We start from the raw sequence: 144179 nt of genomic DNA on the forward strand, positions 1-144179 counted from the left end.
GAACTTGTGTACGAACACAAACACATGATCCGAACCCAATGTGATTACCCAGAAATGAGCCAGAGGCTGGTTCCCTCAAAGAAATAGTTTAAAATGATACAATTCTGTTCCCAAATTGCTCCTTCACTTTGCAGTTTTGGTCCCAGACCAAACTGATGGCTCAGCTGAAGACCAACTGAGCCATCGTGGTCCCACCATGCAGGACCTTTGCAGAATCATCCAAGAGTTGCTTTGGTCCAGCGCTGCCCGAGATGTCCCAGGCCTGGATACTGCAGCAAGCAGGATGAAGCCAGTGGTCTGGATGATGCTGCAGGATGTTGTTCTACTAGGAGCAAGGGGCTGCAATGATCCCCTGGAGACCTGGCTGGGATTGTTTGCTGGAAGTCCCCCAAAGGCAGAATGGGGAACACGTCAACCCAGCAGCTTAGTACCAAGGCTGTTTCCCTTTGCAGGACTAGCTTGACCATCCCTGGTCATGCAGAAGAAGGAGAAAGGCAGCTCCATGTCCACAGGCTGGGCAAGCACAGATGTTCTTGGTGGGACCTGCTCCTTTTTGAGCATTTTTCATTGTCACATGTCAGTGGCCAGGGCCCCTTGTCTCTGCTCATGCTCATCCTGCTGCCTGCCCATCTGAGCTGGCCTCGCTCCTGCCTATCTCAACCATCACGATGCCTTCACCAGCACTTGTACGTATGTCCTGGCCAAGCTGCACCCTCAGCCCCAGGCAATGCAGTCCCCAGAGCCGCGGGCACTGGGGGCCAGAGCTGGTGGGCATGAGCTCGACCACAGCTCCTCCTCCTCACCACATCCCTCACCATCCACAGTCACGTCCAGCCGCGGGGCTCCAGTTGACACGGAGCTGCACAAACCTCCCCTCTCCTCCCCACCTCCTTCCCTTTCTCTCCTTTCTTTCCCCTTTCTTTTCCCTTGAAGAGCAAACAAAACAAGACAAGGGAAAGCAGCTCCAAGCCGATCCTCTCAACCCACCGTTCCCACCCCGGGCAGCGCCCCGGGAGCACCAAAAACGCTCGTCCGGGACCCCAACGCGCCCGTCCCCGCGGGCTGCGAGCAGCGGAGGGCTCTGCCCCGCAGCACCCGGCAAAGCCAGCGCCTTTGTCGCCGCGCGAGCAAATCCCACCTTTGAAGTTCCCCCTTCTTGTTGCAAGGGAAGCGGAGCGGGGGGAGAACGCCTTTTGTTTAATCCATTTTAGCCTTTAATGCCTGACCTGGATCAATCCTGTTGGGTAGATTACACACTGCTCACGCCGACTTTAAACTGCCCTACAGGGATTTTTATTTCCCGCCAGCCCCGCCTCGCCGGCGCGGGAGGCTCCGCCGTAATCGGCATTAGGACTTCAGGCCACCACTTGCTTTGAGCGGGCAAACTGTCCTTTAGCGGAAGGGCAGGGAGGGGGAGAAAACCCGCGTGTATCAAACAGATTTAATCAGCTTTGAGGTCCTTCAATCGTGTGTTTATAGCGGGTCTTTATTAGTTATTATAACCACTGCGGAGCGCGGCTGCGCTCACTGCGTCTCCAGGTGCCGCGTCCTTCCTTGGCCATTTTGTGCTACACTCGGGATCAGACTCTCCCCCACGTTGCTGATCTGGGGTAAAATATGTGAAATGAAAGCCCAGCACTGCTGCAAACAGCCTGCCAGCATGTGCAGTCCATGCAGGCACCCGTGCATGCGCCTGCTTTTCACCCGCATGGCTCCTTCCCACCTTGCAGCCAGCACCAGCTGCTGTCTCCAAAAGGGCCTTGGCACCACTTGGCCAAACCCAAGAGGAGCAGCAACACCGGTGTAATGAACCCAGGCACCTTGGTGCAGAAAGAGGTGATCCCAGCTCCCCAGGCATCCTCAGAAGTTGCATGGCCTTCCCTGGGGACACCAGGTCTACCCCGTCCCCAAGCACCCCTTGGCTACAACTCTGCTCTGAAGCACGTGTTGTGGGTCTTGTTGGGCAGATTGGCATGGGCTTCCTTGCTTTTCCTCATGGTTTAGGGCTAACCTCATGGTTTAGGCTAATTATCCTCGTTCCTTGTATTGGTCAGACTGGTCGTGGTCCAGGGAGCATCAGCGTCCACCCCTCCTTGGCTTTGAGCACCAGGGCGGCACGGACGCTCTTTGGGTTTGGATTAGTCTATAAAAAGCTCTGGCCTCTCTCTCTCACACTGCTCCACGGCAAGCAGATGAACTCAGCCCTGTGTCTCCTCCAGCCACATGTGGGAATGTAAATGAAAGCAATGAAACTACCAGAAAACCAAAGAAATTGTCCTGTTTTGGAGCGCTTAAAAGATCCCCAACTGTTTTTATTCCATATGAACCATCCTGCCCCACAGGTGACCATTAGGAAAGAAACGCCTTCCGGGATGAACGAGGGCAGAAATGTCACAGCCCCACGCAGCAACCCAACCACAACTCAGGGGGACAAAACAGAGTGTCTATCACAGAGCAATGGGTTGGCAGGGGGACACAGGTCTTCCACCCTCAACCCTTGAGCAGCTCATGGCCAACTCACCCCAAGCATCAGCCCCAGAACCACCAGCAGCCCTTCCCCAGGGCCGGCGTGGACTCCTCACCCGAGGACGTCGCCTGGGCATCGCTGAGGACACGGCGCCCAAGGAAAGCTCCTCTTTTGCCTTTGAGGAGATGAATATGCCTTGAAATTAGTAACCCTCCATTACCTCTCAAAATATCTCTGAATCATGAGGGTCAGTACATCTGTCCTCCCCAAAATGAGCTTTTACCTGAATTAGCATCTCAAAGAGGCAGGGCTCCCTTTCCCAGTGATAATCCCGGCAGCTCCTTGAGCATCAAGATGATTTCAGTGGCCAATGAAAGCCCCACATCCAAAATACACTTAGCGTAACCTGCTGGCTTGTTTAAAATGTGCTTTTCCCTCTCCATTCTTTACTAAATGCCTATTATATTAATGTTTAAAATCCATTTAAGTTCATCATGGGTGGCTTTGTGGAAGGACGCCGGCTCCATCACTGTAATTAGATGATTTATTGCCCTCTCGTGGTGACACTCGCTAACTAGAGAAGCTGTGATTTAAATTGGATGATCCTTCCAAGAGGGTTTGAATGAGAAATAAAGGGAGAATTATTAATACTATTAGAGAGCCCTGGCATATACGTGCTACGGATACGCTGTGCTAGGAGAGGGATTAGCCCAAACTTGCTGTTGGGGAGTCCTGAGTGTCTCTTTAGCCCGGTTGGGATGCGCCGATGCAGACAGAGACCTGCTTGCATGGAAAAGCTTTTTCCAAGCTGGAGCTCATGCCAGGTGCAGCAACAGGCACATCCCAAAAACTAAAGCACCCAGTGATAGATAGGGCTTGTATTCTGCTGCTTTGTGCCAAAGTGAGAATCCATAGGGAAACAAGCATCTCCAGGATCTGGCTGTCCCGGCAAAATGCCCCCATGAACCTGCCCTGCTTCTGCTGTGCCCTTGTTATCCTGGCATCCTGCTCTGCTCCTGGGAAAATGAAGGGGTTTTTTAAAGTTTTTTTTTTTTTTTTTTTTTTTTGAGATTTTCCTGGGAATTCCTTCCTGGGAAGGAATTTTTTACTTAAAATTTAAGGGAGGCCTGAAGTGGAGTGATTTGGTGTAAAAACCCAGTGCAGACCTAGCCTGAAGCCATCCCTCAAGTGCCTGGTTTAATACAGTGTAAAATCATGAGCACATCCTTCTATATCCCCAAGAGAAATCTAGTTCCAATCAAATCCTTACAGAATCAAGCAAAATTGAAATGAGGACCCAAAAAAACCCAGTATTACCTGATCTGGCTTCCCACAGAGGTGGTTTAAAGCAGATGCCTTCACCTAGGCAAGGCCTGGGAGCAAACTCAGGTCCTCCTCACCTGCGTGGTGACATCCCGATGGCATCCTAGGGATGGGAATGAGGTGACCCATGCCAGCCCACCTGCACCTCTGCAGCCAGCGTTCATCCCCAAGTCCTCAGTATCCACAACGCAGGAATCTGGAGAAATCCTCCAGTCTGGGGATTTTGGAGGAAATCAGTGCACTGCAGGTAAGGCCTAAACTTCTCAAATTGCTCCTCCAATTTGGTTTTTTTGGTTTTTCTGCTACATAGAAAGGTTTTGGGGCTTGAAGTGCTCATTGGATGAGTTTGCTTCTACTTGCTCATAAAGATTTTAAGGTAAAAGTGGACCTTGTGCAAGAAGCTTGGCAGTCACCAAGGGGTTATGTGGCATCACCCCGGGCATGGGTGATCTTATTGATTCATTGATTGATTTGGGATTGAGTTTTGGGGAAAAAAATCTCTATTTCAAAGCTTAGAGCCTGACGAGGGCCCTGCACGATGGGGGGATGACGGGGAGGAAAGTGCACCAAGCGGAGGGCAAAGATACCGGGGGCAGGAAGGCTCCTCCTCGCAATAAATCTGCAGGTAGCGACGCGCACGGGAAGCGTCCGAGACAGCGCCCGCCGGCCCCGCGACAACAGGATGGGCCTGGGCAGACAGGGACTTCCCGGGCAGGAAGGGAAAATAAGGGAATAAAGGCAAAACGGGCCACCGAGGCCAAGCTGCTGGCCAGGAGATGCAGCCGAGCGGGCTGTAGAGCTGCCTGGCCCTTGGGGCGAGCTGGAGCGTGAGGAATTGACCATCACGTGTGTTTTGCCAGGTCAACCGAGTGGGAATCCTCCTCTCCGAAGCTCCTTGAGGATCAGCAGGGACTGGGAAGCTCAGGATCCACTTTCTGCTGCTCGTGGACCAGAGTTTGGCCAAGTGGTCAAACTCTCAGAACGTCATCATCAAAAAACATCAAAACATCATCAGGTCAAAACATCGGGCTGGAGCAGAGCAGAGGTGCTGGGAGGAGAGATCCAAGGTCCGGGTTGAGCATTCCCAAACTGAGGAGATCCAGCCCCAATTCCAGGCACCTGAACATGTTCATGGAAACTTGCTCATGTTAATTAAACACCCAAGCCTGAGCTGGGTATCTGGGTGCCTCAAGGGACCAGGTCTCAGTGCTTGGGGCCAGTGACGGCTGCAAGATGCCGGGGCTGGCGTGTGGTGGCCAGTAGGTCCCTATGGAGGGCCAGCAGCCAGCCCCTGCAGCACTAAAGCAGAGCTGGTTTCCCTTTCCATGCCCAAACTGTTCCTGTCCTCTCCTGCTTCTCCTGTGCACATCCCACATCCCGATTCCGCTGGGCACTTTGGGGCTGGGCATTAGATGGCAGCAGTGCTCAGGGATTGAGCAGCCTGCAGACGCCAAGAGCATCGTCCTCTGGTGCTGGGAAATGGGTTGCAGCTTTTCCAGGAGGGCATTTGCAGAGGAAAAGCAACCCTGTAGCTGCAGATACGTCTTCCAAAGCTAAAAACTGAAAAAGCAAATTAAAATTAAGTGGTTAGTTCTATCTGACACACCTACTGGTGCTGGCAATACGGTGCTTTGGCCTCAAAGGAGCTCTAGGAATAGTCTTTGTCCTGCTACAAGGGGATTTTTGGCTGCTCCCCAAACATCTCTGGCTGCTCGGGAATGCAGGAACTGCCACAGACTCCCCTTTGGAGCCTGCCCTCCTTTCCTGCACATAGTGGAGATGGATGCACGGACAGACAGGCCATTGGATACATGGACGGCAGCTCCAAAACCAGGCACTGGCCCCTCGGAGGAGCTGGGGACAATGCAAGAAGGCGAAGCCATAGGCCCCGCTTGCAACGCCCCGGTGCTCCTGCTCGTCCATCGTTTCACAGAGCGAGGAGGCTGCAGAAGCTCGGCGAGGCCTAAGGAAGGGGAGGCCAGAGGGGGGGGAGGCTGCGGCGCCCGCAGCGCTGGCAATTCTCCCCATTTCTGCCCATAAAAAGGGCCTTTTTGCAGGCTGCGGCAACTCTGCACATTTACAGAGACTCAAATAAACAGCAGGGGCAAAAAACAGGGAAATGCAGGGAAAGGGGGCAAGATGTTGCCCCCGATGATTCCGAATGCTCGCGGAGCAAAAGGAGCAGGAGGGAAGTGCCCAAGCTGTGCTAGAGCAGCTTAAGTTGCTGTTAATGTTGATTTATTGATTTGGGAGGTATTTAGGTTTACAAAATAGCCAGGGCTGGGCTGTAGCATCGATACCGCACTGCGGGCTTGTGGCACGGGCAGCTCCAACCTGCTCAGCCCTTTCAGGAACATCCGGGGGGAAATGCAGGAATCCCAGTTTGCCCCCAGAAACAAAAAGGTAAATAAGCAATATTTTCAGCAGAAAGAGGCACCGTGAGCATGTGTCACCTGGGAAGCTGCTTCCTCTTTCTGGGGCCTTGTTTGGCTTCTGGGCTTGCAGGATTTACTTCCTTTTCCCATTTTTCCAAAGCCACAAGGACATGGGGTGAGCGACATGAGGTCACCGAGAAGCCCCAGGGCTCCCAGTGTGTTAAATCTGGGAATACAGCTTAAAAAAGGGGACGTTTTCCAGAGTGGAATGGGTAGGAAAGGGTCTCCTGTGGGTCCTGGCGGGGTCTCTGCTACAGGAGCCTCTAGAAGTGCCCGGAGAAGCGAGCGGGAATAAAGCTATGGAAGCGGGAGCGGAGGAGCGCGGGCGGCCGGCACGGTCCTGGTGCAGACCAGCCCATCTGCCGCTGCACAGGGCTTTAGCGGATCCGGGCAGATCAGGAGCCCTAACACGCCAAATAACGAGGCTTTCAGAGCGATTAGGACATAAATCGCCTTGTTTTCCCCCGCCTTTTCTTTCTTCATGTAGAGCAGAGTTGGTTCCTTATCACCCCAGTGGCCCCCGGGCCATTTTCCCATGGGATTTTGCTTGGTGCAAGAGGCGTTTGCAGCTCGCAGAGCTCCTATCCGGGGATTGCTGAATAAATAGGCTCCATCCCATCCATCAATCCTAATCCATCAATAAATAGGGAGGTCCAAATCGCCCTTTCTTCCCATAAAAGCGCAGGGTTCCGTGAGGAAGCGGGAATCCACCCAGCAGCCTCCAGCGCCGCTTTGCTCTGCAGCCCGTTGCAGTTTTGACTTTCCAGAGCACAAAACCCTCTGCAAAGAGCAGGAAAAGCCCCAGGCCCAGAGGAAAAGATAAACTTGGATCTTGCTTTCTCTGCTCCTCCGGTGCGGGAGGACAAGAAACAGCCGCAAGGAAAGCAGAGGCACCGCTGAATATCCGCAAGGGATGAGGCCAGCTTCAAATGCAGCAGCATTTTAGCTATTAGCCCCAATTGTCTTAATTTTTATGTTCTATATTTGGCTTGTTGTTGATGCATCTTCTCTTTGGATGTTTCTCCCTGCAAGCACACGGGCTTTAGGGTAAAAAAACAAGGAAAAGAGTTGCAATTCTGCCCTATTCACCCAGCTCCAGCTGTTAAGGCTTAAGACAAAGAAGATACAGGAAGAAACAGGGGCTCAAAGGGCATTCGTTGATGGGAAGGTTTAGGAAGCTGCCCATGCACCTGAAGCCTATATTGGGGGGGGGCAAAAAAAAGGGTGTTTTTAGGCTGGGACAAAAACGATGTGCAAAAGAGCAAAGGGAGGAGGGAACTTAAAGCAAAGCGCCCCAAGCCTGGCTGTGATGCCCAGGGCTTGTGCGGGGGCTTTTGCACATATTTGGATATATATATACACACACATATATATATACACACACACACACACACACACACATATATATATATATATATTCACACACACATGTACTTTTTTGCTGTTTTCCAGCATGTGCGTTTCCTGCTTCCCCTGGGAAAGGCAGTGCCGGCCGCTCCCATGGCCGGGGCAGGAAGCGCTCGCCGCTCTCCAGGAGCTCTCCTTGCTGGGGACATCCCGGTCCCACCACATCCCGCTCCCGCATCCTGCCCCTCGCACCAAGGCTCAGGAAAACTGGTGAAGATGGAGAGGAAGAATAAGGGATATTTGTGTGCTCCATACGCTGGAAATCTGCTGCGCGCGGCCACTTGCAGGCCCTGCTCGGATGTGCGGAGTCTTCCCCTCACGGCCACGTTGCTGTGGCAGAAACACAGTCTTTGATAGGGAGCAGGGAAAAAACAACCATAGGATCTTTCATTGGAAGTGGAAAATCATGGAGGGCAAAGCAGGGAGGCGAATGATTTGGGCTTGCATGAAACTTCTCTCCCCGTCTAGAGCAGCTAAGCGTCATGCCGAGCCTCCCATCCTGCATCCAGGGATGGGTCTCGCTAACAAGCTGCTTCCTCCCCTCTGGGCCTTCTCCCATGGGAAACCAGAGAGGTTCACGGAGTGTTATTCCAAATGGCCATCTTCTGCAGCTAGGGCAGAGCCAGAAGGGCTGCCCTCCGGCAGAGCCTTCTGCAAGGGGCGTTCGGGGGCTGCACGAAGCAGGGACGCTGCAGCCGTCACGGGGCCCGAGGCCCTGGCACCTAAGCAGTGTTATGAAGTTGGGGCCTCGCGGCTCATGAAATGAGATCAATATAACTTAAAAACAGGTTTTAAAAAAAAAAAAAAAAAAGCATTTAATGTTGCCTGCTGTATTTGAGATCTGCTCCCAAGTCGCGCTAGGACTGGGCTGCAGCCTGGCTCTGCCCCGGCCTCGCGGGGACACCCGGAGCTCTGCCCCTTCCTCCACTGGGGCCGAGTTTCTGGGTTCGACGCTCATCCTCTTCAGCTACGAGCAGAAAACCCCGCACAGCGCTTCGCGTCACTCCCAAGGCAAAGCGACACCCCCAGCACAACTCCTACTGCTCCTACACCTGCCAATCACTCGGGGAAATCCACATTTTCCTTTAATTGCACGGGGCTTTTCAACATATTTCCCCCACGGAAACGCCACCCAGAAAAGCACCAGGATGCCCACGCGCCAGACACGCAGTCGAGTTGCACCCATGTGTTTTATTGCACACGCAAGGTAACTCCAGGCACCATTAAGGCACCGTAACACCAAGCTGGCAGCAAAACAGAAAGCAACAGTCCCACGGGAAACTGTTTTCCTCTTCCCTTGATGGATGGGCAAACCCATAGGCAGATGAGGCAGCGCTTCCCACTCTCCCATTCCCTCGGGAGCATCATCTCTGAGAAGTATTTAATGCTCTTCAGTTACAAAGGAGCCTGATAGCAAATTGGCCGACAAGCACATTTGGAAAAGAGCTGCAGATATTTTTATTTCCCTTCTCTATGCTCATGCCAGCATTTTCTTCTACTTACCGAAAGAGAGAGACAAGCCATTTTAACTCTTGTTAAAGAAAATGCTTAATGTACTCAGGGACCGCATGCAGAAAGGGAAAAATAACAGATAAAAATAAAACAGTGAATTACCGCTACGGAATTTAATTTTAAGAGTTATGGAGCATATTATTCCTGAAAGTTGCTTTTATTTAGCCGTTATGTTAAGATAGCAAGAAGGCAGCTGGCATTGCAAGCAAACAGCTCCATTTAAAAAACTCAGGAAGGGAATGGAGCAAAATTTCAGGGCGCTCTCACCTGAGCACATGGTGCTACCTCGAGTGCTCAAGAACCACCAGGAAAAGGGGAGATTTTTGTTGTTTCTTGAGAACTAGAAAAGGGTAAAAAGGTAAAAATAATCCTGGTTTCTCCTAAAGTTTTCCATGGTTTTCATGTGTTTTTTTTTCCAACTCTAAGTTAAACCCTAACAAACACCAAAGAGGGAGAGGAAAAAAAACACACTAAGGGAGTCAAAGTCAATACTGAGATAATGTTTTAATTGTTTTTTTTTTCGTTTTTTCCTGCAAAATGGCTTGTACTTCCACAGGTACAACAGCAAAGAAATTATTTCGGTCCATTTTACATAGTGTATAAAAGAGCAATTTTACAAATACACCCAGAAGCTGCTAACGCTGTCTTAAGGTAAACGTCACCTCCCCGCCACACAGGGCTCGCTGGGTGAACGTGACTTCTCCTACGGTTTGATCCCAATGCAGGAGCCTTCAGGGGGCTCTTTGTCCCATATTTGATCCCAGGAAAACGATACCCATCCCTAACCGACCTGTTATCCGTGCCATGAGCAGAAGGGAATTCCCTCTGGCTGAAGACTGGCTTGCTCATCAGGAAATTATAAATATGCCCTGTTAAAAGAAAAAAAAAGACAAAAAAAAAAAAAAAGAAAGAAATAGCCAGCAGTTTGTAAGTCTGAGCAAGTTGGTCTTGTTCTGCTGCCAGCAAACACAAACTCTGAACAAGGTAAAGTTGCATTTTTGCTACCCATCAGAGGCTAATTCTGCAGTTCCTGCAAGAGCAAAACGTCTGAGACTTCATTTGCACAAAGCCTGCAGAATTTTGGCCACGTTTATTCTTAGATTTCCACCTCTCACCTCCAAATCAGCCTTAACTTCTATGTTTTTCCTTTTAATTCACAAAACGAAGTGCGAAAACTGCCTACAAATTCAGAGTAATGAGGATCGCCCAAGACTCACACTTGTATTTCCCTCGAAGAGAGGAGCCAGCCTCAAAGTGTCCTTTTAGACTCCGTTTTTCTCTCCAAGTTGTATTTACTTGTTTACCTGCAGCTAAAAGGATGACTGGCCAATGACAGGAATGAAGACTTCACAACAGGCTGAAATCCGAGAAACGAAAAGAAGGAAGAATCCTTGACCAGAATATCCCAAACCATTTGGGCTGTGCACGTTTTCCAGCACCTAATGGAGAGCTGCTTCCCAACCGCTTTGGGATGAGCGGCTGTAATTGCCGACTCCAGAGGAGCTTTTGCTTCACATCAACACAGCGAGCTGCCAAAAACCACAGGGAATCCAAGCCTGGCCCCCCACAATGCTCCCATCCTTCAGGAGGAATAAGGGCAGGCACGGCTTCTTTCCAAGGGTCACTGCTGCTCACCTTTAAGCAAGAGCAGGAGTTAAGCCAGGTCAGCTTTCCCAAACTAAAACCACATTTAAACACTTTGCATCTGTTCCAGCCATGGCCTGGTCACTGTGGCCACTTCTTTGAACCCAAACCCACAGGCAGACTAAGGGCTGGATGGATAGGAATGAGACTGGGAGCAGCTTTTGCCTTCGAGGGAACACAGTGACGAGGAAGGGCAAGCAGAGGTTTAGCAGCAAGTGCAGCAGCACCGGGGGAGACTGCCCAGTTTGGTTGGGCTGGTGGGTGCAGAGGCAAGAAACGAGTTCTCTGTTCACAGCGGAGGTGGTTTCTCACCATGAGACGCTCTTCATTTTGGGGACACTCATGCTCAGCCCCGCCGCTCCCCGGCCATGCTCTGCAACGCAATCCTATAATTCCAGAATTTGTCACTAAAATGGCCAGAGCCTTTAGTTGTTCAGAACATCAGAGCCTTCCACGAGCACCCTGTGGACCCACAGGACATCCCTTCTAAGGTTTCCAGGTGGAAAAGCTACAGCCCCAGCTTGGAGCCCGTACGTGGCTTTGCTTCCAGGTGGGCCCGTGACCCTCAGCTCCCTTCTGGAGCCCCATGCTCATCCTCAGGGAAAAGTTAAGAGCACAACCGAGTGCCGAGGCCACTGCTTGGACCTCAGCACTTTCCCGAGAAGCTGCCAGGAGACGGGAAAGCAGAACATGTTACAGCTCCAGTGCGTGGGTACGAGATGGACTTTATTTTTAAGATCAGTCTAGAAAAATACTTTTGAGCTAAAAGTTATGCAGTAAAAGCCGATTTTTTTTTTGAAGCATACAAATAGAATCAACAGTAACAGGTGAAAAACACAATCCTTACAGAACACATTATTGCCAGCTCTTGGAACGGGACGCAGGAAACATGGAAACACTGAAACCATGGAACAGCCCTCCTGAAAGCGGAGCTTGAGCGTGGTTCTCAAGTTTACTCCCTCCGAGCAGGCAACCAGTTCTTCGTTTGAGCACGGCAGCACATACAAGTGCTGCTTGAGGGGGGAAAAAACGCTAAATGTCCATAGCTTTTCCCAGTAAACTCTGGGCCCTGCCCTGGAATACGGGTTAACGGCAAAGTACCTGGATTTGTGCAAAAGAGCCGTGGAAGTGATTCCCGGTAAGAGGGGACTGCTCCTTCCCGTTTCTGGTGTTACCAGAGAGCTGCTGGAGATGTGAGGAGCCCCGGAGGGCCCCGTGAAGGAGCATCTTTGGGAAGGCCCCGTCCTCCCTGCGGAGGCAGCACCGGGCGCCTCCTCGCGCAGGTCTCGTCCCCAGGGCTCTTCCGAGGCCGCATGGCCGCGAGGAGGTCTGTGAAGCCCCAAGGCGGCAGATCAACCGTAACTGCAGGAGGAAAACAGAGCAGCTTGATAAGGAGAGGCCTCAGAACCTGCGTGATAACAATCCGCTCCGCTCAGAGGGAGCCGCCCTCACAAATCCCGATGGGCCCGAGCTCGGCGGGAAGGAGAGCTGGAGAGCAGGGACCAGGCTCGGCACACACCCAGAGCGGGAACGCTTCCCAAAGCCACCTTTCTACAGCAACCCCTGGGAAATAACCCCGTTCCTAGAGCATCGCTCGGGAAATAGCTGAGGGATTTCAGAGAGTCCACTGTGCCCGAGGAGGAGGAGGAGGCGAGCCTGCCTCCCGCGGATGAGGTATATGCTGAAGAGAAGTGATGCTGCAGAATGCACATGGGACCTGAGGAGCTTCGGCTGAAGACGGAGAGGGAAGAGGCGCCCTCTCGTTCGTGCCCGAAACCAGGAGCGGGATTGGGAAAGGAGGCCTCTCCTTCCCAGTCTGGTCGGGCTGCCGTTCTCGATGGAGATCAGCCACAAGACCGCCTTGTGGGAAGGAGGACTTGGAATAAGGACTTGGAATATGGAATCACAAGAGGAGCTCGTTGAAAAGGCACTAGGAAGAAGCATACAGCTTTAGGTTAACAGGATTCATCCTATTTGCAATCACTGAGTGGGACCAAAACTGTACAGTGTAGGATTTTTAGAGAAAATGCTACAGAACAAACCTTTTTTTTTTCTTTTTTTTTTTACAGCAAAATAATAAAAAGTAAAGCTATTTTCAAAGTATTAAAATGCTGAACATTTACACAGCAAAATTATATTAAAAACAGCAGCAGACCAAGTATGTCCCATAACCATCGGCAAGGGACACGCAAAATGTTTATAAGGTTAACTATAAAACAATTTTACAACCGAAATATGAACAGGCCGATTCAAGTATATATACAGAATATATTAAAATCATATAAATTATATATTTATACAAAGGGCACAAACAGAGCCAAAAGCTATGGCTGATTAAGCAGAACTCAATTTGAATGATCATTTTCATCTAGCGATGCTATGATTTTTCTCCCAATTTTTTTTTTTTTAAACCTGGATATATTGATACCTCAGATACCGAGAGTATAGAAAGGAAAGAATAATCAAGGAGTAAATTATTCTACACGAAATGAAACCAGCAGGAGGAGGAGTACACCTCATATGAATTTCTGATTTAATTATTTTCATAGTAAACATTTATAAGCTCTCTTGAAAAGCCAGGAATTTCAAGTGATCTGCTTCGGATGTACCACCCCGATGCATATATTTGATTACATTTGAATTCTGTTTGATTTGCAAACATTTGAAAAAAATTGATACAAACACATCTCAATCTGCAAAACAAACAAAAAAAAAGGTGACAGATGGTAGCAAGTTGAAAATGGAGCAAAAATACCCAGTTGAATTAGAAAGGATGCTCTTCTCCCAGCATTTTGGCTAGTAAGTGAGCTTAAAAAGCTTATTTTAATTGCTTTTTTATTTTGAAGCACAACAGCGTATAACCACAACCCACTGAAGCACTTGAGAATCTAAACAATGCCATTCTTGGGCTTATTTTTAAACACAGACTAAGTGCTTTCTTGAATTCAGGTCTACGTAAGTAAATTCTGCATAAATAGTACCTAAACTGCCTGCCTCGCTGCAGTACTACCCATTCAGGAACACAATTTTTAAAGGCTTGCTACATTTTAATTCACCCAATGGTTGTGGGCATGCAAGGTTAGGGCAGGCTTAGGTAAGCAGAAATAGAGAGGCCAGACTACACATATACAAAACAGTGGCTTGAAAACCAGAATTACATATGTGAAAAAATGAAATAAAAAAAGTAAAGCAATTTCACCAGATGCAGATTAAAGAAAAAAAAAAAAAAAAAAACACAAAAAGAAGTCAAACAAAAGGGCCATATTCCACACATAACAAACAGTGGATATCTAGTACACACTGAAAGGAAATCAATGCAAACAGGATTTCCTCAGTTTCAAGTAATCCTTGGTGCCTTTTTGGCCAGCTGTGTTATACCATAATAGATATTTTAATAGCATTTATACTCTACAATTTAGGCAGCTAACTTCTCTTACATAACCAATTATCTCTAGTGAACATTCACCTATGGTTGTCCACACATTCTATATTAGCTCCTTGAGAAACTATTCAAGTTAAATTATATTGCAAATTAAAGACAGTTACATTCTGCACGTTCCTTCTAGCTTTGAAAAATAGGTTTTAAAGGCTTGTCAAAGTTTAGAAGAAAAAACCTTCCCCTTAAAAAAATCTTAGCTTAAAAAAATCAGTAAGACACCTTTTCCTGATCCAGGGTGCTAATAAAAAGATTACAAATATACTACATTTTGACCAAGAAGACTTCATGACTATGCTGTTGCTGAGCATGCAACACCACTGATATCTGTCACGCCCCAGGTATCAATGTATCCCATTTCACCGTGGTCCCTCACAATCCCCCTGTCACTTCCCCGTCCCCACCCGACCACCCTATTAATAACATTATAAAAAAAGGTAAAATCTAGAGTTAGTGGCAAAAAACTTCACAGTTAAGTTGTTAAAGAGCATGTTATTTGAATCACCGCAAAATGACATCAGTCAATCGGGCCCTGAAAGATTAGTTTGATGCAGTTGTGTTCCCCGGACAGCTGTGTTGCACAGAAAGGGCAGGCAGCATGAAATGCATGAGTACCGTGAGGCAGAGGGATTTGGGACCAGTATTTCGCAGACTTCTCGGAGCACACGTGTCCACAGGGGGTGAAAGCGTGAGTGGGAGGCCCGGCATCCACGTAAAAACCTGCTTCGCAGCCGAGCCAGAGAGGCACGTAGGGACCAACGGTTCTGCACATGGGGCACTCGCGCTCGTTGGCTTCGGTGTCACTGCGATGTCCCCAGTTGTGATAGCCGTGAACGTGACCGCAGCTGAGGTAAGCCCACGGCTGCTTCTCTTCTACCACATCCTTACGGTTGATGCTGGGAAAGGCCAAAGTGTTCAGCCCCACGGGGCACTGGGGCCTGGCAGCGTTGATCTCCTGCCGCAGGGCCTCGATGTGCTTCTGCGTGGGCGTGTGGAACAGCCCGTCTGCTGTTCTCCACAGAAGGGTGGCTCCACACAGGTCAATAAGAGAACCGTCTTGTAGGACGTTGGTCTCGTTTTCCACCTAGGGGGAGAACACAAGAATAAGCGGGTGAGCCTGAGATGCTGCTTTTGGGTGCCTTCTGGGAAGGCATCCTCCTCTTCACCACCCTGTTACCCCTCCCTAGAATATTAGCTCGTACTGCTTTATTGTCTCCTTATGCTCCCATGTCCATATCCACCTGTTATCTCCTGTCCCACACTTGGATAATAAGGCAGCGTGATGCTTTATTCCATGCTTGCACAGAGGGTCCTAAATCAGCATCTATAGTGACGTGCTACAGCAATACTAGTTACCACAGACCAGTTTTCCTTCCTGTAATATTTTTCCTGAAGAATTACTTTAGGCAAACTTCTTCAGAACCCCCCCCACATACACACATTTCAGCAGGCTATTATTTCCTCTATCTTTAACATTGATTTCCAGGAGGCCTCTGCCAGGTTTACGATAGGTCTGATGGAGTGAGGAGGAAACTCGCCATCCTCTAGGGCTGCATTTGCAGGGCAGCCAGGCTGATCCCCCGTATTCTCTGTCCACAGAGCTGAGCAGAGCTGCTTGTGCAGCAAGAGATCCTCTTCAGATTAAAACCGCCACCAGGACAGAACAGCTGTCCTGCTACTCACACCCCACGTTTGTTTTGTGGGGTATTATATTAATATTAAGCATTTTGCAGGGGCACGAGCTCCCACGTGTTCAGCAGCAGCAGCAAAAGGCTTTTCTGCAGGGACATTAATGCTAAGGGAGGACAAGAGGCACACCAGCCACACAGGCACTCTCAGAAATCCATTGCAGCATAAAGCAAATTGCCAGCTGATTTTTTCCTGCAACTACAGCCATACAGGCTCAGCTCCCAGAGATTTAACCCACCCTTCTCATCCTCCTAAAAACCAGGCCCTGTATCCCATGAGGTATTACAAGAGATACCAACCCAGTGTGCACAAAGGTTTCTCTCATCTCAGTAAAGCAGGTGCTTGTAACACATTTTCAAAAGATTATGCTAAACACACATGGCACTTCACTAAAGTGTTCTCTAATTCATTTTACTGTCAACAAACATATAGGCAATTCATACTACTGCTCGCAGTCTAGCAGCGATGAATATATGTTAAAAAAGAAGCATCCGGGCAAACAAACAGACCTGCTGCCCAGCTTTGTACACAGGAAGCAAGTAGAAAACACGACGACAGCCAAACAAACAGCCTGGCCACTAAGTAGGTCACATGAAATCATCATGCCTGCATGAGAATACTAAGAACGACAACCAATTTGGCATTTACATTTTAATCCAGTTGAAATTCACAGATTTACTGTGGATCATCCTTGCACAAAACATGTAGATGATGCAATACAGACGATAGATAAAGTCACACTATAAAGCGCAGCCAGCAGAAAAATCCAGGGGCTGGTGGAGAGATGAGAACCCTTGATGTGATGCACGTCTCGGGTAATTCCTTCACAAACAGAGGAGCAAAAAGTATCCTAGTATGCACTGTGTTCAAATCATTATACAGTGTGCACTTGGTTTTATGAACCCAATCAGTGAATACTGATCACATCAATAGCAGTGTGCCACGTAATTTTATTTAAATGAGAATTAAGCCATTTTGGATGCAGGAGAGGGAATTTGCTTTAGCACTGCCTTGCTTTAGCAGCACTAACACGGTGTCTTGCTAACCACGTACAAAGGGCACAACTGCAGCATCATCTCTCCCGGTCCCCGAGGCAGTATTTGGCTGCCATCATTAAAGTGGCAAAGCAATTTGTGTAGCACAGGGTGTCTACTGAAAGAAGAACGAAATATTCAAACTCCATCTTCTTCAGCCCTTAAAGCAGTCAGTCTTCTGCAAAGCACATGGCAAAGCTGCAAAGTCAGTTCAGCTGCAGGGTACGGACACCTCGATAACACCAGTGAAGTGACAGGAACTCAAGGTTGCTGCACAGAGCAAGACTGAGCACACAGGAGCAGAGTGGGGCAATTCTCCTCCCACCTGCCCCTTTCAAGGCTATTTTCACAGTTTGGAGTCTAGCAGCTGGGTGGTGATCTTGCAAAAGGGGCATCGTGGCTACAAAGCTCTCAAAATATCTCCCTCCCTGGAGACTCTTCCCTTGAAGAGCAGCAAGGCTGAACCATGAAGGCTTCTCCAGGTCTGCAGACCAGCCAGGCTTCTCCTCTACCCAGGTCCTGATTAGAAGTCCAAAATATTCTGTGGAAGTCGGTCTGCTCGAGTGAGCTGGGCTGGCTCCATGTGTGGAGTTCTGCTGTCTTTGAGAGGAAGGAAGATGAGAGGAAGAATGAAGATAGCACCCTCCTTCCTTGGCCCCCAGGATTTGGGAGGTACAAAGGGAGGGCTCTGAGGATTCCCTTCCAGCTTCTATGGAGAAATGGAAGCACATTTTCGTGGGAATCTCTGGCCCAGTTCTTTATGCCACAGGTCCCAGCCATTGCTGAAACTTCTCAATTTTGATAATGGCAAAGTTCATCCAGCTCTGGAGGATAATACAGGAATCTACTTAAAGAGGTTTTTCTTTTCCTAGCAGGCAATCAAACTGAAGCTGCAAAAATCCAAACCAGGCTTGCAGGCAAGTTGACTCTTCCTTTGGAAACATGCACACAGAGTTGTTTTTCCCACAGTACTTGCTTCCAGATCTCCACGTGCCCCAAGAAAGTACTTAAAAGACAGAGAATCCAGAACTAGGTTTATTTAAGTATATGCTACTTCAGTCGGAAAAGTGGCATTAAATAAAAAGCAAAGACTGTCTTATTGTCTAAGGTCTTACTTTGGCACACATCTACCAGATGATTGCCATGCCCCTGCGTATGGACAAGGCTATTCTACAACATGATCACATCCAGTCAGTGTCAGAAAATAAGTATCCTTCATTTTGTTTTAATTACCTGTTTACTTCGGACTTACCAGCTTCCCCCTCTGTTGTGCAGATCTTGTTTCACGGAGCGTGTACACGTCACCACAGACGGAGATCTCCCGCCAAACGCCAGGCCGGGACTCTTCGGTAAATCCCCCTTTTGGGTGCATGACCAACACTCCATTGGTTGTTAACCCATCCATGTGGCCATCAGGATTTTTCCATTTTGCTGCTTTTTCCTGTATGTGACACAACCACCCCAGAAAAGGGTTTGCCTACAGGTTTTACACTCTCAAGTTTCAGTCATCAAATACTATATACTTCTACCAACACTGTCTAAAATGTAACATTACTTCACTCTCCAGTTGTGCTTAGACATACCTTTAAAAATAAGGATTTTAAGTTCCTTATGTCAATCTCCCAGTGGTTAATTAACAACTTGTTATGAAGCTCCAATTGCCATTTGTTACTTTAACTCCCTTGAGGAGCATCTCTAACTGTGGGTCAGGTCAGAGGTGAGACTCATGCCTTCTTTACTCAAAGGCAGTATTAACATATATGCTCCTAACCACTCAATTGGAGCATTAGAACCATGTGCACATTTGGTTTGTAACACGTGGTCCATGTGTTCTTGGTCTCTGGCGCTCAAAACTATCACAGCTTAACTTAAACTCACCCTGAGTATCAAGAACATAGGAAGCAAACTTAAACTGCAGTTGTTACTTAATACTGAGGCTGATATACTGATATTAGACTCTTATTATCATAGCGTAAGATATCAACTAGCAAAAGTAAATTTTGCTGCTTGAAGATAATGCAGAATACAAATGAACTCTGCTCATATTTGGAAGTTATTTGTAGTACTTACACCAAGAAATATATTTTTAGAAGAGTCAAATCCAGCTGCAAAAATCCTTGCTGTATACGGAGGGCTCCTGTCACAAACAATCCTGCATGCGAAGCGCGAAATGGTGCTCTGTGTAATCTGAGTTTCATCGTTGTTTTGACAGCCAGAAATTGTATCTGTAACTACAAAGTCTATGGGGCTCTCTGTTGACCTCCCAACCTGAAAAAAAAAAAAAAAAAAAAAAAAATTAAAATGGTGGCATAATTATAAGGAGTCACAAGGGAGGAAAAAATAATTTAAAAAACTAAACAAGCATTAAGGGCGCAATCTTGTCACATTAGTGTTGATTACATCAGCAATCTGAGTTTTTGGAAGGCAAGATCCAATCAAAGACCAATTTTCCACCCTAGACACAAATGCATAATTTACACTGCAAGACTAATTTTCACTTATTCAGCTGCTGTGTATGGTTGCCCAGGACAGCTACAGCGATTGCTTGAAGGAATATTGTCAACAGCAGAAAAGGATTGTCCCTGTGACATTTCCTAAACCTACCTTTACAAATTATTTACCACGGTCTACTGTCAATTAAGACAAGGTCAGCTTGGAAATGGTTTTACTGAGAGCTTTATTCATAGTTCTAGTTCCAAGTTCATTTGCTGTAAAAATAATGGATGATCTTAGATCCATAATGTAACCATTTTAATACACCATAACTAAAAGCTACCTAACCTTCACGATTACAGAATCTGTATTTCAGCACATGAAAACTCAGGTAACTCAGGTCCACAATACAATTAAATTTGCTTCTCATCATATAAATGCATGAGCAAACGAATTAGAAAAGAAGAAAAAAACTTTCTTTGGGAAAAGACACCATTGATCAGAGGCGAAAATCTTTTTATCATAGAATCATAGAATGCCGAAGGTTCGAAGGGACCTCAGAGGTCATCGAGTCCAACCCCCCTGCTCACGCAGGGTCACCTAGAGCACGGGGCACAGGGCTGCATCCAAGCAGGTTTTAAAGATCTCCAAAGAAGGAGACTCCACAACCTCTCTGGGCAGCCTGTTCCAGTGCTTTGTCACCCTCACAGTGAAGAAATGCTTCCTTAAGTTCCTGTGGAACTTCCGATGCTTCAGTTTGAAGCCATTTCCTCTAGTCCTATCGCTGCCCACCACTGAAAAGAGGCCGCCCCCCTCCTCCTCACTGCCTCCCTTGAGGTATTTATACACGCTGATCAGGTCCCCCCTCAGCCTCCTCTTCTCCAGGCTGAACAGGCCCAGCTCCCTCAGCCTTTGCTCATAGGGCAGATGTTCCAGGCCCCTGATCATCCTGGTAGTCCTGCGCTGGACTCTCTCCAGCAGCTCCACATCCCTCTTGTACTGGGGAGCCCAGAACTGGACGCAGTACTCCAGATGTGGCCTCACCAGGGCTGAGTAGAGGGGGATGATCACTTCCCTCGACCTGCTGGAGACGCTTTTCTTAATGCACCCCAGGATCCCGTTGGCCTTCTTGGCCACCAGGGCACACTGCTGCCTCATGGTCAACTTGTCGTCCACCATGACACCCAGGTCCCTCTCTGCAGGACTGCTCTCCAGCAGGTCCACTCCTAATCTGTACTGGTGTCCAGGGTTATTCCTCCCCAAGTGCAGGACCTTGCACTTGCCCTTGTTGAACCTCATGAGGTTTCTCACCGCCCAGTCTGTCCAGGTCCCTCTGATACCTATAAATCATGATCATGATACCTATAAATTTAAAGATATCAAAATGTGAAATAACAAGACATCTGGAATAGATAGTTTCACTACAAAAGAGGCAAAGGGATCTTTGCATGCAAACTAAACTAAACTCACTAAAGTAAGTGAGATTATATCCCTTCTTCTACAGGCAGATTACTGCTACACCAACTCTGAACTTAACCCAGAAACCAGATCTGAGGAACAAAACCATGAATGTTCTTTTGACGGACACATTCCGGTCAAATGGGAAAAGAAGAGTAAAAAATTTCTTGACATGAAACTATTTCAGACATCAAGAACCCACACGAATGAATGACACAGCCTCCTCATTAAGCGTGACCTCAATGTCTTCTGAGAAGCCACGTCCTGCTTGGCCTCTTGCTCTTCAAAGCCAGCCCTGGGAACACTGCCTTGGCTCCATCATGTGCCTGAACATCTCCACAAACTCCAAATTCACTGTGACTCCTTAAACACTAACAAAACCTCTCGAGTTTAAGTGTTTTAAGTGGTGCCTTTAATATTAAACTTGTCACAAGTGAGCTGGTGGGAATGGTGCAGGGCTCAAACACATGCTGAAATTCCCATCTTGGGTGACGCATCCAGTTCTCTCCATGCCCCAACTCCCAACCCAAGTATAAAATGCATGAAGTTTGTTGTGGAAAAATCCATTAATGAAGCACTAAAACAGCCTGGAGTATTGCACTTCATTTCTTCCACAGAAAGTAAAGCGACTACCACAACACCCAAGAGACAGTTTACAAGCTAGCTCCAGTTTATACAATTTGACGATTTTAAACTAAAAATTATCAAGGAAATTGCAGTACTCTTCCATTTATAATACTATTTCCAAATACATAACCCAGTGTAATTCTTGCTAAAATGTCAGCATTGACCTGCAGCAAGAATCTTATCCATGATTTCTCATAGCAATAGAGAACAGTCAGTTTTGTCAAGGATAAGCAGTACAGAACATAGAATTTTTTCTTTCCCTTTACAAATTTGTCTGTTGAAGTCTCTAAAATACATCATTATCAAAGCTTTTAAATGCCCAAAGAGCGGGAAATCCTGCCATCTTGTCCCATAAAGCAGACAAGGGTCAGCTCCCAGTCCTAATCAGGTCCTACCAAATTGTCAGTATGAAATCAGAATACATTCAGAGGCGAGCATTAACACCTATGGACAAAGCCTTTTCTACTTGGAATTTCTGAAATTACTTTAAATTGAGCAAGAAAACAATTCCTTGACTCATGCATCTCATTTCTCAGACCAGGCCTATAGGACACCTAGTATTCCATATTTTCTCTTGCACTTTAAAAAAGCCTTCAGAGAATTATTTCATGTAATATTGTGCTCAAAATGATTGAAGTGCTGGAAGTTATCCCCAAACCATGGGAATTTCCCATGCTTCCCATCAAGAATGTTTTTTAGACCCATTGGAAAAGCAAGCCAAACAGTAAGAAATGAGAAGTTTGAGACCGACAACACTTATCCATCAACTTCTTCCCCCAAATTTTCATCTCATCTCATATTGCAGTCAGGCAGCAGCAGCAACACACCTAGCTCAGTATTTCAAAGCTAGTCTTTAAGTAATAGCCTTGATCATGGTACTGTTTTTCCACGTCCAACATCATTCCTCTTCCTTCTCCTGTCTCATTTTTATTTCCAGCTCTTTTCACAGCAGAGGAGACCCTGCCTGGAAAGCTGCTGACTGCATTCTGGGAATCCTCCTGTGCCCTGTGCCATATTCCATACTGTTTTTCCCCAAGTTATTCCCAACAGCCAACCATAAATCTCCCGGTTGATGCATCAGGCGGCTTCCCTCCCCACTCCGGGCTCCCGGTAAGAGCTATAAAAGCCAGGCAGTCAATTTGCTAGTGGCTCCTGTCAGTCAAAGCAGCTCTATTAAAACCCCCCACTCCTCAGAGACGAGGGAAAAGCAGACAACTTGCCAATAAATAATTTAACAGCTGCAGATTCTCAGACTTCAAGCGAATTTCCCTCTTGACAGCAAGGGAGAATTCGACCACGCATCTTTTGAAGGGCCACTCAAAAAAAAAAAAAACAAGTCTTTGTGTTCAGTTACCTGCTTCCTATATAGATTTATGGTACTGGCTACACATTTCAACCCCTTTTAGTGCGACTGACAGGTATAATCAATATAGTCTTGGCCAGCCATATGATGAAGGACCACATGCAACTTGATGCATCAGCAACAGCACAGTACCTAAACTGTCATGTAAAATCCTCATTTTTAGCACCATATGGATAAGAAGCTACCTAAGTTTGGGAGATGCCACATGGACCACGTTAGGACAACCTTCTGGCTGTTAAAAGAACAGATCCTCATCTCTTCTTTTCCTCTATGGGGGAAGAACATCCCCCATAACGCGCTACAATGACAAGTCCAGCAGGAAATGTGACTATTGCTGATATTGGGTACAGGACACTAAGATCAGGATCAAAGAGGTGCCAGGTCAACCTGCCAAAGCACTTGGCCACCTGCAAGTTTCGAAGTCCTGGCTACCACCACCCAGCAGAAGACAACTGTATTGTACTCAGTCACATGCTGAGCAAGTGGGGAAGAAGGAAAAGCACCAACCTTTGCATTGCTTCCAGCTTTCAGGAAGGAAAAAAACATTCCTGGTCAGATCTTTAAATATTTTCAAGAATCCTTTTAAAGTACCTCTACTTGGAAATAAATCTCCGTATTATCTCCAGAAAAAAGAAAATAAAAAAAGCAGAGACCACCTCTTCCTAGGATGAAACCATCTTCTGCAGTCACTGAACACAAATACAAACTGGTGACCAAACGACAGCAGGCAGCGGACAGAGCGTGCACGGGGGGATTTAAACCCATTAACAACTGGCAGGTTTATGCACGGAAATACAACCATTCTCATTTTGTAGTTGAAAGCTTTAATGGATGTGGTATTTATCTACAGACAGTCTGATCGTTGCTCTTCAGGACCTTTTCAATTTCCTTACTGGCCCTGCTGTAGGCTCCCCATATTTTCCAAGGTTGCTTTACTTCTGACCGTCACCTAGTCCAACAGCTCCGTTACAAGCTAGGGGAACAACACAGCCTTTCTGCATCCATCACCTCCAAGAGTTTCCCATTTCCCACTGCAATGCCAGCCCCGCAAGCACTCGGGTCCCTGGGTCCAGCAGGGCACCCTGAGCCATCTCAGCAGCAAATTCCTTCTGATCAAGAGGTCAGTGAATCCCAAAGGGAAACGGGAAGAAACGTTAACCAGCCTACTCTACACTACCACAGAATGGCTGAGGTTGGAAGGGACCCCCAGGGATCCCCCAGCGCAGCCCCTGCTCCAGCAGGGACACCCAGAGCACGGGGCACCCGGGCGCATCCAGGCGCCTTGGGAAGATCTGCAGAGCAGGAGCCTCCGCAGCCTCCCTGGGCAGCCTGGGCCAGGGCTCGGGCACCCTCACACCAAACAAGTTCTTCCTCACGGCCACACGGAGCTGCCTGGGCTTCACCTTGTCCCCACTGCCCCTTGTCCTGGCACTGGCCACCACCCAGCAGAGTTTGGCCCCTTCCTCCCTCCATCCTCCCCTCAGGTGTTTGTCCATGTTGATCAGATCCCTCTCACCCTTCTCTCCTCCAGGCTCAACAGGCCCCGCTCGCTCGGTCTCTCCTCACACGAGCTGCTCCAGCCCCTTCCCCATCCCTGTGGCTCTGCGCTGGCCCCTCTCCAGCAGCTCCACGTCCCCCTTGTCCCGGGGAGCCCAGAAAGCAGCTCTTACCCCTTTTATACTGGGGAGCCGGTTATCCTTAGCTCCCTTCATCCAGGGCCTCAGCCAAGTGCCTCAAACCACAGGCTGTTTAACTGGGCTGCTCCTCCTCGCTGCCAGGTTTCACCAGCGTGACAACTACCCCCAAACTCTTCATTTTTTATTGACACCCCCTCAAAATAAATGCTGTAGCTACCACAAGGGTATTGGACAATAAGGAAGAGTTATCTCTACCAAATAAACAGAAGAGCAGCTGTTCTGCAACTCTTCTTTATTTACATTCGTAAACACAAGTAGGGGAAAAAATCCAGTTTTCAGAATTACTAACATATATAGAGAGTTTCACAGGAGCAACTCAGAGCATTCGATAATTAAAATCCTGCAGAGAGATATCCAAATATCACAGTAACTCATCCTTCAGGGGTTCATTTTCCAACTGCTAGTCCACATAGAAAACCTATTGCAATTCATTCCAGCTGTACAATATTTTCCAACGACCCATTCAGACAGCAGTACATGAACAAGATTGTTTCCTATCAATCACTATTTGGATCCAATCATTCACAGGCTACCAAGTCACACTGGGAAAATTTTACAAGGAGCAAATGTATAAATAAAAAATAAACACACAGAAGCCACATGAAGCAAGAATATTTGCATCTTGACATTCTTCTGTCACCACCACTCAACTGCTGAGCCTTGAAATTATGAGGGACTGAAGAGGGATAAGATGCTCCAATTACAGAGATCATGGACTAGACAAACATGATTAGTCTGGATGGGAAAAGGTTGTGTTTGTTTGTTCTTTCCAGCTTGAAGTTTAAGGTGACACAGAGTTTCTGATCGCTCAGATCATACATCAAAAAAGCACTGTGTACAAGAGTAACTCAGGCTACGAGAATATTAGGCGACGTAAAAAAAACAAATACATTCATGGGAAAACGCTGCATAAAAGCAGCTTAGAGAAACTCTGCAGAGTCCCCCACACCACTGATATATCTATACACTCCTCAGAAACAGGGTGTTTGTTACTATTTTTTTCCATCGGTTCAGATTCCCAGAACAGTTGAGGTTGGAAGGAGCCTTTCAACAGCACCTAGGACAAGCAGGGTCACCTAGAGCAGGTTGCCCAAACCCAATCCAGGCGGCTCTTGAGTATCTCCAAGGCTGGAGACTCCACAGCCTCTCAGTTTGTCTCCTTCAGGACACAGCTTCTCCATCCCTTCCATCTTTCTCACACCCTTCCTCCTTCCCCATTCCATGTCCAATTTCTAGGACATGTTCATGTTTGATGTTCTTTCACTCCAGCTCCTTGATTAATTGGAAGACAGCAGTAGTACAGATGTTAACAGCTGCTGCACTGGATTGAGAGATCAGAGTGCTCACAGAGAAGCAACAGAGTTTGGCCATCAAATTTTCTCAGAACAGAGAGAACACTCAGCGCTGCTTTTTAAAAAACAATTAATCTGTAACAGGGTCTTACCTGAAACATGTCTGTATCTTTATCATGAGTATACTCCACCACGACAGTCTGGTTTCTGGATAACGTATAGGAGATGCTATGCTGGCCTTTACAGCTGACAGCCTGTTGAATAAGAAAATGGGTTACACACAGCATCCACATAAATATTATAATCAAACTCATTTCACTATACAAACAGCTTTGACCACGATTAGGAAAAACAGTGCAGAGTTTTATAACACTTTATTACGCAGTAGGGTAAATGCAATAGGATTTTTTTGAGGGAGGGGGGTGTTTTTAAAAACAAACAGACTGCAGTTTGTTCTTGTTTATGCTTTCTATTTCTAAAACACTTGATACCTACCAGTTAGCTTAGATTCCCAACACATGGTTTGCTAGCTGTAAAAGGAAAATGATCTCTATAGATAGGGATATAGCATCAAATACTATGTACCATTTCAGTATTTCAAACAATACTGCACGAGGACAATTCTTGTATTTCAGTTCAATTTGACAGTGATTTAATTTTCATGTTTAGAATCTTGTGTTCCCAAGATTACAGCTCCAAGGTTGTCTTTTTCAGAAAGATTTTACCAGTCGACTGAGTATTGCACAGAATACAACAGAGACACATCATACCAATGCTGAAACGTACACCAGGATAGAAAACTAGGTAGCACTGACCACTGCTGCTCAAGCTTAGAGACTGACTTGAAATGATTAAGCAGGGTCAAAAGCACTGAATTAACAGGCTAACAAACTTTCCCCAGTGCTCTACTGAGAGGTTTTGCTTTCTAAAAGAGTTGAATTTCTCTTACTACCTTCATTCTTTTATGCTGCCCTTCTACAGAAATCACGGGCAACAGAGAGGGGGCATTAAACTAAACAAAAATATAGTCTGCTCATTGGTGTCTCATCACTGACGAAGTCTAAACAATCCCAGAGCTACAAACAATTTGTTAAACAATGAACTAAAAATCTTTGAACATTGGAGGTATAAAGACACTACACAAACAGCGGAGACACTACATGAATAGTAAACACCTAAGGGCTAGCAAAAGTGGTAAATGTCAGAGAAGTTCAAAGCACATATAGTGGAAGAAATCTGTTTGCAAGCGACGTGTGTTTGCAGCAACATGTTATCCAGGGCTTTTCCAAATTGCTTCTCACTGGAAGCACTAAGCACCTCCACTACCTGCTGCAGATTGAGGCTTTGGTGATGGTACCTGGAGGCAAAGCAGTGACAAGATGACCTTTCCCAGGCCCTTATAGCCTTATTTTTATGACTTTTTTTCTGGAATAGAGCTTTTGACATTTTAACATTTATGAGGTTTTGTGACTTCAAGGCACAGAGTCTAGCTATACTGCCTCAACAGTTAAAAAGCGAAATAAATTTAAGCATATTTGGTGATCCCTGCTAAGATATGAGTCCAAATTTCACATTTGAAACTTATAGCCTTTGTTGTAGTCATCACCATACTGAACCAGACACATCAAGAGCGTTTCCTCTTTGTGTGCTCGATGACTAGAGATCTCAAGCCCAAAGCAGGACTCAGGTGCTACAAGAGTATAAATGAAATATTAAAAGTGATGATCAAGTTGTGTGGCAGCTAGAAATGTAGCAGCAACCCTTAACCCAAAGGTCTTGACTTTGGCTCCAGCCAGTAGAGAGAGCAGCGAGTGCCAGGAGCTACAGAGGTGAGAATTAAAGGATAAAATAAAATACTAAATAAATAAAAAAATTTAAAAATGGAAAAAATAATGAGAGTTTTCAGTGTAGACACAAGAGGAGCTTGAGATTTCTGGAGCTGCTGGTTCACCGATGTCAGTGTCAATAGGACACATTCACTGTGTTACAAATCAATTTGACTAGCGTTACTTATATAAGTGAATTATGTAAAATTGCCTGCAGAAATCTGGAATTACTATGATATTTGAGCCCTATTTGGCTGAGCATGACCAGTGTCCCGTCTGAACTATTAGTCTAGGTCATAATCTATGCATTCTTTTCTCTGTTCCCTTCTCTTCCCACCTCTTGTTCCTCATCTCATTTCCCCTCTTCTTTGCTTCTCATTTTTTAAACTCAGTTATTTTCAGTGTGAAATACCACGTTTCCTGGAACTGCATAATCATTTTTCCAAAGAAGCCAAGAACGTTATGAGAAACGTTTCAGCTCGCACACTTACCAATTCAAAGGCATTTCGCTTGCATTTTAATTACCTATCTCAAGGCAATTGGCCATTTACAAGTCAAAAAAAAAGAGACCAGAATATTTCAGAAACTGCAAAAACAAAAGAATCGGCCCAATGAACTGTGGAAAAAAGAACAGGCAAAAATCTAATATGATTTTTCTAAATAGAAAGCAGCCACAGGAAGGAAAATAAAAAGTCTTCTAGGCAGGAGCTAGAACAGGAACAGAGACCAGGCACTAACCTGGAAGCTCCACTTTGTCCCTACTCCATCCCCGGGATGCCTAGAAGCGTTAAGAGCAACGGTGTGGTCACATCCTCAAACCCTGAGCTCATGGTCCACCAGACACCTGAACTTCTGGGTTGAGAGCAGCTGATTTTGAAAGAGTCTCTCTCGTACCTCTTAAGTTAAATGAAAATTAGCAGTTGAGCATAGGGGAAAAACGAGGTCTCAGCTGAAACCACTTATCAATTTATATTGCTTCCAAACCAACTAGAAGCATGTGCCTCTAGGCTGGACACAGCACATGTGATGTCCCATCTGGAAGGACACATTAAAATGGTCCAATTTTTACACCTCCCACCCCACAGCAATTTGAACTTTCCTTTACATCCTTCCCACTGGATCTTGCCCTCCCTGCTTCCTTGCGTAACGTTTCTCCTCCTCGCTCCTCTCCTCATTACACAGCAGCCTGTGCCCAAAATCAAAGCAGCAGCTAAAGGCAATGAATTTGTCGGGTCTCAGAGGAACGTGGATCAAATAGGAAAGTGTTTTCCTAGCGGCGATGCTGCGGGCAAGGCAGCACCGGGCACATCCCACCCACCATCCTACCCCGTGCACCAGCATTGCAAGGACAAAGCGAGATTCCTTCACCTTATCTATCGAAATACCCTGCAGCAAAGGGGGATTTTTTTCTTTTCCAAATTACACTTGTTATTTTAACGAGAGATAGTGCGTTTATCTAAAAAAAAAATCCTCCTGGGTGGAAAAATACCTTGTGCTTACAGCCACCCCAGCCAGCTCTTGCTCACCTGGCTGCATCTTTGGGTGCACTCTTTTCCACATCCTGACAGTGATGAAAGTTGTTTATTTCCCTTGGTCATCACCAGCCCAACAAGAAGGGATCAGGAGCTCCAGGCAGGACTCTGGTAACTTCGGGCTATTGAGTCAAACTTTTAGTATGAGAAGCGTCTTGAGGAGCTCAAGAGATGCCTTCAGTTCTCGCAGCTCTTAGGCTGCTGCCCAAGGGCTTGCAGGGAGCAGCTCTTCCTGATTCGAGCACATTTCCACTGGATTTTTGAACTGCTGGACAGTGCCAGCAGACATGAAGTTATTCACAGAAACATACAGCAAAAGAGCATGATCGTGACTCACTGGCTTTTTACCCACATCAGAAGAGCCTTCTGCTCACTTAAAAGGAGGAAATTCCACAAGACATTAAAAAAGTTTTCAATCCGTGCAATACTAACCTTATCTGAGCACCATGTGCTTGCAGCTTGGCCGGTTCAATTTAAAACTAGCTGTAATTGTGTGGAATTACTGCTTGGGTAACAGTAGATTTCAGTAACCCTGACAATTTACGCTGACCCCTGATGCAGCTCTTGCACATATTTTCCCTCTAACCTTTCACAGGCAGAATGAGAGACATTAGCAGAGAAACCCTAAGGGCTTTATGTACCTAGAGAAGAGGGGGCTGAGGTGTCTGCACAAGCCCGAGCGGGTCCCGCTGCCTGGGAAATCCGTGTCCACTTCCAGCGTGGCTCCTTCCCAACTATCTCTTAAAGCCTTTCCTGTTCTTAGGATTAAGCATCTGCTTTAGACCTGCACCAACAGTAAGTTTAAACACATGTATGTCGTGCCCGTGTTTTTTTGGATCCATGCAACACCTCTTCTGTCTCTCACTCTTCAGTTGTGAGAGGAAAAGGTCAAAAAAACAGACTAGGGACAGGTAGATAGCAACATTTACCTTGAGATGCACTAAGTCGAACTGTAAAAACACCAATTCCTTGGTAGTTTGTTAGTTTGCTCCTGCCTGCATCAATCATCAGTGATGAACACATTCAAGAACGACCGCGGAAAGTCAAGACATGCACGTAACAGGCCATCAGACAACAGATCCTTGACACAGCTTTGATGGCTCTCTTTGATGGTGCATCTGGCACCGCCTGCTGTCCCCACGGGGCAGGGTGACACCCCGCAGGACACCTCTGCGTTCCCGTCCCTCTGAGCACAGGGCAGCGGCTTCGCTGCCTGCATGGAAAGGAGTCTCGGCCAATGCTTTGGTCCCTCATTTACACTTCAAGCTTGTCGGGCTTCCAAAGCATTCACAAGTTCCTTGGCTGCCCTTTCATGTCGGGTTTGTAAGGGGGAGGAAGGGGGCTAGAAGGGACAACGCGGCTGTCCTTTGCATACACCCAAACCATCTGCTGCTTGGGGCACGCTGCAGTTTTCATGCTGTTATTTAAGCGATTGACTATTTATCAACTCCACAAGCGCATGTTAAGCTATTTGCTCCTTTTGTAGATTTGTGTCTCTGTGTGGTGTTGAGGCAGTTTTTCTTCCTAGACACGTAACCAATATGATGCAGACAGCCCTTTCTCCAAAAGAGCCAAAAAAATCCTCCCTTTCCAGTAATTCTGTAGTCTGGATAGAAGCAAAGAGGTAAGAGTCTGCATGCATTTATTCCCTGGAATAACACAGGGCAGGCCACCCATGGGACAGGAGCAAGGTATTCCAAATGCACCCTGTCCACAGAGGGACAATCACACAGATAGAGCTCAAGGGGCTGGATAGACCTGGCCACTTACTGCTCCCAAGGCCTGGCCTGTCACCTAGGACTCCTGACCAGCTCACCAAAGCAGTCCCATCTGTTGCAATTTCTAATTCAGAGCATTAAAACCAGTTTGAAGGGGGGTGCCAGTTACACCAACAGGTATAAGATACCAAGCAGCCCCTGACCCCTCTAAGTCACAAGCTGCCCATGACAGTGCAAGTGGGCACTTCACCAACCCAACCCGTGAGCCATTTCCCTCCTCATCTTGCCTTTGAGCTTTTCTAACCCTCAGCCTTTATTTTCTCCTCCTATTTTCTCTTAGCCCTGCCTGGGAATATTACATTGCAAGTCATCTTGCGCTCTTCTTTGAAATTGAGCCTGTAAATTCCGTTTCTTTAGTGACTCCGTTGCCTCCCTTTGGTGCCTAGGGCTGCAGCCATAAACCTGCAACGCTGTCGGATCCATCAGCCACCCACAGAAGAATCATTTCCCTCCAACTGCAGACTGCTCCTCTGGCCAGATAACTGCCCTGCCACGGAAACGCTCCACCTGCTTGGGAAGCCCAGGAGGCACACGTGGATCGCTGACTTGTACCGCGTTTCAGCTACGTGGGAGGTGTCCAGGCATCTTGGGCTCAGTGCAGGCACATTCTAATTTTCACAGTTTATATGTTCATATCCAACAGATTTTTTTAAATAAAGTCATACTACAACTTCTCATTTAGCCCACCAGGTGTTTTCTCTCTATATCCACTAGTAATCACTTAAGATAATCAGATTCACTCATGGGATTTGCATGGGGCTATTGATAGAAATGCATCACTTTTAGCTTCTTCCATTTTAGAAGACTGGGTGAGATTGTCTTTGGAAGATTTATCTGCTCCTGTTTGTGCTTAAACCCTCCATATAGTCACACCACTCTCTAAAGAAAAAACATGCATAGGGGCATGAATCTGCAGGTGGGTTTTACAGGGTATTTTATAGCCATTGGTGGAAAGAAAACAAAATGGACCAGAAAAGTAGCATCAAAAGAGCAGAATATACTCCTGTTGAGATCCTGCTTTTGCAGCAAGACCATAGTTCATAGGTAAAGAATATTAATACTACTCCATGCTGGCACCTCTGGCCTTCCTAAGGCAGTAATACTGACCACCCAATTCGTGGCTTTACTTCACTAGGGGTAGGAGTCTTCTTGAAGGCTGCAAGCCTGTAAGATTAAACAGGAAGGCATGAATACAGTTCTGCTGCTGCAGCTGGGGCGCCCCCACAAAACTCTTGATACACCCAGAAAAATATCAGTAATTAGGGGAGGATGCAACGGTGTCTGCAAGGGAGAGCTCTGGTGCCAACGGTCTGCAGTTCATTTCTATACATCGAGAACAAAAGCAGCAGATGCCTGGCTGCACTTACGTATTTGCATATGCCAAGCACACAAAATAGCCACAAATTAGAATTTTTTACTAAAAAACAGGGAGAAGAGCCCCCTAAAGGGCTTCTATCCATACGTACACTGAAAGATTTGTATAGGCTGTGCACGAGCAGCAAGTGCTTCTGTGAATCGAAGCACCCGTGAGCCGAGGCTGAGCCTGCCTGCCAAGACAGCAAATAACAGCATGAGAAGCTGCAGCTCATTCTATAGCTTCCAGAAACCATAAATTCAATTCGACACAAATCAATTTTACATTAAGACAGCCAAGGACTCTCTAGATAGCTACCTTAACAGGCCTGTTAAGCAGCTGCACAAACATTTCTCAAGAGGGAAAAAACCAGACATGAGCCTACTCTTGCCAAAAAGCTATTTAGTGCTCACAGAAAGCTTTATTTATTTTTAAATAAAGTCCATGTTACCTTTTAGGCTTTGCACTATAGTCCTAAGAGAAGGCACTCTATTTTAGAGTGACTCAAAGAGACCCAAAACCACTCAAATTCATTGATGGAGCTTCCTGCAGACACTGCAACGACTCATTGCAACAAGGTGGGCTTGGTATTACTTTCATTCATGGAAATTACCAACAAAAAATCTCTACAGTTCAGCTACTATAAAAAAACCCCTAGCAGGACAGATACTACTGATCACAGCCCCCAGAAGAAAAGCAGATTAATAAGTTTTAAGACCATCTTTCAAACAAATCATCCTTCCTGCAACACATTTCTGGGGGAGGGAGGCAGAACATTTATTGTCCCATTTGAAGAAGAGAGGCGGTGCAAGCTGGACCAGTAGGTCCCAGGTACATTTTCAGATACTAATGCTTAAGCAGAAGAGGAAATTGGCAGCGTTCTTCTTGTACGCAGGAAAGAGTCACTGTTTTAAGTAGACAGGTGGGTTGTTTCTTTTTAAAGCCCAATGAATCGACTGATAGGACTAGAGGAAACGGCCACAAACTGAAGCACCAAAAGTTCCACAGGAACTCAAGGGAAAATTTCTTGACAGTGACGGTGCCCGAGCCCTGGCCCAGGCTGCCCAGAGAGGCTGGGGAGGCTCCTGCTCTGCAGATCTTCCCAAGCCGCTTGGACGCAGCCTGTGCCCCGTGCTCTGGGTGTCCCTGCGTGTGCAGGGGTTGGACTGGATGATCTCTACAGGTCCCTTCCAACCTTAAGGATTCTGTGATTCTATGAAGTAAAAATATTTCTGTCTCTTATCACTTATACATATCAGTAAGCATTTTCTGGTTTAAACTACAAGCTGTACTCACATGCCTTGGCATATTTGGAAGCACATACTTTTCCATCTCAGCTCTGACTGAGCTACTTAAGTGATTTAAGTCATCACGTTAATACACTGAGCAGTCAAAACGCAATCCCGGTTATGCCGCTGCACAGGAGTTGAAAATTCAGCTCGTCACAAGTGGGAAGGAAGGAGCTTCCTGCAGCAGAGCTGCCCGCGGGCCCTTCCAGTGCAGCTTCCCAATCCACGCCAAGCAGAAAGCGAGTCCCACCATACTTCTGTACAGGGAAAGGTCATCCGGGAAAAACTCTTCAGAGGAGACTGGGCAGCACTTGGGGATGCAGTAACTATTGCTGCCTCTTATTCTTACAAGCTGAGAAGGACACTGAGAATATAAGAGGTAGTTGTGCTGTCCTTGGCCACCCACCTGAACTCTGTGGGAATAAAGGAATAAAGTTTCCTTTATGGGAATGTTTGGCACCCAATTTGGATTTTACAGGCCAAGCTAACAGCTAGATTCACAAACTCCCTCCGTGACCAGCACAGAGAGGCTTATCTTCCTTATTTACTAACCACAGCTTACAAAGATGAGGGGAAGAAACAAGAATGATTACAAGTGTACAGAATAAGCACCAAGAAGTGTTTGAGAACAGAGCAGCCAAAATATGGGGCAGGTCTGCCATAAATGGCTTTTTAAAAAAAAAAAAAAAAAAAGCCATTTATGGCATTTAAGGGCTTTATGGCCCCTGCCATAAAGCAGCTTTGATATCGGCACCTTCCACAGCCCGTCTTGCCCTAAACCGTGAGTACTGTGGATCTGCGACGGGCCCAGCCCCGGCTAACCGGGCATTTACCTTAAACTTTCTAAGTCCTGGATGCAAAAGGGTGAGCACAGTGCAAAGGAAAAGCAGGAAAACTCAAGTCTAAAAGACTGACGTTTGGCAGAGGCAGCCACATCACCTCCCATCCATCGGATGGGACCAGCACAACCCAGTACTCGGGGAAGCGGGTGGGCAAACACCCTCCCTTGGGCTTTAAAAGGGATAGATGCAGCTCACCCTAGGCTTTACTGAAGGATACTCAGCAGCACAATTCCTAGTGTTCAGAGCAAGTAATTAGAGGATTAGTAGCTGCTGCTGCTGCTCTTGGCTCCGGTTATTTTCGCTGCACTCTCAAATTCCAGCCTGCTGTCATGTTTCAGCACTGCTGTTTGGGATGGGAGAAAAAGGGAGCAACTTGCCTTCCTAAAATTCAAACCTATCAATCTAGATTAAAAAGTAAAACTCAAGCTACCGAGATCTGTTGTAAAATGTATAATCCTGGAATTTGCCTTATCAGGCTGTGTTAGATGCACACATAGCTAGAAGTTAATAAACTGCACAAGAGATAAGTGGTTAAAATTCAAAGCAAGCTTTACAGGCAGCTTTTGCTTTCTATCCCTGTGTAATGTTAGATAAGAAAGTGTCTCATCAAGACCTATGCACTTCAGACAAGATGATTTTAACAGTGACAAAACCTCCTACCACACACACACACACAGAGCCCACTCAGAAACAGGGGAGCCTGAATCCCATCCAATGCCAACCCTTGTGTTTTCTCTGTGTTCACCTTTAGGAATTAAGACTAAATTATCTAAATGTAGACTCAGAAAAACATCAGTGACTTAGACTGTAAGTGAATTTGCAAAGAAAAGCCCTGGAGCGCTCATGTTGCCAGAGCCAAATTAACAAGCCGGGCTAAAAATACACAGCAGTAGTCAGTGATATTCTGGATTTGTGGTTTTATAGTGAAAAATATATTTTCTATTCTCTATGACTTTACACTAAAGCAGTCTGTATCTCTGTAGAGCATACAAAAGGCTTACAAAGCTACACTCGGCAAAATCAATTTATAGCAGCATTTTTCCTTAAAAATGCCTGAGTGTTAATTAGTTAACTAATCATGATCTTAACTTGGTGGATTAAGCTACCCAGTTTCTTAAATCAGTTATTTCAAAGAGTTTTGAACAAGTTTGAAAGTCTTGGCTACAATTTAACTGCTCCCTTGGGAGGGACCACCCATCAGTCTCACAACAATAATGACATTTAGCACTCAAGACTATTAGATTGCCCATAATAATGCAGATACATATGATCAACAGTGTAGAAGTCAGGTAAAAATTTGCACGTTTAAGTACATAAACTACTTTTAAGCAATAATTTCAACAGCAATGTTTGACACTCGTTTTAGAGAGCTAAACCTCTTATCATCCATGATTTTGCAAGTTTACTGAAAAGTGTGTAAAAGGCACAACTTCCGCAGCCCCTAAAATATTTCATACTGTAATCTCTTCTACACTGTAGTAAGGACAGTATTTCAAGCCTCACATTGGGGTAAAGCTCTTGCACCCCAGCTCTTAAAGTCACTGCTTGGTGCGGATGCCCAGAACAGGACCCCAGCAGTTCTTCCTTTCAGAGAATGAGACAAATGCAAGAAACTCCCAATTTGGTTTTAGTGGACCCTTTACACTAGATTTCCTGTTCCTTGAGTAATTATTTCAAGAGTTGAGAAGCCTGAGAGTTCAAAATTGTGTGGCTGGCAGAACCCATAACCCCTGTGTTACTGGTCCGTAATTCAAGGCAAGCAAAGGTTTTCCTGGTGCACAGATGGGCCATTTTATTCAGAGCCAGAAAACGTAGCTCAGATGCTCTACAGGCAGCCCAAACATCAGCACACTCTGGGCAAGCTGCTTTCCTGCCTGTGCCAGGTTTACGTAGCTGCAGTTGCTGCTAACATCTCGCTGCTATTACCCCTGTCAGTGGAGCAGGTCAAAATCAATTGCTTTGAGATTTTGGCACATAGTTACCTAAAACAGCTGCCCTTGATTTCTTATATGCATTTGCATTTGAAAGAGGTGTTTTTTTTGGTTTTTTTTTTTTGTGTCTTTTTAACTGATGCAGTCTTGAACATACAGGTAAAGGATTTTCCTTCTTTTTCCTGAATAAACTCTATCACAAGCAGACAATTCTGGTTGCAACCCAGAGCTCTTCGACTGCTGGTTACAGAGGCTAGACAAGCAGTCTCATTATCCAGGCTGGGGATGTTTCTGGGCTCCTCTGGGCCCATGGGAGCCTCCTCATCACATGTAATAAAAACAGACATCACGACTGTTCCTGTTAGAGACCCGGTGTCCCAGCAAGCATCAGAGCCAGTCCTGAAGCTCACAGGCAGCCAAACTTTCTCAATGAAGACATGAACCCACGGAAGAGGACGCAGAAACATCAGCCACAGGAGGCAGGTAGTTGTGGAGTGGCAAGGATTACAACTACTAAAGTGGATGGAAGGAACGGAGGGTGTCCAGGGCCAAGAGCAACATGTTCCACATTCCCAAATTAAAGTCTTCTGTGCTGACTGAATTGCTCTTCTCTCCCCCATGGTGAAACGATAAAATTCAACCTGTTGGGCTCCTCTGCACCATCTGTCTCTCAACACTGGCTCCTCCCAGGCCACCTCTGCAAAATGGAGAGGCAAACAGTGAAGCCCCTGCTCCCTCTTACCAGGATGCCCACCACAAAGGTGATCAATCACTCAGCAGTTATGAGCTCCTTAAGAAAACAGGATAATATTTTTTCCCTTCTGCATATGCTGCACGAGGAGCATTCAGGTTTCAACCACATAAGACCACGCTACACCTGAGTTACAGCTCTGCAGGCTTCCAAAAACTTCGCTCCAAGCTTCATGTTTTTGCCTGCCAGCAAGTCATGCTTGCCGCGCAAGCAGCACAGGGGCTGCCAGTTCCTACATATTCTTCACACAGAACCTACATATTTTGCATACAGCTGAAGGCCGTTTACCCATTTCTAGCTGCTTGTCACCCCTCTTGCCAGTGGAACAGTTTGTAAGGCAGTTCTTTAACTTGGTTCTGATAACCATCATACAACCCTTGCTCCCCCCACAAAGCAGCAGTGTGAAAGGCGGCCTCTTTCAACAGTACAACTCGGTCTGCAGCTTAGTCCTTACTTGGGCTGTCAGGCTGTTCTGAAACGGATACATTCTACTTGCTGTATATCATGGTCCAACACAGGTGAATGTTTCACAGCCTGGATGACTCCAGTGCAAGGATCAAGTGTTGCAGCTCACCCAACTTCTGAGCACATCTGCCAGCCACTGCTATGAGCAAGGACTTCCCTTTCCCACATATTCTGCCAAGGGCCATCACCTCTTTCCAAGGAAGTTTCAGGTGCTGCACAAAGAGTGCTCCAAACACTGCCTTTGTTGCATCTTTTGTCCTTCTCCTCTCCTACCATCACCCTCAGCTCCAGATTTATCCTCCCATTACAAGCTCTTGACCCAGCACCTAATGACTGGGCTTGTTGCACGATTTGGGTTAAGGGTCACACTGAAATCACTCTCTTCAGTTGCTGTTAGCCAAGTTCCAATGTGCTCAGGATGTCTGGATGAAGGAGTCCTCAGGAACACAGGGACAGCCGACTACGTGTGGTTGAACTAACCATGAGGCTTCTCTGAGGAAAGGATCGCTACAAATATATGACCAGATTAGCAAACACAGGCAGTGGTACAGAAACCATGAACAGGCTTCTTGCCTTCACAGCGCTCATGGTGAAGGTCACATTACAAAGACTGAAAAGCCACTACTTAGCTCAGCTGAAAAGTAGTTTGAGAATATTTGATGCGGGAATCTGCACTGAAACCAATTGACTCTTTCCTAAAAGTATGAACTGCAAAGCTACGGTAAACAGTGGGAAGCCTCATTAATAACAACAGATGAAAATGACAGTTCAGATCAAGTGCCTGATAAAAAAAATGATTAAAACCTTATCTAAAGATAATACATGGAAACACAAAGGAAAATATGTGTAGCTATACTGACTTTTCTAAGTCAGTATAGCTAAAGGACATATTCAAAATTAATATAATTATAACTCAATAAGCTTATCAGTTTTCATGGCTGCCTATAGACTGGTTCTTTTGTAGGTAACTGGAACTAGAAGGTGTCTCTATAGAGGTGTCTCTCTGAAGCATTTGGCTTCTTTTTCTCCAAAAGAACACTCGAAGTGCCCAAAAGTATTTGCTTATTCTGAAGCAGATCTGCACTGTTTTTGTTAGAAGTCTCTTAGAGGATTAATTGTACCACTAATGGTCTGTCTTGGGAATGCTGCAAAATATTCCCCTCGCATGTTATAGCGGCCGTCATGTGTGATGTGTGAAACTGGATGTGGAGGGAAAGGGATGCTCTAAAAATAAGATGGTTGCGAGCGTGTGCCAAAAAGCAAGGCGCTTTTTAGTGGTGAAACTGTTAGTGCTTAGCGAGACAGAGAGAAATATCTGTGTATATAGCGCAGAAACAGAATCTGGGAAGCATTAGCCTTGGGAGATTAAAGGAAGATACCAGTTTTATTGTCCGTATGTGATCTGTCAGCTCAGCTGTGTTTGCAGAGGCCTCATACTGCAGGGATGGAGGTAAAAGCTCCCATCTTCAGGGCTGAGCAGAAACCCTTGCTGCTGTCAGGGTTCGTACTTGGTTTCTGGTGCTTCATTAGACGAAGCAGATGCGATCCATCTTCAACAAAGCAGAGACTTAAGAGATTATTCGCTACATCGTAGAGGCCCCTTCGCAAGCCACCGTACCAAAAAAATCCTCAAATTGGAGGCTGTATTTAGTCTGTGGAATTGTGAAGCTGGAATGAGCCTGTATGTATTAAAAAGGGATGTTTAGTCCACCATAAACTTCGCTCTACAGCATCTGCTATCACTTTAAATCCCTGTGTTATCTCTACCAGCTAAGTTAATAGAGTGAAAAAAAATAATTTTAAATGAGTTGCCATATATAGAAACTCAGAGGCCAGAATGACACACTTTTACAGAGGTTAGTGGAATACAGCATAGGCAATGTAGACTACAGAATTTCCCCTCTGAGGCAGTTTGATTCAATTTCTAGCTCTCACTATTGATTCTGACCCCTGCTGAAGCCCTCTAAATACTTAGCTTTATCAAAATTTTGATTATACTTGGATAATAATTAGCATGCCTTTTAAAAAAGCTAATCAATCTACCTGGACTATGCTAGACAGCTCTTTATTATTTATCATTTATTATTTATTATTTAACCATTCTGACAGTTGAACTGCCACCTTGTCAAACAATTTTCCCTCCTCTTCCTATGTTAAGAAATGTTTAATATAGCAAACCAATTACTGATCTCTATGGAATGAATCCTATTAGTAACCAGCTCAGGAAATTAAATTTCCCCAATAATTTCTTGGGAATTAAAGAGTCAGCTGATAATGGTTAAGATACCAGTATCATATAATGTTCCTTCCCATTTATCTTGACTTCACCCCAATCCTTAAAGGAAAAGGGAAATTCAAGTGAGTTACCATAAGTCAACCCTTCTGCTATCCTTGTGCTCAGCCCTGGTTTCAGAGCATCTCCCAGGGCCATGGGACACTAAAAGTCATTTTATTTCATTCCTCCTCAGTGCAAACCAGGTAAACTCTCTCCCATTTGCCCTACTAGGAGCTGACTGGGACACTCCTCACAAAGCAGCACCTTGATTCAAGTCACATACGACAAGGTATGGATGTGGTTAGTGGGTCCCGTTCGTGAGCTGAGGTCCTGAGCATGTCAGGAGTTTGCTCCCGAGTTCAGCTCACCACATTCCCATCCTGCGGAGGGAGTTACAGGAAACTCGGTTGGAATCCCCAGTTATCCTGGTCATCTTCCCGTGCTGTTGGCAGACAGCTCTCCCTCTGCTCCAATTCCCCCACTGCTCCAATACCAGCAATCCATTAGCAAGCCAAGCCCCTCTGGCGCTGCCTGGGATTCTTGGAAACACACCCATCCCAAAGTGGATTCCCCGGTACACACTGAATGGATTTTTACCTCCCACCTACGACTAGGACCATGCCGTTCTGCTCCTCTCCAAACACAAACAATTTATTTGGAAGGGGAATGAACTGCTTGAGCCTCATCACACCCACCGACCTTCCGGAGGGGAACAAAGCCAGGAGCTCTCATTCCTGAGAACCTTAAAGGATGCAGCATTACTCTAACCAGGGGAAGATACAGGCAGGGACACATCCCAACTGATGGCCAAGGAGGCAGCTCATGGCATCCGTATTCGGGCTGTACCACATTCCCTCTTCCCACCACCCCAGCCTTCCTGAAAGCAGCCTTTCCAGCAGCACTTGCCTTACACAAACCCTCAGCAAGCTCAAGAAAGGCCAGAAAAGGCCTTTCTGGCCCTCCTTCTCAAACAAGGAGGTGCCCAGATTCCTTAGTCATTACGGAGGCAAGGAATTTCTCTGGGCCTCAGAGAGCCTCCCCGTGGCCTCCTGGGTGCCCAAGTCATCTTCAAGCCAGGTCACGATTCTCACGAGTTTTCCAGCCCTTGCTACAAGGGCCCAAGACAGGCAGCATCTTTATGGTTCCAAGTCCATCAATGGATACGCTCACCACAGTAAATATTCTGCATCACAGTAAATGTTCTTCTTTAAGGAAAGTATTTTGGATAAATGTACTCTGATCATCTCCGCTTAGAAAAAACAATGATACCGAGTACTAGCTTACACTCATGTCTCAGGCGTACACAAAGCATTCCGAATTGCAGGTAGCTACCTCAGCAAGTTCTCTTGGTAAGCTGCAAAAGCCAACCTTTCCAACGAGCTACAAACATATAGAGACATTATATATCCTGACTTGCACTCAGTACTTGCAGTTATTAGCAAAAATATCACCATATGCCCTGTGGAAAGAGAACCATGTCCCACTAAACTATATAAACAAACAGTATCTCAGTGTCGATAAAGCTGTAAACAGAAATTTTTGTGCCATTTATAGGGAATTTAGCTGTTTGAAGAGCCCTGAATTATCAAGGTGCCCAGCTCATGCGCATCCTCCCACAGTGAGATTTCTAAGCATCAGGCAGAATTTGGCCTATATTACAGTATTACTTTAGATTCAGCCATAGATTTAATATATTGAGACTGGGCAAAGAAGAAAGGGACAATTTTGCTACCAGAGTCCTCCAGATTTTACACAGGAGAAACTTTGTTGGAGCCTGAGCTGATTCTGCTGTTGCTAGAGGAACAAGAGGGCTGATTAAATTCAATCCCTGGTGTAAAATACCGCCCGTGCCCCCTGCTTATTGCACCTGCTGAATCCTGAGCGTCTGTCCTGGGAAAGAGGAGCAGCCAAGGACCACCAGCTGTAATGAGGCCCCACGGGAATTCAACGACAGGGAAAACTGCATCTTCGTATCCCTCTGTTCCAGCTCAGCTTCTGCTAGGAACTTCAAATGCAACTTCACAAATTAATGTAGATTTTTTTAGTTAAAAAAAAAAAACCAAAAAAAGAAAAACCAAATAACTCCCACAACACTTATAAAATAAGCATAAGAGAATAATATGTTTTAAGTTGTAAGAAGAAAGACAGCACCTCCTCCAAGGGGGAAAACCCACACAGATTCCTGCTGCGAAGCTTCTCCATGGCAAACGCAACAGGGACAACGCAAAATTTTACTCAGATCTAGGAAGATTTGTTTTATTTATGGCATTTAGAGATCACAAATGAGTGCTCGGCTGCTAGACACAGATGACTGACACTTTCTACGCAGACTGGCTTCCAAGCAAAATAATAGTTTTGAGGAAATGATAGCTATGAGAACAGCATGTATCCTGCATTTTTCCCTTCAGCAGCAAAAGGACCCAAGATGAGAGAAAATACAAGAACAGCAGAAGAGCTGGAAGTCAACCATAACATGTAATTTTTATACATCTTGCTTTAGCAAGGCACAGAAAGTACTGATTTTAAACTATGAAATAGTAAAATGAATAGGTACTCTGGTGTAACTGATATTCTAATTATGAAAATACGCTCATGACTCCAAGATCTCCCCTTATCCTCCAGAAAAACATGCAAAACTAATGCAGTAAAATAACCTTCCATCCTGCAGCTTTTACTATAAAGTTCTTGTACATTAAGATTCACACCCCCCAAAATGCAGGAAAGGTTTCAGGATCGAGGCCAGAACTGGCTGTATTCTAAACTACCTGCATGCAATACAGGCATCAAAAACAAATGATTAATAAAACAATTTGCGAAAAAGCATCATTACATTACAGAATATCAGAGTGTCTTTTCCAGACCTGATCCTATAGGAGCATGTTCTCTCAACACACATTCTCTCTTCCTGTTGCCACAGTTTGGGTTAAGAAACCGGGGAGAAACTTGCTATGGCAAAAACAAATGGAAAACCAAAGCATAAAGAATTCCTCCCATTTGGTATTTTTTCCCCAGCTATTTTTGCCGGTCACACAAGGGCCACCAAGTAAGGCAGCACCGGTTAGTAACCTGGGAGCTTTGCATGTGCCCCAGCAGGGAAAACAACTGCAGAAGAGGTTAATAGATATCTCTGTGCCAATTCAGAGAGTCAGAAGGCCCAGTTTCTTATCTCTGTATAATTTAACATGCACAGAATATTATGCATACAAGGGGAAAAGACAGACTAGCCAAAAAAACAGCTGACAGTTTATTTTCCAATTACCTGTCACCTTGCCATTAGAAATTATTAGAGGATGTTTTGCCAAAGGTAGTTCACAAATAGTTTTTATCTGTCAATTATTTAAAAAGAATGTAAAAAAAATGTGAAAAGAGCCATACTTCAGTAGCCTACAATTTTGGCCAAGTTTGTAACTCTAATTTGAAATCAGAAAGGTCACTCAATTCCGAGTTTCCTTTAAGACCCATCATCTATGGGAAGCAATATCCACACCAACAGATAATACCAAATATTTACTGAAAATGCATAAAAAGGAGATTCTACAGAAAGGACACACTCACCACACAAAGTATCCCCTACTTCTTGTTAATCAAGCCTGGGAAAATCCAGACTGAGACCATCTAGAAATACACTGACCACAGCTAATAACTAGAATTGAGGTCTCTCTGCTTTGGATGAGATTTATTTTTTATTAGGGTTAACAGCTCACAGAGTGGCAGGGGAAAGCCCAATGAGAACCAGAGATGTAACTTCTACAGCAAAGGTTTTATTTTTTGCATGAAACCAGCATTTGCTCATCAACCCCTCCAACATCAACAACTGCCAGGAGCGCACAGGCGCATGGCCATCCAGAAGATCTATACAAAGGAAAATATTGCATTTTCCACAGCAGCTGACCAGGACAGAATCCAAGCACTAATAGGTTTAATTTGGATAGCACTTGAGCTCCGGAGATACTATACAGTATTTATAGTATAGTGCTTGTTTTACAGAGATATTAAACCCTGGCAACTTATAGAGCTCCTCTGAGGGGCAAAAAAGCAGCAACACAAACATAAAAACAAAGGAAAAGAGGCTGTTTTGAAGAGCTAGCAGTGATACTGCACACGTGTAGCTGCAGGAAAGACATCAGCTGAACATCATCACTTATAGAGAAGCCAGGATTTCAGATGAGCACAAACCTCCTTCCAGGGGGAAATAGAACAACTGTTCAAAAAGTGGTCTGAAACATCAGAAACCTAAAAAAAGCCAATCAACAGAATTCCAGAATATCTTGCAAGAGACACACAGGAGGAATTCCCACCTATTCTAACAGAGTTATTTGCAGTTCCCAAGTTCTATCAGGAAAACCTTCAAATTTCTATCGCTGAACTGATGTGGGCAAAGCTCAACAGCCTGAGTCTTCACAAACTACCTTGTTTTTCGTTTGTTTGGGGGGTTTTGTTTGTTTGTTTTTTAAGAACAACCTAGGGGCAGCCACATCCAAGAGTGGCTTACACTGATGCTTTGAAGCCATGGGTAGAAGAATAAAACAATCCACTCGGGATCCCAGCATCTGACTGTTCACTATGAGTTTATACCATTGTACCCATATAGTTTATACCATAAGTTTATGTAAGTTTGTACCATTTGTCTGCCACTTATCTGAAGTTTACTGCCAGAACAGACCAATTACACCCACTTTATCCCCCTCAAGTGGCATGAGCAATTAATTTTATATCATTCACAGTGTTGAACAGTCCTTATATTCTACTGCTTAGGCACCCACTTGGCCAATGCTTGCTCACACTCCTGAACTTCACATCCGACTGTCACAAAGCTCTGCAAAACAAGGCAACAAACCACAAAAATACAAGTGCAGAATAAGCTTTGAGACTTTGATTTTAGCATATATATATTTATTTAAAATGCTACAAGGCATCTCTGAATAGCAGAAGAGGCACTGAGTTTGTATTTTTGATATGTTTGAACTGTAATTGAAATGCATTAAAAAATTAAGTAAAAAACATAATTCCATCTTTTAGAGTATGGGGGAAAAGGCCACACACACAGAATAGTTCATCATAGTTAGAAACATCCACTTTCCTGAAAGAGTCTAAGAAACTCTACTCCTATAGAATGCACCAAAAGAGCTCACACTAACTCTCCACAGTTAAGCGACGAAGGATTAGGAACGGGAGTATTGCCACAAGCAGGAAAATCCTCTCCCAAATCCTTCTTCAAGTAACGCTCCTGAGAAGGAGAAACAAAACACAAAACCCATCTTACAAAAAAAAGGGAAAAAAAAAATATATTTTATATATATACACACACGTATATATGTATAAAATATGGAAAAAAATATGAAAAAAGACTAAATATAGAGCCTGCTCTTTGGGGTTGCTCATCATCCAGGAAGTTTAACCGCTTACATTCATCACCAGGAAGCTGCTGCCTTTAGGGAAAACATGAGCAGAAGCAGGCTCAATAAAACCAGAGAGCAGCACTTGCTTGCAGAAGGCTTCTTGGACTTTATAAGGACACAGAAAATGTAGGACTCGACAAAAATCCAAATAAACTGACTACCCAGAAACACCTTGAGTGTCTGGAGAAGGGATTTAGGTACGGAAAAAGATAAATGAGGCTCCTCAAAGCATCAGACAGGCACTGAATCCAAACCAGTCACCTCCATCTAGAGGCATTTTCAAGTGAGGCTGAGATTAAGACAACTAAACTGGTATAACTAACCATCCACATCACATTTCTGAGATGCTCTGGAATCAATGGATCCTCGAGGAAACCAGCTTGCTCTCCAACACAGCAAGTGCAGAATGCCTGTTTCTAAACAAGCCTTTTAGTGCTTTCAAGGTTAAACTTTCAAGGTTCTTCTCAGTGGCGGCCAGCAATAGGACTAGAGGAAATGGCTCCAAACTGAAGCATCAGAAGTTCCACAGGAACTTAAGGAAAAATTTCTCAACAGTGGGGGTGCCCAAGCCCTGACACAGGCTGCCCAGGGAGGCTGTGGAGGCGCCTGCTCTGGAGATCTTCCCAACCTGCTTGGATGCAGCCTGTGCCACCTGCTCTGGGTGACCCTGCATGTGCAGGGGGTTGGCCTTGATGATCTCCAGAGGTCCCTTCCAACCTTAAGCATTCTGTGATTCTATGAAATGTAGTGAGCCCCAGTCACTGACGGGAAACAAATCCCTGCTCCAGTCTGAAACACGCAGTACGTTCACACTGCCCCACTACACAACCACTTTCCCTCCTCACCCTTGGCGTTCACGTGGGTATTTTAATGGCTGTGGCTAAAGTCCAGTCGTGCTACTTGCCGGCCAGCATTCCTGCCCCTCCGCTCGTGCTGTCACGTAGCAAACCTGTGCCCGAGTTTGCATCTTGTGGAGAAGCCTCATGAGGAACAGGAGGTGATGCAGGAAGGGGAAATCCCTCCAAGGTGGTGGAAGCAGATGCTGCAAGGTCACTGCTTCCTCTCTGCTATCTTGGGAAGTTCCCTTTTCGGAAGGGTTTCATGGAGTTTGATGAACGACAGCAGACAGAACAGCAGGAAGCTGATATTAGTGCAATCCCAGGACACTAAGGACTAGAAATGAGTTTCGGATGTTGCACAGATCTGGAGGAGAGGGACAGGTTGGCAGCATAACAGTCAATCTTTATGGTAAAACAGCAAAGACTTAAGAAAACTTTGAAGGGGAGGGAAACATTAGAACACCAAGTTATTCAATGTGTAGCAATCCCGCTTTCCAAAGCCAGTTTTCCACTTGGAACAAAACAAGAGCAGCTGTCCATGCCTGCGCAGAGGTCAGCCGTGTTCCTGGCTGCTTCCCACCTGGACCACCAAGGCTTACTGCGGACCTCTGCAGTGGAAGTCTCCTTGGTGGGCTGAAGCAGGGCTGTGGAAAAAGCAATGCTAAAGAAACTGGGAGGGGAAGAGAAAGAATTTCTCCATGTCTTAAGCAATACTGGGTTTGCACTCACAATCCTACTTGATATTTTCTTTTAATCTGATCTGTAAAAATTCCAAAACAGTAAGGAAGATTTGGATATGAAGTACAGTGCCATGAAATATCCATCTTATTGACCCATGATTGCTCAAGACTTTTCTCATCTGTTCCTGCACTTTCGTTGTAAGCCCTCATGCCCTGTAACTAAAGCATTTCTCTGCATCTAAAGGGTTTTTTTGCCTTAGCAACATTCACCAAGCACAGTCAAAACTAAAGGGCAAAACGGTCCTTCTCCCTCAAGTCTCCCATCCCTCTGATCTTCCCCCCTTTGCCTCTCCTAGAAGTCTAGACTTGGAGGGACGTCGCATGTGTCACATCACGCCTGTGAATTCCCAAGCTTACAGGACAGAAAACTGCATGAAAAATTGTTAATTAACAAATTAATGTTAATTTCTGCATGAAAATGTGGCTCATTAAGAGCCAGCCACACAAGCAAGGGGCTAATGATTTGCTGTAACTAGCCTGCATCACCGATTTTGTAGTTATTTAAATGACTAGTTTGCCAGCTTGTTAACTTGCTAACTTGCTCATACGCCAGGCTCACGAGCAGCAGTTACCCAGGCGATGCTCATCCCCCAGAAAGAGGCTCAGTGCATGTGTGTGCTTATAGCAAGGGACTCCCAACACCTAAAAGGCTAATCCTGAAAAACAAAGTGCCTCTTTAGTTACCTTAACTGAGGCTTGGGACTAACTGGCCATAAAAATAGAGATTTGCCTTGCCACAGAGTGAGCAAAAGCCTCATTTTACATCACCAGGAAAGTTGCAAATTCTTTTTAGTTTATCTGCTCTTAATGGGGAATTCCCTCACCGAAGCAGCACCACTGCAGACACAAGAGCTATTCAAGCTCTAAAGTGGAACTGCTTCATCACCTACATCTCAAATCTTTTGGAAGGTCTTGGAAGGTGAACTAAATTCTGAAGGTACAGATAGCTGTATAAGAGGTCCTGGAAGCAGAGTATCTTTGGTCACATCGGAGAGAAAAGAGAAAAAAAAAAAAAAAGACTTACACACACATATCCATGTTTGTTTCCTCCTTTTTCCCCTGGATTAGGGCAGGATAGGAAGAAAAGCTTATCACTGTATCTCTAATCAAGAGGAATAGTTCTACATAGCCTCTCTGGATTATAGTGGTACTCATGGATGCCAAAGGCTGGGAGACTAATGCCAGGATAACCCCACACAGAGCCACCAGTCAATACCAGTCAATGGAGGGAAAAACCAGGGGTGACAGATGAGAAGGGCAGTGGAAACCTGACCCCAGGCTGCCCAAACTGCAGCTTCTCAGTATGAGGTGGGCTAATAGCCATCCTTGCTGTGCAGTACCACAAGCACCAGCACCCGCCACTCCCCAGCAGCAGGGAATGGGTAGAAAGCTCCCACGCCAGGATGTCTGAAAACCAAGCTCTGCACCCCTGGGCAAGCTGGCAGGGCTGGCCTGCAAGGAGCTTCAAGTGCGAGCGACAGGCAGCTGCTCCTCCTCAATTAGGGTGTTTGGAATTACCCCTGCCTTCTCCGCCAGCTGTTACCTCACATCAGGCACCTGCAGAGTCCCCAACTTCCCGAATTACTGGCGGAATCCCCGTGGACAGCAGACACATGCAGAAGTTAGACGAGTCTGTGTAACCACACACGCAGTCGTGCAGGAAGGTCAGGTAAGCACAAGCTCTGATGCAGACCCAAAGGCTAGACAAGCTCGTTGGCAGGGAAGGACAGCTCAGGAGACCATCAAAACCAGATAATAATCTCCTAGAAGCTAAGCCTAAGTGCTAAAGACCTCCAAATTGCTCCTATGAGCTCCAGACGCAGACAACAATATTTCTCCGCTTGGCCCTAGAGCTTGGAGCATTCAGTCAATTAAGCAGCATCACAAGAGCTGTGCTGGGATACACCCCTTCCTCAAGGATTACCTGGATAAGGTACTCCTCATTTTTGACCTAAAACCTTGGTAAGGCTCCCTAGCACTGGGGTGGAGCAAAGCAGCAGGGTTACAAAACAAAATAGTCTTGCATCTAAAATAAAGTAATCTTTATTTATTTATCATCTAAGTAATTCTCAGACAAAGATCTACTGGGAAATAATAATTTTAATCTTTCCAGTCAGACACCCTCCTAGCACTTTGTAAACAGACAAACTCAGTTACTCATTTTACAGATGTACTCAAACACAAAACCATTAAATATTTATATTTTGTTCTCTTCATCTCAAAACAGTCTGGAAAATAAGTATCCTTTAATTTGTAAAACAGGGGCGAAAATTTTCTTGACCATGACACTTGAATTCCTTTGCATTTTCAAAGCAAAAGTTGCTCCCAAAGTCTAAAGGCATAGGAGTCTGTCTAATGCTAGATGCAGCTCCAACTTTATTCCAGAAAGGTCGTTCCAAACTTGAGCACACTTTGAGGAAAAAAATAGGCAGTATTTCATCCACTTAGGGCAGCTTGACTTGGGCATTACAGTTTGAGTCAGAAAAGCATCTACGTCATTACACTCATGTTCCTCTTGTCACTACGTTTGCTTTGAGCGCTGAACAGTCTAGTACACATCAGTAGCAACAGATATTTCATTTTAACTAAAAGAGGATAGCAAGAAAAAAAGAAAAAAGAAAAAAAGAGGCACATCACCTTAGGGCAAGGCCCCTGGGAGGGCCAAAGAGCTGGTTCCAGTTCTTCGGTGCAAGGACAGGTTCTCTGTGTAGTAGGTGCCCTGAATCTACATCCTTCAGAAGTCGCGAGTCTGACTCTGGGGACACTTTGCACTTCAAAGCTGACGTGACAGCCACTGCTTCAGGCTGATGGAAAAGTCTCCCATTGCCAGAGCAGTTTCCACAGCAGCAGCTAGGAATCCCTGTCACAGAGACATGCAACTGCCATAAAGACTCTTGAGCTGGCAACCCCGGCCCTTGCAGTCATCAGGCTGTTCGTAATTACGCTGCAGCACAAGCCACCCGAACACAAAAGCAAATTGCCAATATTATTTAATCCCCCGGGGACCAGCTGTCACCTGGCAATGGCAGCTTGCTCAGAGGCACCGCAGTTCAGCATTAGGGCCATGTGTCACCCCAACTGTCAGCGAGCTGGGAAGGCAAGAGCATCACTGAAGCAGCAACACTGGAACCAGAAAGAGCTGCGTGGACAGAGGCTAAATCATGTCCAAGCGTTCTCTTAAGCTTCAGAAATGTTCAGACTACCCAGCTGTCAAGAGCCAAGCGCTTTAAGACCAGCTCAGTTCCAGCCAAGACACTAAACAGAGCAAATACTCAGGAGAACAGATCATAAGCACTACACTAGGTGGTCAAAAGTTTCCACTCTTAATCCCTAGAGCAGGGAAATTGTAGAAACCAGCCAAACTGGAATGAGTTAGTTTTAAACAAGCCATCCTGTGTGAAGCTTAAGTAGTGAAATTCTCAGCTTTCACCGAAACGAGTGGCTCTGCTACCTACAATGCAAATCCTATTTGCAGCTTTTCCTGCGGCTGAAAGAGCTGGAAATACTCGTGCTTAAGGGCCCAAGGCCGGCAGGGTCTGACCTTCCGCTCCTGCTTCCCAACTGCAGCTGGGATTCACAGCCTGTACTTCAATTGCTGTCTTCCCAAGGCTGGATTCCCCCTCCTGCTTATTTTTGAAAGGGGAAAGGAAGCTGCAAACTGATAGAGATCAAGCGTTCCCAACGGGAGCGCGCGGGGAAGCGGATTCCTCCTCCCGGCAGCGCCGGCCGTGATGCTCAGCACACTGTGCTCAGCTGCCAAAGGACGCCCAGAAATACATACAGGACCTGCTCTAAATATTGATTTAGAGCAGACGCAGTTTGAACAGGGTTTAAAAGGAAAGATTTGTCTGATCTTTTGTCTGTCCTCTGAAGGGGGAGCGTGAAAACCAAAACAAACAGTGTTCAGGCATAAAAGAAGCTGAAGACCTCGATTTTAACCCTCCTTCATTCACTAAGCATATGGTTTGTGTTAAAAAACACTGTATAATAATTTTTCCAAAGCCTCTGACATGCTTCTTGCTCAATAGGACCCCTAAGTTCAAGGAGCAGAGCTCCAAACTGGGTTATAGCTGATATTTATCAAATCATACTAATAAAATTGATCTAACCATTTTCTTCCATCTAACCACTCGTTGTTATTTGCAAGAACAAAGAGACGGGGATGCAGTGTGCGAAGACGATGTTTATTTAACAGAAAAGGGCACTCTACACTGATGCAACTATTATTCAAATAGACTCAATCTGGTGAGCCAAGAAAAAACTGCCTCTGCACAACCCGGGCCTCTCAAGATACCTGGGTGATTAAGTTACTTCAGAAGGAATTAGTGCTCCTTGAACTGATTGCACCATAAATAACCCCAACGGGAAAGGGAAGTCCCTAACAGGGGCAGCATCTCCTGACAGCCTCTGTCCTCACAGTGCCAAAAGCTGCACGTTCCAAGGGACTTTTGTCCCTCTTTTCCTCAGAAATCCCCATGTATTTCAAAGCAGGCACAATCTCTATATTAGATGCAGAATCACAGGAATCTGCTTCCATTTTTTTCTAGTCACCCCAATGCAAGTTGCCGCTCTTTCTTGGCCCCAAAATCACTCATTCAGCTGCATTTTGCTCTTTTTGAGTAGCAGCCTGAGGTTTGCACCAGGGCCTGCACCAGCTGCTGCTCTGATAGCACCAACTCAGCTGGTAACTGCACCTGAGCCACAAAGATCTTCCCAGTCACCCGACACAGCAAGTTCACAGGGGAGAAAATCAAGTTGCCTTTAATGCACCGCAGGTTCACAGGTTATTAAAAGAAAATTTTGAGCCCAAGAAAGCTGGGCATGGTATCAAGACACACCTCCAAAAGGGCATTAGTTTTCTCTCTTTATAAATTGAGCTCTAGGTCAAAAACATTTACAACCTTGTGTCAAGTCAGAATTAATAGCCAGTAAGAATGCAAGTGTTAATAACCTGATGTTGTGCTTTTATACTTATAAAGGAGAATTTCTAGTGCTTGCTAGTCGTAGCCTCCTGCCTATTGCCTCAAGCACTTTGGAAGGTCTCGAGCAGCAAGTAAACTAATCCAGGAATTTCCTACCTACTGCTACGACAGGATTAAGTCATGTTTCATGAGTAATCCAGGGAATCCAAAAGGGCTAACGTCAACCTCTGAAGCCTCGTGCACGATTCTTATTTCCCAATGCCCTACCTGGCTCTACTCAAATGCACACGGAGCTCCTTGCTAAGGTTATAACCTACCCAGTAACAACCAACCACAGGAAAAATTCAAGAGCATTAGAAACCAGTAAAGACATTTAAAGCATCAACACACACAGAATCACAAGGGACTACAAGGCTTGGGTGCTCACAATTGCTAATAATTGCATTGTTTATGCATGTTACCACCCCTATGGAAATAGGGGAGCTCTCACCACCTAACCACAACATGTAACAGGAGCTAGTGGTGACTGCTAGGAGGAGGAAGCAGCAATACATGACAGGCATCCAACTCCTACATGGAATGAGGGATCACAGGGACATGGAATGCCGGGGAAAACAACTGCGAGACAACCTGAGTGAAGCTCCAACTGTGTTTGCACAGAAGGAAAGTGTTACCGAGCAGCCTCCTCATCCAAAGGGGAGCTTTATGGGAAGAGGCAGCTCTCTGCTTGGCAGAGGCTGCGATCAGGCTCATTTATACACCCCTTTTTCACTAAGATCTGCAAGAAAAATACTGCGCTCAAATGTTATTCTGCACAAGTATGAAGCTGGTTTTGTTTTCAATGACAAGCACCTCTTTGTCTGCCAGATACACGTGCCCATTTAATCCCCCTTTTCTCCCCCTCCCAAAAAAACAACAGAAACACACACACACAAACACCCGCATGGGTTTCCGCAGACCATATGAGCGGCTTTAATGACAATTCTCTTCTTTGTCAGGAGAGTTAAGTCAGTGCATTTGTTTTTGCAGGTTAAAGGCATGTCCACGTACACGAATAAGAGGGTGAGAATTTTAAGCATCCTTCCTTACAACCGTATCGATTTTGTCTCTGCTGGAAACATCCTCTGCAAACAAGTATCCCGAATTTTAAGAAAAAGTAGTCAAAAATCTCCTACTGATTTGATAAAAAGGTGTTAAAACTAAGTGTGTATTATTGAAGGAATGTATGCATATTTTAAATATTTGCTTAAAAAAATACTCTCCCATGTACCCTGAGGAGACCAAGCTGCTCCAAGTCATCTGCTGCAGCACCTCCAGAAGGCAGAACAGAAAATAAACCCCAAGCACTCCAGTGGCACCAACAAAGGGCCCTGATTCATGTGTAATTATCCCAGCTAAATTTGCTGCTGAAGCCACTGCTGCTCCAGCTGGCCTTGACACCTGCACAGCAGGGACAGTGGGACATGACAAGCATCCTCTTAAGATCTACTGCAGTTTCCAGGCTGACAAACTGACTTGAACTGGCACCAGCACTTGCTAGGGGTCCCAAAACTGTATGAGCACAAGATCAGAGGGTACCTTCTTCACACCTTATCCAGGCCACAGCAAGCAGAGGCACACGGATGGAGCCAGCGTTTGAGCCACTCGTGTCAAAAAAAAATCAACCACCACATGAGCATCGTTACCCCCGAGAGTAATTTTTCTTTCCACTCAAGGGTTCGTTTTACCAAGCGACAGAGCAGCACAGCAAAACAGAAAACCCCCGTCTGAAAAATCACAAGGAAGGATGCAAGGGAAGGAAATTTGTTAATATCCTGTGCAGCAGAAGTTGCCACTGTTTTTTCTTCCCTAAGAAAAAAAAAGGTTTAGACTGAAAGATTGAGAGCAGAACAAAGATCCTGGTGTCAAGTTGCACATTATTTTCCAAGAACAAAGCGGCGCTCGCTCTCGCGCCTCAATTTGTCTCTGTTTCTGGAATCTTTTACAAAAGCTCTATGCAGAAGTCATTCCTACTAAAACTGATTTAGGTTCTGGTTTCTAAGATGTCAGAAAATAAAAGAATTTTAAGATGTGAGTGTCCTTTTTTTGCACATCGGAGACCTGCAATCCACTGCAGCACCGTTCTGGCACACGGCCACCACCTTGGACAACAACATAAATGCACAAAAGCCCTTTTGTTGGGGTTCAGAGAAAAGCAGAATAGGACATTGAACCTGACATACCTACCCAAATCCAAATCCTTAAAGGAGAGGCTTTAATGCCCCAGACCCTAGGCTATCCTGGTAAAGGCACTAATTTGCACAGCAGGTATTTTATCTACACTGCAACACCAGCCCAGATGAACATTAACCAGATACCTTGTGGTGTCTGGCAGGAGTTTAAATATTTTTCAGACTCAAATGCCACAATATTGTCTGAACTACAAATGCCTAAGATTATTCTGTGGGAATATGTGTGAGCTTCCGCGAACCACACAAAAAGTTTTGTCATTTATTAAGTTTTAAGCAACCACTGCACGCAGAGATGCGACAGGCCTTTCTTTTCCAAAGGGAATCTCATCAGCAAGACTTAGCAAAAAGTTTCATTTTGAAAGCAGGACACTGGAATATGTTTATAGAAACTTTTAAACCAAGACTACATATTTACGTACCCTATGCAGCAGCAGCTGTACAATCAAAAAAACACCACATAAAAACATAACTCTGGTATTCTGTATTTTGATAAGCTTAAAGTATATGGTATGCGTTAGAAACGAAAGCAACATGTTATAGTAATTTCTTTGACAAACTTTCACCATTAAACAAGAAGCAGCAGGAAACCATTTGAAATTAAGATAAATGTTATTCTTCTACCACTGACACACAAAATTTGAGGCGATTGTAGAACTCTGATCAATAACTGAAGAGCCCTGCTGAGAGCTACCAATAGACTAGGCGCAGTCGTGGCCACTGCACTATTGAATTACACCCCATATAATAAGATTTCAGCTGCTTTCCTTGAGGAGATAACTGTGTTAATGACAGCCACCAGCCAGCACCCCAGCATTTTAACACTGCATTTACCACTGCAGGGGAGGAAAGATGCAGAGCACGTGCTGGAGCAGTAATGCACTCCGACCAGAACAGAGGCTCCTCAACGGAATTGCAGACAGCCATGAAATCCTTCCAGCAGGTTGTACACGACTCTGAACAGCAGCTTTTACCATCCAACAGCTGCCAGATGGTAGAGGAACCGCTATATCCAAAATCCCCCTTTCAAATCCATGTTCGGGACTGCCAAGTTAGCTTAGGTAACCACAAGTTGTATTGGGCAAACTGTAACTCATGGTAAAACATCTTCAGACTGTTTTTTACAGAGATCCAGCTCTGAAACATCCTTAGTGAAAGCAGAGGTTTTTGCCTTGGCAAAACAACACTTGAAACATGGCCAAAAACACACCCTAAAATTCCAGAAAAAAAAACAAGCATCCAACCTGACGGTTCCCAACAACCAGGAACACCTGGGTTCAATAACTAGCATACAGTTTTCAGTCCACAGCACACAGTTTTCCATAGGTTCGGTGTAGACTCGTTCCAGGATTTCTCAGAGCTCGTGACGCGACCCGAATTCATAAAATACACTATAGGATTTTGAGGGAACATACAGTTCACAAGCAATTAGCTTCAGGAACAACTCATTAGTCTGCAGGTGGCAACTGAGACACTGTTATTGAAATACTCAGGAGTAACACACACGTCTCCCAGACCATTCACTTCTGTGCATTTAACCACAGAATCCTCCCTCTGCTTCAGCAGAAATTCCCCTCACTCTTCCCTCCTGGGAGGAAGGGCAGAGAAGGTGACTGTTCACACCTTGAAATATGTTTGGCCCCGAGCACATTAACCGGGGCAGCTGTAACGAGCCGTTTGCTACGTTACTGTCATTTAGTCTGCTTCTTTTAATGCTTATTTTTGAGAAAAGGTAACAGATACACCAGTCTTACACCTCAAATAAATAAAAATACTTCTTGCATTTGCACCAGATGATTATTTTGTGGCTCTGCTAACCAAGCTGCCAGGATTAATGAGCCAGCTTTCCAAACAGGGACAGAAGAGTTGGACTAACTCACATTCATGAGGTTAAAGGTTCTTTTTAAGAAAGAAAAGAAAACAGTAACTAGATTAAAAATAAATATCAGTAGAAAGAGAAGCCACTTTGCATCAAATATATATATAATATAATATATATATAATATAATATATATATAATATAATATATATATAATATAATATATATATAATATATATATATATATATATATATATTCCCCCCCCCCCCCTTAACCACAGAATGACCTAGCAGCAAGACAAACCAAACCATGGTGTTACATAAGCTGTTCTTGACCCAGGATTGCCAGAAAGCAGATTTTTCCCCCTGCCACATACCTTGGATGCTTGGGGCGTAGAAATCACATGAACGGTGCTGGGCTTAACTCCGTTCGCCTTCGGTCGCTTATAGAGGGCAAATCTGCTTTTCCTGCGTCCTCTGTCACCGTTCGGGAGGGAGCCATTATATCTAGAAACAAACAAAGAAATCCAGAATAAAACACCAGTAATTTTAATACACCAAGAGACATCAGCAGCCTGATAATGTCAAATAAATACGTGGTCAAAAAAATATAGTATAAGTAACCCAGTCAGGGTAAGCTGTTTCCTAGAACTCTAAATTATGTGTGTTCCACTTTTTTTTTCCTCCACCAATAGTTTATTATTATTCAGCATTAATACGGTCATTACCTACCAGTAAAGCACTGAGTGAACTTCAGCAGCACCATGTTTAGAACTAAAGGAATCTGGAAATATACTGTAATTCTTGCCTCTGATTTAAGAAAATGTGGAGTTTTGAAAACATGTAGTCCTCCCATTGCCCTCCTCACGGCTCACACAGAAGAGAGGAGGATGAAAGGGGTCACTGTGGAAATTTAGGGGCAAACCATGTTCTAAGTGGGAGGGGAAAAAAAAGAAAAAAACACACAATCAAAACATCTAATCCTGAAGACCTGCTTTATTATTAAGGATATTAAGGAAAGAGGAAGCGAGTACTTTTAATTCACGTGAATATCTTTGGAAACTCCTTAATGACTTCCTTTATCAGGTGTAACACGATAGCCTTCAAGGGCTCTTTCATCTGCCTCAAAGGACAGAGCCCCCATGGATTAGTTATCCGGGGAAGTCTTCAGCCTCAAGGGGACAGAGATGATTCCCCAAGGAGGGAATCACCTAGAAATTCCTTTACAATATATGAGCACTGAAATCCCATCCCGACAGAAGGTTTAAGAAGGGCAGACGTTTCTCATCACAGCAGCTTCACATGTAACGTTCCTGACAGCTCTCAATGGGCCTATGTGACATCTCCCAGATTTACTTTACTGAAGAGATGCCTCTTTTCCATTCCTGTCCCTCAAGGATTTCATATTTTTGCCCTAAGAACTACAGATGTAGCTCCACCGGAAAGACTACCAAAAGGTTTAAGTGAATTATATTCCATATCAGATCATGGATATTCCTCTCCCACAACCTTTACATTTACAGCTAACATTGCAATGAAGAAAAGGACCTGAAAGAGAGAGGAGGTGCTATAGCTGATTGCGTATCCTGAAAAGCAAAATAAACTAGGAGAATGTGATGCCTGTTTAGACAAGTACTTGGAGTAGTTCAGCTCCACATCTACCACACAGTGCCTGCAGATTAAAGGCTTTTCATTACAGCCTCGCAGCTCGGGCTGGTTGTGAAGTTCTGTGGCAATTACAGGCTTAAAAAAATAAATAAAGGCAAAGTATTAACCCAGAATCTTACATTTCTTCTCATTACCACCTTGGAGAGTTGACAGGTCTGTGTAAAAAGAAGTTGCACTTGGAGTTGCACTTAATAAAACCATAAAAAGGAACTGGAAAATACAGAGGGGATAAACAGAGCAGTCTCCTTGCTAAGGCTCTGGATCGCTGCCCTGCACAGGGCTCACGTCAGCCTGTGGGTGCTTGGTGTCATACAGGAGAAGCACTTAAACTTCACAGACACACTTCCTGAACTGCAGGACTGCCAAATATTCATGAACACAAAGGAGAAGATGGGAGATAACCTCAAATTTAAGCACTCTAGAACATCAACTAAACATTTTGCTCTTTTAAATATATCCCAGAGACACCCAAGAAGTTCAGCCCTTTTCAGCTAGGATGCAGCTGAACTTGTTCCCCCAGCCTATTTTCATATGGGAGATTATGCATCTCTCATATATATTATATATATATTATATATATAAATATTTTATATATATATATATACATACACACACGTTAAAAGCAAAAAAAAACCTCCAAAAGTGCAGCAAAACAGCCAGAATAAAATCACTCCAATTATTTCATGCCTACCTGACAGCACCTGGAAATTTGGTATTAGCCCTGCACATGAAGGGACTATCACTAGCTAACAAAGTTGGTTCTGAAAACAACAGATAAATTCCTAGAGGGAAAAAAAATAGGTTGCTATAATCCACAGGCAATGTAAATATAACGCCTTGATTCTGCGCCTTGAATCTCAGATGTCTACAAACACTTTCCCTTCAAAGACACTGTAACACCACGAAACATGCCAGCAAGTTTTAACTCGCCTAAAACAACGCTCTTCTACAAGTATTTCTGTCTGAAAACCTGAAAAACCAATACCGCCTTAAGAAATCATATAGAACTAGTAACATCACTAGCTTTATATCCTATAATTAAAGATTTTGCATTGTATAAAAGTTCAACGGTAGTGAGTTTAAGCAGATCCATTGAAGAGTCTTAAGTGTCTCATGTTCACAAAAAGGGTTATAACCAGAAAGGGCCACTTCAGTTCTTTTCAGGTCTTTTGTGGGATTTAAAGATTAAAAAAAAGAAAAGAGGAGAGAAAAGAGAAGTCACTCGAGGCCTTTTAGAAACTTTAGAAACTTTAAAAGGCCTTTTAGAAACTTTAAAAAGGAAGGAAACGTTCACAAAGTAAAAGTTTAATTCCGTCCTAATCGGCAGTGACAAGTTTACATGGAGTTTTTCTTTTTAACAACAAGTTTTAAGTTTTGCTCTCACCAAAGGGCACGAGGAGCTCAGCGACAGCCTTGCCGTTTGTTATGCTTTAATTACAGACCTGCGAGTTTTATTTTCATCTTGCATCGCTGAGAAAGATAGGGCAATTCCTAGGCATATACCTGGGTCCTGCATCCGGGGAAGGAATACACAACATTCCTTGCCCCACAGCAGATGCATTTCTATTTGAAGCCGGGATTTTGAGCTTGCTCACCACAAGCCAACCCTCCTTGGGGCATTTGGGCCACCCCTTCGTTACCACTAAGGAAGGGAACAAGCTACGCAGCAAGAGGAGCAATCGTGGTAGGGAGGCACCTTGCTGGTCGCAGCAGGACCTGCTGCCGCCCACTCGCCGAGCGCTCTGCAGGAGCCACCCGACCTGTTGGGATTGTGCAAACAGGACAGTTCTTCGGGCAGCAGAGCCACAGGCTGCTCCTCTTACTTCTCTCAAGGTCCCTGCATAACTGAGCACTGCCCACTGACTATTCCAGGCAGCAGCAGCATGGAACTGCACGGGAAAGAGGAGAGGCAAGAAGAGCCACCACAAACTCCCATTACTCAACACCAAAGGCTCAGCCCTGCCACCAAGCAGGAGCTTCAAATTGGAAAAGAAAAGCTCCACATCAAGTTTGCTCACAACTCTTCTCAGCAGGGGCTGGCCCACTTTCACACCTCTCCGATACCTCTACAAGTCTGAAGCAGCTTAAGGACAAGCAACCTTTTCAGTTCCAATGTTACCAAGACACAACCAGCAACAGAAATTCTCCTCCACCCACTGAAAGCCTGAACGTGAATTAGGAGAAATCAGATTTCAGAGACTAGCGTAGCTCTGAGCACATCCTGCCCACATGCAGCTCTAAAGGGCCACTTCTGAAGTTCTCCAGATGTTCCTGAACATCAGAACGCCACATGTGGAAAGAGGAGCCCTGGGCGTTTCAACATGTTTCTCAATGGGAGCAATATTGGGACAAGCAGCATTTTGAAACGTCCTGGGAGAATTCTCTCTTGATAGCACAGTTCCTTGCAAATAAGGGAGTGGTGCTGGCATAGGCTACAGACACCATAATTAAGAGAGCCAGTTTCCTACAGATTTACATCAAACAGTTGAGCATTTTGGTATATAATGCATGAGATGCAAACTCCAATTACCCTCTTTCCCATGGTTAGGGTACGTATTAAAAGCCTCTCCTCTGCAAGGATTTCCTGGTGTCTAGAAAGCAAGAAGATACATGTCCTCTCCCACACTGCGAGCACCCTAATTTCCTCAAGTCTTACAGGAACCCAGATGACTGCGTGAGACACCAAAAACTTCTGAACCTTGTCTATGATGGCTTATTACATAATGCTTATTGCTTCCAGGAACCAGACGCAGCCAGTGGTAAAGAGCAGACAAGATCTGTCATTTAGGAATAAAGCTAGGGAAAAAAAGGATACCTGGATGCACTTGACATGCACCTAGGGAAGTCCGGGTACTACTGTGGGACCCTGTCCCAAGATTTAGGGGAAGCAACTGCTAGACACCACACATAGATGCTTCGTGTAACCAATTTTTATAATGTTATGAAAATAGAAAATACCATAAAAATCTAAGTAGCTTTATACCTATGCAGCCCAAGAGGCTACAAACAGGTAATTTTCATAGGTCCCTTTGCCCCAGGCAAAAAGGAGTGAGCTCACTTTGCTTTCTTCAGCGACTACTGAACACATCTATGCACACAGTGTCACGTATGGATGCAAACCACCCCGTTTCACAAACCCAACTTTGAACACACTGCAAGCTGCAGCTCAGCATCAGCAATAACTTTCATTCGCAAGTCAGACTCGAGTGAATTTTTTCCTCCTAGGCACTTTCTGCTTCCCCATTTGGCATCGTTCTCTAATATATACTCGACGCATGCCAAAACAACAGCCTGTGCTTACCCCGTATCTTTACCATCCCTGGGACAGCGTGGCCGACACTGCTGCCCAAAGCAGCAATCCCATTTTTCGTTGGCTATTTTGTTCTGGTGCTGCTGCTTCTCCCTCTGGTTCACTTGACTGGGGACCAAAACCATATTTATTTTTCAAGGTTTAAACCATATCAATTCATTGCGCTCTGGTTCACTCCAAGACCACAGAGGCATTTTTATCATCGACATGGGAAAAAATTGCATTGAGGGCACGAAAGATCCCTTTGGCAGCACTGCAAGTCTGTGGGTATCCCGATACCTACAACACGAGCCACCCAAAGCTCTGTCATTCACCTGCGCAACATCCAAACCCAGAGCTTCTCGCAGGCAGAGGATAAAGTCCCAACTAACCGAGAAGTCCTCTTCTGAAAGAGCCACCATTTACTCCCTTGAAAATGAACTGAAAGGCCTCAAAAGTTTCTCAAAATGCAAACAAAGAACCTCTACATGTGCAACACCAACATACGGATATCTGAACAGACATCTCTTTTTGGGTCTTATCACTGCCACCATTTCACACTTGGCCTCCCTTGCTCATCTCTGTTCATAAGGAACAGTTAATTTCACAGAAATTTCAAGTAACCTGAATGTTTTTGGATTTTTTTTTTCTTTCAAACACATTCTCTTTCAGGTATGTTTTCTACACCAAGCCCACAAAACCTGTTCCCATCTGCCCATTATTTCAGAACTTCAGTTAAAAAGGATAGTAAGTTTATTGTCATAAATATAAGCTCATTGGTAAAAGTACTTTCCTCCCAAAATAACACTGATTTATTTTCTACTCTGAAGTCGATTCTCAGCTACTGTATATTAATATTATAGATACTAGTTAAAGCTTCTAGCTGAAACTTAGTTCTGTGCTTGTCTGCACTTTATTATATGCATCAAGAATTAGAATTTCAGTCTCAGCCTTAATCACTGGGAGAAACATGAAGCATTAGCCTGCTCCTGTAGCAGACTTGGCAGCCAGTGCCAGACTTCTACTTGACTAAATATTTTAGTGCTTCATGGATGACTGCAACACATTGCATCAAAAGCCTCTACTGCACAGGTTTACTGGCGGACAGTGCTCTGCCACCCATCCAGGAGACTTTTTTCCACTTTAGAGGGTGTTTAACAAGCTTAGACTGACCAGACAGTTCCCTTTCATCTTCCAAACACATAGTTTCCTATTATATTGCAGATATCTTTTGCAAAACAGTGTTTGCTATCACTGATAGAACAGAACTAGAAGGGATTGCAGAAGTGATCTAACTCCACCTCCAACTCAAGGGCTTGCTTCAGTGTCTCCATGCCATCACTGTGCAAGCAGTCTGAAAAAACCATCCTTGCAATGATTGTTCATCCATCTTCAACAAGCGCTTCATAGGGCTTCAACATCTGTAGAATTAAAATTGTCTCCATTGCATCAAGTGAGGGAGATCCAGGTCAACACAAGTCTGCTCTACATCTTGTCAAATTAACACTCTTCTCTTTGTAGCAGACTCATGGGCTTGAAAATTCTGAGTCCCATCAGATTTGTCTCCTTCTGTAGGACAAGTTACAACGGCAAAATGAAGTGACCTTGAGTAGCATTTTTATTGCTGCATTGACTGTAGGACTCGTGATTCACTCAAAGCTTCTACTCTTGCAATAATGAGAGACACCGATCCAAGACAGCAGCCCTTTGCCTCATGCAACCACAGAGTCAATCCAAGGCTGTTGGACTGTATGGGATTTACATGGTCCCACCCCATACTCCACTGGCCAAGACATCTCGATAGGAATAAATGCCTCCTAACCACTCCACCAGCGCTGCAGCTAAATAAAGCAGACTTCCTGCAGAGCAAGAAAATCCAAACCAGCAAGTTCTAAAATCCCAAATAATCTCATCTCTTTTCCCATATAAGAGCACATTCAGGATGTTCTGCATCTCTGAACCTGATTATTCCCAAAAGAGATAGGGCAGAGTTGCTGGTTATTATTGCAATCAACATTTTTTCCAGACGAGTGTTTATTCTTGTACCTTGCCTTTGCAAGCACCAACTAATATTAAAGGGTCAGCCACCAGGAAGAGTCTCCCACCCAATCTTACCCTGGCTACCACATAACAAAATTTTAAGTTTGATTTAGACAGAACAGGAACATTAGGAGAAAATAAAGTTCTATAATTCTCCCTATATTTTTAGCTTGCAAAACGTAGATATCTGATCTACATGAACTGCAATCTACCTGAAGGACACTGTCAGGCTGCAAATAGCAAGTTAATTGTGCAAGAAATACTTGCAGGTAACTTTATACTACACATCCTGCTTGCTTCAAAACTCCCAAAGCCTTCTGTTCAAGTCTGTCTCCCTCACTAATGTGCAAAAATCCTCTGTAGGTTAAGAAAATATAACAAATGCAACCTGTTTGAAAGTAAGGAACAGATAAATCTGGACATCATGACCACAACTGCCTCTAACACCGAGGTTGATATCCATCAGGAATGCAATTCTGATCCCCATGTGTAAGCTAGTTGCCATTTCTTCCAGGGTGGGAGAATGAGGACAGAAACTTCTTGGAATTCTCTTCAATCACACTTTCGTTAATAAAGCAGCTTGTTATTTCCCCCAGATTGCTTTTCTGGAAAATACTTTGTTGCTTCTGCTCTTGTAAAGTCAAGGACAAGAGGCCTTTCCCACAGCTTCTGAAGGACGAGCTCCTGGAGAGATGGCAGCTGGCACTGCAGCCTTCATTTATTAGAAGAAATCCAAGATCTTCATGTATTAACGGCAATGTGGGAATAGAGATTAAGATGTGGTTATGGAGGATATTTGCTGCATAATTCTTTAAAAGACAAGGCTATAAATAGCACAAATGTTTGATTCAGCACTAAAACACTCCAAGAGGCTGAAGGAGGATACTTATGCTGACTGCCAGAGCAGCAGCGTGAGCTTTAAGCAAAGCAGTCAAATAACCTGACAGCTTCAAACAACTTAATAGCAGGAACCCTACACAGGCAAGGCAGTTAAGAGCTACACTCAGACAGGAATGAGTTGTCTCACCTAGAATGTGTTTCTTAGAAGTCATCCATAAGCCTAAGAAATAGAGAAAAACATTACCTTTAGTAAAGGGGCAGAGAAAAAAAACAACAAAAGCAGACACACACATACAAACTGATATGTGTGTATACAATATATTTAGGATATATCGATTCCAATATAAAGTAATATATCAGAAGAGCATTAAAATGCAAAGTTGGGATTTTTTTTTTTTTTTACCCCCTTTGGAAAGCAAAGGATAAGAATCGGTTCTTTCACATAATGACTTCCTTAACAATCCTTATTCCCAACCTTTTACTTCTGGACCTAGCATTCATTTAACAAGGAAGCAATTTTATTCAGTGCTTTAAGCCCATCTCCAAAGCTGTCAACTGAAACCATTCACTACCGCATAAAACCTACAATGGGAGGGCACAGAAAATGCAGGGTATAAACTAATCAACTTCATTTCAAAGCATGCTTTTTATTCCGGCTAAAAGAGCACAGGAGGCAGGCAAAGCACCATGTTTCGAGTCTTCATTCTAATCCCAAATCTTTCATGTTGTAGAAGAAATGCTATTCAATGGAGAACTATCTATAATCTAGCCAAATGCCACAGAAACTGTTTGCTGCGGCGCTTTGCTAAACTAACTACAGATAAATATGATTGAAAGTGAGATCTCGCTTTTGCTATATTCAAAACAAGTCAGATCAACACAAAATCCCTTTGTAAAGCAAAGTACAATGCACAGCTGGGTTCCAATGCATGATAAAAGTACTATAGGAGAAAAACTGTTTATCCAAGACACCACAGCCTTTGGATTCATATGCTTTCATATGGGGAAAAGAATAGTCTGCCTTTAAATATCAGATCAGAAAAGCTGCAAGATTCAGAATTAAAACAAACTGGATTTCACATAATGCAGTGGGACAAGAGACCTCCAAACACACATGCTCTGACATACCAAGCATGCTCCCAACCTACCTACTTGGGCTTCAGACATGCCTGAAGATCCAAAGCTAACTACCTGAGCTTTAGTGTGAGTACCAAGCAGGACTGATACCAAGCCATGCCTGAAACATCATTACTTTAAACAACACAGAAAAACTACATTGGAGTCAACAACAAAAATTCAGGCCAAACAAACAGTTTGTTTCATAAACAGCCAAATGTCTTCCCTAAAACACATCATGGATAATTTGGATATATCATGGATAATTTGAGACTTCACATTTGTATATGAAAGCGACGGCCTTCAGTTATCTTACAAATATACAACGTAATATCAGCTGGAATATCATTTTTGTCATGCTGAGGCCAGGCAGCTCCAGGACGTCCATCACCTGCAGCTTTTCCAAGGGCTCAGGCAGGAGCAGAATCTCCCAACACTCATTACAGGCTCATTTAGCTCCAGGAGAAGAAATTGGAAGTACAGGCAATCTCACAGGCAATGCATGGAGTAGAAAGCACTCCTAAACCCAATCCCAACCTGCAATGGCTTTGTCAAATCCTATCAATTCTACCATCCCTTTTGCTTTCCCAAGGAAAGAGTAGCCTAATACATGCATGGCTCCCTGTTCAGTCCCAGCTACCTAGCAGAATCCCAGATTATTTATATCTTCAAGAGAAAACACAATAGTAGTTTTCAGCTGTACTCTTACAAACACTTCAGTCTCTTTACACAGCAGACTCCTTAATTTCATGGTGTTACATGATCACTGTCAGTGACAGTGGCACAAACTGCCTCAAACAAAATAACCCACCTCAATGTCCCGCACCAACCAGACCTAAACAAGGCAGGCACAGAGGGGAAAGAAAAAAGTTATTTTTTGTCCTCTAAATTCAGCTGGAGGTGGCAATTTTCCAGTTTAGACACATTTAGAAGGCTGCTCCACTATCACCCAAGACCAGATGCATTAGCCTAGCGGAGAATCAATCTGCTATTATGTTTAGCACGTAGTATCGGGTGAGAGTTAATGTTAGGAGTTATGGGCTTTTAATTCTTATTCTCTGAACAATACAAAGAGAGACGGGGCATTCTGTGAGAGACAAGTAGTGAATAAAACCACAAGCGAGAGGCAAAAGAAAACACAGGAGGCTGCCAGGAGAACTATGCAACACAAAGTCTGGAAAACGCAATGGAGCAATGCAGTGTTATACTTAAAGGTACTGCTTGTTGGTGTTTTTTGGAGTGGTTTTTTTTTTTTTTTTTTTTTTTTAATAACAGATCTGTTATGTCCCTTAAAGGCAGACAGGAGAAATTTTGCTTCCTTCATAAAAAAACAATTAAAAATGCCTGAAATCCACTAGAACAGTGTGTGCACCCTAAGTAAATGAGTATAAACGCACAGGTGAAGTTTTCTTTCCTCTTTTATTCCTGCACTGCAAAGTCTTAATAAATAAATACAGTAATGCAGACAACTAAACTTCAATATATCGTCTTCAATCTTAAAGTGTCCTGACAACTCACTAATTCTCAGCAGCCTGGGTTGTTTGCCTTGATCATAATCCATAACAAAGCTGATCAGTCAGTCACCTCTAGCTAGGAAAAGATTTTGCAAGACAAGGCTGTTAAATATTTACAGCTAATCAGCAAAGCTAAGCCTGATGCACACAGCTTTGAGAGAGCAAGGTTCTTCAGTTCTATGCTTCCAGCCACAGAACACATGAGATTTTGCTTCTCTTGAAGCAACTTTCCAGAAATATTACAGAAATATTCAAAATAAACATGGAATATTTAGAAAAAAATGACTGCAGAAGACGATCCCAATATTTAGTCAGATACAAGTTTATTGTGCAAGAGTGCCTTTTTAAACAGATGCAATTATTAAAACCCTAAAGTCATGCTGTACCTCTTAAATTATTAGAGCTTTTTTAAAAGAACATACTTGGCTTGTACTGCTAATCCAGCTTGCTTATTTCTAGTTAGATATTTCAGAGCTGAAGTTCCATAAAATTTGTATTTATACATTCCAGTGGATATTAAGTAATGTGCACAAGTGGCATGGTGGTTTGTAAAGGAGAAAACACATTTAAAACCACATATAATTCTCTCTTATAAATTTCTTCCTTTGGAAGGCCAGTTCTTCCTAAGCCAAAATCCACAAACACAGTCAGTTTAGTTAATAGTACTATTACTATTTTGCTCCCCAGCTTTAAAAATCAAGGCACCTCATATTTCTCCTTATCTACATCTCTCTGATTTTTTAAGGCAAGGGAACACTACAGAGAAAACCAGACCGAGATAGCAGTGGATTTTGTCTAAAACTGTATTTCACAAAGGCAAGGCTGTAATTCTAAACAGTACCACAGGACCTAAAATTAGCATTTGCAAGCCAAATAGAAATTCAGTAGTAGAAACAGGGCTCAGGAGCCTAAGGCTGAAGCTGGAAGTGGATTCCCCAGAGAACACACTTCTCTCTCCAATGGACTGCTGATGCATTCCGCAACGCTGCAGGAAATGAAGAGCACATTCCCATGCTATCCTGGCAGGACCTAGGCATTAAACCCACAGCACACCAGCTATAAAGCTCTTCTACCACTGTTTTATTTTTCTACTCCAGCCCTATCAAAAGCAGAGATAAGAGCAGGAGCATTTGCTTCTCTTATGTGGAAATGTCTTGGTAGAGAAGAGTCTCCACTTTCCCGACTTGGGGTAGCAGAAGATAGGGATGCCACATGGGAGCATTCACATCCCATCAGCCTGTTTTAATATCTTAGCCTGTAAAATTTACAGGTGCCTCTTCTGGAAGTGCCCACTCTAACGGAACAAGCCCTAACATTGCTAGGAATATTTACAGGAAAACCAAACAAATTTCTCTTTGGAATTTTGGTCAAGGATGAAAATATCCACCTAGGTTGTTTCATAACCACTCGAAATGTGACTTTTCCCCCTCCGGGAAATTTTCAACCCAAAGTGTTTACTGTGTAGGTAGAGTATATACACATAATACTAGTCTGGCTTCTGAACCGAGCTCATGTATGAGGTGAAGCACAAGGCTGCTGAACCACATGGGACACCATCCGCAGTTGCCCCCAAAAGTTTCAGATTTTGTTTAAAATACCCCCCAAAAGCTGCCTTTACAAAGAAAGCAGATACTGAAAGAGCTGGTTTTCAGGGACCTCTTTCTCCCCCCTACTGAAGAAAACGGTCATAATCCCAATGATCCAAAGTAGCAACCCAAGAGCACCGTTCTCTAGGGAGTGCTCCATGGGCTGCACTTGTTCTCACTGAGGCTTTCCTAAGGCCTTTTCAAAGGCAGAGCACAGTGCCTTCAGATAGAAGACTTTTGAGAAGTTATGGAGGGGCTACATGATGAGCATGTTTACTACACTGCATTTCTCCTCAAAACACCATGACAAAGGTTAAAGTGTGGTCCAGGGTGCAATCAGGGCCTATGACACTGTTAGGCACCCACTCCTCTTCATATTAGCTATGTGCAGTGCCAAAACGTTTGCATTTATTCCCATTTACCCTAAGTTGATGTACCAGTACAACAAGCAGTAGAGGCAAAGCGATGAAAAAGAACAGTCATAAACAGGCATTTCATGATCCAAAGAACCAGCAGAGCATGATTTCCTCTGGGTCCACGTTTTACAGCTGGATTCCTTCTTCGTCTCGTAAGTTGACAGCTCCAATTAAGTTTTTCTCAGAGGTGAGGCAGTAGCAGTCATATGGATTCTCTGATGTCCAAAGCCAGACACTGGAGGAATTTATGCTACAGACTCTCCTCAGCAGAACACAAACAGCACTGGAAGGTTTCGGAATGAAATCTGTTCAATGACGTACTTCCTTTCCACTTAGAGAATACAACCTCACCTGCCACTGCATCCTTCAGAGCACCACTGAGCCTTCGGAGGCAGGTGGGAAGCGATGGGAACAGGGAGCTAATAGTGGCAGCAAATTTGGGCATGTCATGTCCTCCAGCAACACAGGCACAGGCAGCAGTAACTACCTCCGACGTCTGCCTTTATTCCATCTGTGTGCAGGTCACCACCCTAAAGCCAAATACATTATCCTCCTACCTCCATCCAGTGTGTGCCCTTTATGTCTCAAAGCAGCATCAGCTCCTGAAACAGGTTTTCTCAGCCTGCTTAAATGCCTTTCAAGCGATTCTAAAAGCTTCATGCAGTTACCAATACCAGTTTGAAGTGGGCAACCCATCCAGAACTTCTCTAGACTTGAGCTATGCTAGCTTATTCCAAATGAAATTGCAGAACTGCATATTCTTTCCTTTAAGGGAGGGAAAAAAAAAAAAAAAACAGGCTATATAATGAAAGATAAATTCAAGAATTTGATTTCTCCATAAGAAATCAAATAAACAAGAAACCAAAGCAATCCTGCCAAGTACAGGAGACTATACAACATATTCTGTGCACTTTTAATAGCCACGACTATTAAAACTTAAGATTTCACTCTCTGGGTTGATCTGTACATCAGCTAAAACCTACCTTTCTCCAGCAGCTATCAGACCCTAAATAACTTATCAATGTTTTCTCTTGTCATTTTATTTCTTCCTTCTATTCCTAGGCTTTAAGATTATCCCTAATCAGACTTCTCTCCATACTAGTTAAACGTGAATAAGTGGTAAGTTACCTTCATCTCAGTAAATAAAATGAGGAATGCTTATAGTCATTTACATCGCACTCTCCTAGTTCACATACAAGAATGCTGGCAAGGATGGAGCAGGGAAAACGTTAGCTGCATTTTTCATTTTCATGAATAAATGGTTGCTTTTACAAAAGAATACCTTTAGCTTCAGGTTAGTAGATAGGCCCACACATTTACCTACCAGGATCTTGGGAGTTTTTAACTGGACTAAAGGTTTCACATGCTTGATTTCTGCGTGACAAACTGGTCTTTCCTATACCTAGGAAACTTAGCACTGCGCATTGAACTTATTATCTGACACATTCATACAAATTTTGTCAGTTCACGGAACTGAAACAGTTGATTTCTCTCTATCTGCTCCAAATTTGCAAATCAGCCCGTATCCTTGGGTCTGAACGGAGCCTGCAGCTGGAATCCAGCCAATCCAAAAATCCAGTTCCTTCCTGCACTATGAAATGCCCCGAAGAGAACATGCAGGTCACCTCTGCAGCAGATGAACTGCTTGCTCTTTAGAAGGTATTTTACAATTGTTCTGTGTCAAGAATTTTCCGGTAGGAAAAGCCTTAATATAATCAAGCCTTCTTCAAGAATAAGGTGCTAAATAGCAATATATGCTCAGAGGCCAACTCCTGAATTGAATTTTAAGCCACATAGCAATACTGAGGAGGATATGTTTAGCCATTAAAAGCTTGACGTAGATCTTGCTAATGGCTTAAGTGTCTGCTTTCCTCTGCAAAGAGGAAATGGAGCTTTATTTTCCCTGCATCCTTACATGGAAAGGTATTTGCTGTATTATAGCACTCTGCATAGTGGAAACTCGAAACTAGCAATAAAACAAGATACATGGCACTCAAGCATTGCAGCTGGAAGTGCGATTGTGCAACCGGCGAGATAAGGCAGGGCTGAGCCAGCAACACAACGCGGCACTTCGTGCTCAAACACTCAAAGAAAGACACAAAACAAAAGGCAGAAGTTAAGGATGACTCTTTCGCTCTGATAGCAAGCAGATTGCTAAAATGCTCGCACACAAAGCCAGTCTTGTCTCCCAAAGGCCAAAAGTAATTCTTTTTTTTTTTTTCCTTTTAGTACTTTCCTGGAATTGAGAATAAAATTGAGGAGTTGATCAAATGTATAACCCTAAAACCAAATGACTACCTCTTGTTCTACATCTGAGTGGTACCAACTAGATACACCTTACCAAAAATAACTAAATCACCACAGTCCACAGGAATAACCCACTGTAGCATCCATATGCTGTCCATGGAAGAAGCAAGTTTGTTGTTATTCCAAGGTGGCTGCTCAGAATTCCCTACCTAGATTTAGCTCTGATGGAAGCAGCTACTTCACTCAGCTCTTTACCTCTACCAAAAGCTACTTCCTCATAGGTTTGCCCCAACATCAGTCTACTTGATTTGTAGAATTTGATGGTTTGCTATTTAGAATATTTGCTATTAGAATTTGCTAGAATTTCTTTACAATTTGCTAACCTGTTTTTGAGAAAATACATCGAGGTATCGACTGCCAAATTAATGAAAACCTCTAGCAGAAGAAACATCAATTTAGAACTCACTCTGTGATGACTTGGATACTATTCCATCAAATCAAGTCGATTTTGTCTTTTTTACAAATAAGAGGCCACCAGATTTTAAGTCACTTCGAATATGTCTTGTGTCTGTTAGTGGACAGGAAAGGACCATTACTGCAAGATAATAAATCATATCTAATCTAAAAGACTCCCTTACAATGTCAAAGTGATTTTTGAACCTGAGCATTAAATTTTACAGCTGTTTGCTTTCAGAGGCCAAGCACAGATAGAAGGAAGGCGAATTAGAAATATAACAATTTATTTTATTAGTATGTTCCAGGAGGAAGAAGGGAAAAAAGTATCCACTTCAAAGATCTCTCTGTGCATCCTACGACAGAGACGCAGGAACCGTGAAATTCTCAGCAACTTTCAGCAGTTCAGCCTTTCCTTCAAAAGGAAAACACATGTACACTACTTTTATTTCAAAGGGTCTGACTCCACTGTTAATAAATGAGACCCCCACAATCAAAATAAATCCTTGCTGTTTCACATAAAGAAATACAGTGCTTTAATCAAAGCTTCAGCCCATTAACTTCTGTGTCCAGACTAAACAGCGCGTTCACTCTTCCTAAAGGCACGTGCTGGAGAGTTTGCACACTTGGTCTCTAGTTTATTTGTAATACGCAACTAGAGATTCAAGCCTTTATAGGCTTCAATTCATTTACTTTCACACAGTGACTAACTGCCTTCACAACCAGCACCACTTCGTCTTATTTCATGACACTGATATGCCCTAAGAGGATACAACTCATCTGTTTAAAGTCTACCTGTTTGCTAGGCACAACTAAAGCCATCCAGCTTGGGATGCTTTCTCATGACAATTTATCAGTTTATTGGATTCTACAATAAAGAAAGTAAATAAGTTCCCAGGCAAAGAACACTCTGAAAGTTCACCAACCACAACACTATAATGGAATATGGAGACTTTTGTTCATATTTTCTTCCCTGGCTCTCACTCCTTTGGCAAGGCAGTTCAGGCCACCAGCATTTGGATTTAGTATCTGTCTCATTCTCCAAGACGCAGGCTAATTATTACCTACGTTCCTAACACAACATACCTAAGTCCACAGTGAAGGTGATATTGTTAACTTGGAGAAAAACAAACAAAACACAATAAATCCCTTCCAGAAGCACTGACCAGGCCTTGCTCCCTTTCCCTAGGGAAGACGAAGACTGTTATTGACAGAAACGTGCCTAATCGCTTCTCAGCAATTAGCACCCCCACGCCATGCCTAATCAAGCCCAGCTCAACTCACAACCACATTGTTTGAAATGAAACAAACCCTTCAACATTCTAGACATTGTTCGCTGCCATTTTCACTCCTTCTGTTTATTGTATCAACACAAAGTGTCCTGTTTCCCAACAGCAAGCTCTAAGTGAATTATTCATTCTGCACTGAGAGCCAACAACCGGAGCCATTGAGAACGTGTGCTGCAATGGGCGCTTTCATTGAGTTCTGAGCTTCAGACTCCAGCCTTGGAAAACTGAACAGAAATTCAGTGCGAGACAGCTGACAGGGCGCTTGCATATACTTCTGAGATGCTCCTAAACTTAGGAACACATTATACTAATCAGAATAAGTTACTAAAAGCTACACGAAGACAATACAAGCCCAGTGTCACCATGTTCACACACATCACATAACAAAGCAACTTATGAACCACTCTTATTAAACCAGGATTCCCCTCCCACACCACAGTGTCAAGTTTCCAAATGCTCTAAATATTTACATTATAACCACTGCAAGCTTTGCTGTGCAAAGATTTCCTATATAAATATCAGCCTGTACCTTAAGCTCCATTATCAGCTCTAACCATGAAGGAGTAGTTGCGAGAAGGGCTGCAAAGAGAAATCTCTTTTCAAAAGTCACACCCAGGTCACTCTTAGTACTGAGCTCCCAGTGCCACGATTCTCATCTGCAATGGCATCAGCAACACGAATGGTTGTCTCACCGCCACCCTTTCCAGGGTCTCTCTTGCCCAAAGCCAATAACCACTAACATATAATCACCTACAGCACACAGCGAGACAGCCCTTGCACGTGGTCACATTAAAGGAGATGAAGACCTATGAGCAAAGGACACACCTGCTTGCCCAGCCAGCACGTACCACGGTGTAGCACAGCTGAATGCAGCACAGCACTCCCCTAGCATTTTTAAAGCATACACCTTTGGAAGACCCTGTTCCTCCTGTCTTAGTGCCATTTGCTTAATAAAAGAACCAAGGCCTATTCTAGGCCGCTGAGTAATAGGATTAAGGTAGTCTAATCCCAGATGTTACTTACAGCTTACTAGGGAGGTTATCAGTCGGGCTCCTCAGTGTCTCGATGCCACTAGCATCTCCAAACCCTGTGATAGCCTATATGAAGCTAAACAGCTATATGATCTACAATACAGTGTAACATATTGACTAAGAATACTGAGAATTGTCACTTTTCAGCAAGAAATGCAAAGCAGTCACCAAATGAAAAAGAGTTTCAGATCTCACTGCAGTGAACCGTTAAGTAGCAAAAAAAATAAGCCCCAGTATGAGCAACAAGTGCATCAGAAGGTAAACAAGTTTTAATCTCATTCAGACAGTGACCAAACTCTCTTCTACTCAGACAATAAAGAGTTTCAGCAAAAGGAGCCTACATCCAATACAGTCATCTCCAGAGCTTTACAAGAGAAAAGAACTGGGGGACTATCACCGCTTATACTCAAAGATAAGGAGCCGTAAAAACCGAACAGTATCTTGTGCAGACAGAAAGAAGTCATTTAAAAGAAAAGTGGGACTCCTTCAATGCAACATTGGCACATGCAGGTCACAGAACTGGCAAATGTGAGGACATACTAAAGTGTTTATTAATACAGTTTTGCCTTACGAGTCTTTCTGGAAGCTAGCAGGTTCGTTCTGTTCCAGAGGGGCCGTTGTCTCTCAAGGTCTAATCACTGCACAAATCTCAGACACTTTTCACTGGTGGCATCAGAACACAGTGAGAACACCCATGGGCAGCATTTGCTGACAAAAATCAAAAAGCATCCTCAACACAGATGAGTTTAGGGATATCCAATAGCACAAATGCTACTGAGAGTACGACGTACACCTGAAATCCCAGTTCTGCTTCACACTGGGAGCTCAGGCTGAGGAACAAGGGCTCAGCAAGTTAAAGGGTAACACTAATTATGGTGGGTAGCTTAAATTGGGTGCAAGACATTCCTGACTTCTTATGAAAAAGAATGTGTTTTCAAGAGACCTTGAAAGTCTGCTTTTAATACAGAGCATGAAAAATGTTGCTTTCTGGAAGAAAGAAATAGCCTAGAAAGTAATTTCTAGTCTTAAATGTGTATTTTTAAGTAGAACCAAGTGTACTTTAATGAGGTCCATTCATTTACAAGAGTCGAGTAAAAATGGAAACTGATGCATCATTGATTCTGCCAGGCAGGAATGCAGCAGCCTTGTCATTTTACATGAGAAGAGCATCAGTCACAGGCAAGTCTCACTCGGAGAAAACAAGTCTGAAAAATGTAAACAACCTGCTTTCCTTTCGCCTTATCTACTTCCATACACTTCATCTAGTTGTACACACAAAGGGGGTTGGCAGTTTCACTTCTAGAAGGCTCCCACTTTCCTTTTTTCTAACGAACACTGAACAATGGGATGCATAATTCTGGTTTGCTTCAGCATATGTGAATTTTCCTTTCTGCAGTTTGAAACTCTTGATCCCCAATTTTTTATCAGTATCAAGAGAGAGTGATTAAAACACTCAATTGGATAGAAATCTGCACTCCAGTGAAATCAAAAGTATTCCCAGAAACAGGACAGAGTCATCTCAGATTTGCTTTATTTCACAGCATCAGTAAAATAAAACCTTCGCTCTAGTGGGTCATACAAAAGCTTTCATTAAAAGACTTTCCTCATATGTGACTATTTCTACTATCCTTTCTAATATTTATTTCTACAATAGAGTCAATGTTCTATTCAGATACATTATTTCTGCTGCTTGATTAATCTACTTGTAAGCCCTGAACTAAAACTGATCACTTATTCTCAATATGTAGCATACAAGTTGTTCCATAAAATAAGCACTGACACTTAAAGGTCTCTAAGAAGTAATTCTCAATATTTAAAAAAAAAAATAAAGCAAAAGAAAAAGAAGAGAGAGAGATTCCAAGCATGACTGCTTCTCAGAAGGAAGAATGATATTAAGATTTTTAATTGGAGATGGGGGCACCGTTGTTAGTACTTGCCATAGATACTCCTTTAAATGAAGCTTAAAGTACACTGTAAAATAAGGTTTAAAAGCAGCCTCAGTAACTTATTTAAGTACAGAACCTGGCAGAAGCCTTATACAAGACCTTACACAAAGGTTTGATATCAAACAGCAAATCTGCACAGGGGCAACATTGGGCCCCTTCATAACAGTACCCCTCAGCACATAAACGGCAGCAAAGACAGGCACATATAAATTCTATATCTGTATTTGAAAACATTACAAAAAAAAAAATTAGTCTCCTCACGGGCAATTCTGAAGATTAATAAAAGAATTTCAAATAAAGCCAAATATACTGTAAGAGCTGGAAAAATGTTTCAAAAGAAGAAACACTTAAGGAATATAACCAATACTTTTCCTTGGAGAGTTAAAAAAGTGATTTTGATCAGTCAGAGAAAGCCCATATGAGAAATACAAGTTCAAACTATAAGTCCCTTCAGATTAACAAGAAAAGACACATTTCAAATCTAAATCTGATCAAGGTATAACATTTCCTATCAATCAGAACAACTTCCAAAAAGTTATGGCAGGATTTATTAGCTTAAATCCAGGCTCAAGATATCCCCCACCCACAAAAGTGAAACTCGAGCAGAACTACAGTCTGTTTATTTAAGGATGTTCAATGGTCTGCACGAGACAAAGCCCAAACAATTCAGAGTTGTCCCTTTGAGCACTGTAGCCTGTAATTTAACAGATTTATTTTTAATGGTTGACTTCAGAAAATGTACAGTCAGAATGGTGACAGTGATTTCAGAGACCACCCTAATAACACTGAGTAACAGCCCTTACTTTTGTGTAGTTAAATAAAAGTTTGGATCATAAACTGCAAAATTCACAATGCCTATAAAACAAACGGTGTCTGTATTAGAAGCTCTATCAATTAGAAGCTCCTTAGAATTGGAGAATTGAACAGATCTAGTAAAAGGGTCATTTTTTTTTCTACTGTTTCAGAGCTCTGCCACTGTCCGAGACTCAAACATCCTTGGTATTCCTTCTTCAGCTTGCCTAATTTTAACCAAGCAATTTTCCTGAGAAGTTAGAACCACTCAGCAATGACATTAAAAATCAGAAGAGCCTACAAAGATACATCTGGGCTTCAAGCTATGTGTTCACATTCACTGAGCTCCAGAAGAAGAGGGGGACTGAACGGACCCTTGACCACCGTCTTCAGTGAAATTCAGCCACATTTAGCCAAACCCAAGGCCAGAAGGGCACGACATTACAGGCAGGTTGGAGCTGGGGGCAGGAGGGGATAAGACAGTGCTTCATTTTTTTTATCCCATCACAGTTCTCACCATCAGCTGCTCTGCATTATATAATGCATTCGGTGAGTCACACGAGGGACACTGACAAAGCATTTAATAACGCTGTCCCACCCTGTTCAGATTCTTGCTGGAGTATTCAGCATCTTGCTTGCAATTCCCTCCAGCCTCGCGTTCCAAGGAACGTTGAGCACTCTCATGCTTTGAAGAGATTCAAGAATGTTTTAAAAGCTTTATAAGTTTTCCTGCTTTATCAAGAAATGCATAGACTTTTCTGAGCAGTGGACACAATGGCAGCCATTCGCAATCAACTGGACAATCTCTTCTTTACCAACCATTTTGACCTGTCTTGATGCATATAAAATGTTTTTATTTACTACAACACTATGTAAACCTAAACCCAGCAAAATCTTGAATTGCCACATCACTTGCAGAAAATGCATTTCTGATAACCTGCTCCCAGTAGCCCATCATGTATTTGCAGCAGTGGTGGACGTCAGACACGTGAGGCTTTATCCTCCCATCACGTTAACACAAGGACAAGCAGGGACGATGACTGTTAGATCAAACACGAACCCGTCCCTGTGGCAGAACTACCTAGTGCCATGGGAACCCTTTCGCTTGGATTTAGGGTTAGGTGCAGAATAACTCCAGCACTGCTCAGATGCAGCGAGAGCAAGTGGACTCATGGCAAGTTTTGCCTTCTTAAAAATAGGATTTCCAGCAGTTTGCAAAGTATGTTAGTCGGCCTGCACATCATTTTTACCAATTCTATGTAAAAATCTCTGAATTTTTTCACTGTTTTTATTATTTGCTTTCTTAAGCTACACAGAGCATTTCACAGTAACTTTAAAATGTAGCTGTGAAGTCGCTGCATCAGCTTTAAGCAGTTATAGCAAGAGCTGTGACACTTGGCTCTGGCAGTTCAGAGCCTCCGTTTCACTTTGGAGAGAGGAGCAGGTTTGCATGCTCTCATTTAAACTGAATTTCAGATTGAGATTTTAATTTTTAAAGACATTAGGAAATTTCAGAAGTTTTTCCTGCACGCACCCCCCTTTGTTTTAAACAAGACAGTAAACAAAAAGTAGAACAGATGCTTAAACTGTTCCAAGAGCTCCTAGCTACAAGTGTTGAATCACTGAAAGAAAAAAAGGAAAATAGAAAAATGCTACCAGTTGTTATAATTTATGGCACTACAGACATCTCCAATAGTAAACGTGAGCAATCAATTCCTAAAATGTCAAACTGATCGTAAACCCCCAATTTTCGGTCCAGAAAGGGAAGGGGTAACTGCTGAGGTAACTGCAGTCTCTGGCTTTCTCCTACCAGGTCTGCCTATTTCTACAATAGGTCTACCAGCTGTATTATTTTATCTGTAAACTTTTATGGCCTTATTGTGCTTCAGAGTAATTCTGAAAGCCTACAGAGACCTACTAGCCAAAGATACAGCTGCCAGTTCACAGGCTTATTGGCAACTGTACTGCAAAGAGGATTTGTTTGCCCTCTTTTATATGTATATAACACCCAGAAGACATAACAACCTCAGTAGCTTTGCAGTACGGATAATATTCGAGGGCTAAATCCAGTCGCAAGGAGGTTATTTAAATTTTATCGGCATGTTTCGACCCACAACAGTGAAGATCAAGACCTTTGCCAGAACCTATAAGGCAAGATCAATGCCTATCAATAATTAAAGAAAAGCCTATCAGACTTTGCTATGGTAAAGATTAGAGCCCAAACATTTCCTGCTTCTGTACTTCCAACTGCTGCTAAAAATAATACTTCCAACAGCAAGGAAAATGCTTCCAGCTGTGCACAGAAAGCCTCTGCAGCACAACATCAATTTAAGTACTCTAATTTAATTAAAGATTCAACATTATACTATGACTTTATTGTTGGAGACCGAGCGTCGCACAGCAGAGGTTACCCTCCATTCGCACAATGGGAACAGTAAGAACATTCCTTTATTAAATGTGGCTTGATATGGATAGTCCCTTTAAGCGACTTAAATCCAAGTAACTTGATTCAAGCACCAGCTCTATCACGTTCACAGGAAGAGCTGGATTTCATCCCGTGGTAGCTGCATCTTGACATAGTCTCGTGACAAGCAACACTTAACATCTCTTATGGGAAAAAAGAAGGCAAAAAAATAAAAAATGAATAAAAAATAAACACCATTGCCAGCCAGCCTGGACTGCTGTTTTCATTAGCTCCTGGCCAAGCAGTCCTGTCGCAGAGGTGAACGCGGTTCTTTACGAAATGACTTGACAAAAAATAAAAAAAAACACATTGGGAAACAAGAACCGGGTTTTCCACGACCTTCCAGCCACCACGTAACAGATTCTAGGGGAGGTTTTAATATGCAGCAAGGTTTTAACTGTTCCGCTTCACGGCCGGCTGGAAATCTATTTATTACTAAAAATTATTCCATTAGCCATATGCTCCTGGATATGAAGCTATCAAAATTAAACATCTCTCGGATGTTGAAGGGCTCCCGGCGAGCAGGGCTTAGATCCTGCTCCCTCATCTGCTTCCAGGGCGCAGAGCGGAGAGGCGGCGAGCTTTAGCAGCAGGGCAAGCACATAATTCCAAGCGGATTACTCGCAGATCCCTATCGAGCTGGGAAAACAAACATTTCCACGGCGGATCCCGACATCAGCGCCGCGCGTCCCCGCCGCGCCTGCTGCTCCCGGGTTTCCTGCCCGCTCCAAAGTCACGTCTCCCGCCGGGAAGGACGGACGGCGCCTTCCCCGCGCCAAGTTTCCCGGCAGGAGCCGCTCTCGCCTCTTTCCCCCACGGGGAAAAGTTACTGGCGGCGGGCGCGGGGACGCGCGCGCGCTCCAACGGTCCCAACGCTCCTAACGGCCGCGCGAGGGGGGGGGAGGCGGGAAGCGCCGCGCGCCCCCTCCCCTTCCCCCCAGCGGGGAGACAAAGCGCCTGGAGCGGCGCCGCGGGGAAGGGACAGGAGAAGGGGGAAAGAAGGAAGGGAAGGGGAAAGGAAGGAGAGGGAGAGGCGCCGCTGCCTTCCCCCGCGCGCCCGCGCAGCGCTCACCCCAGCACCACGAGCTCCCCGTACTTGACGGGCTCCTTGTTGGGCGCGCAGTGCTCCTCCTGGCTGGGGGAGAACATGGGGCCGCCGCGCTGGGACCGGACCTGCCGCTGCCGCTGCCGCTGCCGCCGCTCCGGGCTCCGCGGCCGCTCCGCGCCAGACGCGAGCGGGCTCCGCGCTGCGCCCCGCACTGCGCGCGGCTGCCCCGCAACGGCCACTACCCCCGCGGGGGGGCGGGGCCACACCGGCACCGACCAACTCGCCCCGCCGCGGGGGGGAGGGAGCACGGCCGCGCTATGTGCTCCCCCCCCCCCCACCGCGCTCCCATTCAACCAGCGGGCAGGGGGTGAGGGGTGGGGCTTGGGCAGCGTGGCTCCGCCCCCTTCTCTCCCCCCCCCCTCCCGTGAGTGGTTCGGCCCGGCTCTGTTATGTAAACATAGAGTAAAGGGGACGCGGCCGCCCTTAAAGGGGCCGCGCGAGGGGCGGGGCAAGGGGCGGGGCTTGGTGCCAGCTCCGAGGGGGGTGCTCTGGGGACCTCGCGGGGGTCACAGCTCCCCCCCGAACACTGGGTGGCCCTGGAGGCTCCACCTTCCCCAGGCCTGGATACTGTGGAGCCTCCGTCACTCTGCTTCCCACAGACACCCAGACTTTCCCTTTGACCAAAATTGTGGGTTTTGGCCCTTAATTTTCCCCAGTGCATTAATTTGCTGCTGTTCCTGGTGCTGGGGTGACATGGAAAAAGCCAGGCGGCCTCACTGGGCTGCGCAGGGGAGATGCTCCGCAGAGTGGTGCGCAGAAGACAAGGGTTTATTAAAGACGGAGCACTGAGTTATTGCAGATTTATCTTCTTTATTGCCCGAGCAGAACCGAAAGGAAAGTCAGCCCGTAAGTCACTGTCGGAGAAAACAAATACAGCCTGGCAAGCGGCGTGAAAAACAATCTGCTGGCTCCGTCCTCCTCCAGTTTGCCCATTTCTCCCCCCAAAACGTTGGACCTTCCCATCAGCTTTGCTTCCACGGACATGGTGTCCCAAAAAACAGGAGCAGAGCGGATGGAGGAGACTGTAAGAAGTAAAAATGATAGCTGTCCAAAAGCAGCATCCGCACAAGGAAACCAGAGCAGTGCCCCGATGCTGGTGAATGAAATATTAACCCGCAATAAGGCAAGGGAAGAAGATTTTGCAGAGCTGTTTGCCAAAGACATAAAAACACATACAGAAAGACAGCAGAGACTGAAAGTCCCAAAGACTCCCTGGGACCCTTGAAAAGGAAGGATAAGAAGGACTAAAAAACCTCAGGGGCTAAACCCATGGTAGATGGGATGAACAGCCTCCCTGCTGCTGTCTGCCCTGGGACAGACCTGGAGCTTCCCACAAAAACCTTCAGAGAGTTATAAAAGTAGCACGAGATAGGAGCAAGGTGCTTCCTGGAGCGGCAGCTAACCCCAAGAGAAGCCAAAATTTAGGAAATTCTCTGTTTTCGTGGCGGGCAGAGGTTACTGCCGGGCCACCCTGGCCAGGGAGTTTTCAATTCGCTGAGAAGGCAAAAATGTTAAACCCACTGCAAAAAGTCATAGAAGGACCCAGCAAGAAAATGTCCAAGGGAAGAACGTAAGAGAAGATGACCTTAGCCATATCCAACTAATGAATGGCTCTAATTGAGCTATTACCATTCAAGAAAGACATCCTGAGATTTCGCAGTCACCGCGGCCCTTTCTTGTGAAACCTTGGCTCAGAGATCAACGTAAGTCTAAAGGACAAATGAAATGTGCAGAAAGGCTCCTGTGCTTCAAGCGTGTCTCTCTGCTCTGCACACCCGGGTTCTTCTAAGAATATCCGTGATTCCTCCCTAAAAGCCTCGCTTTGGCAGGAAGCAGCGGGAAAGGAGCCCAGCCAGACTCCAAAGGAAGGGAAAGAAACCTGCAGCATCGCCGGGCTCCGCAGTGCCCCACGCCTTGGATTCCCATCATCCCATCTCCAAAGGGAAAGCTGGAGAAGCTCCAAGGAAGGATAACATGAGGGCCATGATGCTGTGGAGGGATGTGGGGACCGCCCATCAGCCAAGCCACCCACTGCGGTGTCACCGTTACTGGCTCTTCCACACATGGATGGCCCAAGACCCATTTCCCAGCAATGGGATAACGATGGAATCCCGATTGCTCCAGGCAGGAGACGAAGATGCCTCATCCCTCATCTTGCCAAAGAAAGAGCAGCCTTCTCCTGGAAGAAAGTGACAAATCCTCAGCCTTCTGCTCTGTAGAAAAGGAGCTGCTAGAAGAAGCTTTGCTGAGATTTACTAGTGCCATTAAATTAGGGAAAATTCTATATGAAAACACTAGAAAAAGCCACAGAGACCTTGAGACTTGTTTTTTTTTCACAGAAAAGAGCTCGCATATACCTGCTGTCGCCATTAAGAGACGTAAGATGGATGAAAAAAGCCTTTGAGCTGAAAGAAAATCAACGTGGATTCATTGCTAAGGGAAGCACTAACTATCATATGTATCCCATACATCCAACCGAAGCAACGGAAAATTCATCATGGCAAGAGTGGGGAGAGCAGGAAACCACTTGCTTATATCCACCTTCTGCAACTAAGGACACTGGTATCAACCCCCATCGTTTTAAATACTGATGTCAAACCATGGCAGCCAGTCATAATTTTGTGGCTTTTTTTTTTTATGCAAGAAAAAAACGTTATAAATCCACCTCTGACTAACAAGAAAGCGGTGACAAAATCTCGTGGGGTGACCAGGGGACAGGTGGGGTCCTACGACCCTGATTCTAGATGGATGGATGGATGGACAGATAGATAGGTAGATGGATAGAGGTTTATTCCTATTTTGACTCCATGTAATTTGTGATACTGGACATTATGCGGCATATTCTGATGTAAGCAATTAAGGCTCTGACAATTAGGGAAAATGTTGAAAATTCCCTCCTGGGAAAAGTAGAAAAATAGAAAAATAGAAAAATAGAAAAATAGAAAAATAGAAAAATAGAAAAATAGAAAAATAGAAAAATAGAAAAATAGAAAAATATTTATGGCGATGCTGCCAGCTCCAAACTGCAGGGAAGCTCAGAGGGAAGCACAGGTAAATCAGCACCTCTCCAGATCAGATCAGGCCCCTGAAGCTTCTCTGCCAGATTTCTCAGTCCAATGAGCGTGAAAAATAATGGGCTTCTGGATTTCTTTGGGAAAAATCACATTTTGCACAAGCAGCCTCACCCCAGACTGTGCTGGTCTGTGTTTTCCCATACATATGGGGTCACACTGGCCTCTGTGGCTTGGGAAAAGGGGGATTCGGGTGAGATGCGGGAATGAGCAGCCCTGCAAAGACCTCCAGTGATCAGGGGCCATTCTGGGAGGCGCTGGGTTCACTCCTGCCTCCTCGGGCCGTTTTGAGCCGCTTCCCTGCGCTTTTCCTTCACTTCAAGCACACAGAGAGGTGCAGGACGAGCAGCGTCCCCGGAGCCGCCAAAGGCAGCGGGAGGAGAAACTCCAGAGCGGCTCCGCGGAGAAAGCTCCCACGTTCCTGGGATTCCTCCCCAAATGCTCCCCAGACGGACTCGCGCGTTTATTTGCAAAAGCCGGGAGAGCTTCCAAATCCCAGCCTACCAAGCCGTCCATTAAAAAAGAAGAAAAAAAGAAAAAAAACTCCTTGGAGCTTGGAACACCTTTGTGTTCTTCGTGTCTAGAGGATAACGTGCTCTCCATCTGTGGGGACATTCAAGGCAGGAATATCGCAACGTGGGCTTGGGGCTTTCTAGCGGAGATCTGATTTCTGTCGCTTTGTGTTTTATTATCCCACTGGAGCTGGAAACGCCATTGACCTTGAAGCACACACTCACCCTTCTCTCCAGGCACGTCACTTTGTCTTGGCCACTTACCGTTACTGACACCAGAGCAGGAGAAAGAAACCTATCAGAACCCAGGTCTGTTACTCGCTTTAGCTGAATTTGGGATGTCCTAAATGGACTGGTCAGGACGGTCAAGGCCAACGCTTGCAGCAGTCACCTCTATAGATCTGAGCTCCACTAACTCGTTGTGTCCTTGGAGTCCTGGATAGGTGAGAACTGCCACCAGTGTAAGGCAGATGATTGAGCACTGATGGATAGATGATATTTCCAGGACAGGAAAGGTTCCTTCCCTGTCCTAGGGTCCTAGGAAGGTTCCTAAGGTCGTCTAGGTTGGACTGTGCAGCTTCACTGTATTTAAATAAAAAGCATTTGTGCAGAGAGGTCTAGCCGACCCTCTTTGGCAGGTGCTGAGGTGTTAATGCTTCACACCCAGGTACAGTCCTACACTCGGTGTATAAAGAAACTTATAGTCCATTAAATCCACAGGTCTTCCCATTCAGATCTTCCCATTGCTCTAATTTACGAGGTTAAAAAGAGCCCACTGCTGAAGTCTGTGCTGCAACCTGTGAAGAATCTTGTTCGTTTAATTATCAATAGAGACTCCTAGCAAATAATGGGCAAGAGTGATGGAGGTGGTGGACTTGGCGGGACAACATGCAGTGAAGTTGATGTTACTCTAAGGGTGGTGAGAAAGGCTGGTGTCCACACATGGCTTTGAGACCAAGACCTGGCCAAAATGTCCTCTCTAAGTGCTGGAACAGAGAGGAACCCCAATCCATAAAGCAGAGCAGCCCAGATCCATAAAACAACTTGGAGACAAGATGAGACAACAAGTTTCCCCATCCTGTGTCTCCACCCCTGTCCTAATCCCATGCAAACCTTCCTTATATCAGGGTTTCATACCAAGGCAGGCTTCTGCTCCAAACCAAAGTACTCCCATTGCCTCCAAGTTATTGTCATTGCTGCATGGGTATAGACGGTGCACATGGGCTGAGGGCACGTGCCAGAAGGTCCCATGCAGTGACATGTCCATCTCCCATGGGAAAACCTTCGTGCCTTTGCACACCTTCCCTTCTGGGTGCAAATCCCGCCTTTGCGTGGATTCGAGCGGGCTGGCAGACAGCGCGCTGCCTTCCTGGCGAAATCCTTCCCGTTGCACTCACACACTGCGGCCAAGCCCGACTGCAGATGTTATCGGGAAAGGGAATTATTTGCTACCAGAGAATGTATTTGTGCCTCGCAGCTATTCGGTTGCACAAATATGCGCAGTGTCGCTGATAACTCACCGAGAGAAGTCTGGAAAAAGGATTCAGCAATGCAATAATTTTCCTTGCAGAGTCTCATTTTATGTACTTGTTTCCTTCCTTCTTCTCTGCCCCCCATCCCTTTCCATTTACATCTAAATGGGACCTCTGTTTCTTCTGAGTCAATGCATAGTCACTTTTTCCTCCATCCAAGCCTCCTTGCACGGTGTCTGAGAGTCGAGCCATTCCCCAAGGAGCTCCAGGCTTCAGCAAGAGGCCGGATCTGATCCAACTCAGCTCCTACAGGTATCCACATTCCACATTTGGAATGTCTTTTGCACATGGATTTGTAATCAAGCGAGCCAAACTTGCTTATTATAAACACCCAGAAATAAAACCGTATCCCTCAACCACAACCCACACGCCAATAGCCATGATATTTAGCATCACACAGATCAAGGATGGAGTCCACATCTAGCAGTGATGTGCACTGATGTCACCAGGAGACTGGAAGTTCATGTAACGTCTGGTGAAGAGTGGCTTCACAAAGAGCCACCTCAAACGAGGATGGGTTTTTGGCCCCTCATTCCAGATCCTGCCTCATGCAGACACTGACACTCCAGGAGCAGAAAAGGAGACCCTCATTGATGGACTGATTTCCACTGGGGTATCAGTGGCTCTTTCTCCCGCTATTACTAGATCAGCTGATGCTTCTCAATTGATTTACTAGCCAGCAGCACTCCTGGCCATTGCTTTTCCCTGGACATGCAATAACGCCGCTGTTATGTATCTGTTTGCTTCTGGGCTTGCCCATATCCAAAAGTATTATTAGCTTATCTGCAAGCTGATCTATGCACGCTGGAGCAGAAAGTGCTGTGACAGGATATCCCCGTATAGTCATCCTAATGAAAGTCTTTCTTGTATCATATATGCTAACTAGACTTGGTTTATGCTTGTAAATAAAAAAATGCTTTAAACAGGAAAAGATCTTTTTAGTCTTACATAAAGCATTCACACAGACTTGTATTGCAATGCAAGGTTGGGTTGCAACCTATAAAGATGCCAGTTTTTCCCACTATAGGATGAGCCATAATTCTTCTGTTCCACCATACGGAGAAGCCCATAAGATGAAACATCAGAATGATTCCACTGGACCCAATGCCCACAGCTATATGACTCTTTTGAGTTCATTTCATTTGACAAAAGTTGTTTTGTCTCTGCTGAAGTCAGTGGGAAACAGAACTCAGCTACATGCAAGGAACTGGCTTCATAGGGAGCAGGTGAAAACCTGGGGATGCAGAAGCCAGTGCAGCTCCTGGCTGGTGACTTGAGCAAAGATACCAGTTCCCTACTGTTGGTACCTAATTTAACAAGAGCTTTTCAGGCAGCAGCGAGGTGTTGGTCAGCAGGAGAGTGTCCTCACCTTGAGGATTGATAGGAAAAGAGAGATGCTGGAGGGATTATGCTAAAAAATAAACTCAGCTTGGACGTGAGGGCACCAGTAGTGGTCCAGGCTATGGACAAGCTTGGGTGGTCATCCCACATGAGCAGCAGGATCGTGTTCTTTTTATGTCCTCCATGTGACATAAAAAAAGTTGAAAGAAACTTGTGGGGAGAGAGGGAGAGGAACTACAGGTGAGAGACCCACCAGGAGCCATCATAGTGGCCAAGGGGCTGAGGAGGATTTGTGAGGTGTTTGCATAGGGAGCAGCCAGATTTGTGCTCATGGTTGACACTGGCAGAGACCAGTTATGGACGATGTGGAGGGAACCATGTGGAAAACAGGAAAGAAAACGTCCCTGCACCCTCTTCCCAGGAGGGGGTTTGCAGCAGTCCAAGGAGTGGTGCACCCACCTTCTTCAGTTAAAAGTTCTCCCAAGGATATACATTTCTGTATACAGAATATACTTTTTCATACAGTTCTGACCAAAGTGACCTTACTGCAAGTGATACAGTCTAAAAACCTTAGGCTGGCACTTGGTTCCTGAGCTGTTGACCACATCAGGTTTATTTTACAGCTGGCCTCCAATGTAATTCTTCTGCCCGCTGTCTTGAAAACATGCAGAGACTGAATTATATAACAGTATTGCTTAAGCACTAGCAAAATGCACAATTTGATTATTCCCAGCAATGCACCAACTCAGAGATCTAAAAAGACAGCCACGTGCGCCTTAACAAAGTTAAAGCCCAAAGCTTTTCATTTCATCCTAATGGATAGCAAAGGTCGTTCGCTGCTTGATAAATGACGACAACAGGGCTGCATTTGTCTCCAGGCTGGCAGCGCTGGATTCCTCTGAAGTTTGTGTTAATGAGATTCCTCCTACCACATAAATGAAAAAGACTCCAGTGAGGCACTGGCACTGGATATATTGCAAAAATACCTATTCTGCATGCGCACCACGGGATAAAAGTAACCCCCTTTCCCACGGGAGGGGTGCCCACAGCAGCAACATCCTGATGGAATGACGTTGTCCATGACATAAATCCCAAGCGGTGGGAAGTAACTCCGCAACTAGACATTTTTCTCTTCTCCATGACTCAGCTGAGGAGCATTTTTCACAGGGAACACATATCAGCAAAGAATTAAAGGATATGTTCAACATTTCTCCCTGGGGAAAAATGCCTAAAATAAAGCTATCAGCGAGAACCCCAGAGGATTGATATTTATTCTGCTTGCAAAATCACTCAGCAACATCCAGAAGCCGTGGAGTTCCCAAGCTGGTCCATAAATAGAGATGCCTGCATGTGGTTAACGTTGCTCCTGTGTCTCGCACAGTGAGAAGTGGATAAATTAAAGCTCTAGGAGAGGTAGGATATTAGGAGGTCTCTTCCAAGGCTGAGATGGGAGTCATAGGTGAGAGGACAGACCAGACTGCAGCGTGGAGAGAGATGCTGCCAAAGAGGGGATTTATAGGGTAGGAAGCCCAGGGAATATGTATGGATGCTATGGATGCTATCGAGTACGGAAGCTGGATAATAGCCCTCCTCCTCTTCCAAATGAAGGAGCCAAGCAGACCACCATGGAGGCCCCATAAGGAAAAGCCCAAGACATGTATCTCCAAGGAACAAGCCATAGCTGGAGCATCAACCCCCAAGCTGGGCTTTACTGCTGGCAGCCCTTAGTCCTAAGTGACTTCCCCAAAACCAAGGGATGGCTCTAGCAAGGAGACAGCCTTTCTCTCAGACCTGCTACATGTCCACAAGCATGCACAAAACCTGGGCTTGTTAGGTAGTGGGGCATCACATGGACACATACAAAGCCCCTTCTTTGAGATGGAGACATCCAGATGCATTTTGGAAACCACTGTTTTTTTCCAGCTACCCTCTTCCATAGGGTGGGACAGTACCGGCTGCTGATGAATGACTTAGAGTGATTAAGAACATTTCAAACGCAGTGGTTTCTCCTTAAAATATGAAGCCCATTAACAAATACAACTGAAAATGGCCTGATTGGCAGGAGATCTGAGGAACAAAGTGGCTTTTACTTTCTTGCAAATGGCATATAACTGAGATTGAGGATTTAGCATGGGGGTAATAGACCTCCACCTCCAGTCTTGCCAACTATGCCTGTTCAACCAGACCCCCAAAATCTTGAGTATGACACTGAAATATCAGGACAGGCCAGAAAGCAGCCCCTGCCTTTTGTTTGACACTGGGTTTAGGGAACTTTGGGGTTCATATTTTGAAACTGTTAAGCACATGTGAAAAATAAAAGATTTGCATTTAAAAACCAGACCAATCCACAAGACTTTGGAGAAAATAGAAAGCAGCTGTACGCAGTTGTACTGCACATCTAGAAGCCATGGGCAGTAAAGCACAAGCTGATCTGTGCAATTCCTCCTTCTCCAGCAAGGATCTTTTTCTTTTTTTTCAGCCTGTTATCCTGGTCCTATTCCATTTTTGCAGCATCTCCACCGCATGCAGGGAGAACTTGCATTAACCTCCTGATTTGAGCAATGTCCTTGGAGGTGGAGAGAGGCCAAAATCCCTGGGCAGGAAAGGAGGTGAAACCTGGGCACAGGATCTTCCTGAAAGGATGCTGCTGGATGAAAGGGACTCCCCATCCCCCAGGTCGCTGACTCCTGACCTTTGCTTCCAGGCTGTCATTAATCAGAGAAAAGCCAAAGCCTGCAGGTATGTCCAAAACCAAACCCACTCAACCTCTCTGAACTGTTTTGGCATTTTTATTTGAGCTGAAAGTGCATTTTTTAAGCTAATAAATGATTCAGGCAACTTTATGTACTAGCATTTTAACCCGTGTGTGCTGGAGCCACCCGTCAGAGCACAGCGATGAGCTCCTGCCTTGGCACTGCTGCGATAAATGGGGAATTTGGGTAATCCAGCCAGCAGGCAGCAGTGAGTAGCTAGACCCTATGCTGGAGAGATGCTAGAAGCAAGACTCCCACTTCTCACTCTGAAAAGATTTACCCAACCTTTGAGAGGACTTTTCTAGGACTGTGATGAATTCACCATTGCTTCAAGTCTTTAAATCAAGATCAGCATCTACTCCAATACCCAGGCGGAGTGAGAAGTCACAGAATCACGGAATATTCAAGGTTGGAAGGGACCTCTACAGATCATCTAGTCCAACCTTCCTGCTCAAGCAGGCACACCTACAGCATGTGGCACAGGGTGGCATCCAGGTGGGTTTTGAAGACCTCCAGAGTAGGAGACTCCACAACCTCCCTGGGCAGCCTGTTCCACTGCTCTGTCACCCTCACAGTGAAGAAGTTCCTCCTCACCTGGAGACGGAACTTCTTATGCTTCAGCTTGTGGCCATTACCCCTCGTCCTATCACTGGCCACCAGTGAGAACAGCCTGTCCCCTTCCTCCCTGCATTCTCCCTTCCTGAACTTATACATGTTAATCAGATCCCCTCTCAGCCTCCTCTTCTCCAAGTGATGGGCTCAAAGCCACAATGAAATCCTACAGCAAAGCGAAGAAACACCAAGTGTCTTCAGCATTTGCAACCTTTGGGCTTCTGGAAGCTGCTGTATCAGCAGCTTCACCCCCTTCTGCTCCACTAGCATCTTCCTGGGTCCTTTGCACAAGGAAGAGCCGTGATGGAGCCTTTTCTCTGCCTGGATGTGAGTGACCACAGCCTTATGAAAACCCCATGACTTCCAGGACTATCTCCGCGCTGGCCAACTGGGCACTAGCCCCAGGGCCCCGGGCAGAGCTCAAAGGGGAGGCAATGGGCTCGAAGGCAGCACATGGTAAGTCCCGCTAGCTGGGAATACACAAGGACTCCTTTCATCCCGGTCTCCCGGAGCCGCCTCTGCTCCGGGTGGCCGCACAGCCCTCTCCGTCCCTCGGCCGCGTGACTTTGCCTGTGATGGGAAGAGGCAAGGAGCCCATTACAGGGAACGTGGCCTTGCACAGAGCGAGCAGCAGCTGGGATCCCGACCTAGCAGACATAATCATCATTCTATGATGACAACAACACTTTTTAATTTGCGGGGGCATCTTCTCGACATAAATTACTTGTCTCTCTGCTTTCCCAGCCTCCCAGAGCCCGCACGCGCTTGCGGCACGTGGCGAATGTGGTGCAGATGTTTTATGTGCCAGGCAAAAGGGCTCGGTGTGACATTGCCCTCTTCTGCAGGGCTGGATCCACTTGGGTTTCCAACACCCTGCGTCTTGGATCCTGGAAGCTGGATCTTGGTGTCCAAGGTTGCTATTTGCTCCCCACCACCACAGCTGCTTCCAGGAGCTGGGCCCAGAGTGAGATGCACTGGAAGCTGTTCCAAATTCAGCAGAGTGATAGGGATTTGGGAAAGGACAGGCTCCCTCCTTCTCAGATGCACGTGCTGCTACAGGGGCTGGATTTGTTTTGTGGGGAGGGGTCTCCTTTCAACCCTCTGCTGACACCTCTGCGCTTCTTACAGCAGCGCTTCGCCTCCGCCTTGGGCTCCGCTAATAAAACATGCCTCTATATTTAAGCGCAGCGCGGTGACAGTGTCTCGCGCTCGTTAAAGGTTAGCACGGCTGGATTACTCATCCCGGAGGAGCAGGCGGGGGGAAAGAGGCTGAGTCAGAATGCACGGGAACGCAGAGGGGAGACGGGGACACGGGGGCCCCATCCTGCATCCCGGTGTGGAGCCGCTTCGTGGTCCTAAGTCCTTCACCGGAGTCTTCCTCTAAGAGGGCTCACAAAAACAGAGATCTTGTTATCACCCCCCAGATGCTCTGATCCTGGGTGAAGAAACTAAGGAGCATCACAGAAACACGGATTAAACACAGAATAACAACAGATTAAGGCCAACAAACCCTCAGGACCAGAATGGCCCTTGTTACTCCAAGTCCTGCATTGACCCCCAAGCAGTGCCCCTAAGGGGAATGGGCTTGTCTGAGCAGAGGGATCCCAGCCATGAGGAGGAAGCATCGGACCTAGTCCTGAATGTAAAAGATTTGTGGGTTTTTTGAGCTTTTCTGCTTTATTTTGGGCTTTCAAGCTTGCTGCTTGCCTTGGAGATGCCCTCGCAGGGACAGCTGAGCAATAGTGAAGGGAAAGGAGCCTGCCCAAACGCCAGGCTCGGCTTCAGCAGGGAGAGGACTCCTTGGACCCTCCCTTTTTCAGTGAGACAGAGCGAGCAGAGACCTGGGAAAGCTCCGACACGAGTGTGAGCGCTCCAGTCAGCGTGAATCTTCCATCTGGCCTTTCCCATCTGGCGTGCCCCAAAGCGCCGGGTTTCTAACCTGGTTTTCTAAAGCACGGGTTTGCAGCCTGGTGTTTGCCCTTCCATCTTGTGCACGGAAAAGAGCTGTCACAGACGTAGGAAGCTCTTCCAAAAGCGGGGAGTTTTACGCGCTTGCTGGGGTCTCCAAGCTGTCCCCAGCCCTCAGCTGGTGGTCTCAGGTTTTTGCTCCCACTTGTGCTCCCGACCGATCCCCTCCACAGCAAAGAGGCTCCAGAAAGTGGCTGGTGATTCCTAATATTCAGGAGCGTGCAGGTACTCGGGGTTGCACCGGGATCTCCAGCCTAGCCGGGATATCTAAGCTTTGCTTGGCTGGTCCGAGCCTCTTGCCCAGTTGTCCCCATGTGCTATGCAGCCCCTCCTCACTCCACTCATCTCATCCCCTTGCTAGGGACACCAGCTGCCACCGCCTTCGCGCTGGCGCCCATACACATCACGCCACAGCCATTAAGGCTGTTATCCCAGCTGGAAGCCCCCTCCCAGCCACCTCGGACAAACGGGAGCCATCCAAGCGGCAGCTTCTTGCCCAGCTTTGGGCTTTGGGTGGCCCGACCTCCACAGCATAGGGGGACCCTGTGTCCGGCTCCGTGGCGCCCAGTGGTCCCCAGTGCCACCAACCCCCCTGCCCAGCACTTAAGGATCTGCAGGAAAGACGGCTCTTCCTTCCCCCAAAGCTGCCACTCATTTCTGTTTTATTGTTTTTTTCATTTTTTTCCCAGCCTTTCTGTGTTAATTTTGTATCTTGTTGCTAGTTAAAAATACCCCTTGCCAGCAAGAACGGAGCTATTTGGGGCACTCTTGTTTATCGCTGCTCTGAAATAGCGTGCGTTGCCACCAGCTGCCGCCGTGCATCCTTAAAACCGGCTTTAGTGAAGCACGCAGGTCCCGCGCCTGGACTGCAGCCCCGGAGGAGGCTCCAAGTTTTCTCCAGCAAAACGGGGGAAGGAGCCGTGGTGGTGAGGACAGGATGGGTCAGTCTCTCCAGTCTTTGCTCGCTGACAGCAAATTTTGCATTTTTTCAACTGTTTCATGCATGCATGGTTCTGATGCATGAGAGCGCAGCGCCTTCTTCCTCCTCCAGTGTGGATTTTTGAGAGGGAAGCAATTAATAAAAATTAAGCAATTTGCCCACAAAGCTTGAGCCGACCGTGGGAGTCAGTGCAGTCTCAGCCCGTATTTCCTGAGAGCATTGGGATCTGATTATTGTCCCTAAGAGTGACAGGGTTTGGAGACATCACCTCTCCAGGCTGCTATCTGCAAATGTGCTTGTCCGCTTGCGGCCAATGGGGAATATTTCCCAAACGCAGCTTGTCCAAGCAGCACCCTGCAAATATGCAGCTTGGAGCCTCGCTAAACGGCCTCCTTGCTCCATGGCAATCTTCCCGTGTTTTTGTTTACTATGGGACGTTTTAAGAGGTGCAAACATTCCTGGGGAAACTGTAGCACCCTGTTTGCTGCAGGGCCATGCCCTCATCAGTGAATCGGGCTGTTCTTCTGGCCCTCCAAAGTCTTGTCTTTCTTGTGCTAAAGTAATCACACTGTAAAAGCCTGGAATTTAACCACAGGGAGCTCAAAAATATTTAAACAAGCTGGTTTAAATCAGGGCTTTGACTTGCTTTTGTAATAGCCCCTTTGGTCGCAGCTTTGAATGTGCCCTTGCTTTGCAAAATCCAGGGGACGGTGCAGGAGTTGCTGCTCCGTCCACATCTCGGACAAGCAAGGAGGCGGCTGCAGCATCCTCATCTTCCAGGGAGAAAAAAGAATATTTTTCATCCTCCCTTCTCTCAATTCTTATTTTGGGGCCCAAATCCCACCCAAACCCCGTGAGCTTGCGGGTACTCTTAGCTGCGCTCAGCATCAGGGTGATTCCCTGATGCTGATTCCCAACCTCAGCATCCTTCCCAGCTCCTCCAGCAAATCCCACAAAAGCGAGTCCTGCAAATTCCCCGTGGACAGAGCAGCCCAGCCTCCGTCTTTTCTAAGGTAAATAATGTCTTTAATTAGGAACTCTATATAATTAACCCTGCAATGTGGATCATTCAGCTGTCTGTTAAAAAAGAGAGACCCTTGCAGCCCTTTTTGGGTCTCTTGTTAAGGTTTTGAAGCTCGTCTCTGTCTTCCCCAATATGCAATACTGCAAAACCTTAAAGCATGGGGAAATAATTCCTCTGCTCAAAGCGATTACACTGGATTCTCCAGGTTTATCCTGAACAATGGCATCTTTTTGGGAGAGCTGGGCAAAGGCCTCCCAGAGATGAGATCGCTGGGGTCCTCGTTTGGATTTTAAAGCGCAAACACGCTCTGTTGATTCCAACACTACATTTAGACTCGGGCTTGTAAATAATGCAAGGTTTGCTCTTTTTATCAGCTTGCTCGGCAAATCAATTGGAGGGCTCTGGAACATATTGTCATCGTAAACGGGCGAATTCATTAACGCCCCTTGTTTGCCTCCAGGTTTTAATCGAATGCAAAGCAAATACACGCGAGCAGCAGGCCAGCTAGTCCTAGACAGGCATGGAGACAGTTTCTCACTGGTTTTAAACTGAGGAAGAAAGAGGAGATGGAGATGGAGATGGAGATGGAGATGGAGATGGAGATGGAGATGGAGATGGAGATGGAGATGGAGATGGAGCTGAAATGGTCTCAGCGCTGGCAACTTGGGGACTTGCATCTCCCTCGTTGTGTACATCACAAGGGAAGGGAATCCGGTGGTGGGACCTCCTATCCAAGACCACCAATTCCTCAAGAGGTGTCTCAAGAGCAGAGGAAAAATCTCTCGCCAAAGTCCCAGCCGTCACCAAAGCCTGTTCTCTCCTGGTTGCTTCTCAGGGCACAATTCCAGCCTGAAAGGGAAGCCGATGCCTGCTGCTTGGCCTCGGATGCTGGCTGGCGTCCAATTTATAGCATCTGGACTAAGAACAACATGTAAAAACTGTATTCCTCTAAAGAATATGTGCTCTCTAAGCGGTCGCTGTATTCCCTTTCCATGAATCATCAAAATCAGCCCGAGCAGCCGCACTAATGGTTACATAGAGACGCAGTAAATATGTTATTCGTTGGCAAACAGAGAGGTTTCTTGACAGCACTTTTGATGTGTAAAAGGGTGAAGATGCAAAGCTTCACCTCCCTTTGGTCACGCATTTGCAAGCGATTTCACGGGCAACGACCCTGCAGCCTGGTCTGGCCAACCAGGACCGAGGCCACCGGAGACGGGCGCCAGGCGGAGGTGGGCAGATCCATGGCACCAGGCCAATGTCATGGCATTGACCAAGGCTCCAGGCACCCGCGGCAGCCCTGGCCTTCGGAAGGTGCTGCAGATACTGCTTTTAATGGAATTAGATGTTCAAAGGAGTTGGTTTTGCCCCGTCTTTCCTCACCCAGCCACAGAAATGTTCCTTCTCCCGCCTCTCTCGTAAGTCATCTTGGCACGGCCCCTACTGATCTACATGGGGATTAATCTGGCCCCAGATAGTTGCTGCCTCCAACTGAGCCGCCGCCAAAAACAAGCTCATTTGCACATATTTATTGCAAGAAAAAAATACTCGTTCAGTGATCCAGAACATTCATCTCTAAATATTTACAAAGCATTATTTATCTGGATGAAAGAGACATTTTTCCACTCAACAAACTAGGCATATGGTTGAGGCGCGCAAGAGAAGATGAATTGTGCAGAGTAATTCTAAACCGATTTAATGCCAGCAATAATTATTTTTAATCAGACAGAAAGTTCCCTGGGTGATAACGGAACATCTAGTGTTTTAAAGTAATTGCATTGGCCCTCATTGTTTGATACTATTTGTTCCAATGTGCTTGTTGTGCCTTTTGATGCTTCAATGCAACTTTCCTCCCCACCCTTTTCCATCTCCCTTGGGAAAAAAAATAAGGAAAAAGGGAAAGAAAAAAAATAAAGAAAAAAAAAGCAAGCTCTTTGTCATTTATTTCAAGCATGTCTTTTAATTACAGCGCTGCATTTAGATAGTGTACAAAATATTCCGGGCTGGATGCCTATTTAGCAGACTCCCCGGTTGCTGCTTGAAGCTGCTCAGTAGAACACTGTGAATCATTATAATATCTCCCACTTCAGTACATACCAAGGAAAATGGAGAACAAAATGTACTGACAGAAAACATTAAGAAAGAATGACACAGGAGGAGGGATTTTGCGAGGCTTTGGTTTTTCTGAGAGCTTGATAGACGCTAGAGGTGAACCCAGCAGGTTATCAATCCCAAATAGCTCTCTCCTGCAAAGCGAGGTTGCGGTATGTTGTGTAACCCACCTGTCCACACTCTGAAATGTTAAGGAATATTCTTGCAAGCAGTGTCAGAAACACCCTTTCAGAGGCTCTGAATTTCCAGGGTTTTTATGACAACAGGAGAACACACTCCAAGAAGCTATTGAAAGCTCTGCCATCTTCAGGGAAACCTTCCTGCAGTTCCTAGAAACATGAATAATTTGGCTTTAATGATGGCTTTATGTTCTCTGCTTGGCACTTCCCAGTTCTATCTGTGAGTGGAAGCAGCGTGTTTGCTCCTGGAGTGCATGTCCCTTGCTGAGCCATGAACTTTCCTCCTGATGTGACATTTCCCTGGAGCTTCCTGGCTCCCGAGCTCCTCTGCACATCCCAGACCATTGCTGCTCTGTCATTGTGCATCCAGACTGGTCTCAACCTCACTTTTCCATAGCAGGTAATCAGTTTGGGATTCCATCACTGGTCCCAGCACAGCTGGACATGCACGAGGAGGCATCGAGCACATTTCCAACCCCTAAAATCAAAGCCTGCCAAGTGCACAGGACTCAAGGTTTTCAGTAATCACCCCTAATCCTCCAATGAGTTGCTGTGGAGTCCTAGGAAAGCTTCTGATCTTTGGCTGGTTGACATTTTACCGCCCAGTGCCGGAGAGGACAAGCAGAGCTAAGTCATAGCACGAGGAAGGAAGGTCTTTTCTCCGCAAGCTTTGGAGGCCAATCCCACGCAGAGGCTGCCATGGAGCCTCCCAGCCTCATGAGGCAGCCTGGCCTAAAAGGATATACTCAGCTCAGCTCATCTGCAGCAGCACGTCCAGCAGGTCACCAGCAAGGAGAGGAGCCCCATAGGCTAAGGAACAAAAGGACAGACCGGTATAAACTCTCCATGAATAAATTTAGCCTAGAAATCAGTAAGAGGTGCATAATTTTATGAGGGTATTGTCAGCCTGAATTAATCTTTCAGTAAGAATAATGGAGAGAGGACGCGTAGCTAATTGGGAGGCCTTGCTTGATCCGTAGAGAAGGGACATTAGGACATCAACACCTGGTGACTCAGAACCCTCCTACAGCCATATTACGGCACCAGACATGGATCCAAGTGCCTGGGGCTTCACCCTGTCCTCTGCAGCCCATCTCTGTGCCACCAACATCAGAGCTGCCCTGGTAAAAATAAAAGCAAATTTTAGGGTCCCAGTGATAAGATGGACACGTCACCTCCACCCTACATCCTCCATGTAGCCACCATCCTTTTAGAGATCCCACCTATAAGAGACATCGTGCTTCACTGGGGGCCCCTGAGGACAACTCAGACACAAAGATCTTAATAAAATCACCAGGTATATAAATGACACCTGTGAAGGTGTTTTGATATTCATTCTAGCCAAGAAAGCCTGGCTATTTTGATGTGCTCCTGGGCAGCTCCAGCTCCTCGGGTGCCCTTTGAGCCCCAGCGACACCTCGGAGGCTGTTGGAGTTCGCCCGCCACTTGTTTTCCCATCGGAAGGTCAGCAGCTCCGGCAGTGAGGTGAGCTGGAAACCCAATCCGTGCGCCAGACGGAGAAAGGAACAAGATCTGGGAAGGTAAACACAGCACGCAAATAAGCCTAATGGAGTATTAATGAAAAATAAGACCTACCTGTGAGCTGCTTGTCCATCTGGTGAGTAAGGCCCTCCAACACGCTTACGTGCACGGCCAGTGCTGCTGCTGCCTGGGCTCCTCACACTCCATTACGCACCTGGAGGAGCTCGAAACGAAGGGGGTACCTCGCAGGCCTCCCCAAACAGCTCCCAGCTGAAGTTTGGTTCCCTGCCAGAATCAGAGGAGCAAATCGCAGCGATCAGCTTCCACAAATCAACATTTCAGAAAGGATTAAGTTATGTTTCTGGCCTGACTCGAGGTTTCTCAGTCTCCTAGAATTGTGGTAGCAATCATAGGGCTGCTAACTTTTGTAGCCTGTGGTCAGGAAAGCGATTCAGGGTCTCCTGCAATGTAAGGGGTTGTTCATGCTGTTTCTGGCTTAAGGGAATTTGGATCCTAGCTAAACAGGGCAAACAGCAGAGGGACCCAGGGCTGGATCTGTACAAACACCCTTAAGAAGATAGCCCTGGCTCTGACAAACTCCTTCTTAAAACAGACTCTCATCCAGAGATCAGGGATGCCAGAGAAGAGGAGGAAGAGTAGCAAGCAAAGTGCATAGGAGAGGTGTGTAATTCCCCTTTCTAGTCCAGAAGAGCATGAGCTCAAAAGGAAAAATGCCTTGAGTCTTGCTCAGGTCTCGGAGCATCAGTGTCCTCATCCCAGAGCAAACTGCACCAGGATTTACACTACCAGGGGACATTCAGCTGCTTCAGAGGTGCTTGGGAAAAGCTCCCTAGGGAAACACTGCTCATTTCCCAGGAAAGGCAAGTTCACTCCGTTAACCTCCAAGGCTGAGCTCATATTTGTTAGCTTATTCCTCATAAATCAAAGGCGGTGACTGCTGGAACCAGGACTCCTGCTGATGAGAAGCAGGTTGCTCATCTTCAGCTTTGGGACGGGCAATAAGCAGCATCTTATTCATAAAATCTGCACCCTGTACGTGAGAGTTGCTGTAACCTGCTTCCAAATGTGACAGACACCTCTGATCTTTTTAATATCCCTTCCAACTATTGCAGTTCAGGAAAGATAAACAGGCTTTTCCTTGCCATCAGCAGAGCCTTTTTGCGCTCTAGTGCAGTCAGATCACACCAGCTGTCATGTAGAGCATAAGCTGAAACTCAGTTTGCCCCAGCCAGTGTGAAACCCAAGGAGAAGCATTTTGTGCTACTGAGGAGATATAATCTGGCCAAGAAGATCCAGGATTACTGCTCAATAACCAAAATTGGCCACAAATACGTGCAGGGAGACCCACCTGTGCCGCTCGGCTTGGGCAGGACACATGGGAGCACCCACGACTCGCCATCGCCCTTGGCTCCCAGACAGAGCTCAGGCCCTGACAGCAATTTTTGCTTCGTTCTGGAGCAGCCACATGAAACTTTGCGACTATGCTCAGATTTACTGGCACCAGACGCAGCGGTGAAATGATTATGCTTTATTAGCAGCATCAAAGCACTGCTGTTACCGCACCCGGCCGTAGCGGCGGTTCATTATCCCTCCCATCCTCCCGGCTTCCTCGCCCGGCTGTAATAAGAGGAGCAGCAGAAGTAAAAGGCGTCATTCTGGGCAAGGCTCTGAGGAACTGTTCATCAAACTTGCCCTTTTCTAATGAGAGCCATCTCATTTACATGCTCATTTAATGCTATGTGCGGTCATATATCTCCCAGCACATTGCAGGTGCCGTATTCCTTTATCTGAAAAATCAGCTCATTTACAAAAACAGCCTTTGCCTTAAATCATAATTAGGTCGCAGTGACCCTACGTTTGCCTTATCAAAACCCTTTGTGTCGAAACAGAGCTGTCTGGCAAATGCTCTATCCAAACACCCTCATCCAGAGGTTAAACACATTCCAGCCCAACGAGTTAACGTATCAGGAAGCTTCATGCACTTAGTGCCACCAAAACGCCTTCTCTCCTGAAAGGAAATCATTCCTCTTCTCTTTCTGCTGCACAAACAAACACCGTTTCCGTCCAGGAAAGCCTCTCCTGGGTCTGCTTCCTTTCTCCATGACCACACTTTCCAAAACCCCAAGTGTGACGGAGGGCAAAACTCCCAGCAACAAGGGCTGGTCTGAAACAACATCATGATTTTCTGCTTTCTTTTCCCGTGGGGTGGAGAACAGACCATGGTGCCAACTGGACCTGTCCCCTGGGCACCTTGCAGCTCTTCCATGGCTTCCAGACTGTAAGGAATTTCCCAGATCAGACCCAAAAGATCCTATTTTTTTGTGTCTTCTACTAAAATAAGACCCTTTTTCCCCTGCTTTTCCTTCTCTGCACCTGCTGCAATTTAAACATATCTTTGCTGGAGCAAAGACTGGAATTGTATGGCACCTTCCCAAAGCGATTTCCCCAGCAGCTCACAAGACGCTTAAGCATTTCTTCATCTCTGTCTTGCTTATTACACTTTAGGGTGACATTTTCCTTTCTCCTAGCAGCATCACATATAAGTTCTGCACTCGTTTTATGTCCAACAGATGCACCAAGGTCTTTCTCTTCCTCCTAATTCACACTGAAAGCCCTTAGTTTAACAGAAAAGCTGATAATTCTCTCAAATATACGTGCTCACCCTGTGCAAGATGACATTTTGCCCTGTTTTAAATTACCTCTGACCTCAGTCACCCTGCTTTTCCAGCCCTCCCCCAAGCCATAATAACAAGTTGGGCTCAAAGGCTGAACCTTAAGCAGCTCCTGCTGCAATCTGCTCTCAGCCCCACCAGCCTAATTTCAGCACGTCCCATTGCAATGTTTCCTTCATAACCGTGTCCCTCTCCAGCTCAGCTCCCCCTTCCCTGCAGTGGCAGTGATAACATCTCCTGCCGCACGGCTCTGATGCTCTGTCGAAGCTGGACAGATTAGAGCTGCTGTATTTTCCCTCTCTAGAAAGTCTCCTTCTTTCAGAGGGAGAAACCAGGTGCCAGCCTGGCTTGGCATGATCTGGGGTGAAACCATATCACCATTTATCCTGTTTTCCTGATAGTAAGCAAGAAAAAAAAACACATTTTGATCACAAGAGTTGCAGGGCAGAGATTTAATTTTCATATAGCTCATTAACTCATGTGACAACTAGTTTTGCTGCCCACATTTTACAGCCCCCATTACCCGCTTCTTCCCTTTTCATCCTGAGGCCTCCCAGCCTTGCAAACTCTGAAAAATAAAAAGCATCTAGATAAGTAGCTCCTTTTTCCCCCTTTTTACATAATTGTTATTCTCTAGTCATATGATACCCCCTCTGACTTCCCTGTCCACAAAAGGCTGTCTTAAGTATTTGATGTAAACGCTGCGGGGAGAAATACTCACTCCATTTCTGGTTATTATCTCAACAGAATACTATATATTATCTAGCAATCTCCAGCCAAGCAGGGGGTCCACTGGATCATCACATTATCTTGTTTTGAGTGCACAGATTGCTCACTATACTTTTCTGTCCAAATATATGTCCAAAGAAGGACATATTAAAAAAAAAATTGAAAGCATCCACTTAGGCTGTTGATAATATCCAATGCAATCTTGGTGGAAAAAAAATAGAGAAGAATTGCTGATGGCCCGGGACATGTGCATAAAATGGCATCTCAAAAAAACTGCCTCTGAAAGGGGTGCCAGGGAATGAGCAGTGGGGACGCAAACAGGAGGAAAAGATCCTTCCAATCCTTTGGAATATTCCAAGGGTCGTGTGGGCCTCTGCACATACATGACAGCAAGGGATCCTGAGATTCAGAAAAGAAAAGCACAATTAACTTGTTTGAATCCAGGCAAATTTTATTCCGCTGGATGTATCTCATTGATTTCAACACATTTGGGGATTTTTACTGGGATTTTAGCACATAAGATCAAAAGGGAACCACAGGTACCTTATTCTGCCAGACCAACTTAAACATCCAACAGTTGAACTGTGTGTCCTGGGCGGAACAGGAGACATCCCCCTGCCTCCCTCTCAAGGACTAGTTAGATTTACTACTTATATCACCTGCCTCCTCACAAAACAGGGCTCACCCCACAGAAAGAAATCAGGTAGCCCAGAGAAAAGATGGAGAAAAGTCCTGTCCAGTGTTCAGCACAAGCCCAAGCACCGGGCCAAGACATCTTGGGTGCACTGGGCCCCTTGAGGCAACTGTGGCAGCTCTTCTCTAAGGGACATCGGGCAATATCGCAGCACACTGTGGATTCCATATTTCTTTAGCCAAGGGACACCACAGGCATGTCTTGTCTCTGCAGAACGCACCCCAGGGACCTCATAATCAAACCACAGTGAGTCCTTTATGGATTTCAAGAGAAAAGAAATTTCACATAGCCATGGTAATCAATTCCCCCGCTCAATTGCCTTTGCAGATTTGAGGGAAGATGGAATTTTCTTCTAGAGAAACCCATTGCTCAGCAGACAGCCGGCTTCCCTGCACCTTGCAAAGAGCTGCATAAGCTAGGTCTAAAAAATGGCAATAGAGCTCAAAAGGTCTTCATCAAGCAGAGAAAACAACAGTTTTTGCTCCTTTGCCCTTACTTTGCTTCAAGACATGAGACCTTGGTATTGAACTCCTCCAAAGGCCATCAGACTTGGTCCTGGACAGCTATGCTTCAGAGCAGACCTGAGGCAGCCACCATGAGGTCAAAGGGCAAAAAAAAATTCCCTTTTTGACTTGTTTTTGACTTGTCTGTAGGATGCTTGAAGCCTCTGATCTGCCTTGCTCGCGTGCTGGCTCTGTGCAGATCTGTCAATAGACAGGGCAAAGTAGAGGGCAACCAACATGCGCAAACTGTCTGGAGAAAAGCAAAATCCACAGTGGAGAGCCTGGTGATAAAAGCAGGATCTGAGCACCTGCCTCCACAACAGGTTTAGTTCGGGCCAAACTGAATGAGGCAAAATGAATTTAATCTTCAGCTGCTGATCAGGTAGGCCTAAGCATACAACACGGGCAGAGGTGCTGCAAAGTGCCTGCAGCTCCTGCCCTGCTCCTCTCCTGGCCTGTCATGAGCATGAGTGCAGGTTGGTAGGACATATCAACATGCACCCCAGGACACTGAGCCTCCAGCATCTTCAACAGTTTGGAAACAAGCACTTTCCAAAGGGAGATCCAAAGGAAAAGGGTGCCCCAGGTAGGACATGAGGCATCACCAGTGCTAGCAAGACAGTTGTGGAGAAGAAGAGGCACACGTGGGTCTCTGCACCAATGGGTCTCAGCCAGTGCCAAGATTTCTGCCCATTGCAATGAGACACAGAAGCCATCCTCCAAAAAAAAAAAAAAGATGCCTTCCAGCATACAGAGACCATTCAGAGCCGTCTGCAAGAAATGAAATAAAGTAGGCGCCACAGTCTCCTTCACGGAGAAGAGAAATACGACAGCTCAGCAGAGGAGAGAAAACATTTCTCCTAGAGGGGGAAAACCTGCCAGTCTTCAGCATCGCAGGGACCCTGCTAATGCGGCAAGCAGGGAAGGTGCAACGCTCACAGTGAAGGGCGAGAGGGAAAACAGAACAAGTGCACGGAAATGACAGAGTGCAGCAAAAGGAGGCTGCAAATTGCTGCTTTCAAAGCAACTATTAAGGGGCCCACAGGCCAGAAACACCTCTCTTATTGTGAGTTGAAGTTTATTTTTACTCATTAGATCAGTTGCCATAATATTTTCCAGAGCAGTTCTTCTCGTCCAAGAACTTCTAGCAGTGCTCTCTGGCTGCGGCTCAAGCGTGGCAGGAGCAACGTGCTGCTGGCACCTGGGTACCCTTTGGCCTCTTGACATCTCGAAGGGGTTGCAAGGATTTTTGGTGCAAGAGCAGCTGATGTTAGTGTGAATTCAGGAAGGGATATCTTACATCCAGCTTCAACAAGCCTCTTGCTATCAGAGGGCAGAAGTGGCTCATCATTTTGGGCAATTTTCCTGTTGCTCTCGGACTTTCTTACAGCTTCTCAAGCCTAATGGCCAAGACCAGGGCAAGATGCTGAGTTCAGAGGATGGGGGCTTCATCCAGCATGGGGCTCACACTCCCCTATGGGGCTGATCTGATCCCTGTGGACACATGGACTCTTATCTGATTAATCGGAGGTGATATGTCGCTGCTTTCCATCTCTTCTTGTCTTAAATATCAGATATCTGAAGAAGCAATATTCCACATGTTGTACAGTAGCACAGTTGCTTGTTTTTGTAGGAAGCCCTATCCTCGCCTCCCAAAACCTCCTGCTACCACGGCCTCACTGCTCAGTTATGTCAACCACAAGAGCTGGTGGGAATCCCAAATTCCTCTTCCATTGGGAATAATCAATATTAATCAATATTGATGGTGGCTCACTGCAGGCACACTTTGGTTTGCAGGCAGTAATGGCTCCTCAAGCCTGCTGGTGAAGGGAGACAGATCGATATTTCCAGTCAGTCCCCATCATCTTTTACATGTTTCTTTCTAGAGAAGATGATCAACACTATGGTGGCCATCGTTGCCATCACTGTGGTGCCCTCATCATGGCAGCCATCACTGTGGCCCCCTTGCTGCCGCCATCACCACTCCCAGGGCCCTGTGGGTGCCTGTGTCACAGGCCGAAGCGCCACCAACATCAAGACACCTGATTTTCACACACAAACACTGGGTTTCCTTGGGGACAGCCAAGCAGGAGGCCCAACTCCGCACATTGCACAACGGGGGAAGCACAAAATGGCGTCACCACAGCAGGCCGTGACATGGGGGAAACACCAGCCGAGTGCCCACACCTGAAGTGTGTTTGAAAAGCAGGAGGAGGAAATAAATGGCTTTGCAACCCCAGAAGCTAATTATCCCCTTTATATCCTTGTTATGCTCTTTTTTCCCCCATTTTGCCACCGCTTTCATTTCATCGCATGAAGGCTGGTGGCACTGGCTTCGCTTGCCATCACCAGACCAAAGGAAATGTTCAGAAAATGCTAATTTAAAAGTTCATTGGAAAGCAGCTTTTACAGTGATTTTTACTGAGGGCATGTATTTCATTTGACATTTCACATTAAAACTAAGGCTGTTTTCAGCCAGACTGTTGACAGTTTCTGATGGAGGTCCTGACACTGCCCTTCTATACGTGTGCACACATATATGCTTCATTCTATACATGTGCACACATATGGCACCTATTGCCATCTGGAAACAGTGCCTTACTCCAGAAGATTTATCAGAGAGAGAAATAAGCACAGTTGTCAAATGCTCTAGTAAAGATGAGAGCCACAGCACAGACCTAAGAGCAGAATATTGTCCCAGATTCCCTATTAAGCTGCACACTGTCAGCTTTTTATTCCTTTTTTGCATGCATTTCTGTTCCCTTTTCCCATCCATAATGAAAAAGGAAACTGCAAAGCTGAAGAAAAAGGAGCAGCGTTGTTTAATCTAGAAAGAAAGCAGCGTTTGCTTTGCAAGGACAATCCACTCAGTGCATAGTTCAGGGCCCGTGGCGCCCACATATTAAAATTCAGCCCACATGGGACAACGCAGGAGCTCCTGTGCCCGCAGACCCGTCACAGACATCAGCTCCAGAAGAGCTGGGAGCCGCTCTGTGCGAGAACTGAGGAGCTTCTGGGCGCCAGCGTCGCCCCAGGCCTCACTCCCGATTGACTTGCAAGCGCAGACGAGCCTTAAAGCTCTCGGCCGGGGCTTCCTATCACTGACGTCTTTCGGATGGGCCAGCCGAGCGTGAAAAGTGACATGGTGTGAAAGCAAAGTGTCTGCCATCAGTTGCTTCAGCTCGCTTTTCTCCTTTTCCTTTTCTTTTTCTGTTTTCCCTTTTCCATTTCCTTTTTCCTTTCCCATTTCCTTTTCCCCTTTCCCTTCCCCTTTCCCTTTCTCTTTCTCTTTCCCTTTTCTTCTACCTTTCCTTATTCTTTTCCTCCCCATTTTCCTTTCTATTTTCCTTTCCCTTTTCCTCCCCCTTTTCCTCCCCCTTTTCCTTTTCCATTTTTCTATTTCCTTTCCTTTTTCTATTTTTCCTTTTACTCTTTTTTCTTTTTCTTTCTATTTTCCTTCTTTTCCTTTCCCTTTTTCTTTCTCCCTTTTTTCTTTTTTGCTCTTTTCCTTTTCCTTTCCCTTTTTCTTTTTTTTCCCCTTTCCCTTTTCCTTTTTTTCTTATTCTTTCTCCTTTTTTTTTTCCCATTCACTTTTCTTCTTCTTCTGTTTCCTTCCATAAAATCAGATCAGTGCAGCAACACTCTGTGAGTTCCCAGTAAGAAAAGTCCTTTGCCAGGGCGCAAGCTGGTCAATGGAGTCATCATTACGACAAGCAGAAGATGGGCAGGTTGCTGCTCTGGGTAATGCTACATGTATTGCCAACAAATGAGCCTTATCTGGGATGGCAGATCAGAGAGGGACGGAGGAGAAACCGAGGGTTTACAAACCATGCAGACGGATGCCTAATCTTCAATATATAGTTAATGCAAACCTGCTCAGCAAAGCACCCAAGCACTGAATCATCAGGACTTAAATACATGCTTAAATACACACCCTAGAGCCAGGGCTTAGACCGACACCATGCCTGAGGAGTCCCAGAAAAGCCGGTTAGTTTTCCTCCCCTTTGCCATGCTCTGCCTGAATATTTTATAGTCCTGGGAATTAAGCAGTAATGGCAGCTCCATATTGGAGGAAAATATCTCTTAAAGCAGGGAAGTGGTCATCTCTGGGCAAACACATCAAGGGGGCCTCCCCAGCCCTCCCAAAACCTTTTGTGCAATTTCAAGCTGTTCAGAAGCCAATACCCCCCAAAAAACAATTCCTTACTCCAGAAATGTTTCCTTTGCAGAGGCCTTCGATGTTGACTGAAAGATACTTCAAGCAGCACTCGGGCAACCCAGCTGGGGAGCGCTGAGTTGCTGAAGCTCTCAGGAAACCTCTCTCCAGGTTGTGTATTGCGAGATTGAGGCTATACATTTAATGAGGACCGTATATTTAACAGGCTTCCAGCGGGCAGCTGTGTATCTTCTGCTTTGCTGCACAAAAGTGTGATTCTTTCAACAGAACAGCCCCTTTAGTATTTGGCTTTTGTATCTCCCAAGCCATGAAATCCTCTCTCCTGTTTCCCACCGCTCTGTATACACAGGGCAGTGTTCACAAACGTCGTGTCATTAAGACACATAACCAGCTCTGCCAGCTCTTAAAACTAACGGAAAAGTGCTTTCCACACAGTTTCCTCTTCTGCTGTGTCAAGGTATACCAGGATGAACGTATAGGATATGCCAACAGCCCAAGTGGCAAATAGTAAATAACTGCTTTTGGGAGGCAGCATCACCCGATAGTTGCATCCAACTAACTAGATCCTGATCTTCCTGTCTGCCAGTCCAGAGAGCCAACCACGCCAAAAATGGCATTATAAATTCAGTTAAATTAGGAAGGGTTTTCTTAAATATCCTAATGATTTTGCTGCATCCCAGCCAACATGCTGGCCCGGCGTCTCGTGCTCCCTCCTGTCACTGCTTTCAAATGTGGCATAGTTAAACAGGGCATGACACATCTCAACATAAACCCAGGGCATATGACCACAGACATTGCTATTTTATTTATTTATTTAATTTTAAAACCCTTTTTACTGGATCATTAGTCACACGCACATAAATCAGGCGCATTTCTTGTGACTGGCTAGCAGCACAGACAGCAAATTAGCTATCCTTGGCTAGCAGTTATGGTTCTTTCTGCCCAAATTTATGCCAAATTGGCTGATCTCCCCACAATTATTTGATTTGTTGAGCTTCTGTGGCTCAAAATACAAGGAATTTAGTGAAATGCAAACTTCTTGTGCATGATGTAAATCTACTAGCAGGATAGTCCTCTGCTGGATTTCAGTTTGGATGCACTCCAGCTTAACCTCAGAGACCTCTCCAGCTGCTCCAGGAGAAATCCCAACCCCACTGATGTGGTCAGCATCCCCCGTTTGACTTCAGCAAGGCTGGAACACCATCTCATTTTCCCTCAAAATATTTCACCCTCATCCTGACTCCTACGTCCAATTGACTGGGGATTCCTGTGAGAGCTCCAAAGCTGGACTCTTTCAGAGACTGCTCATCCTACAGAAGTATGCTGGGAGTTTTTCCAAGGAGGAGGAATCACGTTTGGAATGAGCTTTTGAAAGGCCTCAAAGAAATGCCAGCTTCTGCAGAGCACCCAGCAAAGCTGTTGCACCCCTCAGCACAGTCCTTTCTAGTTTGGGACATCTGCAAAACTGCCTCCTCTCCCTCCATCTCTCACCTCTGCTAAAGCTCAGAAATATCCTCAAGGATTGGGTATCCTCAAGGACTGGGGATGCATTTGGAATTTGCCGAAATCCCAAATTTCTGCAGCCAATTCTGGGCGCAGGAGAGGAAAAGCAGAGCGTGCCCATTGTGTGCAGCCCGGTTGCCAGCCGAGCTCATCTGGGGCAGCAAACGAAGAGAGTTGTGCAGTAATTGAATGGAGTAATAATACTGTACAGCAATTTTAAGCATTTTTCATTCCGAGATAAATTAGGCTTTAATTAAACGGTGTCGTTTAATGAACTGGCCGATAGATATGGCAATTGCTTTTTTTGCTAGGCTGCTAGGCAGCCTAGCAAAAGCTACTCACTCATAAACTGATAATGATGCTAATTTAACCTGGTGGATGTATTAACTGCCACGCTGCTTATTGCATCCTTGTTGAGGACAAAAACAAAAGTTCACTTCGAGCACAACAGCTGCATTTTATATATCCTCTTTATACCCCTCTCAGCCAAGTCCCCCCAGCTCACAGGGCATATCCAGCACATATCCACACACGGCATATGTGTATGACATAGGGCTGCCTTACAGGAGCCCTATATTTGTCCCAGATTAATTGCAGACATTCCCCTCCCAGGGAAAAAATAAAATAGAATAAAATAAAATAGAAAAAAGTAAAGTAAAGTAAAGTAAAATAATAAAATAAAATAAAATAAAATAAAATAAAATAAAATAAAATAAAATAAAATAAAATAAAATAAAATAAAATAAAATAAAATAAAATAAGGAAATTAAATGAATGGGATTATTTTCTCAGGCTCTCTTCAAACTTAACACAGAGCTGCAGCTTAAATTCTGCTATTAAGGGTGCATCAGTGCAGCAAGTAGCAGAATTTAGGGCAGCGCTCTATTATATCTCTATTTTGACCGAGTGTTCTGCTCTTATTTATTTATCTATTTATTGATTTATTGATTTATTGCATGCTGAACGCTTACTCTCTCTAAACAGAGCAGCTGAAGACTTGCAAATACATACATATGCATATGTATAAATAAAATAAAAATTCCTGGGGGATGGATTTTGGTAGCTAGCAGCACCCGGTGCCTCCCGGAGCAGAGCAGGACGGAATCTCACACAAGGTGCACCCAAAAACAACCCTTTCCTTGGAGCAGCGTGACGCTGTTTCCAGCGTCTGCAGAGGAGGAAGGAGGGAGAACAGCCCTCCCGAGATAATTTTCACAGAGCTCCCATTTTCCCGGCCCCGTAACGCACTTGCATATTTTAGCTCCTATCTTCTGTTCAGCAGCTAAAAAGAGACTTTCATCCCCGTTTTGGCTGCCGCGTCTCGCTTGCCGCTCACGTCCAGGCGCACAATTAGGCGCTATCCTTCCAAGCACCCTCCTTCTGGAAACGGGGGCTCCATGAAAACCCTCGGAGCTCGCCCATGGAACAGGTGGGCTTTTCCTTGCAAACATTGCCCTTATAAAGCCCATTACTGCGATGCCTGCAGCGAGGCAGGAATACAAATCAGCGCCGAGGCTAAATTAGCCTTCTGCCCATGGTTCTTCCCCAGAATTCTTATAAAGAGATATGTTTATATTAAACAACAACAATAACAAAAAGAGATTAGAAGGAACCACATAAAGTCAACATAAAATTCTCATTTTGAAAAAGAAATGTGTGGAATCTAGAGTAACTTGTCCTTTAAAGTCCTTTTTCAGTACCGTTCTTATATACATATATATACTTTTAATATACACAGGTACTTTTGCTAAAGTTAAAGCTATGCAATGTTCACACACACGCGTATATATAGCGTGCATACATTTGTTTTTAATATATGAATATACACCTTAGCTTTAACTTCAACAAAAATCCTTGAAATACTTGGATTATATATATAATAAGGTCCCTCTCCTAAAAAATCTACATTAAAAAAACAGTTCTTAAATTATTTTACTCTCTTTGAGCACAGTTTTCCAAGGACATCCCAAAGAGGAAAGAGAACATTTTATTTTCATTTCACAAGCAGCCAAATTAAATGGAGATCCTGTTGGAGATTAAATGGAGATCCTGGAGATCCTTGGCCCAAGGCTCCTTGGCTGCCTTCACAACTTACATATGTAGCTACCCACTGGACAGAGTCTCCCACTTCCTTATAGAGAATTTTTCAGCGTGCTTTTTGGTCTGAAATCATGCTTTTTGGTGAAATTTAGAGGGGAACCATCATGCTCCATGGTGGGGTTGATCATGGTGTTGCCCTCTGCACCAGTCCCGTAGAGGTCTGCAGCACCCAGGACCCAGGAAGCTGCTTTCAGGCACTCACCAAATACCTTTTTTTTTAAAAAAAAAATATTTACTTGGAAAGTGTGGGAGGTGAAAAGTTTCCTTAAGTAGATTAAAAGTGAAAAGCATTAGCGGTGCATTGTTCGCTCAGTTCCTTTATCCATGACATGAGAACAAAATGATCTGATCTAAGCAAAACTTGTGGTTCCATAGCAACAAAGAATATATACGTATATACATATATATTATTTTTTTTTGAGGGATGGGGGGAGAAATACAATGCAAGTCAGTGCTTAGATGCGTAACTTTCCTTTACTCAAGGAGTGCTTTATTTCCTTTACTCAAGTCAGTTGAAAAACTACGAAAATATAATTTAGCTAAATGGTTTCCTGGAAGGAAAAAAAGAAAAAATAACTCTAGTTTGAAAGTCCCTGAAAGTCAAAAGGCTTCTGCAATTAAGTTGTTAAAAATAATCATGTTGTTTAGCTTTTATATAACACTTTGTATTGGTGTATTTCAAAAAACTTCATGAAGGAAATAGATGCATTATCACTCTTTTAGGGCTGGGAATCTGGAGCCAGAGAGGACGAAATGGGCTGGCTGTGAGTCTAGGAGTGAGAGATCCCATCAGAAATGGAGCTGAGGTCTCTTGAGTCCAGCCTAGTGGGACCTGATCTCTTATGAGAACGGACAATGCTGCTTAGGAAGAGAGCAGGCAAAGATTCCAGAAGTCCTCAAGTAATTTAGGAACTTATATTTCTTTTTCCAAAGTAATTTAGGTGTTCCAGTGCTGAGAAGTCATCTCCTCCCCGCATGCCTGTGACTCCAAGATGAATCATCACGAGGCTTAAGTGCCTTCAAGGAGTCAGAGGTGCTGGAGAAGTGCATCTTTCCTGCCTTTATTCCCATGCTTTTCCCAAGAAATAGTTCAAAACAAGTCACCAATATCCATGCAAATGCCAGCATCTGTCACCTCCCTCCTTTGCAGTTCACCAATTAGTTGAACCTCATTTATTTATTCCTCATTTATTCCACCTTTCTCCACACCTCCCACCTAATTGCTACTTCCTTTTAGTAATCAAATCAAGGTCCCCACAGGGTGCAAAGCACCTTGGATATTTAAGACTAGAGCTTGCCACCAAGCTTCCCAACCCCAGGTCGTTACAGAGAGCTCCTGCCACCCAAATTTTGGATGGTGGTGACCATGGTTTGAGCTTGAGATATCAATTTTAAAAGGTGGAAAATAAGAGTTTCTGATGTGGAACCTAAAACCTGTGATCTTCAGCACAGCCCCTCTGGGCACAGGCTGTTGTCCACCTTCAGTCATGAGGGCTTTGGTCCAGCCAGGAAGGTACCAGGGAAATTTTATATGATTTGGGGAGTGAAAGGTATTGGACCATGTTTTTTTGGAGAGTTCATCTACGAGCTGCATAAACTGCTCCGATATCCCAATGGAGCCAAAATTCAGTCTTGCTTCTAACAGGCCAGGTGGAAAGGCTGCAAACAGAGGGAAAAACAAGGAAAAAAGGAACTTTGGAGAATGCTCAGTGATCTTCTCCCAGCAGCAACATGGGCTTTGTGATGCCTGGGTCCTTCCTGCCATCAGTTGCTTAACCTGGGCTTCAAGCTTTCCCATGGCAGCGCTTCCCACTTCCCCTTCCTAGGGTTTTGTTGCCCTTTTCCTAAGAGAAACCGCTCCTGACATTCAATTTAGACTCCTTTCCCACAGCTCAAACTCCTTAGTCCTTTCCCTGTTCCAAATGAACTGTAACATGGCAATGTTATCTCCCAATATAAAAAATTAACTCCCAGTTATAAATATTAAACGGTATACAAATACACCCTGGCAATGATAATATGCAATGCATTGCTTACATTGCTGCTGATTAATATCGGAGATTAAAATTAACGCTCGCATGCCATAAACATCAGCAGGCTTTTAGCATGCAATTAAGCCAAACGATTTCATCAGCACAAAATGTTCCTCTCCTCGCAAAACGAGACATCATAAAATCAAAGCAGATTTGAAAATATTGCTGGAATCAAGTTTCCAGTGCAAAAATCGTGGGGATCACAAGTTTTTTGTGCTATGCAAACTTTGCTGCCCCAAACTGGAGCCTGCAGATGTTCTGTGAAATGCTGAATGCTGTTGGCCAAGCAAGGAGCATCAGTTCCCAGGGACCTGGCCAAAAAGGGGAGCCCAAAGGAGAGAAGTGAAGATGATCCAAGGTCCAGAAGACTCAATCCAGTGAGGAAAGTCTGAAGGAATTGGGAAGAGCAGCAAACCAGGAGAAGTTTGAGGGAACGCTTCTGTGGACATAAAAAGCAGTTGTGGATTGAAGCGCAGCACACTGAGGTGAGACTTGAGGAAGTCTTTCCAATCACAAGGTTAATTAAGCACTGGTATAGATTGTCTGGAGAAGCAAAGAGCTCTACATCACTGGAAATCTTTAAGAACAAGTTAGACAAGCGTGTAGGATGGATGCAGAAAGGACAGCGTCCCCTTGGCAATGTGCTAAGTGGACATCTATTTTCTCTGATTGCCCTTATTCTTCAGTTTTTAGCCCTCCTGTTTGTTAGTCCTGTTAGGTTCTGTGTTGCATTTGAGCCCCCAATTGCTAAGACATCCATTAGCTCCCCAGCAGATCCCAGATGCCAACAGGCACCACTGGGGAACCCAAGAGATGTCCTGCCAGAGAACCTCCATCCACACATCCTGGTTTGAGAAGCCCGAGCACTGGCCTAGCACCAGGACTGGGATGCAATTCCCTGCAAATCCCATGGCTGATGGTGCTGCAAGATGTCAGAGGAGATATAAATCAGTGAAGACAAAACGTGGGTGGGTAATTAGGTGAGGACACATGTCCTGGCAGACAGCTGCAGCCATAGAGCATGCCATATGCTCAGCCTCCTATGCCTGCCTTCCTGGCTGACATCATTAGGGAGGATTTGGGAACATACGCCGGGCCCTTCTGCTTCCTCTATCCTTACGCTTGGTGCCGGGTGCCGAATCCTTAAACCCAGTTAACCTCTGTCCTTTCCCTGACGGACTCTGCTATTGACTCAAAGTGCAGGCAGCTACAGGGGCCTCTTCTCCCGAAGACACTCCAACCTCCATGGCAAAGACCTGGGATACTTATCCAGGCAGTGCTTGGAGCATCCGTGCTGTAGCCTTGAGCCAACAGCAGCCACCCAGCGGGAAGCAATTCCCTCCGTGGGTCATGGCACTGGGAACACTCCCAAGGGATCACCAGGAAGGGATTTGTATTATGAGCCAGTTAGGGATTTGTAAGGAGCAGATCAGAGGAAAAGAAGGGGAAGACAAATTGCCAACAGGGATTTGTTGGGAATAAATTCCGAAAACTGACCCTGCTGATGGGGGGAAGCCACAACTGGGACAAAACTTCACATGTATACCTATATATATAGATATTTTTATTTATTTTGTAAAGACTTGCAGGAAATTCAGTGATGAGATTGCCTTATTACTGTTCATTTTATCAATGCTGTATTGTTGTGCAATATGTATGCAGATGTTTATTTCTCTCTATATATCTTCATCGTCCCTGGAACATCTGTATTACATTATTCTTACTTCAGCTGTTGCCTTCCATGATTACTATTTGCTGTAAAGTTCATTTAAAAGTCACTTCTTTGGAGTGGTTTGTCTCCCTGGAGTGGATTCCTTGACTTCGCTCTATTCCCGGTTCAGGTCTGGACATAGGCAATAAGGAAGACAGTGACAGTGGATTTAAAAGGTGGTTCTAACAAGCATGATACCCTCGGTTCTTCACATTCACTGCTGGTAAAAGAGGAGGAAAACAGCTTTCCAGATCTGCTTTGGAGCCCATCCTGCTTCACTGAGGTGCAGCGAGTCCATGGTAATGGAAAAGCCACATGCTATCCTGCAAGGACAAAAAAAAGATAAAGTCCTTTTTCTTTTTCTCCTGTTAGCTCCAGCAGAGCAATCAGGATGTCACAACCCCCGCTTTTAACCAAATTACTCCCTCTAAGCAAAATACAGGGGGAGAAAACAGGGTGCTGTGCTGGTCACCTCCCTGCCAGCAGCTTCCATGGGAGAGCAAAGTGGAGCAGCCAAAGCAGCTCTCATGGAGGAGGCTGCGAAAGTGCTGCCACCGCTTGGCACGGATCAGCGAGCGAGATCAGGAGGAGAATAACCTGCTTGGCTGCGTTAGGATGCCTCAAAAATCACAGGTCTGGTAACTTTGCTTACTTACTGATTTGCTCCAAAGTTGAGCAAGCGGACGTGGTGTCCAGTTGGCACCCGGTGGCCTTTTTAGGTGTCTTTCTACCCCACATCTTCTCTATCCCATCCAAGATTGGAAGCAGGGGCTGGAGAGGAGCTGCATCCTTTCCTGGTCCAGTCTGCCAGGGCAGCATGTCCCTCAGAGACAGTGGTACGCAAGTTCTCCCCACAGCCTGTAGAGCCAGGCTCACCAAAAGACCTGTTTCCAATGGGATCTGTTGGGTCGTATAGCCCCAAAACAGCCTAACTGGGGTCAAAACTGAGATGCTGAGCACATCTGAGCATGGAAAGAGGAGCTGGGAATCTCTGTGGAGCCCAGCACGGACCTGCATCACTGCTACTTGCACCAGCACCATCCAGCAGCATAGGAGGCACCTCAGAGAGCGTTTCCTAAAAAGCTGGAGAATTGAGAAGAAAAGCCTTCTGTGCGCTTGCTAACGACCTCCACGGAGCAACCCACAGGTCAGGTGCGGTGGAGGGACCCGCCTGCCTGAGCTCCTCCACACGAGGCATCAAGGGCATGGCTGAGCACTGCCAGGGCCCGCACTGCGGATGCGGAGCATGGATTTGCAGAGCTGCAGGCGGAGGATGCGGCCGGGTCACTGGCCACCTCCTGGCAGCCTCCGGGCTCTCCTGCACCCGGCGTCACCGCCCTCCAGCGCTTCCCGCTCCGGGATGAAGCCCCACGGAGCGGGCGCTCCGGTGGCAACCTCACAACTGCCCTGATGCGGCTGCAAATCCTCACGGAGAGCAACATTTTGGAGAGCATCACGGCTCTGGGTCAGCGCCTCCCCGGATGCTCCGCTCTGCCGCCGCATCCCTCCCCTTACAGCTCACAAAAATTACCCTCCTGACTTCCAGCTGGCCAAAAACGTGTAAAAGCCCAGGCTGAGGCTCCCCTGGGTCTTGCTGGGATGGCTCGTGCCAGAGAAAACCTGCGCCCCACAAGAGAAGGCAGCTCTGGAGAAGAGAAGTATTTTTTTAAGCTGAGTCTTAAGTTTCTATAGCTACCAGCAGTGAGCTGTGCTGGGAGGAGCTGCTGCATGCCTCCCCACACACCGTTTTGGAGTGGAAAAGGAGGAAATGTGATTCATCCGGGAGGCTTTTGGACCTCCCTGATTCAAGGATCCTTCCCCTGTCCTCTCCAGCCCTGTTGCTGGTGGGACACGGGCACGCTTGGCTGGGTGCTGGTGGTGCTCCTCAAACCCTGTCCCACTTACCCTCTCTTTCCTTGTCTCCATAAATTCTTCAGCAATTTAAAACAACCTTGGAAATCATGACAGAAGCCTTGCAGCCACTGCAGGACATGGGGCTTCCTCCTCCTCCTTTCACTTTTGACTATCCCCCAGGCTCTCAAGAGCTGGTACCCAGCAAGGTACCAAGGTACCTCCACAGTCAGCCCAAGCCACAGCCTGAACCCTCTGTGCTTAATAGTTGAGTTGGATCCATGGAGTGGATCCTCCAAGGTAACCAAAAACTTGGAGAAAAATGGGAATTCAGGCACTGAAAACCAAGGACTGTAGCTTGCCTTTAAGTCTGCCATGGAGGGCATGTTCATGAGTATGTGGCAGATATACTTTAAATACCTTTAAATACTTTCTGATTTTTAAGGGACTCCAGCCTTCAAAATGGGAGAAAAAGGAACAACAAATAAAGAAAAAAGACAAACAAGATCCAGGCTCTTCTTGTCTCCATCCTGTGCTGCCTACCACCTCTTTCAACCCTTCAAGAGCAAATAGCTCTGCATCAAGCAGGGTCCTGCCTTCTGCCACGAGACCCCAATTTCACGTGGGCGGTTGCACCTACTACAACAGACTTCACCTTCCCTTCCAAGCAAGGGGCCACTCTCCCAAATGCTCTTGGGAGAAATACCTGACCTGCTACAGGCAGTTCCTAAGCTGGTCAAGGGGGTCCTTGCACAAAGGACCATTTCCTCCAAGGTGTACAACAGTTTCTGGATGCTAGCAGTGAAAGGAGACATTTTGCTCCATCATGGAGATGTTTCTGGAGGTGTTATCTAGATGAAATACATTTCTTCTCCTGCTGCCAAGTGCTGGGACTCAACACGCTGGATCGATGTGCTCAGATTACTGCTGGCTTACACCTTCCTACCGCGATTCAGTCATCTTTCCACAAGACACAGGCATATCTACAGGGATGGCTGCTCCCTGAGCACTTACGAAACGGTCAGATATGAGGCCCCGGAGGTCAGAGGTGGAGTTCATGCAAACATCCCAAAGTTCAAATATTTTCCTAAAGCTCGCCTGAACTTTGTGTGGCCTTCCTTGGCCTGGAAATGTAAGGAAGCCGGTGTTCCTCAAGAGATTACTGGCACTTCGCGAATCTAGCAAAGACTGTAGCATCACGAGAGGAAAATTTTTTTCCTAGAATGTTTGCTCCTTGGCTTCAGCTGCTGGCCAGGACTAGGGGTCTCAGCTATGGGTCACAGCTTTGGACGAAGAGCGAAGCTTTGGACAGCTTCCAGACAATCTCCAATGGGATGGACATGGCCTTCAGAGGTTCCTCCACCCATTCCCTTCATGTGAGACTCCCTTGAGATGTAAGACCCAGGAACCAGGGAGGAAGATTTCCTCACTGAGCAGAAGCCACCGCCCCTAAATTCAGATTTGCCATCTCTAAGGCAAGGATGACCATCACCTCACGTTGGAGGAATGCACAGAAATCACAAATGCTCACCATTATCTCTATCACCCTTATTCTGCAGTTCCTGAGATTTCCTGCCCTGATTTAAGGCCCAATCTGCTAAATGCTGTGCACATATATCGTAAAGGACAGTGGCACACTCTCATCCTCATTATAAAATCTGTCTCCTTCCCGCAGCAGGGATATGAGTCAGATGCTGAGCCTGAACACAGAATTTTGCAGATATTCCCAGCATAACAAACTCCCCAGAAACAGTCATGAACACGGGGATGCTGGTAGACATCTTGCTGTCTGCTGACTGAGATTACGAGATCCTGCATGAGACTAAAATCACTCTGCTTCTCTAACATGTCTCAGGAGCAAGGCAAAGCCATCTGAGGAGAGTGTTTTAGTTATAAGGTGCTTTACAACCCGCAATATTTCCGCAGTTGTTTCTAAAAGCCAGCTTGCTACTTCTCCTGTTTGTCTGAACTGCCCCAAGATTAACAGCCTCTCTCTCCTGGGCCTTCAAAATCTCCCTTTACCACTGAAACTAATTACGCTGTTAACCACTAATGCTGCTGCAGGAGAGCTAATGAGTCGCTAGACAGTGGGCATTTTATCTTCCGTGCACAAAAAGCTACAGTAATGCAATATGCAGGACCAGGAGCAAACTGTTGCAGGCTGCCTTGCAAAAACAAGGAGGAAGAAAAGTGGCTGCTCCAAGATGCTTCTTTCTATCACCTCCATTGCTCGGGGAAAAAAAAAAAAGAGGAAAAAAAAACCACGGAAATCTAAATGAAAGGCTGCCCTGTTACTTTCACACCCTCAGCGTGTTGTTAGCCTTAATATTGTTAATCCTTCTACAACCATCAGCTGGGAAATAGTGTAAGAAAGGTGCTTTCAGGGACAGCCCTCCAAAATCAGCATTTGGATCTTCCCCTTTTCTCCATCCGTCTGCTCGCTGTCCACGTTTCCCTAGAAGATGTGTCCTGCATCTTGCACTGCTGCCTTTATTGCTGTTTTTATTACTATCCTGATCACGGGTTCTTAATATTAATATCATAGATGTGCTATGCTAGCATGCTCCCTGACCCCTCCGTGTTTCATATTGTACACGTTCACGTTATCAGAGATATTCTGCACTAGCCATTGATCCTATCGAGGTCTGTCCTCACCCCAGCTACCCTGTAGTACAAACTGTGTAAATCCAGTCCTCCCATCCAGAAAAAAAAGCATTTTCTAAAGGACTCATGAGCTGAACAACCACAACATGCAGCAAACTAGATGGGAAGCAAAGACCAGAAGCGGGGAGTGGGCCGTGTCCTCCACAAGAACTGTCCTGGGGTCATCGAGCTCCCTTTGAAGCAATCTAAGGGAAAAAAACACTCATGATTTCTTTCATCCTGAAATGGGTAAGTCCACTAGGCCCACTGCACCCCGTTGCAAGGGTTGTCTGCACTGGTGGAGTGATAAGATCTCCGAGGCACTCCAGCACAGGGGAGACACATAAAACTCAGAGGTGTCAGACCAAGTCTGTTTTCACTACCTCAACACAATGCTAATACTTATTTTACATCATTTTTCAGCTCCTTTTCACTATGTTTGGTGTCTACCTAGCAAGGTAGGCACCCAAGGTCCCCTCAAGGTCTTGTTCATCAACAAGATGGATAGGGGCTTCTTTCATAGGCAAGTCTTCAGGAGCACAGTCACCTACATAGCTCCCTGGGAAACAGCCAGGTTAAAAAACATAGGCAAAGTGGAATTCCCATTGAATCCAACAAAAACAAATCCTCCAGGACCTCAGTGAACTCAAGGCTTGGTCTGGGAGCAGGAACCAAGTCCGTTGTGTTCCTGTGGTGGCAAAGACGTCTATGAGAGCAGGTCAGACTCAAAGGAAGCACAAGCACGCAGGGATGCACAGACACGCAAGCAAGCTTTCAGGCTCCTTTTCCATTCGCAAGCACGCCGAATTCACATTCACACCTACGGTTTATCCCAAATCCCGCCTGTCCAACACAGCAGGCGGTTTTACCGCAGATCACCAGTTTTCAACCTACATATTCATGGTGTTAATTACACGCAGCAAAAGCAGCATCGTCACCATTGTGAAACAGTCACCACTTGTCTGACTTCCTGCCCAATTCACATAACTCCTTCAAATCCCCTGTGACTAACTTCCTACATTGTGCAGCCTTTCCTGTCTCTTCTCGCTTTGAGCATAAGAAATTTTTTATATTGCGTTTTTTGCTGCATCATTCAAAGGCTTCAAAAACCACACTTCAGATTTCTGTAATCCTCTGTTAACATCACTGATCACTCTTGTTGCATCTGGGACTTGCAATTGCACAACAATACCTTCCTAAACGTGTTAGTTCCCTGCACTGGTGCAGAATTCACGGCTTGAAATTGTGTCTTTCCACATATCGGTACACATTTTCTGTGTTTCCCATGGCCAGAGAGCGGCTCTCTACTTTCCAGGAAGAAATTGCTGTCTTAAAAACATCCTTTGCATTGTTATGATCAGTTTTGAACATAGGGAACGAAGGTCAAGATGCTCCAGCAACTACAGAACTCTGGAAAGCTTCTGGAAGTGAAGGGCAGAGCATATGGGAGGAAGAGGATGCTTGAAGGAAGAGAGTTTTCTCCTTGTTTGGGCCTTCTCCCTGGACTTGCACATGCATATAGCAGCTCCAGCTGAAAGGTGCCTCTTCTCAGGGATTGTACCACCCATACAGGACAAGAAGAAATGCTCGGGAGCCATAGCTCAAAGCAAGCAGAAACCAGTTGGGTTGGAGCCCAAAGGTGAACCTCAAGTAACATGTTTGAGAGATATTTCCATGTGCACACACAAGACAAATTCAAGGACTTCACAAAGGTCAAGGATAAGTACCATTACTCACGTAGACAAATCCACCTCAAATGCACTTTTGGAGTTTCACAGTGGCCATCTGGGGACTTTAACTCAGGTTATTCATCACTGCAGAGGTCTCTTGAGGTTCCTCAGCTTCCAAGAGGCTATATCTGACCCTGTTCATGGAGCACATAAATGCACAAAGCAAAACTCAGGGATGAACTGCTCACATAAGGACAGCAGCCGTGGGGAAGTCCTCTCAGGGAAAGGACAGGAGAAGAAGGAGGTGGAGACCAGGGGTTAAATATTCAGACAATTCATCTCTGACATCAAATCCCTTCCAGTACGAGAAGCCAGAAATCATATCAAACGAGCAGCTGTAAAGGTCATGAGGGAAACTGCAGTGCTGAAATGATTTCTTTTAGGTGCAGCAGAGGAACACGCTTGGAGGAGCAGGTCAGCTGGCACGTCTTCACCCGCATCTGGCCTAACAAGAATATCCCTCGCCACATGGCGGTCAAGGCCACCAGCTATGACATCCGTGCACTTAATGCACAGTCATGCATTGTCACTAGGAGCAAAATGAACATAACTCAAGTGCCAGACTGGCAATCACAGCCAACAGGCCCTTGCTGCAACGTCTTGCCAAGAAACTCTTTCTCCCTCAAAGCATTTCCAAACATGGTAGACTTTGATGCCTCCACACCAATATTTACAAATACACTGGAGCAGGGATTCCTGCAGATCTTGCTCCAAATCAATTGCAGCCTGCACCTTCCCTTTCCCCATGCCTCTTTTTCTCCTTCCTGCACCTCAAGAGCCAAGTTTCGGCCCTTCCCATCTCCAGGGCTGGGTTCCTCCCTGCTCCGTTGACTTTCCCCTCATATCTCACAGCTAGCACGTTCCTCCAGCTCCAGCAGCTCACTTGCAAATGGAGCATTTTTCAGACTGCTGCCACACTCCATAAACCAGCCATTACAGCGAATATTTGGTGGCCATGCACCTCTTCCAACCACCAGCCCACCAAGAAGGACTCTATTCCCACTTCTGCTTCCAACCCAGCAAAACCCCCTCGAGGATCAGCAAGGGGGGAAGCCATGGGGGTCATCCCCTTTTCCAATGGAACTCCAAAGGCATCCTGTGTCGCTGCTCACACGGATACCAACATAGGGAGCACCGGGCTCTGCATTCTCCCTTCAGCACGCAGGGACTGACAGATGCTGAAGCTGCATGAAATGCGGCGCGGACACGCTCGGATTAATGAGCCAACACTCAAACAAATTGGTTTCGGCTACTTCTGGAAAACGCTCTAAAGTTTCCTTATTACCAGTTTGGGCCTGACGAATTACGGCCGCCTTCCCCACTCAGCCAGCCCTGAAGAATTCAGGCTACTTTCCAAAGCTACAAGGTGTGTTTGTGGTTAGGTCTCCTCCCTAAGTGTGTGCCTGTCAACCCACTTCAAGCATATCCGACGGGGAGGAGAATGCCTCAGATTAGTGGGACGTTAATCAGATGTAAGTGCAGGTAAAAGGAATTTCCTGTTCTTATTTGCATAATGCCTAATCTTTTTCTCAGGACTTGGTTGTGAGCCCCAAATGGTTAAATGTCTCACTTTAGCTCATGAAATAAGAGTTTCTTGCTTTCATATTTCTGATGGCACATATATATTACTTCTCTGTTTTCCCATGGAAGTGGCCTGAAGAGAAGACCTGCAGGTGGGATGAGGTCCAGCATGGGGACAGCTACAGCATTAGCAGCGTCTTGCTCGTGGTGGGACAGCACCAAATCCTGTAAATGAAGGACATTCCTGCAGGAAAAGACACATGCAGCAGCATCTTTGTACTGTGAGACAACACGAGCCCATAGACAGGGCAAAGGAAACCAGGCACCACAAGCTGATGGACTCCCTTGGCCGAAACACTCCTGAACGTGTCAGCAAGCACCAAGCACTTGAAAATCCGGCCTTGCAGTGTCCTGAAAATCTTGCTGATTGCATTAGACATTGTACGAACACGGGGACGTGCAGCAGCCGTGGCCTCGGGCGATTCCCAGCCTTGCGCAACGAGCAGCAAAGCTGGGCAGGGTGGAGGGAAGCGGCGCGGGCGGAGGCGGGTGCCAAAGTTAGCAGTGGCCTTCGTTATGTAAATACAAAGTCAGTGCCTTCCCCGCCAACACCACTCAGAGCCAACCAACACTGCCAGAGCCAGTGATTCCCAGCAGCAGAACCGGATCTCAGTGAAGGATGGAGAGGAAGAGAGCAGCGCTACGAACTTCTCTGTGATGCCCTATGTGGTGCAAGGTTAACCTTGGAGGTGCTGTGGGCACGGGAGCAAGGCTGGCATGACTAAGACAAGCTGTGGGTTCAACCTCAGAATAGGGTTTTCCCAGGGAGGAGATGTTGGAACGGCTGGAAAGAAGAAACTGATGAGCTTGTGCAGCATTTTGAGAGGCCAAAGGGAGTAGCGCAAGGATGGGGTGGACAGGAGCACAGCAGGAGTCATATGGCCAGCAGGCTCCTGGCCAGCAAAGGTGCTGAGAATTCGCAGAGGGGTGAGAAGTCTCACCATGTCAATGAGTAGGACGCTGTGGAGCTGCTCCTCCATCTCTAAGTACAGCGGAGAGCACCAGAAAGACACCAGGATCCCAGGAACCATCATGGGGAACACGCAGCTCTCTGCGCAGTTGTTCTCCTCCGAGGAAGGTCCCAAGGCAACCAGCTTGTCCCTGAGGTCTGGTTGTCCCTCTTGCACCAGCGCTGACCAGTGACGAGTGTGCCGCAGCATTCCACACACCCCCTTTCCACGGGCTCTGTGCTCCATGGGAGCACAAGGTGCAAGTCAGTTGGGGATCAGCTGCCAAACCCTTCCCTGGGTCACGTTGGACAACTGAAGTCTCCCCTAAGACCACAGCAGGGACTTGAATCCAGGCTTTCCCAGCTCTTACTTCATACCCCAACTGCTGCTCTTCCTCCTGCTTCCCATTTCATCTGGCACTAGGATCAAAGCGCAGTTGGCTCCGGGCGCTGACACCGTCCCAAGCCGTGCAGCAGAGCAGAGCTCCCACGTGGCGTGGGTGGCCCCGCTCTGATCCAGCTCAGCGTTGGCATCTTCTCGCTTTCCCCGCTTACGCTCTCCCACAAACAGCCAAAGCTCCAGCCCCGATCCCGAATCTCATTGTTTGGGAAAACTGAAACACAAGCAGAAACTCCTTGCACGCCGAAGACGCTGCGATCCAGCTGGCAAGTCCCACTTTCCCAGCGTTTCTTTGCATGAGAAGGAACAGAAGCCTCCCCACCGCAGAGAGAGGAGCCTTCTGCCTTTTCCTTACAAAGAGAAAATCGTTGTTCTCTGGACGACAGCCCCTGGCAGCTCTGAGCTTGTTCCTGCTAGCCAGAAGAACCACACCGTCTCAATCCTCCAGCCCCCGCATTGCAAAGCCTTTCTGCTGAGCTGGCTGCGCTGGGGACATCGCAATGCAGCCCGTGGTGCCATGGACTGATGCCACCACACGGACTCAGCTGCAGCAGCCAGGTAGCGGGTCCCTCTGCAGCGGGACTGGCTCCGGCTGCCCGGCGGCTTGTCCTCTGCTCCTGCTGCACCGCAAGCCTTGCTCGAGCAGGGCCACGGCTGGTGGCTCCGTGAGGACAGACGTGTCGCCGGCCCTCCCAGGTGGCAGCAGGGAGGCAGAGACGGTTGTCACACTCCCAAATTAAATGCCATGATAATCCGTGCGTTCCGGTGTATTAACCTTGATAAATGAGCATTCTCAAACGTAACACAGCCTTGAACATTTGTATGTGGTCCTTTCTCCTCCTTCCTGGCTCCTCTCCTTAGCACTCAGTGAGCTCCTGTTTTTCTGTATCTACAGAGCAAGGTCCCATGCTCTTCACTTTGGGGCAAGGGAAGGGACCTCACTACAGCTTCACCCACACATGAATCTCCATCACTACCCAAACTCTCATCAGCCTTATCTCATTAGGGATAAATGAGACAACCACCTGATTTCAGAGAAAAATAGGTTTTTGAGGGTTTTTTTGATTTTTTTTTCACTGCTTGGCCACAGTCCAAGAGGCTGCGGCTCTGGGAACAGCCCCTGAAATTGTGGACCGAGCAGAGGGGCTTCCCTAGCAGGAGCTCGCATTACAGCCCAGCGAACGGAAATGCCTGGGTCTGGTTTTCACATCGCAGACACACGTGGAGATGCGTTTGTGGAGCTGGTGCCAGCGCAGGAGAGCGTCCGCTTTAAGCAGCCAAAGAGCAGAATGGGGAACAGAAGCACCTGGAGGGAAATGGGCCCGTTCCAAGTGACCCTGCAGCTCGGTCCAGCTCATCCTGGTGACGTGGAGCTGGGTCCCCTGCCTGCCAGCCCAGAAACTTCTTTGGGGTTGGTGCCTTTTCTGAATTTTCTCCCTTGGTGGGTTCCATGACCAGCATAGCTGCTGTCTTCACCCCTCAGCAGGACACAGGTGGTTCAAATTCCGACAGGCGTTCAGGATGAAGGTCCTCCCAGCACAAACACAGTGGGTTCGCTGTGTCCTCGGGAGTTATATTTGTTCTTACTTTCTCTGCTGTTTTCCCTAAGCTAAAATAAGTTGTCCTAGACTGAAAAAAAAAAAAAAGAGCATGTTTTGCTCCCAGTGTCTGGATAAACATATCACTTCCCAAGCCTTAAATAGAGCTGATGGGATGAGGCTGCTGGGAGCTCATCAAGAGGCTGCAGTTTCAAAGGCTACCGAGAACAGCAGAAGTGATGGGGCCCTGTTCACCTCCCGTATCAGCAACACCAAGCCAACACAAGAGGACCACTTGGGTCCTCTTGGACCTACCCGACACTACCTGGCTTGGAAAATCACTCTCCATCACGCTCTTGATCTCCCCCCACTCTTTTCGTTGTCAACACAGCTGTAATTAGCACGGAACTCCTCTTGCAAGCAGCTGCTCACTGGAGTTGTCTATTTTCTTGACGCAAAACAGCATTTGTGTGCGAATGTGTCATTTGAGGAGAATGTTGCTGCAACACCGGGGTTTTGCTCAGTTAGGTTTCCTTCAACTTTAGTTTGCCTCTCCCCCATATTAAATGAAATGTCTAAATTTCAGTCCAGAAAGTGCTGAAATAGCATCTCTCCTGGTTATGGGTCCACTCAAGAATCAGAGACAGAGCAGGCTGGGAGTCTTGCAGAGATCCTTTTGGAAGCACCCTGAGGACACAAGCAGAGGAGATGACCCCAATCAGCTCTCAAGGGTGGCCAGGCAGAAGAGGAGCCCATTTGGCCCAGCTCAGCATCTCCCGAAGGATGAAGAGGAGCCACCTGTGCCATCCTCCACAGGGAAACTGACCCCACCACCGAGACCCATCTGCCTGGGCACTCCATAGACGCTCCCGCGCCCATATCCACCTGCTAGATATTGGCTTACGGTTGGGCTCAATGATCTGGAAGGTCTTTTCCAACCATAAGGACTCTATGATAAGGATTCTGTGTGCTGCCCACCTTCTCCCAATGACACCAGCACTAACGAGGCTCATACCTCCCACTTCTCCTGTGCATGAATGGTCCTTCCTGCTTGTGCCAGGGACCGGGAGCAGAAACACATTTCTCTCGCTCCGGACGCCGTGGCACACAGCGAGTCGGCTGGAGTTTGGCACGGATCTTTCCTCAGCCGTGGGTGTCTCCAGGCATCCGAGCGGGATGGGAACATTTGCACACACTGCTTGTTCTCAGCTGGGGAGCGCAGGGAAGATGCTCTCCTTGGGCTGCAGCCATCTCACAAAAGGGGTTGCTGTGAAACTCTGCCTCCAGCTTTGCCTTGCCTTCCTCCTCCCTCCTCCACAACACACCACAGGGTTTCTGGAGTAAAGCTACTATCCCATCTGACCAAAACAGTGTATTTTCTACATGAGAAGGTAGCAAAGATAATGATGGTCAATGCGGCAGCTGCCCAGGACGTTACTTCCTCTAAAATTTTGCTTGTGCAAAACAATATCATGGTAGCAAATACAGCTTCACCATCAGGAACAATTTAGGGAAAAGAAACCCTGCTCTGGGAACCAGGGTTTGGCATAATTCACCCATTAAGCCTCCCTGCACTGTCTTACCTCCAAGCTCTTTCCAGGTAACTCCTTTTATTTGGTTCCTTTCTTATATTTTCAGCTTTGTATCAGCATTGCATCATGCAAACCCAGGAAACAACGAGCCTTTATCATGTCTCACCTGAAAGTTTGCAGGAATCGAGGGACAATTTAGCAAACTGGCATATTTTGCACTTCAAAGCACGCTTGTTTTCATGCAAAGATCACAGAGTATTATACAAAGCAGTTCAGTACAACCCCCCATCTTTTCAAACGGGAAAAGCAAGGAAAAAAAAAAAAAAAAAGAAATCCCTGAGTCACTGACACAGGCAGCAGAAATGTCTCCTGCATCACAGTGTCACCGTCCAGAGGCTACGTCAGGATACAGCTGCAAACTCAACCTTGCTAAGACAGTGTGTGCTTGGCTCATGTGAGCAACAATCCTTTGCAGGCAAGAAAAAAAGAAAGCATCTTTGCAAAATGCACAAAGCACAAGTGCAAAAAAGAGATCTGGTCTCCTCCTGACCCATTCTGATACCTCTGCATGTCCACTGGGCTGGAGCTGAGCTCATGGCCATGGGGAGACCTCGTGTTACCTTGGGGTGATGATTAACCAAGCACCACTGAAGGGCTAAGCTGGTTGACAGAGCCAGGGCTTAAATAACTCATTTTGGGGCTGTACGTGATGGATGCCAGTGTTGGAAGCACATGGGGATGTCAGGCCACCACAGGCGATCAGATACAGGTCTCCAGATCCAGCTCTCCTGCATCCAGGACAGGGAACCACTGCTCAGTTTGCAGCTGAGCACACACGTAACATTCACACAGAGCAACATCTTTCCCCAAAAAAGTCCAAGATGGCTTTAGCGGGAGCAGCACCTGCAAAGGGAAGCCAGGAGAAAAGGCCCAGAGTAGAGGAGATATATGCAGGGAGAAAAAGTACCCCTCTTGCACCTCCCCCTTGGCAGAGCCACGTGAAATCCACGGCTTTGACCGCAGATACTGCCAAAACATCTGCAGTGCAAACGCCTGTGATCAACAGGGTGCATGAGCTGCTCGCTGCAGTTGTTGGTGCCATGGAAGGGGCTTGAGGGCCATGAATGGGCCTTGCGCCTCCTGCCCTTTCCCTGGTCTGGAGCTCCAGGAGCAGAGTGAGCCTCACTTCCTTAGAGGCAGAAACAGGGCAGTTTCGCACATGGGCAGGCAGAAATATTGCAAATATTAACGCAGTCCTACCCCCGAAACAGGTTTCGAATGGCAGCTCCATTCCCTCTCCTCTGCTCCAACCCCTTTTGCCCCTGTCGACCGCAGTCATGTACAGAGACCATCCCCACACAGCACAAATGCTCCCAGAGGCAGAAGCAATGGGCAGGACCTGAGCAGAAATGTTGTTTCTGCCACCAGTTGAAAGGTTTAAAGATGATAGACCTCGCTTTTTAGGGTGCACAAGGCTGAGAGGTGGCACAGAATGAAAACGCGGATGCAGAAGTGTCGCACGCAGCCAGGCTGAGTCAGAGAGCGCAGCTGGGATGGCAAAAAATATGAGAGACAGGGAAAAGTCACGAGGCCCTTAAATGACAAGCAGGGCGGCTGTCAGACAGCTCCACCAGCGAGCCCAAAGCAGAGATTTCATGGGTGGAAAAGAGCCTAGACGGGAAGTGTCTCTGGTGTGAGTGCCCTGCCTTAGCTGGGAGAGAAAGGTCTTCTCCGCGCTCTGATCCCTCTAGGAATGGGTGAGGAATAAAAGGGTGCAGCAATGGCTGTGCTTCACGCAGGGCTGCCTTGAAAGCCTGTAGAAAACCTGATTTACCTGCAGCCATAGCAGGATTTGCGTGCGAGGGGCACGGTCTGAACCTGGGCTGGGGTTCACAGCCTCCTGGCTCCACACTACCAAGCTCCTGTGCAGCCTAAAGTCTGCATTGATAAAAGAGGGAGAAGGTGCCCTTGCTACAGCCTATGGCTTTCGTTGCTCTGAGAACACCTATTCCGGAGGCTTCTTTCATTTTTATCCAGCCCCTTCATGCTGGCGCTGTGTTTTCCTCCTGCCAAGTGTCCCAGAAATGCAAATCCATGCAGAATGATAACGGATCCTGCGGTCCTCGAGCCTACTTCATGCCATACAAGTAGAGGAAATCAGTGCTCATTTTTTTGCAGATCACTAAAAGAAGCATTTGTGAAGTAAGGACGATCACCTTGTCATACCTGTAGCTTCTTCCACCTCTCTCCAAAGCACTTTTCCTGCTCCCTTTGCAAAGTTTCCCTTGGTTTCTGCAGCTCAAAGCCTGTAACCAAAACCAATGGCTGGGGGCTGCTATGTCCTTGGGTGGCCCCTGTCCTCCCACCCTGCATCCCACCAGGACATAGCGCTCAGTTCCCTGGCGCCGGCGCCAAGCAAAGCCGCCCGATGCTCCTAAGCCTGCTCTGATGTTTATGTATTTGCTGTTCTCGTCTGAGAGTCGGTTTTGCTTGAACAGTGCTGATCAGACAGGAGATAGGCTCCCATGGCTACAGGCTCCAAGAGATTTTCCTGGAAAACAGTGAAATGCTTCTGTTTGTTGACGCAGTGACAGAGGCCAAGTTTGGCTTTTGGGTCCTGTCCATTGGAAGATGTCATGTCCCCAGCCTGGCTCCTGCCTGACATCTGTCCACCCTCTGCTGTCCCCAGCGTGGTCACCAGTGGAACGTCGTCCAGTAGACATGTCCCAAGGGCCAGAGGTGCTGCGTCAGCACAGGCCACCCCGGTGTGTGTCACATTATACCAGGGGACCAGGAGGGTTTTGTGGTGGTTTCCTGAAGACCACATTGGTGCTGCATGAAGCAGGATTGAACACACATGGTCTCCAGCAACCTGAATTTTTGTTTTGGGGTTTTCTTGTGCCTTTGGAGACTCATTTTCTCCAGCCATGAGCCACGTCCATACCTGGCATCCTGCTTTTCTATTCAACCCACTCTCAAATTTGCTCTGTTTCCCTATTTTCAGCCTACTCTTCATGAAAAGCTTGGAGGGTTTCCAGCCCAGATCGGGAAGGTTTCCTGAGGCCACAGACGGTTCTGCCTAAGGATTGCTGGATGCGGCTGGATGGGGCCCATGTCCCTATGCCGTTGGCATCATCCCCCATTTGTGGAGCTGAACAGAGACTAACTTCGAACTAGTGCCTCAAGTAACCTCAGAGATTATTTAAAGACCTTGCCAGCTACCAAGCAAAGTTTGCCAGGGAGAACGCTGTAGGTTCGGTTTGTTTTGTCTGAACCCATTAGCCTGAGAGCAGGGAGATCGGATTAAAACATTCCAGTTTTGGGGCCTATTTCTCAGAAACGCTTAAAGCCCCTTTTCCTCCAGCCTAACCCATTCCAACACATTTGTTACTAGGCTTAGATCCAGCAGAGACTTTTATTTGCAGTGCCAACAGCGAATTTTTACGACCGCAAAATAAACTTTGAAATACGATATGTTTAGATAAGCGATGGGAATGCTAAGAGACTCTTGGAGAATTGAATCAAGAGGTGTGAACAGCTCTGCTCAAAGGACATTCAAGAGTAATGACAACAGGGCTGTGCTGCAGGTTCCAGGAGGAAATAACGCTGTAGGCAACAGCCAGCAGACTGTGGTTGAATTACAGCCCTGCAAAGCTGGGCTATAATGGAGATGCATTAAGATCAGCAGAGCCCTGCATGAAGGACAAGGTCCCAAGGAGCCCAGAGGCAAATGCCCCAAACTTGCCTCCCAAGGGCTTTCTCCAGAGGTGCCAAGAGATGCAACCGGCTGCGCCGTGGCTGCTTCCTGCCCTGGGGGAGAGAAATCTCCTTCTCCGTGTCAAAGCAGCTTTAGGTGGCCCGATGTTTTGTTTCTCTGTCTGTTTGCTTGCTTGTTTTTAGTATTTCTCTAAGTATTTCAGTGCTTCCAGAGGTTGTTCTCAACCTACCTCCTGCCTTTGACCTGCTCATCACTCCTGCCAATGTCCCTGCGACATCGAGCACTTAGGTAAGAACAGTTCCTGGGTGAAGAATTGCTGCTTGAAGGTGAAACCAAGGAACTGAGACACTTTGTGCTCCTGGTTATCTGCAGAACATGCGCCCTGCGTGGCCAAAGTGGGGCAGATACAACATCTCCAATGGCATGAACATAACTACTACCAAACAAATGCTAATGCTGATAGTTGTGTGTGGAGAAATGCTCAAAATCTGCTAAAACAAGACTTCCAGGTAGAAACGGGGAGACAAACAGCTCCCTTCATCCCAAGCTGGAAAACCCCCCGGTGACCTGGCCTTCGGGGTGCTTTTTGATTGCCCATGGCTGAATTGCAGCTGCACGAGAGCCCTGGGCCCAGCTGGTCCATTTGTTCTCCCCGGGGAGCAGAGGACATTTCAGCTCGTGTCTTCAATCACGGCAGAGCTGTCCGCCCCTCTCCCCGCTCCCTTCATCTCCGAAGACCAGCTGAACAGCCCAGGGCCGAGGGAAACGTGCTGCCCACGCTCTGCTCTGCCAGAAGAGCCGAGCTCAGCTGTGCATTAGGGCGAGTTAAGGGGCACCAGGGCCTGCAGGAGACCCAAAAACCTCCCCACCGCGTGCCCAGGGCTCTGCGCTGCCACCAGGGCACCAGACAACACTCACACTGATGGAGACAAAGCAGCACGAGCGGCTGTTGGTCCTGCCCGGGATGGCCAGGGGAAGCCCTGGCAGATGCCGGCCACCTGGAAGGCGCTGAGATGCTGCAGAGCCAGCAGCCATTCGGCTCCATCTTCCCGCCCCGATGGTGTCCGGCTGTTATTTGCGGGGGGTGACATTATTTTTAATCGTGTGGGATCCCTTGGGAAGGAGCACACGTGCGGATCGGTGTGTGTGACACTGCGTCCGCCCTGCTCCAGGCGCACGATCCCAAATCCCAGGCCTTGCGTTAACGTTCACTCGAAGGGAGCCAAACCCGAAGCCCGTGACTGCTCTCTATTTTTATCGCAATCCCTCCCTTCCAGCAGGAACCAGACAAACAACCCCCAGAAATGCCTCAAAAAGAAAAAGTCTGGAGGACAAAAATAAACACCCAGACTATGCTTAGAGGGGCCGGGCTTGGCCAGGGCAGCCTGGGCTGCAAAACAAAAAAATTAACTCCCCTGGCCAGGCAAGGAGCACCGTGGCACAGGGGAGCAGGTCTGGACAACCCTGGCCAACCTCGGCGTTCCCGCGAGCGAAAGTGCCCGGGGAGCCGCACGGAGCAGCTCCCTTCCTCTCCTTCCACCTCCGCTCTCAGCCAAGCCTGCATCTGGATGCGCCAGAAATAGTCGCGGAAATCCTGTTTTTGCCCAATTTCAACCACACGCGGGGCGGGCCGGGGGAGCAGGCGCAGGACAAGCGGTGGCTTCGTGGTGACGTGGCCCGTAAGGGCTGGCTCAGCCCGTGGCCCGTTGCCACCGTGTTGAGGGTAACCCTGGCATGTCACTTAATCCGTCCCCATCCCTCCCACACCTTCCCAGTGGGTAAAATCTGGTGGGATAACAGTGAATAAACACAAATAAGCATTGAAGTAACTGCAAGGGGCATCCCAAGGAGATGAAATTCCTGCCAAATCCCCCAAATCCGCCTGCTCTTGGTCTCCCAGCCTCGGCACTTCTGTATCACTGTCAGTTCTTCAGAAATTCATGTGGCTCCTAGTAGTCAAAATAATGGAATTGCCTCCTAATGGGAGATTTCCCTCACAGGATAAAGGACACCTAAGGGCCACTGCTGTAACTCTGTAAGCTGATTAAATGTAGAGGAGTTAGAGCCTTTCATAATTTTATTGCATTAGATACCAGAGATGGAGTGAACGAAATGACCAGGCACTGAAGGAGGCAAAAATTTGTGTCTGCAGTTTTTAAAGCCCGTAAATCACATTTGGCCAATAAAGGGAGGTGCCTGCGAGAGCAAATCTAATATTCACGTGTCCGTCTGTTGGACAATATGGACAAAGTTTTGCTCTCGCTACTGCACGGTGCTGAAAGGAGGGTCCTGCGAAGGTCAAATTGAAATTTGCTGTCGTATTTGGACAAATATTTGCGAGCCGTTTCCCCCATTATTCTCCCAGCTTTGCATATAGCCTGTGTGGCTGGGAAGCTGGATCTGCTTCAAAATGTCCCTGGGGATTGCGCCTGCTTAAGAGCAGCCAGGGAGAGAAATTAAGAAGCTGTCTATTCCAGCGCATTTTCTGCAAACAAAACTTTATTTGCTATATATAGATAAATACTGTCAGTGGGCTAATTTGGAAGCACTGTTGATTACCCATTGTAATGAGGCCTATTACATAATTAAAAGAGTTTTCTCCTAACTGCGCTTTGCTTCTAATTACCATTTTATATGATCTACAATGGACACTCTGGGCCACATCAAGGACATTATTATGCAATTTTATCCTAAGAGCAGTCTATGAATTATTAATTATTATTAAATCTGTTGATTAAAGGGTAATTTGTAAGCAAGCCAATCTTCGCTTGGAGCATGCTTCACCCTTAAGTGTTCCTCTGAAACAGGCTCCCAAATAACACAGACTAAACAAAAGGTAGACGCTCACGAGCATGAGACACAGCAGAGTGGGATCATTTATTTATGAGAACCTCTGACGTTTTCCCAGAAAATCCAGTTGTCGGCATTTTAATTAAACACTTTCTCTTAAAAATGCTCTGTCCAGTCCCAGCAGGACTGAGGAAGCAAAAGCAATCCATATTCCGGGTGCTTTAAGTAAAACAACGACAGAAAGGCAGTATGCAAATCCCCCACAAACTGGACGTTCATTCAGATCGGAAGCAATCGCCAGGCTGGGGATGAACCCAGCAGGAGCTGGCAGGGATCAGAGAATATTTAAAAGAAGGACCTTTTCAGGAGCATCACCCTAAAAAAGGAAAGCAAAATATATATATTATATATTTATGTGTGTGTATATGATGGTGTATGAATATAGGTGGCCCCAAGCACCCCCAAAAAAAGGACCGAAATAGAAAAATGGAACAAGTCACCTTGAAAAGTCGCTCTCGGGGCTCCTGCGGAGACGAGGCAGCCTGCAGGACACTGCGCAGCCGCCGTGACATCCAGCCTCATAAATCACCCGCGCCGGGGCCCGGCTCCGTGGCGGGTCTCCGAGGGGAGCGCGCGGCCCCGCTGCCCCCACGGCAGCCCCAGCATCTGCCGCGAGCCGCAGCTCCTCCCGGGGTCCGGAATATAATAATAGCAATAGCTATGGCATTGGCAATAGCTATGGCATTGGCAATAGCTATGGCAATGGCAATAGCTATGGCAATAGCAATAGCTATGGCAATAGCAATAGTAATAATAATGATAGAATAATAGTAACAGAATAATAATAGAATAATAGGTATATAATGGAATATAGGCCCGGTAGCCTCGCTGGGGCTGCCCGAAACCCAGTCCCTGCACTGCACGTGTTGGCGCCAGGCAGGCCCGGGCTGCTGTTTCTGCCCTGAATGTCCCCTGGGAAACCTGCTGGCAGCCTCCTTGTTTGCTCGCCTGGTCAAAAAGAGGGGAGTGAAGGGAGCAGCCCATTACAAGGCCGTGTTGGCCGTGCAGCCATTGCAGGTTCGAGTGCCTGGGGCTCAAAGAACCACGGGAGATGCGGACAAGATGTCCTGGATGGAAAGGGGGTTTCTGGCAGAGAATGTGGGCCCAGGACACCTGCCTCTTGCGAGTGGCTCAGTGCACGCGCCCCCCGTAATGCTGCAAAGCCCCCGTGTGCTGATTCAAGCAGGTCCAGCAGCCAAGGGCTTTCCCAACCCGGTTGCAGCAACGCGGATCAGCTTCCAGCCTGACCCGTTAACCCCTCTCGGCCACGGAGCAATCACAAACTCACATGCCCATTAGCAGTGACCCTCTCTCCAAGAGAAGAGTGCAGAGAGTCTAATTGCTGGAAGCCATAGACCCCTGGATACGGCAGTAATTAATGACAGCAGCCCATGACCGCCCTTGCAGGAGACACAGCTCTATTTGCATTAGCCTTTTTACATAATGTTTTTCTCATTTTGACTTCTCCAATTACTCCAGAAGACATAATGAAGAGCTGCTTTCAGTAACGCCAAGATTAAGGCAGGCAGTTCCCTGATCTTACGGCTTGCACAAGAGCTGGGAGGTTTTTCTTTGCAAGGCTACCAGCACTTTTGAAGGAGAAGGAGTGGAGCAAAGGGGTGAAAGCACCATCGCCTTGCCCTGTGCACACTTCTCCTGCCTTCAGCAAGGTGTTTTGCACTGTGCATTGGTAGATGGCTCACATCAAACCATGAAAACTCAAGGCAGAAGGTACCAATGACACCCCTTCTCCCAAGCTGGAGAGTTTTCTTTGGTCCATAGCACCTGCAATCCTGCTGCACCATGAAAACAAGCAAATGCTTCCCAAAGTTAAAGCGAGGTATCCATACACCTGTCAAATGCCAAGCCAATATCCACGGTTTCTTCATGCATATTTGGAGCTGTTCTCCTCTGTGGCACCTGGAGTCATGTCAAGATGATACCTTCCATTTAAAGACACTTGTGGCCGTGAGGACAACAGAGGACATGTGTGAGAGCACGAGCTGAACGCACCCGAAGCTCCAACAGCAGAAAAAGAAGAGCACCTTGATTGCTCTATTTTTTTCTAAGACTTTAAAAGCAGTTTCTCAGCTGGCTAATTTCTGCCTTGTAACCACAAGAAAGTAGAAAGCATCGTGGTCACCCGTTCCCCACGCGCTGTAGCTCCAGCGTTTCTGCTCCTGGCTGAGTGTACTCCCAGTGAAACAACCCCATTTATTTTTAATGATAGCAGCCATGAGAATGCAGGTGACAGGCTCCTCTCCCATCTTGGTAAGTTCTTGCCGTGGTTAGAAGTCATGCTGTATTTCCTCCTCCTGCCAGACGGTGCCATGGACTTTTTGACCTGGGCCACTGGCAGAAAGCCAGACCATCATACAGGCTACAGCACATTTAATACAAAAAAATACTAAATGTTTCACATACGAAAGCCTATAAATATCCAAGCAATTTACTGGAGATTTACCACTCTCCATTTGTCTGATATCAATGCTGGTGCTCCAAGTTCAGCCCGGAGCCAAATTAATACACAGCAGTAGCTCTGCATGTCAATTAGAGGGAGAAGGTTATTCTCTGGCCTGACCTCTGAGATCAAGTGCTAATGCACTACAGAAATATGCAGTGATTTATCATCCGAACTCCAGCAAAGTCCACTTTTTTCCTAGGAGAGGGCTTGCAATAACTTACTCGAGACCATCAGTCATTTCTTGGCAACCTTCTCAGAGGCTTTCGTGGTGATACGGCCAAGTGCAGGACCAGGCAGAGCATTCAGACTCAGATGCTGATTTGACACAACATGCAGGAGCTTGAACCCCGGGTATGGAGCAAGTCCCAGCCATGGAAGGGCTGTAACAGAGCAGAAGACTTTGCTCTGGAGGTTTCGTGATTGGAGGTGATGTTGGACTTTGATGGCTGTACAATAAATGTTCCGGTTTTCCTACTGCTAGGCGGGCCAAGGAACAGAGAAGCCATGAAGATTTAAGGCTGCAAATGGTCCAAAGGCAATTTTTAAAGCCATTCCCCTGCCTTGTGCCGTGAGTGTTGGAAACTACAATTTTTGACCTTCGTCAGGTCACCAGTGCTTCAAGAAGTCCTACATGCTCACCCCACAGACAGGAACTGGGGCCCAAGCCTCATCTCACCTGGCCTGGAGGTGGTCCAGGTCTCATCACACACCAGCCCCAGGACTTGAGCAGAACTGATGCCACAGGCCAAGGATCTCCCACAGACCAAGGATCCCCCACAGGCCAAGGATCCCCCAGATCTTCTGTGTTGGGGCCCTCTGGACACTCCAGCGAAACACTGACTTGAGCTAAGGCCACCTCACCAGGCACATGCCCTGCCAAGACCTCAGATCTGCCAAAAAGCAGGACTCCAGAGAGCCTCACTTAGACTCAACCAACACCAGTGCTGACAGCGGCCCGGCCTCCCCTCCCTGTTTTATAACGTGAGCTGGGAAAGAGGCCAAAAGCAGGGAAAATATTTTCAAATACCTGCCGCAGTCCATGGATTCCCAGAGGGAAACAACTCCACCAAAGCACGGGGGCACGCGGTGGTGGGAAGCGATTTAGCCTGGGGGGAAAGGCCGTTTTCCAAAGAGGAAAAAGGCTCCTGCAGCGGGTGCCAGGGCAGCACATGGCCCTTGGCCCTCAGGTGCCGTGTGTCCCTCCAGGTGCCCTGGAGCCTCGTTTGCCTTTCTACTCCAATTGCAAATTCAGCTGCTTAGTCTGCAAATCCCCGGAGCCTCATTTGTCCAATTAGTGTTTGCTGAGTCTCTTGCTGCCAGCAAATGATAGGCTCTTCTTGCACCGTGGCATTACCCAAAAGAGAATGACTTGGCAGCTAAGAGCCAAGGCTGCTTAGTGCCATAAGGGATTGCGAGGAGAAGACACCTCTCCTGGGCTTTAACCAACCCTGACATAAGCCCTCCTGAGACAGGAGTCCTCAACACAGGTGACCCCACGTGAGGTCATTCCAGGGCTGGTTGGATTCTCTAGGGGCTTGGATTTGAGCAGGAGCTGCCGGACGCACCTGGATCCAGGAGTTTCATGAACAAGGCTCTAATTCCACCCCGTTTCTCCCTCGCTCGCAGAGCCTGCAATGTCCTGCAGCCCCACAGCGGGGTTCCTTGCTCTGCTCCACGTTGCAGCTCGCTGTTGGTGGGAGCTATTCTGGAGCCTCCAGCCAGACCTTCTGCAGAAGAATAAATCACTTGAGTGGGCTCAGAAAGGCTCTCAAGCATTCAAAGAATGAGGACAATTTCTCGGCAAAATGAAAGTTCTCTTTGTTTTTTATTTTTTTTTCAGCCTAGGCAAAAATCAAATTGCATCCCATCCCATGTGTTTCCATGGACTTCTGAACACTTGGGCTTCAGGCACCTAATGCAGCGTCGGGGCACTCCCATCTTGCTGGAGACCCTGCACTTTTGTGGATTAGGGGGAAAAAAGAGGGTGAAAATTCAGCATCCAGATAGAAGAGCAAAGAGAGTTTTATCCCTCCCGGAGCGACCCACGCTGTGATGCAGCCGGGCTGCAGAGCTCAGGTTTTCTCTTCTCCCTCAGCGTATTTTGTGCCTGACATTTGGCCTGGACACAAGTATATGTTGTGTAATAGAGCGCTGATTCAAGCTCATTCCTTACCCCTCCACAAATCATTTTGTCTCACCTTAATTCCCTACCTGACCGCATGCAGATCCTTAGGAAAAAGGAAGCATGTCCTGCCCTGATTTATCATACAACTTTAATCAGGGCATTTTATAGCTTAGGTCTTATCCTTTCACGAGGCTCATTATTTCAGACTGGTTTTATAGGAGCAAAAAACGAGCCATAAAAGTGTCTTTCTCCAGCGGAGTCAATTAGCCCTTTGGCTCGAGCCTCCCCTCATGACTTGGGAGACAGTTTTGGTGTGGCAGCATTGAATAAGACACCAAGATGACAATATAAATGCCTAAAAAAGGTGTCTAGAATGATCACAGCTGCCTTTGGAGTCTCCTGAACATGACTGCAATGTCTCTCATCTCCTTGCCAAGTTTTGGGTAGGCCATCGATTCCCAGCTTCCTCCAAGTCTTCAGCAGGGCCTTAGTTCTTCTCCAGGTAATACAGCGATTGGAACTGGAAATAAGCCAGAAATAGAAATATTTACCCACATTGCAGACTAACCTGAGTCAGAACCTGGCTCCTAAAAGCCAGAGTTCAGATGAGACATTAGCATGAACTCCAGGTTCAAACCCAGCTATGGTCTAGGGACAGCTGGGCACAAGAACTAACCTCTTCGCTGTGGCCCCATGGTCAGATAAATCCTTCTGCTAAAATCTCTCCTATATCAGCCCTTCCCTTTGGAATGAGCAGTTCTGAGTTGAGTAGAATTTAGTTTTACAGCATTTAGAGACACGATGGGTTTCCATGACCCTCTGCAGCCCAGGCCAAGGCAGGGTGCCCAAGGATGGTTTGCAACCCTGGCACGGACGTGATGAGACCATGGAGGATCAAGCTCTCCCAGCTCAGAAATACTGGGGGCTTCTCCATCCCACTCACGCAGAGATCCTCCAAATCGGGATATGGAGCCTGCAGGGAGAGGCATTTGCTCCATCAGGTTTCACAGTTCCCATCTGCTCTCGCTGCCCCGCAAGCATCAAAACTGGAAATCTCTGTGTCTTTCTCAAAGACACCAAATGAGGATACGGCTTCCCGGTTTAATTTAAAAGCAGCTGAGCTTAGAAATAATTTTCACTCAGCTTGACAGGACTTTCGCTGCCCTGGGTTGTAGCCCTCTGCCCCAGGCTGCATTAACCTCGGCGAGGTTATGGATATCACCCTTCCGCGCGTAAAGGAGGAACCGTAAAGCTGAGGTCAACGAGAAGTTAAGCAGGGATTTATGGGCTGCATTTTCTTGCTAAAAAAAGGCAGCTGGAGGAGCATCAGGCATGAAAAAAAGTGTTTTAATGCACTTTAAATAATAATAATAATAAATAATAATAAAAAAGAACAGGAGGATTTCATTGGGGGGCTCAGCACAGGGGGACATCTGTGTCGGGAGAAAAACACCCTGGGTCTGGGAAAGTCATCAGAAATGGCCGGTTATGCCCATTTCTCCCATGCCTCTGTGGCAATTGGTGTTCAGGGGGTTGGTGCTGCCCAAGGGACTTTGAGTGACTGCCCTGGCCATGGGAAATGTCCTGCTCTTGTTCTTGCAGACCGAAAGGAAACACCACGTTTTACTCCTTCAATTTTATATTTCATATTATATTTATATAAAAATATTTATATGAAATATTTTAATAAAAATGGGCGCTAAAAAAGCTGCCCGTGCAAAGGGGTCCCAGCCGGACCCCGCGCCAGCTCCCGCGCACGTCCCACCGGCTGCAGCAGCCGGGGCTCCGGAGCGGGAATCCCGCCGGCCGCGGCAGGACCAGGGCGCCCTGTCCCCAGTGCCGCACTAAAGCGCTTAGCCTAATGCCCTGACAGTTTTCCCAACATTTCTGGCGCCAGCCGTAGGTTTTAATAACACCGGTAATATTCATCGTGTGGCTGGGGATGTTTGGGCTCGAACAACCCGTAGCTCCAGCTGGCAGCAACCCCAGAAGCGGAATTGCTCCTCTCGGTGCAAAGCCATCACGGGGAGGCACGGGAGGTGGCACGGAGCATCCCACGGGATACGAGGCCTCTCGCTGCTGCTGTAGCTTCCTGAACTTCTTACACCACCAGAATCTGCTCCCAAAGCCCAACATTCACCAGTTCTTCATCTCCCTGACTATCGCCACTAGGCTAGACCGGAGGGAGAGCTGAGCTTGGCGTAAACAGGATAAGCCCAGCAGGGCATCCTGCAGGGACAGGAAGGAGGTGGGATCCTGCAGCCCGGGATTTTCCACTCGGCAATAGGAATAGGTGGACAAAGACGCAGGCTGCTCCTTTCCTGTTATGTGCACCATGATTTAGGTGGGTTTCTTTATATTTTTCCATTTGTGCTGGGTATTCCAGGTCCAGCCAGTTGCTCCAGGCTCCGAGCACATAATGCCTATTTCTGCCTTCTTCTTACTGGTCTAGGAAGACATTTGCACCACTGGAGATGCGTGTGACGGTCAGGAAGGCTCCACACCAAGGAGATCCACAGGGATCCACAGGGCAAAGGAAAGAGCAGGACACAGGTTTTGCACTGGCAACGATGCACACGCTGCTCCTGCTCTATCACTAGGAATTTACCTGCCACAAATTGCAGCCCAACCAGAGGGACCCCAATCCCTGTGGAAGGCAATGAGCAGGGAGGGACCTGCGGGAATTTGGCAATCTGCCTTTCCATGGCTGGATCCCTGCACTGGGAATGGTTGGCAAAGGGATTTGGGGGCAAGGGGCAGCAGGATTCAGTACCGAGGGGAAGGTGGCAGCTTGGGCTGAGCCTGGCTCATTTACCACAGCCGGAGCCCGGCTCAGCTCCAGCAGGAACAGATCCCTCCTGCTCCGGACACACAGCCGGCATCGGTGCAGCGCGATGGAGAGGGAAGCAGAAAGACCAGAAACGGAGACAACTCAGCTCATTTGGGTGGGCAACGACATCAAGAGCCCACCAAGCGGGAGCACTTGCAGGAGGAGACCTCCACCGACCAGTCCCTGCTCCACGAACCCTCAAAGCAGCAGCTCACAGGAGCTTTTCGCTGGGCCAGAGCAGAGCTCCAACCCAACCCAACCCAACCAAGGCCGACGGCCGCTCTCTCACAAGGACTTTCCTCCTCCCTTGCTGTGAACAACCCCTTGGATGACACACACACAAATCACAACATGTCCCTGGTTCCTTCCCGTGCCCGGCCTCACTTAGCCCCTGGGGAGGATGAATTTCCATGAGGGCTTTCAAGTCCCGTTGCCGGTTATTGGTCACCACCGTATCAGCCATCAAAGTTGCCCAGAAAACAATGAATGAGGCACAAATTGCAAATTAGGCTTTAATTAGAAGCTGGCACCTGCTTTCTGACCAAGAAACACAATGAAGACGTCTCCGTGTTGCTATGGCAGTCCAGAAGCATCGATTTCTGTTTCAAGACCCTTTGAAGACAAATTTACTCAGCACTATAAACTTGTATGCCAAAGTGATTAACACTTTAATGCTAATATCAAGCCGGACCAGTTACACACATTTTATTCATTAGGAGGCATCGTTTTTCAGCTGTGTCTTATCAGCATGCAAATGAGATTCTTTTCCTCGCCACTCGGTCGCTGTCTGCTCCCAAAAGCGCAGCCGGAGCGAATGCAATTAATGGGATTTCCATGCCAATGTGACACGCGAGGCTGTGCCGGCCTCGATAAGGAGGCCCAGATGGGAGCCGGGCTCACGGTGCTGCCCGGCTGGCACTCCGGGTCCTGTTGGCACCGGGTCGGAGGGAGCCAGGCACATCTATGGATTCCCCCTGCATCCTCCCAGCTGCAGGACCCTCATCCTCTGCACCCAGCCGCGTTGTGCACAAGCCTCATGTTGGGGGCAGAAGTTGTTTTTATTTTTGCTTTTTTTCCCTTCCCAGGCCAATTTCTCTCGGCATCTGTGGCCAGAGGTGGCTTCAGAGCAGCAGAGCATGTGCAATCCCCTCCTAGCAGAAGGCTCAGTCACGTTTCGCCAGTTCTGGGGCAAAATGAGAGCAAAGTTTGGCCTTAGAGTCATCCCAATGTCCTCAGCGCCAGGACATTGCCCACACATTGGGTGGATGTTCAACCCTCACGTTCAACCCGGGAGGCTCCATGGAAGTGAAGTTGTGCAGGACCAAAAGGCACCGTTTTGCAGCTCCAATCTGTGCACCGGGCAATAAATCCCCTGGAGAGGGAAGGAGCCCTGGGTGATACTTCCCCGGCAGGCGGTATTTATGGCTTTGTTTATGCAGAGCCACTTGGGCTCTCCTGAAAGCCACGGCGTTTTCCTGCAAATAGAAGCTTCCTGCCATAACCATCCACCGTAACGGCGCCGTGGCCGAGGGAAGCAAAGGGAGGAGATGTTTTCTCAGGCGAGGAGCAGAAGATGAAATGCAAGAGGGTGAGAATTGGGCCTGGGAACCAGTGCAGCCCCGAGACCCCAAACCCGAAGCCTGTTGTTGTTCAAACCCTTCCTTTGCTCAAGGAACAGGCGAGGAGCAGAACTCAAAATGGCACCAAGCCCTAACAAAGGCTGGTTCAGCCCGAGCAGAATCACTCACCAGCCACCAGCTGACACACAGGGGCCCAAAACCAAACACCCCAAGGGCTGGGGAGATCAGGAGAGGAACCTCAGGCCGTTGTAGCAGCAGCTAAGGTGCTTCTGGAGATCCCGACTCATTGCAGGATCAGCCCCGGATTAAGGCAACACAATAGGGCCCGTTGTCCAGGCACATGTGACTGTTAATGACTAGAAAAGGGTACTTTTATGCCAGGCTGTTGGCACCACCGCTGTGCTCCACGCTGCGATGGGGACTTGGGTTGACGGTGGCCTCAGGCCTGGGGATGGACAGCGAGACCAACTGTCTGTTGCATCCAGAGGGTTGAACATTCCCATTCCTCCCACGGAAGGAACAGGGAGACCATGAGTGTCTCCGAATCGAGCTTTTTGACCAACCCTTCTGCAGGATCCCTCATCTTCTGTTGGATAAATCATGGTTGAGGAAAGGCCCAACTGCCAGCAGCATCCTTCTGTCCCCAAGACTGCAGACACAACACGGAGGAGCCATCCTCAGCGCAGACCCGAGTTCATCCAGCACAGCATCGACCAGCCCCGATCAATACTGCCTATTTCCAGCTAGAAACGCTCATTTATCTCCAACGTGCAGATATTACAGGGTTGACCAGGTGGCTGGCTGGAAGAAACAGCTCCTGGGGCAAGGGTGCTATTGGCCTCCACATCCATATGAGTTTTCATTCCTTATTCAGCCACGGTGCAATTATTAGGTATAAAAGGTGCTGTCTTGTGGAGGAGCTCATAGACCAGCCCCAGGCTGAGCCCACCAGGATATGACCCTGTTCCAGACCCATGGCTTGTTCTAGAGGTACTGGGTCAACAGCTCCAATGACCCTCACCAAAGGGTCCCTCTGACAGCATCCTGCAGCACAGCACAACGCAACAGCACAGTGGAAACAGACCCACAGGATGGCTGAGGTTGGAAGGGACCCCCAGGGATCTCCCAGCGCAGCCCCTGCTCCAGCAGGGATACCCAGAGCACGGGGCACGCAGGCGCATCCAGGCGCCTTGGGAAGATCTGCAGAGCAGGAGCCTCCGCAGCCTCCCTGGGCAGCCTGGGCCAGGGCTCGGGCACCCTCACACCAAACAAGTTCTTCCTCACGGCCACACGGAGCTGCCTGGGCTTCACCTTGTCCCCACTGCCCCTTGTCCTGGCACTGGCCACCACCCAGAAGAGTTTGGCCCCTTCCTCCCTCCATCCTCCCCTCAGGTGTTTGTCCATGTTGATCAGATCCCTCTCACCCTTCTCTCCTCCAGGCTCAACAGGCCCCGCTCGCTCGGTCTCTCCTCACACGAGCTGCTCCAGCCCCTTCCCCATCCCTGTCGCTCTGCGCTGGCCCCTCTCCAGCAGCTCCACGTCCCCCTTGTCCCGGGGAGCCCAGAGCTGCCCCCAGTGCTCCAGGTTTGGCCTCCCCAGAGCGGAGCAGAGGGGCAGGATCAGGATCCCCTCCCTGTCCCGCTGGCCACGTCCTCCTGATGCAGCCAGGAGCCCCTTGGCCAAACGTCCCCCCGGCTCCCAGGACATCCGCAATTCTTACGCTTTCATCTCACTCAATGAAACCACAACGACAACCGTGTGCGCTTCCAACCTTCTACCCACCAGCAGACTTTGGTGGCACTGGAGGAGGGAAGAGCAGCCCAGCAATCCGGCTGGGCCTGAAGGAAGGGTGGGAAGGGAGCACGGGACAGGCCATGGCAGCCAGGCCACATCCAGCTGGGGCAAGGAGAAGGGGTCAATCCGAAGCCCACCCCACGTGGCTAGAGCAAATACGCACCGGGTGGCAAAAGCAAGGGCAGGGTGAGCAGCGAGCAGCGTGTGCTCCTGCACGGGAGAAGAGAGGCCATAAAGGAGATTATTTTGTAGCTTCACCAGGAGCGATACCTTTGGAAACGTACGATTTTTCCATGTGTTATTTTCCTATTGAACAAGCCCATTGCAGGAACATAAATTCCAATTTCCTCCTCCTTTATCAGCTGGGGAAAAAAAAACAATTGCTTTTGACCCCCGTTACCTCCTGGCGCGGCGGGGGCCCTGCACGCCCGTCAGCGGCCTCCCCGCGGGTCAGGAGGCTGCAGCTCTTCCCAAGGGTATCCATTTCAGACAGAAAAACCTCCCCACCGTCACACGAAGCAGCCAGAAGGAGAAAAACAGGGATTACCTTTAACTAAGCGCACTGAATTATTGGGTGCCGCGAAAGCGCATAAAAGCCATATATCCTCCAGCACAGCTTTGCGGACCCGATAACTCAAACCAGCTCGCTGCTCGGAGCAGAAACACGTGGGCTCATCGTGGATGGGGGGATTGCACAGGATGCACCGTGCTAGAAAGGCTCATGGGGACCGGGGTGACCCGTGGTGTCACTTGGAAAAGATTGAGCAGAAGAGCAAGACCCTGAACCTGCCGCCACGAGGGCACCTGGATCCACAAAGCAAGCAAGACCTTGCAGGGAACCAAGCAAATCCCTGAGGAATCTCCCATTGCCCTGCCTGGGCTCCAGCCCCAGAATGAAAGAACCGACTGCAAGATGTGCGAATATGGATGCAAGCCTAAAAAGCCAGGGTTAATTAAGTGTCTCGCTTAGCTGAGCCTTTAATTGCCGAGCGCTTGCTCGGGCGCTAGCGGCTCTGTGCAGAACAGGCACAAGTGGGAAACAGAGACACCTCCCCACAACCCACCCCAAAATCGCACCGTCTAGACCCAAACCGCGGCCAACTCACCACAGAGCCCAGTGCAGCAAAGGCACCAGTTTCCTTGGAGCAGCCAAGGGCAGACAGACCCAGAACCAGGGGTCTGACTTCAACAAACCCATCTTCTCCAGCCCCCTGGTTCAGGTGAAACCCCCAAACCAGTGGCAGCTCCAGCTTCTTGCAGCAGCTCCCGCTGGTCTCAGGGGCAATCACGGCTTGTTTTCTTTAGGTGTCAATCACTTC

At 46.6% G+C, this 144179-nt stretch overlaps 1 protein-coding gene across 1 annotated transcript; it reads right to left on the reverse strand.

Annotated features, from left to right (window-relative positions):
• Positions 1-14020: 14020 nt before the first annotated feature.
• Positions 14021-79647, reverse strand: PELI2 (pellino E3 ubiquitin protein ligase family member 2). The gene is made up of 6 exons (XM_026051551.1): positions 79571-79647; positions 56185-56314; positions 25970-26071; positions 19018-19215; positions 18200-18388; positions 14021-15308 (listed from the first exon to the last, which is right to left on the reverse strand). The coding sequence occupies exons 1-6, from the start codon at positions 79645-79647 to the stop codon at positions 14742-14744; spliced, it is 1263 nt and encodes a 420-aa protein (XP_025907336.1). The 3' UTR covers positions 14021-14741.
• Positions 79648-144179: the final 64532 nt, after the last annotated feature.

The sequence above is a fragment of the Nothoprocta perdicaria genome, unplaced genomic scaffold, assembly GCF_003342845.1.
Source record: "Nothoprocta perdicaria isolate Ctin4 unplaced genomic scaffold, notPer1 scaffold_76, whole genome shotgun sequence".
Classification (NCBI taxonomy): Eukaryota; Metazoa; Chordata; class Aves; order Tinamiformes; family Tinamidae; genus Nothoprocta; species Nothoprocta perdicaria.

Bases quoted from the DNA above. Each gene is read 5' to 3' on its own strand.
- PELI2 (XM_026051551.1), bottom strand. From the start codon at position 79,647: ATGTTCTCCCCCAGCCAGGAGGAGCACTGCGCGCCCAACAAGGAGCCC. The intron at 56,315-79,570 runs GTGAGCGCTGCG...GTTTGTTTCTAG, and splicing joins GGGGAGCTCGTGGTGCTGGG to ATATAATGGCTCCCTCCCGA. The intron at 18,389-19,017 runs GTAAGTACTACA...TGTCACATACAG, and splicing joins CTAAAAATATATTTCTTGGT to GAAAAAGCAGCAAAATGGAA.